This window comes from Salmo salar, chromosome 17 (genome assembly GCF_965601325.2).
Source record: "Salmo salar chromosome 17, fSalSal1, whole genome shotgun sequence".
Classification (NCBI taxonomy): domain Eukaryota; kingdom Metazoa; phylum Chordata; class Actinopteri; order Salmoniformes; family Salmonidae; genus Salmo; species Salmo salar.
In genome coordinates, this window is record NC_138307.1 from 59079181 (window position 1) to 59219045 (window position 139865).

Here is a 139865-nt window from a genome sequence, read left to right on the forward strand (position 1 = left end):
TCCTGTTGAGATCTGACGCCGCTCCCAGCGGCGAGAAGGGCTTCTCTTTGCCCGAAGACAAGATCTGACTCCAGGACTTCCTCTCTCCAGTTCCCTCTCAAGCGTTGGGGAGGGGAAGACCAGGCATGCAGTTTTTGCAGAGGAGGATGCGGAGATGAGAGAGGCTGTCAAATTTGCTATGGCACCTGATCCTCAAGATGGGATCATTCAACTGCTGCATGCCTGCAAACCAGCACACAGTGTTCCAGTCTTTTCATCCTCTTGTCTTGGAGATGCCCAGAAAACTTTGAATAGACTTTAGGGGATTGTTGTAGTGTCATGTTTTCAAGCGAGTGGATTTGAAATAGTGGTTTCCTCTTACCACATCTGCACATCTGAACAAGACTTGTTGTGTAGTTGCAAGGCTGAATGATTGGCAGGGAGTACATTCTGGAAGGAAAAAACAATACCCCCCCAGTTTACAGTAGGAATGAAAATATATTTGTGAATCACTTTAGATTGTTGTGGACTTTTCAAACTAAAACAGCCATATACATTATATTTAGGCTAAACAATGTAAAGGATTTGTTCTGAGCGAAGCTGGTTTGTATAGTTCCCTTTGACCTACAGTATCTTAGTCCTTCATCCTATATGGAAATAAGATGCTTTTGTTTGACCATGTAGGCTTACTTTAATTTGTGTACAAGGACTGATTTGCAATGCATGCGATGTCTATTCATAGCCTACGCCTTAAAGTTGAATCAAAACACTGAACAACTAATTACAGTGTTACAAATGAAGATGTTGGATCCCCCATAAACGTGTCTTTACATCAACATGATTAAATAGCAGATGAGGGAAACAGTTGTGCCTTGAACACAAATATTGTTTGGTTTATAGCCTCTTTGTGCATCACAGGGTACATGAAGGAGGGGGAAGCTGGCTAGCCTGCCGTATGGCTGATTACTTTTAGGCACTCACAGCGCCGGGTTCTTGGAGAAAGGGCCGGTGTGGCGCCCGGTACAGCATGAGGGCACCAGGTGGGAGCCATGGAAATGAGAGGGTCTAATGTATTCATACAGGTGTCCCAGTACCCACTTCAGCTCAGCATCTCACTAAGGCTCCTGTCTGCAAAACAAACAGGGGCCTATACTGTAATGAGGTCATCTGTTATCGAGTAGCACTAGCAGAGTTCACAATGAATCAGTAGGCTGCATCCACTCATCATGGAAAGTAGAGTAATTAGTAAGAGGAGGGCGAGATTCATTGTGTGTGTGTGGATCCCCCATTTGGTGATGAATGTCGGACAGGTAACATAGAGTAACAGAGTCCACAACTTCCCAAAGAATGTTAATATACACAATAGTGGAAGGAGAAAGAAGGGGATTCCTTCTAGGAGGTAGTCCTATACATCTACATTTAAGTAGGCTCTCCACCATCCTTTTGTGGGTTTTGTTGTTTGTGGGTTTTTTCATTTTGTGGATTCCCAATTAAGAGCTTCCCAATAAAGAGTCCTTTCCTTTGGAACCACCACTGATTTGATCTAGATAGTTAAACATAGATAAGACTACGACATATTGCTGCCATGTTGCTTTTGCCTATCCACACTTTCCAGATTTGGAATGTAGGAAAGGAGACAACCCATTAAACTTATTGGGACATAAAAGCGATCTGCCTGGTCGCAGTCCGCTGTAGATCAATACGAAACAGCTGATCAAAGTCTTCTCCTCTGAATTCTCTAAAGCCTCTGTGGTAGGGTCACCTCAGCCAGCCAAGTTCATTTTTTTTACCTCAGTCAGACAGAATACATTTTACCAGCTCATCCCTCCAGAGGATGCTGAAACGAGTTCTCCAGCCATGACGCCGATTGCTGTTCCACTTCCATGGTTCCTCCCTGTTCTCCCCGAGCCCCACCCTCCCATCGCCCTTCCTCGAACCAAGACCTGAGCGCAAATAGAGTTGTAGAAATGAGCGAAGGCCAGGCTTAAAGAACAAAAGGAGAGGTAGAGTTCAAGGGAGCCGGAGAGATTAGAGACGTCAATCCCAGTGTCTTTTGCGCCATCCAAGGCTCCCTTGTGGGATCAACCAGAAAGTTGTAATGAAAGCACAGGAACTTTTCTCTCCCTCCCTCCCCACAACCTCCTTCCCTCCCTATTCAATCTCACTGCATTGGTGTGGAGGTGAAGAGAGGTTTAGGCGGGGGTGAGTGGGTGGGGCGATTCAGATGCGGACCCGCAGAGAACTTTATCTGAACTTGTGTCGGCTTTGCGTCTCCTGCTTTCATCTCAGGTCACTGTCAGTGGAGGATTTATCACAATAAAGATGAGACAGCCCTAAAAATGAGGTTATCAGAGGCCAGGCTTCGCTTCCATCGCAATCTAATACTTTTCATGCTTTTCTTCTTTCAGATTCCTTAGTGTAATGTCCAGGTCATGACCTGGGATGTTGTCAAGAGACTGATGTCCACAGATGAGGGCAGGTAGTTCAGTATTGTCAAATAATTAATAAGTGTGTTGAAACATTCTTGAGAGGAAAAAGAGGTCAGTATGGTAGTTTACCAATTATACAGTATCATAAATTCAAATTTCCTCAAAAACCCACCCATAAAAGTTTGAATTATAGTATTAGAGGTTCTAAAAAAGAACTGAACAGGTAAAAAAAAAAGGGCAGTCGTAAAACAAATATTTGATTATGATTCACCATAATTCATTAGCGACAGACTCATCTAACAATACCACAAAACAACTTGGCCACCAGGCCTTGATCATAGATTTAACGGCATGCCTTCATACCATGCTTTCATCATGCAGATAAAGAAACAGGTCAGAAAACAAAGAACCTGACAAACCCAACAAAGACACTACTCGCTTTTTCTGATGTTCTACCAGAAATGTGACAGTTATTGAAATGGCCTGCTTTCATTGAAAACCCTGCTATTTTACTCGTTTTAAATTGGTTATTGTCAATCTCTTTTCACCATTGTTGTTGCAAGGCCGGTATTCAATGCAGGGTTCCCGCAAATGATAAATTCATAACACAACAATGGGCGATACAATAGCAGTGCAAATCACTGTGGCAGCCGTTGTCGTGTCTGCTTCTCCTCCATTGGATGCGTTGTTAGACAGGTATATATTCTGCTTGATGACAGTGATAGGGAGGGTCACCGGCTCATCCAAAACATCATTTGTTTGCTTTATATATTTACAATTGGTTGAACTGCGAGCCAACACCTAATTTACCACCCCTTTCACAAGGAATGAATCCATTTTCAACACATTAATAAAGCGGGGAATGTCCGGCGTATGACAGACAATGCAGAGATGGCTTTGTTAAATGTCTTTTCTCCCCAAAACATTATCCTATGCCAGATGGCCAGATTTCTATTGTATACATTTATTTTTGTTGTTGATTTCTCGTGCTCACACCAGAATAATGTGATGCTTTTTAATACATTTATTTTGGCTTAGTAAGTTAGCACCTACGCAGGTTTCTATTGCTAATCAATTTTGGTGTTTTACCCCAAAATAATTGACTGACTGCTCCTCTAACTACAAACTGATTGGATTTGCAAAAAGTCATCAACTTAAGGCCATATCTATTTTTCAACCAACTTTCAACCTAAATACCATTTTTTGTTGATTTCACATTGAATTCACATTAGTTGACAACTCAGTCAAATGTAAACCAAAACTAGACGTTGAACTGACGTCTGTGCCCAGTGGGATCAAAATTCCAACATACAAATATGGCAAGGGCATCCTATCTTGCCATGACAACTGGAGAGAGAGCTTCCAATTTAACCATAACACGTTATCATGTTCACTAATCCTATCCACTTACGGTTATGGAAGTACAGTGGTATCAGCCGAGCGGATGATAACTTTGCAGACCTCCCTAGGCGTTTGATTAGAGAGTGCACTGATGAAATGGAGAGCACAGCCAAGCCTGTACTTTGACACAGAGGCAAGGCATATGAGAAGGGGGGGGGGGGAGTATTTAATCTATCACTGGAATGAATCTCCTCAGCTTCCTGTGTTTTACCAGTGTGTTCCCTCACTGTGTTATATGAACAATGTTCCGGTGAGCTCGGGGGAATGAGCCGGCCCAGCATGATCCGCCATGGTCTTAATTAGTGTCTCGCTCTCTCACTGTTGAAATTGGGCTGAGATAGACAGGACACATTTAACTATGTTGTAACATTATCCAAAATTTCGGCTCAGTCATTTCCTGATCCTCCCCCATCCCCCCATTCCAAAGTGGCCCGAGGAGGTGTGGTATATCACCAATACACCACGGCTAAGAGCTGTTCTTAGCACGACGCAACGCGGAGTGCCTGGATACAGCCCTTAGCTGTGGTATATTTGTCTCCTCCTCCTGTACAGCTCAGCTGCTGCCGAACCTGCAGCTGGCAAACGCCCTTCACTCATCAACCCCGGACATGTCCCGTTATCATTAAACACACCTGGTTCCAATCCCCAACTCTATCACTGTATATATACTCCCTCTGTCATTTGTCTTTGTCGGTCATTGTAAATGTTGCTTGTTTTCCTGAGAGGAATTGATCCCACTATTTCCTGAGTACTTTGGGTTTTGTTCCGCTTTTAAATATATAGTGCTTAAATAAACTCAGTAGTTCTAAACCTGCGACTGCCTCCTGCCTACTCCTCTCTACACTTGTGACATTACCAACGTAATTAGAGCAGTAAAAATAACTGTTTTGTCATACCCGATATACCACGGTTGTCAGCCAATCAGTATTCAGGGCTCGAAACCACCCAGTTTATAATAGACAGTAAATCACATTCATTATTGGTTATTTTGTGAGTACTGTGGTCTGCTGCCTTGAGCAATAATGTATTTTTTACCCCCAAACCAACTTCAAATACTTACAACCTCATAAATACAACAGTAAAAAAAAAAATCTCTCTCTCTCTATCTCATACAAATACATGTACACACAAACGTGTGGTATCTCACCCTTCTAGTGAAACCACAGATGCATTTGGGAGTGCCGTTTGATGATGACGAATGCCTCATGTTGATCTTTGATCTCACCATCATCAGTAGAATAGGAGCTTAGAAAGAAAAATCATGGGTCCTCTGATAGAGGTTGTGTGTATATCGTTTGTGTATGTGTGTGTACAGGATCTTAATTTGATCACTCTTGTTGCTGAGAATTTTTCTGTGCTGCAGGAAATGCAGATAAGCTTCACAATTTATCATAATCTTACTGAAAACCCGCACTAAAAAACGGTTAAATTAACATTATTGCACTTTTCATGTAGCCACATTTTGGCAAGCTAATAGCCTAACCACCTATCAAGCAACATTATGGACTAAACGTTAAAATCCTTTTGCTGCAGTATTATTTAGCTGCAACAATACTGGTCAAATTAAGATCAAACATCTGTATGTGTGTGTGTGTGTGTGTGTGTGTGTGTGTGTGTGTGTGTGCGTGCCTATGCGTGATTAAGATTTAATGAGGGTTCTGGCTGCTGGCTGTGCACAACAAAACTGGTACACCTTGGACTGACGTAGAGAACATGAAAACTGTACAATTATCAGCCAATCTGACCATCAGTCCTACCACAATGTGACTGTTTAGAGCTTCGCGTTCAGGCTTTAAATGTTTCCTATTGGAGGACACCATGTTGCAGCGTTATGATTCCCATGACCTGTTAATATCAGCTCATTTTAAAGCGTTTGAGAAAGAAAGGGGACCAAACAGGTGATCATCATTAGCAGCTAAGAAGCAGAAGAAAAAAATCACAGGCTATGACTCGTTCAGTCCGTCAGGGAGCTGCTTCAATAGAACAGGTCAGAGGAGGGCAATTTGAAGTTTGGCTTTGTAAAATGTCTTCGTGCATCTTGGTGGGCCCAGGCTGCAATAGTGAAATTGATGAGTAGGATAAAATGTTCTACTGGCAGAAGGTTGTCCAACATGCAGGTTGTAGGGACCATTAGCAATTAGTGTATTAGGACGTGGGTCTACAGAATGCATCAATATAAAAGCTGATTTTTGTGCTTAAAGTGCAGGTGCACTGCTGATCCTAGAGCTGTGCTTAGCTGGGAGCTCTTATTATTAGCCCTGGCGTAGCAGAAACCCCTGCAGCCCCGCAAGGCACTAACTCTGGAGGCCCATGCACCCGTCATCTTAAACCTATGTCTACATTTTATTTGAAAAAAATACCCCCCAAAAAATTTGACAGTAACCCTGCTTTTTTTATTTCCACACGTAGCAAGTGAATTGTTTGTGTTGTCCAATCTACATGGGGTAGTAGGTGAGACAGTTGTCATGCATCTAACTTGCCTATTTCTCAGCGAAGACTACAACACTTTGCGGGGGGGGGGGGGGTCCAGAGAAACTGTGCTCGGCCGGTAATTATTAGGAACAGGAAATGGTGTCCTTTTGCTGGTTCTCCACACATGCTGTTGACTAGTCACTACACCTACTGTCAAATGAAATACTATGAATTGTCTAGTGAAGGAAATAAGAAATTGTCTGGCTAAATGCGTTATCCAAAAAGTTCATAATCGACCAATTAATCTACCCAAATGTTGTCTCTTCTCCAAGTCCACGCTGAAACATATCTCCAAGGATAAAAATCTATAGGCTATCAACATTCCCCGTCTTAAAATGATTAGTACGATTCATTCCATATCTATACTTTTTCCAACATGTAATCCTGACAAGTCCTTTTGTTATGCAAAACTATCAAATGAAATAAGTACAAAGCCAGCGATAGCATCACCAATGTTTTACACTGAGCTTCTTTAATGAAATTTTCCTTTCCCAGAGAATCGACAAGCTCCATTCCCCTGGCGGAGCATTTAATTACAAAACCCACATAAGATTATGAAACTATACAGCATATAGTGAGAGGAACGAGTTTCCTTTGATGTGCACTTGTAATGGCAGCAGTGGAAAAAAGGAGACAAATGCCTTTACCTCATTTGAATCAAGAAGCGAGAGGGCGAGACTAAGTTCTGCTCACTGTTGTCTCTTTCATTGCTAACTCCACCACCTCCCCCATCACAGCATTGAGACGTGTCAGAAAGCGGTGGAGAATCTGTGAGGGGTGTTAAAATGTCAACCTGTTTTAACGCTCTGAGGCTTGCGGGGTGTCATGGCCTTCTGATGGTGGAGAACATGTGTTGTTCCGAATGGGGCGCCCTTTGTAATCGAAGGTGAAGCCCTGTGTTTAAAGGAAGCACTTGCTCGTCTAAGAGGACTCCGCAAAACATGAAACAGACGATCGGTGCAGCAGAGTGGGAGTGCGTTAGCAGGCTTGGGAAGCCATGTCATTCAAGACGGTGGTGTTTGACATCGTTGGAAGCGGTGCGTTGCAAAGAAACCTCAGTGGTTCAGTAAGAGAGGACATTGAGGCTGCTGGGAGATGATATGAGTCAATCGTACAAGGATTGTACAAGACTAAAACATGTGTCCATGAAAATCTGAAGAGGTGCCAAATGAACTATATAAACATGAGGCACCTTCTTGAAGCTTACTGTACATCATACCTTCGTCAAGAAGACTAGAGTACAGTAATGAATCCATATTGCCATGACCTAAGAAAACAAAATAAGTAGCTTACTGTCTTGAGCCTAGTCCTTTCCATACAACTGACAATCTAAGTGAACAGGCTGTTTTTCTATATTATATTGCCCCAAAGCAACTATACACCCATAGAATTACTGCACTGGAAATACACATTTTAAGAGCTTCAAGAAAAGCATTATTATTATTATTATTATTATTATTATTATGTTGACATTATGCCAGTACGACATTCATTTACTGGTATTTTTATCGCAGTTCCATGCCTTTTCAGTTGTGATTTTATGAAGGTATTTTCTCTCCTGGCTGTCATGTTCTTGGAACTCAATAACCCCTAGATTGCATTAGCTCCTCTCTCGGTGTGATGTATTTACTCTGGTGACATCATTGTTTGTCTGCCCATGAAAAGCAAACAATGGTATTCTTTAGGGGGGAGCATTTGAAAAGGTGTGTTCTAGTTGAGTGGGATTGACTTTGAGTTTGTGGGCTTTGCATTCATAATGGTTGAAAATGCCCCATACAGTACCAATTTAGGATTTGTAGTTTGCTATGTTTTTATCTTTAATCATGGCTCAGAAAATCTTTACATTTACATTTTCAAAGTGTGTGTGTGTGTACGTGTTTAAACTATTCTAGTTGGGACCAGAAGTCCCCACAAAAATAGTCAACAAACAAAAATTGGACCAACTGGGGACATTTTGTTCATCCCCACAAGGTGAAATGCTATTTCTTGGGGGTTTAGGGTTAAGGTTAGAATTAGTTAAGGTTAAAATTAGGGTTAGGAGCTAGGGTTAGTTTTATGGTCAGGGTTAGGTTTAGGGTTAAGGTTAGGTTTTTGGGTTAAGGCTAGAGTTAAGGGTAAGAGTACAGGTTAGGGTTAGAGTTAGGTTTAGGGGTTAGGGAAAGTAGGATTTTGAATGTGACTGAATTGGTTAGCTGTACAAGACTGTGTGTGTGTGTGTGTGTGTACACGTATTTGTTTTTTGTACACTATGTGTTGTGGCATAGCACATAAAGAGGACTCTGAAAGGAATCAATGTTCCATTCCACACTAGAGATAATCTAAGGGCTGATGCATAATCATTATGAAGCCTGATCAGCTTCATACTGTAGCCTACACTGTGTGAAGCATAGCTAAGAGTCAATCTCTGGTTTCTTCTTCCTACACCTGAGGAGGTTAAGGGTCACATGACAAGTGTTAAGTTAAGACTACCACAGTTTATTATTCGAAGATGTTAGCACTTGCACAGATGAAGGAAGCGTCAGAGATACCTGTTGAAAAGTTATCAGCGAATCAGAAATTAATTTTAAAAAGCACTTAACACTTAACCGGCCCCTACCAACCCCATGGACTATAGCCAGTATTGTAGAATGAATGCATTTTAGCTTGCATACATTAACATAAACTTTACATGGACATTCGAATCTGAGCCCAGGCATTGTGCAACATAAACAAACTAACTGGATCCACTGGCAGTTGACAGGATGATTTTCAAAAGAACCTAAGCAAACGCTAAGCACACTAGGAGTAACTCATTTGCGCACCACATTCATTAAATGTGTACGTTTTCAAAAGTATGTACCTAGTGCCCCAAATGAAAGATAATACCCTTGGAATAAAACATGCAAATCAAACATGAACTTCAGTATTCAGTTTTGGTGCTACATTGTAGTCTGCCCTATACATCAGTATACATGTATTTCTCCTTGGATACATCACATTCTCTCACTTGCCATTGGTTGAAACTCACTTTTGAATAAGCCATGTTCCCTGCACGCAGCACTATCGAGAATGGCCACCCATAAGAATGGCCACCCATAAGAATGGCCACCCATTTTTTTTAAATACGCCAATTCCAGTACCTTGTGCCTTTTTTGTGCATCTTTGAAAATCACCCTGCATGTTCAATGATTGGCTCAATACAATAAGGTTCACCAATTTTATATTTCTTCTTCCCATTTTCTGACCATCATTTGATTGTTAAAAACTGGATCGAATTTGACTCGTCCCTAATATTCATGGGGGACATTCTTGATATTGATGATACTCTGTTACAGTAATGATGCACAGTAATGATGCACAATGCATTCTAAGGGGGAAAAAACTATTTCCCTTAGAAAAACTATCACTTTACAAATAATGTTTAGACAAAATTCCCCATTGTAATCCACTATAAGCAGAACAATGTTAGAGAATAAAAAGACATCCTGATGCCCAATGTGGTGATAGTCATGTCTGGGCTTTTCAAAATATAGGTCCCCTCTACTGAGCAATCATTTAGTAGTGTCCACTCTTCTCTTCTCATCCAGATGTCCTTTGTTACCCTGTGCTTGTAAGTCTTCCAGAAGATTCATAGTATAGTCTCCAATAGAGGGAGTCTCTATTTACAAAAAGGGTCGCTGCAATGTTCTTGAGTCCATGATGGTATTCCACAGGTAAAGACCCAGTAACATTTATTGATCAACCTGTAACACAAACACATTTCCATGAACATCAGACCATCCTGATTCCATCTCACAATTAATACAGTATGTGCAATACAACCAAAACCAGTGTTCTCACATTCAGTCCTTAGTGACTACAGAGTCAGCTTCTATCTTCTACTTTTCCCAGAAGAACTTGAGGTAATTTGGTGCAAGGCCTTTTGCATCGAAAGTTTACGGTTCATCTGCCTACATTATGAAATTACTTTTTTTTTTAAGTTTACAATTCTTAATCTCATGACCTAATCTTGTATGAATTAGGTGGTTGGTTTTCTTTGCTAGTTTTAATGAGAAAAGGCAATAAAGTGAGCAAAGAAAAGCTATCAGGCGATATTAGCGTCTCCACTCACAGTGGTCAACAAACAAAGCAAACTCATTAGCGTTCGCAGCCACTGAAATTACCTCTGTCACACTGACTGCACAAGTCACACATGATTTTGTCTACTTCTTTTTCCAGATAGGGGTAAAACAATAATGATAAGCATAATACTAAATCAAGATTTGAAAGGCACAAGTGATTTCCCCTGGATAAAAATGTGCTTTTCCAACTAAATGCCTTTCCCCATCCGTGCTGGGAAATGATTTGTAGTGGTAGGCTACACTCAGGGGGAGGAAATTCCTTGAAGAAAATTGAAACAGAGAATATGTTATGCAGTTTAGGCTAAGTTGTCGTTCAAATTTTTCCTGTTCCACCTTCCATATCAGATTCTGGCCTATCCTGACAGGGATGGTGTTTTTATCTTGATAAAGGACTTGTGTGGATAGAATTTGCCTTACCGTACAGACTGAGATTTTCTCCCTCCCCTAGTTTAATGCTGTCAGATACTCTCAGCACTTCGGACCCTTCACAAGATTAAATTGCCCGTCATGAAGCTCCGGCTCTGACTGACAGCTCCTCGGCTCGAGCAAAAGTACATTCCGGAAAGGGCTTAAGAAACGTGCCTTGCGAGGAACACCCATAACACCTTCATAACTACGTTCCACTATCGATTCCAGCAGACTGTCTACAGACTATGCCAGTCTGACAGCTGACGGAAGCTGCCACGGGAGTTGTCAAGCTACATTTTTACTGCTGAACTTTGCAAAGAAAACAGGCACCTTTGACAGACTCATTTTGCTAATTCACCAATCAGCTATTTGACTGTGGACAGGCCCGTTTTAATTTGTCCGAATACACTGTATTCTCTGTCTGTGAATAAATTAGCTTAAAATATAGTGGGGAAAAAAATTCTGTGACAACCCCCAGGCATCGCCTAACTTCATATTAAAAAAATCTCTCATAATCATATCAAACACACTCTCAGTAAATTCCACAGATATTTAGGTTAGCACTACGCCACTTTGCATATGGGTAAGGAGAGAGCGCCTTCTTGTCGTTCATATTGCAATAAATTCTCTCCCTCAACGAGCCATTTACATTTCCGAGCTGTCACTGTGATTAATGTGGTACTAATTTGAGAATAATTCCATGCTACAAAGACAAAGAGCAGGCACCGGTTTTTGTCAGCAGATAAAGGAGCCTACATGAGACAGATCTAACGGCATCTCAGTAGTCGCAGAAGGGGAAAATGAATGCATCGACTGAGATCATCATCAACAGAAGACAGGAGGAATTAAATAGGAATGTGGCACCTTCTGAAGGTTTTTCAGGCTGCCTTCAAAACATTTAACTCAATCTCTTTCTGAATCAAATTCAATCACATACATTGTGTTAAACCTAAGGCTGAGTGAAAACAATGAGCAAAACAGGCCTATTGTCACGTCCTGACCATTGAGAACTTGTATTTTTCTATGGTAGAGTAGGTCAGGGCGTGACTGTGGGGTTTTGTCTAGTTTCTTTTTTTCTATGTTGGTTCTAGTTTCTTTTTTCTATGTAGGGGTTTTTGTATGATTCCCAATTAGAGGCAGCTGGTCATCGTTCTCTCTAATTGGGGATCATATTTAAGTTGTTGTTTTTCCCACTAGGTTTTGTGGGTGATTATTTTGAGTTGTTGTTGCACCTCTTCGTCACAGTTTGTTGTTTTTGTTTATTAGTTTATTGTACGTCTTGCATAGTTTCACAGATGAATAAAGATGTGGAACGATACACACGCTGCGCCTTGGTCTCATTCATATGACAACCGTGACACCTATAGCTGCATGGGTCAACGGGTGACTCATGAAATCTGTAACAGAAAAATACCCAACCTGGCTCGGCTCATTATTCACTGTACAATTATCATTTTCCAATCTATAATGGCTAAATGGGTTATTTGGACATGTTATGCTAGATAATCATTCTCCTGCCTCCTGCATTCTCAATAGGTTTTGCCCGTAGCAGGGAAGCACATTAGCGAGTAGATGGAAATATGCTTCCATTTAAATGTAAGGCAATTTTATTGAGATGGCATAATCACATTATGGGAAAGCAATGTATTTTCCATCTTCCAAAAGATGTTGAAGTATCTTGGATGGCAGGTAAAGCAATTAGAACACTCTCCAGCTGTTTTGTTGAATTTATCAGTTAAAACCATAAATGATCCATGAATAGTCATTACTTGCATCCTAATAAGTACAATTAAGGAGCATGGTGTAAATCTTATTTCCTCATTAAGCAAATGTTCAAACCAATAGAAATGGTTTGTTTGCTGTTTCTCACCAGCACTTGACACAGTAGGATACAGATAATGTTTAAACTGTAATATTCAATGCTTGCATTAAAGGCTATAGTCTGAATTCAGAAAACAATGAAGATTAACGTTGATATTGGTCCAATTCAATCAAATTCATCTTACAAGATTACATCACCTTGATTCGGTTCCGTGGCATCAAGGGTTACCAGAGCTGATCCCTGTCTGATGAGATCTTTCCGGCGTTCCGTGTTAACAAAGACAGGGGAAAAAGAGGAAGTGAAGAGATGAGTTTTAAATTTCATCCCAAGCGAAATTAACATGTGGGTGAGGTTATTATGGTTGATCAATCCATCAATACTGCTGCAGCAACACTGTCCACCAAATAAACCCCATTCCATTTTGAGGTCCCGACTAATCCCTGGATCGATAATTACAGGCTCCAGACAGGTGTGGTGTGGTGTGGCCAGTTTAAATAATTAAGTACATGGAAGGAGGCAGAACTCAAGTCTAGGGGTCGTCATAACCCAGGGAAGGATATGGGCATCGGGTTACTGCGTTAAAAGCAAGTAATTGGAGTGAGTAATTTGCACGTTTCGGTCCTCAAAATGGCTCTGATAGTGCTAAGGAGACATGTCGGCCCCTCAGATAGGCCCCCAGGGTCCCAGTAGTGACTTCAATCATTAGACAGTTTTAGCAATGGCATGGCAGAGTGCTGTAATTTTAGACTAAACCGTTTGACCTTGACCAAATGATACAAATAGGCAAGGTCAATAGGTTGAGAAACATATAGGTCTGTCTTTTTAAACTGAAGTTGACTGTACTTGGCTACTATGAGGACTACTATGACACCTACTATGTTGGTACACTGTACAGTCGTGGCCAAAGGTTTTGAGAATGACAAATATTAATTTCCACAAAGTTTGCTGCTTCAATGTCTTTAGAAATTTTTGTCAGATGTTACTATGGAATACTGAAGTATAATTACAAGCATTTCATAAGTGTCAAAGGCTTTTATTGACAATTACATGACGTTGACGCAAAGAGTCAATATTTGCCGCGTTGACCGTTCTTTTTCAAGACCTCTGCAATCCACCCTGTGGCATGCTGTCAATTAACTTATGGGCCACATCCTGACTGATGACAGCCCATTCTTGCATATTCAATGCTTGGAGTTTGTCAGAATTTGTGGGTTTTTGTTTGTCCACCCACCCTCTTGAGGATTGACCACAAGTTCTCAATGGGATTAAGGTCTGGGGAGTTTCCTGGCCATGGACCCAAAATATTGATGGTTTTGTTCCCCGAGCCACTTAGTTATCACTTTGCCTTATGGCAAGGTGCTCCATCATGCTGGAAAAAGGCATTGTTCGTCACCAAACTGTTCCTGGATGGTTGGGAGAAGTTGCTCTCGGAGGATGTGTTGGTACCGTTCTTTATTCATGGCTGTGTTCTTAGGCAAAATTGTGAGTGAGCCCACTCCCTTGGCTGAGAAGCAACCCCACACATGAATGGTCTCAGGACGCGTTACTGTTGGTTTGGGATGCCCCAAACAATCGGAACGGGGATTCAGCAGAGAAAATGACTTTACCCCAGTCCTCAGCAGTCCAATCCCTGTACCTTTTGCAGAATATCAGTCTGTCCCTGATGTTTTTCCTGAAGAGAAGTGGCTTCTTTGCTGCCCTTCTTGACAGCAGGCCATCCTCCAAAAGTCTTCGCCTCACTGTGCGTGCAGATGCACTCACAAATGCCTGTTGCCATTCCTGAGCAAGCTCTGTACTGGTGGTGCCCCGATCCCGCAGCTGAATCAACTTTAGGAGACGGTCCTGGCGCTTGCTGGACTTTCTTGGGCACCCTGAAGCCTTCTTCACAACAATTGAACCGCTCTGCTTGAAGTTCTTGATGAGCAGATAAAATGGTTGATTTAGGTGCAATCTTACTGGCAGCAATATCCTTGCCTGTGAAGCCATTTTTATGCAAAGCAATGATGATGGCACGTGTTTCCTTGCAGGTAACCATGGCTGACAGAGGAAGAACAATGATTCCAAGCACTACCCTCCTTTTGACGCTTCCAGTCTGTTATTCAAACTCAGTCAGCATGACAGAGTGATCTCCAGCCTTGTCCTCATCAATACTCACACCTGTGTTAACGAGAGAATCACTGACATGATGTCAGCTGGTCCTTTTGTGGCAGGGCTGAAATGCAGTGGAAATGTTTTTTGGGGATTCAGTTCATTTGCATGGCAAAGAGGGACTTTGCAATTAATTGCAATTCATCTGATCACTCTTCATAACATTCTGGAGTATATGCAAATTGCCATCATACAAACTGAGGCAGCAGACTTTGTGAAAATGTTTATTTGTGTCATTCTCAAAACTTTTGGCCACGACTGTTCAGCTGAAATTAAATTCGATGGCTTGTTGCCACTGTCTAAAGTGCAATGTGTTGATTACGAGGACCCTTACCTTGGTAGTCTTTATCTTGTTCCCCGTGGCGCAGCTCCATCCCTTTAGATCTGGGAGGACTTTACACTCCTCCCCATCCAGACATGGATGCATCTGACACCACCACTTCTGCTCCACTATAGAGGCTACGGGAGAACAGAGGCCTCGTTATAATGAGCAGCTTTGAGAGATACTAGGGAGACATACAGGAACAGACATTTTCCTTGTTTTACAAAACACTAGGGCTGGGAATTGCCAGGGATCTCAAAATACAATATTATCACGGTACTTAGGTGCCGATACGATATGCATTGCGATTCTCACGATTCTATATGTATTGCGATTTGATGTTCCAAACATATTTCTCACCATACGTCTGCTGCAGAGAGACAAGAGAGAGCCATGAGAAAATTAGTTTTGATTAGTCAGGGAAATAAAAGTGCTGAAAACATGTTGGCTCACTATTTAAAAGGAAAATGGAAAACAAGCTAGAGGATGAAAAATAGCAGCGTTATGGCGCAGGTACAGCCGACTAGAGCTAGCTAACGCTTACGTTACCTACCTATTTTTTTTTTACAAATCAATACCTCGAGTCAAATATTGATATAATATTGGCAAAAAAAGAATGTTGTGAAATGTAACTATCGATTTTTTTCCCCCGTCACTACAAAACACCATGAGGTAGTTGTATTGAATTTAATGAGAGCCAAACCATCATAAACAGAGGGTGGATACATTAAGATAAACTTATTTGTATCCTACAGGCATGATTATAACAGCAATATTGTGTAAAGCACCTTTAGAAGTGACAGTAATTGTACAACGTTGGCTGTATCAAACGGTTTGACGTCCAACCAAACTGTTGGAACAGGATACATTATAAACACTTAAACAAGGCTTTGAGGAGGTGATCAGGCTCAAACTGAGATGAGAGCTCAGGTAATCCCTGGACGTATAAAAAACATAATTAAAAAAGGTTAAGTGCTGATCATTTTTCAGAGATCACCCGTGGAGCACTTTAAACTGGGCGCCATTGGCACAGCACTTTAATTTGCTGAGAATGTCAATACTCAAATGTCATCGAATAGGTTAAACGCATCTGGTGCCAGACTAGGGGTGTGAACTGCTTTTCAATCCCAAATTGAGGCAGCTCTTTCTGCCTGGTTGGTGGTCTGACTGCCACATTAGTGTGGTTAAGTGATGTTCTGGGACTGACATTGCATAGATGTAAGTCAACTTCAAGTGCCTTTTTCGAAAATGTGAGGGTTTCAAATTGTCCCCTTCCCTTAGAAAGCATAGCGATTGCTGTGTACTTTCTATTGATTTCAAAGCAGAAACGTGTGTTCCCTTCTCACTTCGCGTAGACCTAGTATCATGATACTGTACATGGATAGAAAGCTTTATGGAACAATGAGACATCAGTCTTAACATTCTGATACACAGCACTGTTAATCACCTACGTTCACTGTGCAATACAAGGGAACAGGTTTGGAGCCTTGCAAATTAACCTGTGAGCTTTTGAATATGATACCAGGTGCACAAGGAATGCAGCAAATATAATGTGAGCTAAGCACAACTGGGAGGGCTGTGAATTCACTATTCTGTGGTCAAAACGTCAGCCTTGTGGATGTCACGGATCCCTCCGGAACTGTCATTACTCACACCTGTCCCCTATTCCCACTGATTAGTACTTGTATGAGTGTGCCCTTTGGTTTCCATTGGGCTGTCGATTATTGTTACTATGTTCGTTGGTGCGTGTGTGTACCTGTGCTGTGTGTTTTGGGCTTTCGTGCCATTGTGGATTGTGCAGATGATTAACCCGTGTGTTAATCATTGTGTGCTTGTGTTATTTATTCGAAGTACTCCTCGCTCTTTTGTTTTGTGTTTCTACCCTGTGTTTTGTTACGTGTTTGTTTGGTCTTTGTCCCCATACCTTTACACGGCACACCGTAATTTCAGTGAAATAAAAAAAAACATTACGCATTCCTGCGTCGGTCTCCCGAATCATTCATACCAACAAGACAGTGGATATGTAAAGCTGAGTTGACTTTGCAGTGAGGCCTGTTGAAGTGTAGCTAAACCTTGAATGTGGTTCAGAGGCTGTATGATTTAATGCAATGAAAGGAAACATGATGCAGCAGTCAGCTTTATGCTTCAGAAGAAGCACATTTACCATGGGGGCTCCTGAGTGTCGCAGCGGTCTAAGGCACTGCATCTCAGTGCTAGAGGCGTCACTACAGACCCTGGTTCGATTCCAGTCTGTACCACAACCGGCCGTGATTGGGAGTCCCATAGGGCGGCGCATAATAATTCCAGCGTCGTCCAGGTTAGGGTTTGGCCAGGGTAGGCCATCATTGTAAATAAGAATTTGTTCTTAACTGACTTGCCTAGTTAAATAAAGGTTAAATTAAATGTTTAAAAAAAAATCTAGATATGCAAATCAAGTACATTTCTTTCTACTGGCAACTTTGAAGCACTTAAATCTACAGTTCACATGCAAATGTACATTGATTTCATCATTAATACAGCAGTCGGCCTATATAACGATGGTCAGTATTCAAATTCTTATCCTGTACATTGAAAACCTCTTATGAATCCAGAAAACAGTTAAGAGAATAGAAGACATTTGTTTTAGAAAGCCAAGAGCACTCTTATTCACAATGACATCCTAGGAACAGTGGGTTAACTGCCTTGTTCAGGGGCAGAACAACAGATTTTTACATTGTCAGCGCGGGGATTTGAACTAGCAATCTTTTGGTTACAGGACCAACACTCTAACCCCCCAACCACTCTAACGGCTACCTGCCGCCCTGAAACAAATATATATCTAATTTCACACTTATTTCACGGTAACACATTCCCTGCTTGCCACACATGAGATTTACTCCAAAACAAGGAGCAGTCACTTACACCCCTGATCTGTCAGTAATTTAAGGATTAAGTCGTACGGTATCAACGTGAGGAGAATCCGACTTGGGCCCGACGTTGCATTGAAGGCGTAAAATTGGGTTCTGATGGGAAAAGACAACACATTTCTGGGTGACTGAAGATAACGCTCATTGAAACGGCGCTGAGATTCACAACATCTACTTTCACATCCTATAGGTACAGTGCCTTCAGAACGTATTCACACCAGTGGAGGCTGCTGAGGGGAGAACGGCTCATAATAATGGCCGGAACGGAGCAAATGGCATGGCACCAAACACCTGGAAACCATGTGTATTGATGTATTCCACTCCAGTCATTACCACGAGCCCGTCCTCCCCAATTAAGGCGCCACCAACCTCTTGTGATGCACACCCCTTGAGTCAATACACATTAGAATCACCTTTGGCAGCGATTACAGCTGTGAGTGTTTCTGGGTAAGTCTAAGAGCTTTGCACACCTGGATTATACAGTATTTACACATTATTCTTTAAAAAATGATTCATGCTCTGTCAAGTTGGCTGTTGATCATTGCTAGACAGCCGATTTAAAGTCTTGCCACAGATTTTGAAGACAATTTAAGTCAAAACTGTAACTAGGCCACTCAGGAACATACAATGTTGTCTTGGTAAGTAACTCCAGTGTATATTTGGCCTTGTGTTTTAGGTTATTATCCTGCTTAAAGTTGAATTTGTCTCCCACTAACCAGGTTTTCCTCTAGGATTTTGCCTGTGCTTAGCTCTAATCCGTTACTTCTTATCATTAAAAAAACTCCCTAGTCCTTGCGGGTGACAAGCAAACCCGTAACATGATGCAGCCACCACCATGCTTGAAGAATGGTACTCAGTGATGTTTGTGTTGGATTTGCCCCAAACATAACGCTTTATATTCAGGACATAAAGTAAATTTCTTTGCCACATTATTAGCAGTATTACTTTAGTGCCTTGTTGCAAACAGGATGCATGTTTTGTAATATTTTTATTCTGTATCCGTTTACCAATAGGTGCCCTTTTTTGAGAGGCATTGGAAAAGGTAGTCTTTGTGGTTGAATCTATGTTTGAAATTCACTGCTCGACTGAGGGACCTTACAGAGATGAGGTAGTCATTCAAAGATCATGTTAAACACTATTATTGCACACAGTCCTTGCAACTTATTATTTTACTTGTTAAGCACATATTTTAATCCTGAACTTATTTAGGCTTGCATTAACAAAGGGGTTGAATACTTATTAACTGAAGACATTTCAGCTTTTCATGTTTTATTCATTTGTAAAAATGTGGAAAAACATAAATCCGCTTTGACATTATGGGGTATTGTGTGTAGGCCAGTGACACAAAAAATCTAAATTAAATTCATTTTAAATTCGGGCTGTAACACAAAAGTCAAGGGGTATGAATACTTTCTGAAGGCAGTGTATTTGGCATGTTCAGCTCATTCTAATAGGATCACATGGTTCTACAGCACTATAGGGAGTTAGAGGAGGAGTACAATTCAGCAAGACCATTACTGTAAAAGGCAGAGACAGTACCGAGTTGTCGTAAAGCACCAGACTCCACTAAATGTAAGGAATTGCAGGTTGAAAAACAGGAGACCAAACTAATTTCCCCTGAGGATACGACTATATGGCACAGGAGCACTTCTGGTAAACACTTTAACACATTTAATTACAGTTTAACACTTGTAAAGTGTATTGTAAAGTTTAAGAATAAAACAAAGTATAAATGAGGCCTCTGTGGATGGCTATGACTAAGCACCTTGTGGTCTGAAGCGTTACAAAATTAACAACAATTCTTAAGAGCAGTTTCACTAAGGAAGATGGTGCAAGCTCACCATATAAAGATTTAATGACGATCTCAGTTTAACCTCCTCAGATTAGTCCGAGTGGAACAGACCATCAGCAAAAAAATGACACATCGATAGCACATTAAATATTCAGCTGGAACGTACCATCTACACAAGACGGGGCAGCTCTGGTCGTCCCGGCCACTTGTCCAGGGAAGCAGGAGCATTTAACCGTTTGGGAGCGTTCTTCTATTTTGTTCTTGTTGCAGCATCGATGCAAAGCCACAACCTCACAAGTGCCGGTTCTGACTTGATGCACTGTAGAAAACATAAAACAGAATGAAATCAGAATTAGCCACTTGATAACTCAGTAACTAAAATAACGCAATTGTACTTCCACATAGCCTAAAACTCAGCTTAATGTCATAGTGTAGCACAAAAAAAGAGCCATAACCTAAATACTTTTGTATTACTTATGCTGTGTGACTGCAAAAAAAGTTACAATCAAGGGTTAATTTTTAACAGGCAATGAAGTAGGCCATATGTCCATTGTAGAGTTCACTTTGTATTAGGTTGACTAACAGCCTGTTCACATATTCAGAACACTGGAGGCATATACCTGTTAATAAGGGAGGCTACCTAATACTTATGCGGTACCCACAACCCTGAAGGTACAGAATAACTATGATTAAGCTTTAAAATAGTTTGCAACTGAAAGCATCAGCCAATGAATTAGTAGGCTATTTTGCAATTCAAAAAACCAATTGAAAAATCCCTTTCTCAGTAGTTTCTTACAAGTTCTACAGAAAATAAGGTGCAGTTGCTGCAGTATTTTGAGCCAATTTCCAGCTCACGCTACATTGTCTGAATTATTTAGGGACTGTGCTGCTTCCTGCTCTTTTAATTACATGTGACATTTTCACGAGGAGTCCGTCCTTCTGCAGAGGCAGTTATTGCTCACTTGGTAAACAACAAATGAAAAGTGCTGTGGAACCTTCCCACTGATTGCTGTACTTTATACCAGTGAAGCCAGCCAAGCTTATTTCATTACATTGCTTTTGCATGCCTTATGTTATTTTCCTTTTTTTCAATCAGGCAGAAATGTCATAGGAGGAGGTAGGGTATCGAGTGGACTGCATTGCAGCTGCATCAACACCTCAAGTAACACCCTCAACACCATCACTGGGACACAACGTGGAAGAAATCACACCTCAAATGAATAACATTTGAATGTTTCCAATGGCTTCGATCTATCATTTGTACCCAAATGGTTTAAATCAAACTGAATGCAGTGGTTGATGAACTCACAGTAGCAGACAAGAGTATTATTGCTCTAACTAACTGTTAGGAGTTCAAGCAGATGAGTAGTTGTGCCATGTTATCGAGAGGTGTTAGGTATAGGCCTATACATCAAAAGACAAGCAGGAAGTGAAAAGGAGGGAGGCGGAGCTCTTTTTTGATTATACACAAGTTTTGATAGCGCTTCTGCTATTGCCCCCCCCTGTCCCTGCTCATACATCAAAATAACTGAGGAGCAATCGTTTGAACGTAGCGGGAGTCTGACTCGCACTCTACTCGTATTAAAAAAAAGATATGAAAGACAAATACGTTTGACGGCGTTGCTTAGTTCTATGTAAAAGTAGCGCCACGCTTCACACAGAGAGGAATAGTTTTTTGGAGTAGATGTGGAGCTCTAGTCGTATGACCACTGTGCTGTCCTGCTATGAAACAGAGGTTTATGTACTTGGGAATGAGTCTTTCCCCAGAATCCCAGAGAAGCGCCTTTCCCTGCTGGGCCGGTGCATGGGAAAGGAGTGAGTGAGTATATACACTGGTGAAAAGCATATTCCAAGGTGATAAAGAACTGGTGACCCATGTAATTGCTATGCACTGACTGACTACAAATTGATTCTTTTGGTCCGTGTTAGGAAAGTGGTACCAACACTACAGTTCATGATTACATTCACTTTAAAAAATGTATATAGTCATTATTTCTCTCTGTTTGAGAGGCTTTTGGCCGAGCCGGTCTCAGATGCACAGTACAGAATGTCTAGATTTTTTTTAACCTTCAATCAATTCTGAATATGTAATTATAGCAATAGTGCAAGTGAAGACAGCCAGTGGCGCAAATAGCTTTTCAAATCATTGATCCTTATGGTGTTCTGCATCTGACGTCCGTAAAGCTTGGGCCATAGATAGAAGACTGTTTTGTCATCATTTTGATCATGTAAATTGGTCGTGAACACATCCTCTCTCTCTCTCATAAGATACCTTTTATTGCAGGGCTCCACTGAAGTGGACAGTCAATGAAGTTAAATCCTCAAGGCACACTACAAATCAGATTAAGAAGTGAAATAAAATGTATTTTCCCGAGGGTAATGCAATTGCTGATCTATTCCTGACCAAGAAGTATAGATTGTGCTGTTTCAGAAAAAAAAGAAAGATAGGACTCCCAAATGGTCGGGAACTGTGCTCGAGGAAAAGAACAATGTTTATTTTTTGGCAATCCATTTGCACTGTTACCAGCCAACTGATTTCCCAACAAACACTGGAAATCTACAAAGAAGATAAAATGCACTTACAGACATAATAGGATACTCGCTCTGGGTTGCCTATAATTCAAATAGAATTGCTCCCGTATAATGGGGGGATAAGGACATTCTCAATGTTTTTAAGTATGCTGAATAGGTCGTAAACCTTTGGAGTGAGACCATGCTTCATTGTACATTTTATTGCAATGCGCTAATGGTCTATGACAGTAATTAGACAAACCATTGGAGAAACTAAAGCTATATGTTTAGTCTCAGTGCGATTTGTATGTGTCCAGTGTTTTCCCATTGGATCAATACTTGGAATACAAGGAAAAAGACAGATTATCAGAAGCATTCCTCCACTGACTTTACAAGGACAGTGGATCATTGTAGTGATAAGGATTGTAAAGGTCCTTGGATATCTTATTCCAAGGTTGTGTATCCGGTAGGAGTGCCAATAGGGTCAAGTGTTCTTGTTGTGCCTCTCCAGTACTGCACCTTGGCCGTGTAAACAACTCAATATAGTGGCAAATACAAGGTGAACCAGAGAGAGCAACTCGGAAGGCGAGGCAGATCACTCTTCCTGCACATCTCAGCAAATTAAAGCCGACACGTCAAAGCGAAAAGAGGGAAGAGTTTTTGAAGATATACAAATTTATGCAGCTTTTTGCTGACAGAAGCCACTAATAAAAAAGTATTGCGAGCACTCAAATAGGACACAAAGTGCATTAGAAAATCTATTTCTTTGCTTGCCGAAACCAACAATATTTACTTAGGGTGGTTCTTTTTTACAATGGTATAATTACATTTTTTCTTGTTCTCTGGGAAGATTCTTTTTTTTCGACTTTGAATGTGTTCTGGATTGATTTCATCCCTGGAATGATAACAGGTTTACAGCAACAGAAATAACACCCGAGGGAAATTAGAGGGCTGCTGAAGCTATCAGATAGAAATTGAACGTGTGCGAGATTATTCTGATCCAATTGCGGCAGAAATGATGAGCGCCTTGAGTAAGGATCGCTGCCAATCAAAAGCCACATGCTGTAGGCCCATGCCCTACTTTAATTGGTCGACAGACAGAAGAAAGCTAAATATTTTCTGTCATGTCCACGAATGGCCATCCTGCATGTCTACGGAATCACCTTGCCAATTATCTGCGACAGTGGATTGTCAGTGAGGCTCCCAGTGTTGAAACCAATGAGGTTGAAACATTTGAGTTGCCCCATAGTTGTAATGTTACTGAGATGCCGTAATTGATCTCACTGGGTTCTAGTGATGTTCTAGTGGTGTCCCAGCTTATCAACAGTCTTAACAAGACAAGGGAAGTATGTTGAATTACATCTCTTCCACACATTTAAACCCTATCACACAATCCTTTACCTATGGAACATCAGGTGCGTCAGGACCTAAGATAAAACATCTAGGCATACTATAGGCTACAAAAAGTTATTTTAATGTGAAGACTTAGAGATCAGACATCATCTAAACTAGCAGGATGAATGTACAAAACATTAGGAACACCTTCCTAATATTGAGTTGCATCCCCCTTTGCCCTCAGAACAGCCTAAATTCGTTGGGGCATGGACTCTACAAGGTGTCGAAAGCATTCCATCGGTCCGCTTGGCACCGGTGCGGCAGGTAGCCTAGTGGTTACAGCATTGGACCAGTAACTGAAAGGTTGCTAGATCTAATCCCCAAGCTGACAAGGTAAAAATCTGTCGTTCTGCCCCTGAACAAGGCAGTTAACCCACTGTTCCTACATTTTACATTTTAGTAATTTAGAAGACGCTCTTATCCAGAGTGACTTACAGTAGTGAATGCATACATTTCATACATTTTTTTCTCCATACTGGTCCCCCGTGGGAATCGAACCCACAACCCTGGCGTTGCAAACACCATGCTCTACCAACTGAGCCACACGTTGTTCCTAGGTCATCATTGTAAATAAGAATGTGTTCTTAACTGACTTGCCTAGTTAAACAACTGTTAAATAAAATAGACTACCATACCCCGTTCAAAGGCACTTAAATATTCTGTCTTGCCCATTCACCCTCTAAATGACACACATACATGTTTCAATTGTCTCAAGGCATAAAAATCCTTCTTTAACCTGTCTTCTCCCCTTCATCTACACTGATTGAAGTGGATTTAACAAATGACATCAATAAGGGATCATAGCTTTCATATGGATTCACCTGGTCAGTCTGTTCATAATGTTTTGTACACTCAGTACACGTACGGTAGGCATCTGCCAAAATGAACTTAAAAAAAGGCAATGAGCATGCTCCACTTTGTCCATGACAGCCAACAGACGCTCATCATAACACGCCCCTTCTTACAGGTGTACCGTACTGTCCTTACCTCTGACACCTTCTGTTGGTCTGGCCATCTCCAGCAGAGTCACCATGCAGACCATTAGAAGTAGAACCCCTTTACTTCCTTGCTGTGTGTGTCTCTCACTCATCCTGCGAGAGAAAAACAGAGAGGGTGAAGAGAGATACACGGCTACACTTACACAAGCATCTCATTGTCTACTTCAGCAACTCGCACGTTAGGCATTTAGGTCATCCAAAACATGGCAGTTGCATCTCAGTGGTCTTAAGAGACTTCCTCTCTCCACATAGCTATTATTCATCAACGTTGATCTGTAACAACTGGATAGGGGAAAGAAAATCGTCCCGTTGGTTTCTGACATTTACTTTCACCAATCGTGTTAATTTGGATCAGTGCGAAAAGAGGAAGACATTTGACTATTGGAGGTCCCGTGGTTCACATTCATTCTGCTCCTGCCTTTTCAAATCCACTTCCAAGAAAGGCACAACAAGCGTCCATCTAGTAGCGTCTTCTCCAGTGTTGTAGGAGATGTGCTTTAAATTGCATCAGGCATCAGGCCAACCTCTGCACACCGGAAGCCTACACACTAGCCAACTACTCATGTCTACATTCTCCTTCATTATCTCCCTCTATCTTTTTCTGCCCATCCCCTCATCCCCAGTATCTCTATTCTCTACTTGCACATCATCATCTGCACATCTGTCGTTCCAGTGTTAATGCTAAATTGGAATTATTTCGCCTCCATGGCCTATTTATTGCCTTACCTCCCTACTCATCTACATAGATTTTTCTATTGCGTTGACTATACGTTTGTTTATGTGTAACTCTGTGTTGTTGTTTTGTCGCACTGCTTTGCTTTATCTTGGCCAGGTTGCAGTTGTAAATGAGAACTTGTTCTCAACTGGCCTACCTGGTTAAATAAAATGTGAGATATATATATATATATATGTGTATCTCTCTCTCTATTTAAATCTCCAGTTTCATTCACTTGCTTTACCTCCGTCTCTACCACATTTCCTAATTACCTCTCTCTCTATGACAGGAGCCAAAGGGCCACTCAGAGCAGGTGAGGCCCTCTGCCACCCCCACACAGGCCCTCACCATTTCAGCAGGGCAGAGGCCTTGACAGGCCTGTGGCTCCACACAGGGAGGAGACGAGAGAGGAACATAGGTTCTTCAACTCAGAATGAATCCATTCCTTCTGCCTTACCCTGGGCCTTGCACTATTTTCTCCCTAATGAAGTGTGGTTGAGATGGGGATGGAATACATAAACCATTTGGCATTGCTTGCTATCCTTGACAGGAAATGATCAAATTTCAAAACACAAGACACAAGTGGTGCGGTAATTACTGGAAGAGGCGAGGTATCAGATGCCACGAGGCAGAGACAGTGACATGCTTCGTTTACCCCTTTTCTTTCACCATCCCCTGTCTTTCTCCGCCTCAATCACTGACATATAGATTGTGTATCTCTCACAGGGATTATCAGATTATTCATGTAGTTCATTTTTATTTTTGCAATCATGAAACGGGACCCAGCCTTTGAGTGCGGAAATAGTGATTAAAAGATGGCCGATCGATAAAACAGATACAAGACTGACCATTCTAATATAGCACTGAGCTGCCATGGTGGTCTCGCACAAGATTCCATTTTTCAATACAAGATTTGTAAAATTATACTGTTCATTCCACGTCTCCCATAATAAGTGGATGTTACTATGACGCTGCATAGCTGTGCCAGTATATCACACAGTCAGCCATGCACAGCACAAACAAAGACATTATTAGCCTCTTTCTAGTCAACAACCCAATTTTCACCTTCTTTACTGAATGTTAAAAATTGTGGGATCAGTGAAAGTGTTGATTTAGCAAACTATTCATCCCCTTCCTAAGTTCACTCCTCCTTGAACACTCACATAGACCATTACCTCACATGAGGGGTTTCTCTGAGAAAGCACAAGTCTGAAGTAAAGAACCATTTTGTGCATTGTTAGTATTCTTGCAAAGTCTTTTCATTTCATGGGAAACTATGAAAGTAAGGGTGCAGATTAAAAAATAAAAAAAAAAATAGTGCGCTGGGCTTCAAGCAGCGGGATTTGAGTTACCTAAATATTCCACATCGCCATTGTGTGAAATTACTATTTTTAATTGTACTGTAGTTTTAGACAGAAAGGAGGAGACTCACACTTATTTTCTAGTTAAGATAGTGTCAAAGTGCAAGCGTCAAGTTCTAATTTGTGTGTTTTATTCAAATACAACTTCATGTTTAATGCATGGCTTTTTGTCACAGAATAGACCCAGAGGAAATATGCATAACGTATGCCACTGATTGCTGCAGGCACAAAACACGAATATCACACAAAAGTTTAGAGGAGAGCAAAAACAAACCAAACAGTAATAAACCACAGAGAAACGTACTGTATAATTAAAATAGTTTGTGAGGATGAGTTTCTTCTTTTGCCTCTACTCTATGGGTGTGTGCTGATATTAATGATACAATAGCTCTATTAAAATGTTTCAATAGAAGAACATAGTATTGTTCACTTGTGCCACCTCAGTGGTTTCCCTTAATTGAAATCTGTGTTCAAATTCATCTGGAATGTGACTTTACCTCCTTTATAACTCTGTTGCAGTAAGGTCTGTTGTTTGATGTATGGCCTATGGAGTATAGATTTGATTTTCTTTCAAGAGTACAAAGTGCATTAGTTTAAAACGGAATGAAGCAAGAAATATTTTCCCTTTCCTGTGAACTCTGTTCGTATGCCCCTTCCTATTCTATTCTATTGACTTCTTCTCTCTCTGAAACAAATTGAATAGTTACAGACCAATGAGCAGGCTTTCAAAAGACTCAACTTGACCTTGCAGAGTGGAGCGGTTGCATTGGCTATGGAAGGACCACTTCACCAAGAGTTTCCCCACACAGAAAAAACATGCATGCACAACTGATCTATATGTAAAATTAGCTGAAGTGAATGCAATGAAAAATAAGGGAATTGATTGTAGTATTTTTATTTCATAAAATTATGATAAAGGTATAAAAAGCTATATTATGTTGCATTAATAAGATGTAAATACGCATTATTACCTTTTTAATGTAATAATATCTATATTTAGCAGGTTTTCATAAAGTCCGTTGTTGTATGTTAAATGCTGTTACTGTTTAATGACCAGCAATTACACTTGTCTTCATTGAGAACCAACAATTACTAATGCAAATTAGTAACCTAATTATGTTTTTGCACATATTCGTGTTAATTACTATATCTTCTCAGGGCTACATGGGACGCTACCGTCCCACCCACAGTTCACACTATTCAACAGCCAGTGAAAAATCTGAGCGCCAAATTCAAAACAACAAAATGTCATAATTCAAAGTTCTCAAATATACAACTATTTTACACAATTTTAAAAAGATAAACCTCTCCTTAATCCAACCACATTGTCCGATTTCAAAAAGGCTTTACGGCGAAAGCATAAAGTTAGATTATGTTAGGACAGTGCCAACACAAGAAAAACCACAGCCATTTTCCAAGCAGGAGAGGGGTCACAAAAACCATAAATACAGCTAAAATTAAGCACTAACCTTTGGCGATTTTCAGATGACACTCCTAGGACTCAATGTTACACACTACATGTATGTTTTGTTCGATAAAGTACATATTTATATCCAAAAACCCCATTTTACATTGGCGCATGATGTTCAGAAAATATTTTTCCTCCAAAACTGCCGGTGAATCAGCACAACAATTTACAAAAATACTCATCATAAACATTGATAAAATATTAAACTGTTATTCAAAGAATTATAGATAAACATCTCCTGAATGCAACCACTGTGACAGATTTCAAAAAAGCTTGCCAGGGAAAGCACACTTTGCAATAATCGGAGTACGGTGCTCAGAAAAATACATCATACAATACAGATACCCGCCATTTCGGAGTCATCTAAAATCATAAATAGCATTATAAATATTCACTTTGATGATCTTCATCAGAAGGCACTTCCAGGAATCCCAGGTCCACAATAAATGTTGTTTTGTTCAATAAAGTCCATCATTTATGTCCAAATACCTCCTTGTTGTTTGCGCGTTCAGTAAGCTACTCCAAATGTAGGAAGCGCGCCGAAAATTTGACGACGAAAAGTCAAAAAAAGTTATATTTACGTTCGTTGAAACATGTAAAGCGTTGTATAGCATCAATCTTTAGGGCCTTTTTAACCTAAAACTTCAATAATATTCCAACCGGACGATTCCAAAGTCTTGAAAAACGTTATGGAACACAGCTACCTCATCACAAGAACACGCACTACTAAACTCATGTCATTTTCTGAGTCACCAACTTCCCGGCCTTCTTGTTCGCTCTCTGTTCACCGCAAAAGGCTGAAAGAAGGTTCTAAAGACTGTTGTCATCTAGTGGAAGCCTTAGGAAGTGCAAAATGAACCCTAAGTCACTGTGTGTTAGATAGGCAATGACTTGAAAAGACTACAAGCATCAGATTTCCCACTTCCTGTTTTTGCCTGCCATATGAGTTCTGTTATACTCACAGACATCATTCAAACAGTTTTAGAAACTTCAGAGTTATTTCTATCCAAATATACTAATAATATGCAAATATTTGACTCTGGGACCGAGTATTAGGTAATCGAAAATACTGCCCCCTATACCTTGACAGGATATTCTACATAAATATATGAAACTGTGTCATAATGCACGGTTTTGATATGAGAACATTGCCACTGCTAGCAGTGAACTGAGTATTTGCCTCATAACACCAAATACTCTGGAGTACAATTATTGGCTAGACTGAATAGTATTACTAAATAGGCCAACTGTGATTGGATGAAGACCATGTGATTCATTCCTATCCACAAGCTATGATGGACTGCTTACGAGGCTGGTCCTCACTGTGGTTCCAACAGGTCATTAGGTCAGCATGTGGTTATGGTCAGCCTTTCACTGAAAGTTAGCCTATTCCACAAAATCATTACTAGATTCTGCCGAGCTCCTTGGCTGATCTGTGGAGAGCGAGGTTGTGTTCACAGACTTTGATAAGTTCCCCCTGTGCCGTTGTGGTGAGGAGATAGTCGTAGGTCAGCCTTCCCCATGGACAGACAGTGATGGATTCTGACCTGAGGTAAAAGCGAGATGCTGGCACTCTACAGACAGGGCAACATACCAAGATTTCTTTCAACCCAGAGTGAGTGTTTGCATCAGTAAGTGTATTCAGGCTGATACAAGAACAAAGACGAGCGATGGAGTGTACTCACAGCCAACGGGTCAAGCTGCTGCAAGTTTTAGAACTTTTGTCAGGGATGGATAGCATAACTAGGTTACTTTTTAAGAAACTTGAGATTCAATAATTTAAGAGTGGGGCTGAAATCTAAGACCACGCTTGCCAAGGGGAACAGATAGCGGAAAAGCTGTATTCCCTTGTGAAGACAGACTGTATCAACGGGATACATGTCAAATCATTCTGTCCTGTTTGTTAAACCTACAAATATTTTGTCGCATAACACGTCACTCATATCCCAGCCTAGAAGGACCAGTCTATAATAGTTTTCATAATGTGGACAAAAGACTCCATCGACCTTGGCCTACATACATACTGTAAAGAGGAAAGAACTCAGGAAGGGAAGACATTTATTCATCAAGACTTACTGATGTAGGATCTTAATTTGAGCCAGTTTGCTACAGTAGGAAAATAATCCTGCAATAAACAGGACATTTGAATTATTATGTGGATTATAATTAATGGACATTTTTGTGGGGCTTGATACATACATTTTTATACCTCAAATACATTACAAATTTTACATTTCCTGTATTGCAGGACAGTTCTCCTGCAACAGGGAGATCAAATTAAGATCCTACATCTGTATTTACATAGTGGAAAAAAATAAGGGCCCTATTATCAAAGACAGAGGCCATACAGGAGATGAGACTATGATGATACTGTAATGGTGGAGCCATTATAGTAAGTAAGATCTGCTGAAGTTGCAAAGCTATTACACAGTTAAGCCACGCATGATGAGAGCTGTTCCTACGCCACTGTACTGTGCAAACCTCTGAGACGACACACAATAGCCCACAGAGGGATTTGTGAGGCCATAACAACAAAGAGCCCTGACACATTCGGCGAACAAACATAGGCTTTTATTCCTATAGACATGGCCCAACATACGATAAAAGCCTCAGTGTAATAAAGTGAGGGAGAGGGTGGCGTGGGAGACAGACAAAGCTGTGGATGGAGAGATTGGCAGGCAAGCGAGTGAAATCGTTAAACTGCAAAAACCTGGACTTTCCACTCTCTGGAGCTGGATTTGATACAGGGATTATCTCTCTCTAGTCTCTCTCTCCCTCTCACCCCCCCCTTTTCTTCGACCGTGACAGAGACTGTCACCTCGGACAGCTGCAGTGGGCCGATTGCACGGTCACAGAACAAGCATCTCTGCTACACAGATGTTCTCCACTGACGGTATGAAGCGAAAGTAAAGATTTTTCCCCTCTGTCACACCAAACACTTCATGAACCTTCTGTCACAGATCCTGCTTTAATGTGAATGTAAACGAGACGTGACACCAGTCATAACAGTCTGTGATTCTTAGGTCGAAACTATCAACAAAATGACCAAACCCTGTCACAAAATATTATCTGGTTCAATGTCTATCTTGAGCTAACCGGGTCACTCTGGCTAATGGAAATTGCTATGCATGTCCGGCAGAGATGAAAAACACAAACAACATGTAGAAGCCTCCCAATATACAGTAAGTAACTGACATAAATGCAGGGACCCCTAAATGCATGACCTGACTTCAGTTTGAACCCTTTCAAAAAGTTTTCACTTTCAAAGTGTTCATCCGTTACCCGACACCAACGCTGAGTGCCCTTTCCGAGTGGTAACCGTCATAATGACCTTCCGTAATGACACTCGGAGATGTGAAGCCATTTGAGAGGGCAAGCTCATAAACGTAGCAGGCTGCAACATTCAACCCCGTCCGTCTCAGACAGGCGTATGGGGGCCAGTGTGATATTTCAATCCATTTCACATCAAGTTCACTCTGGCACTATTACCAATCAAGAGAAACCAGTGCATTCACACCAATGGATTAGATGGCTGCCTCTCTTGCTCTCCTTTTCCCACTTCCTCCTCTTATGAGGTCATAGTACAATGGTCTATTTTGGAATGGACGGTAAATTGCTCTCTTAGCCGAGGCTTTATGAATTATGAATGAATGTGGTCTAAACATTTTAGTAGTAAGGCATTGCATATCTTTTGAGTGTTTACTTTAATGAAGGGTAGTACAGGAAGTAATCATACAGGATGGGCTCCTTTACTGCGACCCAATAATGACTTCCACATGAAAAGACTGATCAGAGAGAGATTAATATAGAGGGGGGGACTATGAAATAAAGTCTGAGTTCTGCCGTTTACATTCACTAGTTATGCCCTTTTGTGAACTTTATTAAGTTTGTCTTCTTGATTGATGCAACTGAAATAACTGTAAAGAACCCAGCAAGAGCTATTTTTCTTTAATGCATATTGTTCTTGTCTAACTTGATAACAATGGTAATATTACTTACTTTTTTTCTCACCCATCTACACACAATACCAAAGGGAAAACATGTTTTTAGAAACATTAGTATGTGTAGCTGTGTGTGTAGTTGGGTGCCTTATTGTCCTCATGAGTTTCAGCTTAGGCCTACCTCCTCGGGGCATTTCTCATGTGCACAGCTGATATTGATGATGAAGTGGTGATTATTGTTGTGGGTGACCTTTGTCGCATCCTCAGAGGAAGTGTGCATCATCTGCCTGTACTAGTAATGACCTGATGAGTTTTGTGTTATTTATATGCAGCATCCGCACCGCCACCCAGGCTGGCGCTGTCAGACATGTTGGAATACAATCAAATTGTGGAGATAGATTATCACGCCAGATAGTCACTTCCTGTGCAATTCAGACACTGGTCTCCACCATTCTCAAAGAGTTAGATCCTTGAAATATTTGTGTCCTTTCATCTAGCCACATATCACCACTGTCTTCAGTGTCTGTCATAAAATCTATTGGTTTGATTTGGCATTTTTCTCATCTTTATATTATCCTTTATGTTTAATCGTATTGCTTTATTATGCTTTTGTCATTTATTTATGGTAAGGCCTTTGGGCTGCACCGCTATGTGAATTACACTATTACAATAACATGTATCATGAATGTCAATAGATGAGGGTATAATGTGTGATGTCTTCCCTAACTGTACGCAGCATATTTCCTCTCTTTACCATTCTCCCTTCAGAAGTGCAACACTCTTTATGACTATTGACATGCCTTGGCAGCCGTTTGAAATATTCATGTGCAATATTTTTTAAAGCAATGTTTCCATCCCCTTACAACCTAACCCCAGAAGACGATGCTCCAGAAAGAAAGCAGTGTATTCGGTAGGGAACATAGTTTACGTCCCAAATGGCATCCTATGCCCTATATTACATAGGGCTCTTGTCAAAAGTAGTGCACTATGTAGGGACTAGGGTGCCATTTGGGATGTAACCATAGAGAAATGGCACCACATTATGCCTTAGTGCTGCAGGGTGAATAGGTCCTAGCTGTTCAACAGGGAGCAAATGACTTCAAAGATCTGGCACTTGACAACATGTCGAAAACGGAGAGCCACTTGAATTATCCAATCATGGTGAATGATGCAGATTGTTACGGAAGGTGTGTGTGCGTGAGTGTACACGTGGGCATGCCTGTAGTGTGTGAGGCCGTGGGTGTGTATATGTTTGCGCGTGAATGCGTGTATGTAGGCTGTGTGTACACATGCTGTGTGCTAGCATTAGACACTGTCATTTATCCTTGTATAAAAACCACCTAGGCTTCGGAGTGTTTTTCCCCAGTATTTGCTTGAGGTGCAGTAGCAACATAAAACAAACCGAGGGTACCAAGTGGTCTGACCTTTTTAAGGTAGGCCGCTTTTCACAAACAATTAACCACCGTATGGGAATCAACGCAGTCCAACAGAATCACCACAAGACAGGGGTTACATTGATTATTCTTAGAACAAAAGACAATGAAATGTGAACTATTATCTGCAATTACAAGATGGGGCTCATAAAGGACACAGTAAAGGGTACCGTTCCTGATCCACCACCATTGTTGTGTAGAATCCACATCGGTGATGCAACTAGAATGGTAATGTGGCACAAATCAGAGACCTGAACACCCCTCTTGTTCAAGGGCCCAGCCGGCAATGACTGTTTTCAATCACGACGTCATTACAACCAAAAACTGTCATTATGACATCACTGCAACCAGGAACTGTCATAAGGACGTCACATCCAACTTTTCCCACTAGGGAAAGTGACCTTCAATCGAGACACTTGGGAGAGCTTGTGGGTACACAGATGCTGAGGCACATTCACACCTGTAGCAGTAATATGGTTTAAACAGGCCTAATATTACGCGTCATTTAAGGAGCTGTTGATGCGATCGGACAGGAGAGCTGAGAACTAATTTAGTTCCAGACACCTCAGGATGACATGTTAATGCACTGACGTTGTTAGTATGTCACAGTAGAGTTGTGTTCATGGGCTTGGCTGTTTAACATCCCTCCAAACTGTTGTTACCTCAGACTCCATCTGGTGTGACTAAAACGACATTCCCTTTAAAAAGGTCCAGTACAGCCGTTTTTTATCTCAATATCAAATCATTTCTGGGTAACAATTAAGAACCTTACTGTGATCATTTCTTTTTAACAATTTTAATTGAAAACACAAACTGCTTAGCAAAGAGCAGATTCTCAAGCAAGAATTTTGCTAGGACTGTCTGGGGAGTCTGAATTTAGAGGGGAAAACATGAAAAGAAACGTCCTCTCACGGTCAACCTTAACACGTGTAAATATTTGTATGAACATAAAAGAATAAACAACTGAGACAAACTGAACAACTTCCACAGACAAGTGACTAACAGAAATTGAATAATGTGTCCCTGAACAAAGGGGGGGGGGGGGGGGGGTCAAAATCCAAAGTAACAGTCAGTATCTGGTGTGGCCACCAGCTGCATTAAGTACTGCAGTGCATCTCCTCCTCATGGACTGCACCAAATTTGCCAGTTCTTGCTGTGAGATGCTACCCCACTCTTCCACCAAGGCACCTGCAAGTTCCCGGACATTTCTGGGGGGAATGGCCCTAGCCCTCACCCTCCGATTCAACAGGTCCCAGATGTGCTCAATGGGATTGAGATCCGGGCTCGTCGCTGGCCATGGCAGAACACTGACATTCCTGTCTTGCAGGAAATCACGCACAGAACGAGCAGTATGGCTGGTGGCATTGTCATGCTGGAGGGTCATGTCAAGATGAGCCTGCAGGAAGGGTACCACATGAGGGAGGAGGATGTCTTCCCTGTAACGCACAGCGTTGAGATTGCCTGCAATGACAACAAGCTCAGTCCGATGGTGCTGTGACACACCGCCCCAGACCATGACGGACCCTCCACCTCCAAATCGATCCCGCTCCAGAGTACAGGCCTCGGTGTAACGCTCATTCCTTCGACGATAAACACAAATCTGACCATCACCCTTGGTGAGACAAAAACGCGACTCGTCAGTGAAGAGCACTTTTTGCCAGTCCTGTATGGTCCAACAACGGTGGGTTTGTGCCCATAGGCGACGTTGTTGCCGGTGATGTCTGGTGAGGACCTGCCTTACAACAGGCCCGCAAGCCCTCAGTCCAGCCTCTCGCGGACAGTCTGAGCACACTGATGGAGGGATTGGGCGTTCCTGGTGTAACTCGGGCAGTTGTTGCCATCCTGTACCTGTCCCGCAGGTGTGATGTTCGGATGTACCAATTCTGTGCAGGTGTTGTTACACGTAGTCTGCCACTGGGAGGACAATCAGCTGTCTGTCCCGTCTCAGGCGTCTCACAGTAAGGACATTGCAATTTATTGCCCGGGCCACATCTGCAGTCCTCATGCCTCCTTGCAGCATGCCTAAGGCATGTTCACTCAGATGAGCAGGGACCCTGGACATCTTTCTTTTGGTGTTTTTCGAAGTCAGTAGAAAGGCCTCTTTAGTGTCTGAAGTTTTCATAACTGTGACCTTAATTGCCTACCGTCTGTAAGCTGTTAGTGTTTCGACGACCGTTCCACAGGTGCATGTTCATTTATTGTTTATGGTTCTTTGAACAAACATGGGAAACAGTGTTTTAACCCTTTACAATAAAGATCTGTGAAGTTATTTCGACAGGGTCCTGAAAGACAGGCTCCTGAAAAAGGGACGTTTCTTTTTTTGCTGAGTTTAGCTCTTATTGATAGAATGGGTTGGAACACTTTCTTATTGGTCTATTAACTCATTTGATGACAGCAGGCAGGCAGACAGAAAATTCAGCCACTCTTTCCAAACAGCTATTACACTAAAAAGCTCCTTAATCATTATTGTCACAATCTCACAGCATTATTTCAACCTCATTGTGTGGAAATGTATATAAAAACACAGGATAATCACATTTATGACTGCACTGGGCCTTTAAAGTTAAGATATTGTACCGGTAAACAACTACACAATGTATCCCCCGGGGGCCACATCCTGCATTCAGTCACAGGCTCAATTTTCTTAGCCTAACTTGGTGTGATCGGAAACCAAAAATTCACACCTCAGATTAACGGAAGCCAATAAGCGAGAGGAAACATGAATAGAGTGTCTAAGCCGTGCTCGGGCGCGCTGAGCTCCTCTTTGATGAGAAAGAGAAGGTGAAAAGTGAGGCGTCAGAGCGAGGGAGCACTCTATTTTTAGGAGGCTTGATAAAACTTTATTTCTGTACCAAGGATAGGCGAGAAGTGACAGGTGAATACCTTTAATTAGCCACAGAGACTGACTGTTCTACCTGTTAGCCAATTATCGTCTGAGCACTCAGCACCCGACTCTTAATAACTTTGTAACTGAAGCTGTAATATATCAATTCCTAGAAAACATGGAAATGAATATGTTGCTTTATTGCGCAGCAAACTGTAGTTAGGGTTGAGAAATTGATGCACAGCAAATAATGGGTAGTACTGTATGTTGTTTGGTACTGAAGTTTTCATTTCAAGTATTCAAGATGTAAGAATTTCTAAGACAATGGTAGGGCTTTATTATGTTATCTGTACCAACTACCTTGGTGACGGATTAACCTTATAAAAAGGTGTTGTAAAGCACCCTGCCTGCCACATTGTCAAGCTGTCGAAGATCCGTTAGGTGTGATTTTACAGTACCTCAGCTGGAATAGAAACACCTTGCAGCAAATGTCATCATATCATTATCATTCATCAAGATCATGTGCATGATCAAGCCGGTGATTAGCCTGACATGATTCTATATTAGAGTTGCTGTCTTCATCTGAGGTTATATACAGTAGCGTAATTGTAACTGTAGCTATTGGAGATGCTATTCAAAAGAGTGACTGGAGACTTCTGTTCTGCTGTTCTTGCCTGCCTGCAAGTGGAGAGACCTTGAGGAGCAATGCTCCTTCTTTCCCCCATTGAACAAATGGTGCCCCGGCTTCAGAGGTTCAAGTTAAGACTGATAGGGGGGAGAGCCAAGGTGAGCAGCCCTTCCCCAGAATAGAACTTAACTGTGTGTGTGTGTGTGTGTGTGTGTGTGTGTGTGTGTGTGTGTGTAAACTCAAGCCCCTCTACCATAAGAATGGCTGACAAATTCAGCCAATGTCACCCTCAATGCTTTTCTGTTCATTCCCTCAGTGAGTGTGTGTGTGTGTGTGTGTGTGTGTGTGTGTGTGTGTGTGTGTGTGTGTGTGTGTGTGTGTGTGTGACCCTGACAGCTTATCAAACCCAGGCTTCAAAACCTTTCTTCAGTGATAATTTGTAGGTTAGTGCCATTGACCATTCCGAATGCACAGCCTATGACAAGCTTTGCCAGAGCAGGCCATGAATCAACAACACCTCTCATTCTCTTACTTGTGTCAACCTCCCTAGCATTTCAGCACAGCTACATAGGCATAGGGGTGGAGTGGGTGGCTGGGGCCAACCAGGCATTGATTTAGATTAGCGAGGCAGGCTCCTCGAAGTCCAGAAGGGAATCAGGGTGTGTTCAAATGGAACAAGCAGGTCTTATTTTAATGGGGGGGGGTCTATTTAATTACACAGAGAGCGATTGAGCAGATTAAAATGAAATGGTACACTTTTTTCTTCCTTCTACTCTCCCCTTCCGGCTCCCTCTCCTCCCCCCCCCCCCCCCCCATCTCACCTCTCCCTCTCCTCTCACTCTACCCCCTCCCTCACCCTCCTCTCTATCCCCTCCCTCACTCCCCTCCCTCAATCTTCCATTTACATCCAGGAACAACGAAGCAGAAGTTATTTGAGCTTGTGCTCTCGCGGGGGTTATAATCCGGCCTAAGTGACAGGCTAATTTGTGGTATTAGATTACTTTCATCAGCGCGTTTCGTTGGGGCCTCCTTTGAACGCAAAGGGGCATAAACGGCCGCTCTGCTTGGATGGTCACGGCGACTAGTGTGCTGTTCATGAGGGCTGTCAAGGGGGCTATCACAACACCGTGGTGGCTCAGAGGAGTCACACACACCTGCCAATCGCCTTGTTCCAACGCCTTGATGACTCACTATGAAAAAATGTATACATGGATTCTACACAGATGATGTGGCACATTATACATTTTGTCCTTTCAGCATGTGTCTGACATTACATTGCAGTACTAAGCAAGTGGCTCCCACCAGTTATGTTAGACATTGACAGAAGACTCTTACAGAGCTTGAGTGTAACATTTAGGGATCATTAAGTATACCACTTGGATAAGCATCCGTTCACAGTCTACATCAGCGGTCTGAAATCTTTATGAAAATGGTCCAGAAATGAAAAATGACCTGCCTAGCTAGTCATCGCAAATGAGGATCCACCAGAACAAGGTGTCATTCATTACCAAACTATAGAAGACCACACACACACACACACAGAAAGAGAGAGTGAGCAAGTGAGAGACAGAGACAGAGACAGAGAAGCAAAAAAATAAGCAAACATTTCTTAAAGTCACAATGGGGAACACGTCTAAGTCAAGTTATTGCAGGAGACCATTCAGAATGTCAGAGGCCAGAACAAGTAATTAAAGGCAATAGAAAAATTGAGGATTAGTTGGAATTAATCCGCAACTTTTCCCATTTTCTAGGCTGAAAACGCTGAAATGGAACGATATGGAAATGTAGCCGAGCATGGCAGAACTAATGGGGCTGAAATGAGAAGTAGCTAATGGATGGCCAGGCCTGGATAAGATGGCTGAGCGAGATTGCATGTGGATTTAAATGATTAGGAACATGGTGGCCGGGGCTCTCTTTGTGCAGAGAAAAGTAATATGTGACAATGAACGCTAAAATATGCAATCCGCCATTTAAAGAATACATTTTATTTTCTCTTATTCAAAATACAGGCCATGTGACTCAGAGACACAATCCATATCCGCCATTTTGGAAATGCATGTCATTTAAATGTATTATTTATAAAGGGGGGGTGATAATGGACCTTTGTGTGGCGTGTAACAGCGAGCGTCTGCAAACAATTTCTTGCAGAGTTAAATACATTTATCGACATGATACTTAGACGTTAACAGATTGTAGTTTATTTTTATTTTTTATTTTTACTCAGCCAGCTGTAGCTTCTATTGTGTGCACAGTATTTAAGACTCACACACACAGCTTGTTGAAAGCAAAAGCAGCTTACTCTAGTCTGAGTCGACATCAGAGACAAAGACTAACAATAACAATAACCTCAGTAGATGGGTGGTTGGGTGGGAAGAAAAACAAGATGGGGAATGTGATGGGCTCTGACACTCAAATGGAGAGCTGATCGCTGATGGCTGTGGATCAGAACAGGCTCCACCCTCATTACAACCAGGAACAGGAAATTGGAAGCAGTGCTCGATGCTCGCTGCTCTGTCGGGAGGGACTGGAGCATGCAGCCTGACTGCTTCACTGTTCCGTACAGCTGCGACCAAGTTGGACAGGTGCGGGCCGATAATTGGTTGCTGTGTCGACGGGAAGCACGCCGAGCCTGTCTCCAGGAGCTCATTACTATCACTCAGAACACGTCTAACTCCCCCCTCCCCCAAACTGGAGCAAACCTCCAAATGACTAAACTTATTTCTGTGTGGGATATCACTTATTAATTATTGTGAGGTGCCACTGTTTAAGGAGAGCATCAAATACGGAGCAGCGGCAGCCATCTTTGATGGGTGATCAATGACCAGGCTGTTAATCTGTTTGTGTCCTGTTTCTAGAATTTTCTAATAGGACTAATTTAAAACATGATTTACAGTAAATGAACCTGAAAGTGATTTAGACATGCTGTTTGGAGCATATATGTCCTACAGGTTCCATCACCCTATAGTGCCATTGTTCCCTGAACCATTCTAGACCAGTGGTCATCAACCGGTCCATCTTCAAGGCATTCCTAGTCGATCACCAAACATTTCTGTTGAAAAGCCAACGATAAAGCCTTGCGCTCCTATTTAAAAAAAGTTTGTCTTGCGCTGTTGACGGTAGGTACACTTGATTCAGAAGCCCTGCTGTGCACCAAGTAGGCAAAGTGTTCCCATTTTGAACCATTTCATTGGTCTGAAAGGACAAACTCCGTCTACCCGGCGGACCAGGAGAGCTGTGGCTAAATCAAGTGCACTTACTGTGCTGGCCAATTGGATAGCTCAAATCAACGTGACTACCTACAATTTCCACAACCCCACAGCAAAGTTTGATACAAGCCTATGTGAGATATCATAACTTTGAAAACCCATGACCAGCGAGAGACTGTCAAAGAATACAGCAAAGAGCTGATGTTTTTATCAGGGAGTTCAAGTTTTTATTCAGCACTGTCAACACTGTTTTTATTCAACACATTAACAAAACAGAAAATGCTATTTTGCCTACTTCCACTCTCGTTGCAGCTGCAATGAATGAGTATGTACAGATAGCACTGCGTTTTTATTATCAGCAGCTCGTAGTTTCTATTTTAATATCAAGGAATATTTAACTTTCTCTGGTCATAGGAACAACATGAATTTGTGCATGAGGCAGAAATGATGCAGTGTGACTCGAGTTTCGCCGTCAGGTGGAAGATGATGTCCCCTCTCTCTGGTCAGTCTCACCGGAGGAAAGGAGAGAGCAAGGACTGTGAGAGGTGGACCATCTACTGCTCTCTCCCTCCTTCCTCTGATCATTTGCAGGTACCATCAGTCCAGTAAAATGAAATACAAAATGATCAGTAAATTACTTCAATTTATGCTCAGCTGTACCTTGCAAGTGATACAACAACTGATCTAGGCCTATTTTGTTATCGAAGCTTGAGTTTTGAAATATAATATGGTCTGAGATTAACAAAATTGGCAGGCCAAGCATAGCCAATATACTGTGATAATGTATTAGGCCTATTGCACAACCCACTGGGCACACACTGGTTGAATCAACATTGTTTCCACATAATTTCAATGAAATTACGTTGAACCAACGTGGAACAGAGGTTGAATTGATGTCTGTGCCCAGTGGTAAACCTCATTCCTACAGAACTGTTTGTATTACGTTAATGTTGCATAGGCTTACATTTTTTAAGTCATGTTTTTGTTTTACCTGAGGGGTAGATATCGGCTTGCTTTTTGACTGAGAAAGTGACAAGAACACAAAGTTGGAAACTTCTGATAAAAAATGTTGAGCTTTTGCCTACATTCAGGGAATGTTTTGAGACCCCAAAATGATTGTCTGGTTGGTAAGGCATACAGAAGTTGATGCATTGTTGGAACTGGCAGTCGCTCTCCAAAGCTACCAGTGGACACAAAGCCATGACTGGGGGGCATCATTAAGCTACAAAACTCAAGCCTGAGTAGGAACTGTTGTCTGAGAGCACTCTGTGGTAGCCTACATAGTCAGAGGGCTGTGAGGGACAGGCTGAAGAATTACAAGAGAAAAATCTAAGTATATCAACTGTTCAGCCCACATTTTCATGATGAACAATTGGGCCCGGGTAAACACTTTGATGTACTGTATGATCCAAACCAAATTGCCCCTTTTTACCAAATGCATGCTGGATAGTGGTGCAGGGTACAATTGTCCTGGCAGCTTGTGAATTAATATTGTTGGTTAAAGACTATAAAGATTCTAATAAAAAAATCTTTCTGAATATCAAACAATAGGCCTATTTCTTTTGAGAAGGACTTCTGATGAATTGTTTGCCTTTTCTGAATAAGAATGTGTTCATGCTAGAACACACCATTTCCTCTTGTGTCATCTCAGCACACACACACACAACAGAAAAACGCTGCGCTGAGCAGATGCTGTTGAGTACGTGTCTGATCTTGTGCCTTTAAATAAAGTCTGGTGAGGAAAAGTGACACCTCAGAAAGCTGCTGCAAATTGGTGGCGTGTGGCACTGTCTGGGTAGCTCCGTATCAGCACGGCCTAGGAAATACATATGAGCATAGAGGACTGGCATACGAACACAATATAATAATGATGAACATAATATAACGACTGAATCAGTCTTCGAAGAAGAAAATACAATCCAGCTACACTGCAATAATGTCCTTCACACACTGTACACTGCAAAGACGCCATAATACACCTACATTTTTCACAAACTTTAATAACAGCAACCCACCTTTTTTTGCCACCCGTTTGCACCTTATTGATAGGATTATGGATTTGCTGTTTAAAAAGCAGACTGATAGTGAGGGGAAAAGCCTGATGCATGGACAGAAGGTGAAGCCCTGTCCTTGACAACTACTGAGATTGAACGACCATCCAATATAGAGTTATCTGCTATAGGCACACATTGAGTTGACTTTGTCATTAACTGCAGATAAGTAGCTTGCAACAACACTTGACACATGATGGGACACACTTGAAACAGATTTACATCAGTTTGTCTGATTTCGCTCACTCTATAGTTTACAAGAAATCCAATTAGGCTAACACTCAAATTTCAACTACAGTCTTAGCACCTTTTTTCTATCTAGAACCTAAAAGGTTTGTTCGGTTGTTCCATTACGAGAACCCTTTGAATAATATTTTTTGGTTCCAGATAAAAGCCTATTGGGTTCCATGTATATAGAACAATTCCCACAGAGGGTTCTACCTGAAATCAAAAAGGGTTCTACCTGGAACCAAAAAGGGTTATCCTATGGGGACAGCCAAAGAACCCTTTTGAAACCCATTTTTGTAAGTGTGTACAGCAGGGTTCACAATTGGCGGCCCGTGGGTGGTTTTATTTGCCTCCTAAATTCTTTGGGGTAAAAAAAATTAAAAACAAAAAGGACTAAAAACAGGAAATCAGCTCCAATTGATTTTTATTTAGGTAATCTATTCCCAAGTATTCCCACGCATAATAGAAAGGTACGCGATCGTATACAAATGTAAGCAAGGTTTAAAATGATTATGTTTTAGTCAAACATATCTGTTTGGGCTTCTTGCAGTCAACTTGCAGTCTACATTTACATTTTAGTAATTTAGCAGACGCTCTTATCCAGAGCAACTTACGGTAGTGAATGCATACATTTCTTTTATTTTTTTATACTGGCCCCCCGTGGGAATCGAACCCACAACCCTGGCGTTGCAAACACCATGCTGGCGTTGCAAACACCATGCTCTACCAACTGAGCCACAGGGAAGACAAGTCTACAAATGATTAGTAACTCTGTTCCGGCCCCCCAACCATCCGCTCAAGAAAAAAAATATAGAAAAAAAAAAAAACAGCCAGTGGCTGAATCTAGTTGACGATCCCTGGTATGTACAGTATGTGGTTTTGCCCAACATCCTGCATGTTGCCAACGTGTGACCCTTTAGGGGCTGACAATGTACAGATAAAGCATGCATCATGTTAAGATAATGATAATTACAGACAGTGAGTAAGGTATACTATACAAATCCCCATGACTGAAGAAAAAGCAGAGCCAAACAGGTGGAGGCTGGGATGCTGGTGGGATAACAGAAAACAGACATGCATGGCGAGTAACGCATGTTAAAGCAACAGCTTGGCACCAATAAACTCCAGTGCATAGCTTGTTTGCGGCAGCTAGTGTCGAATGTAATTGGTGCAATATTAGCTGATGCCATCACTCTGGTTTCATGCATGAACTGATTGAGTGACAAACTTCTTCATTGCTAAATGATTTGAGTGACCTAGACTAGAGGCCCTGCTTGCAACCATAACAACCAACCAAAGCTTGGAGTCTACTGGCTTGTGCCATTGGCTTAGCAACTAGAAGCCTTGTTTTTATGCATTCACGGCATGTTATTGTACGTGCATACTGGTGTGATTGGATTTCTTTCCCTTCCCCTCATGTCTGGCGTATTCTGACATTCAGGAAGTGTGCCTGGGTTGACAGGGTGCTACAGGGCCAAAGACGTGGCTTTGAACTCCTCAGAGTTTCTTCCACCACCTCCTCCTCCTCTTCGTCCTCCACCTCTCTCACTTTCTCCCTCTTGTTCCCTCCCTCCTTCTTGCTCTCTCCTGTGGAATCATCTCTGGTACAGTCGCCCCGGTAGAATGCAAATGAGAGCGTGAGTGAAGCGTCCGTGCTAGTGTGGGCTCCGCCGTGGTCCCAGATCTCGTTAGGACCCGGTTTGACATTTACCCAGGGAGTGTGTTGATTCGCCATGCGTTGCACAGAAATGTGACCACAGAAAAAGCTTTTGATAGACTAGAATGGTCATATATCTTTGGTTGCACTTGGCTTCAATTTCATTCATATAATTAAAATACTATATGCCAATCCCTCAGCCATAGTAATAACAGGCAATACCTGCTCTGTTCCATTTAGAATAACTAGATGTAGCAGGCAAAGTGATCGGATATCACCTCTGCTATTTTTATTGTCTATGGAGACCTTATCCCAATCAATTAGACAATCAAATTACACTAATTTCTCAATTCTACGGATCCCGTCATCTCATTATATGCAGACAATATCTTACTTAGACAATGTCTCTCAAACCTTCCCAAAGACTTTGAAGATCATAGAGAAATTAATCGCCATGTCAAGTTATGAAACAAATCTAACCAAATCTGCCATGCTGCCTCAAGACCATGATGGAGTACCCTGTCTCTACTTATGGAATCGCAAATGTTTTCCATTCTAAATATTTGGGAATAGATATATTTCCTTCCTTAAATACAATCATTGCCAGAACCTTTAACGGAAAGCTCAAATCAATTCAATCCAACCTCAGTAGATGGACTAATATCCCAGAATGACTATTGTCAAAAAGAAAATATTGCCATGACTGAATTTCTGTAGTTTGCTTCCCCTTGTCTCTCCCTTCTGGCTATTGGCATGAAATCCATAGCGTGGATTAAAAATATATATTGCAAGGTAAGCGATCCCGGATAAAATTAACAAACTTAGAAAGAGGGAGGACTATCCGTACCAAACTTTAAATTGCATTTCCATGGACTAGCATTTCGTCCCATCCTAAATTGGTGCCGACATGATTCTTCCGCCCCCTGGCTGAGTATAGAGAGAAATATGGTGTCTTCTTCTGACCTGTAAGAGGTGGTTTTCACTGATATATCTCTTAAACAATGTAAACTACGATTTGGTCCTATTATTGCTCACACAATTTCTATTTGGCGCAAAATGTAAAAAACAATGTAACTGGGAATCAAAATGGCAAGCCCATACTCCCATATTTCACAATAATGCCTTGCGATCTGGAGGGTGTCATTTTAAATCCCCCACACCATGGTCCAAATGTGGAACCAGTACCCTTGCCGATATCATGGATAGTAATGGTTTGAGAACATTCCAAGATTTGAAAGACTCAAACATTACCAGGCAACTCATTTTTTCTATATTATCAATTTAGGTCAGCTATGCTGGCCTATGGAGTCCCTTGGGAAACCCAACTACCGAATCATCCAATGATGGGATTTAAAAATATATATTATCTGGGCCCCCAAAAGGACTGATCTCTATAATATATAAACAACTTTTGGAAAGCTCATATTCTGAGCTAGCCATTAAAAAAAGTATGGTCTACAGATCTAAGTGAATCAGAACAACTCTTTAAATGCAAAAGAATATGGAAAAATATTACCTTGGCATCACGTAATCCCAACCATCAATTTATACACGTTTGTTCACAGACTGTATTTAACACAAAGGAAACATTTAACAATGAAATTGGCCCCAACTCCCAACTGCTTACTGTGTCCCCTAAATCAGGTAGGCACTTTCCATCATATGATGTGGGAGTTCCCTGCAGTTAAATGCTTCTGGGCCAAAGTAAAAAAAAAAAGTGTTTTGGAAGTGCATGAATGTAAATATTCAATGTGTTGCATCCACTATGTGACTTCACGATGATAGCTCCTTGAATCTCTCAATCAATCAGAGAAGATTACTGTTGGCAGTTGCCTCAGATGGCAATCACCCCACTCTCTCCCAATTCGCCAGTTACAATTAGAAGTTAGAACATTAGAATTATCGACAGCGAGAATTAACGGAGCTAGTAAAGGAACAATTGAGGCCTGGACAAATATACTTGACTCCATAAAGAATAATCTCAACTAAAGCCTAGCACCTACAACTAAACAATCCATAAAGCTCAACACATACATGCAAACGCTATACAGCTCTGGAAAAAATGAAGAGACCACTGAAGCACCCCCAGATCATCACAGATCCTCCACCAAATTTCACAGTGGGTTCGAGACACTGTGGCTTGTAGGTCTCTCCAGGTCTCGCAACCACTGTGAAATTTGGTGGAGGATCGGTGATGATCTGGGGGTGCTTCAGCAAGGCTGGAATCGGGCAGATTTGTCTTTGTGAAGGACGCATGAATCAAGCCACATACAAGGTTGTCCTGGAAGAAAACTTGCTTCCTTCTACTCTGACAATGTTCCCCAACTCTGAGGATTGGTTACTCCAGCAGGACAATGCTCCATGCCACACAGCCAGGTCAATCAAGGTGTGGATGGAAGACCACCAGATAAAGACCCTGTCATGGCCAGCCCAATCTCCAGACCTGAACCCCATTGAAAACCTCTAGAATGTGATCAAGAGGAAGATGGATGGTCACAAGCCATCAAACAAAGCTGAGCTGCTTGAATTGTTGCGCCATAAAGTCACCCAACATCAATGTGAAAGACTGGTGGAGAACATGCCAAGACGCATGAAAGCTGTGATTGAAAATCAGGGTTATTCCACCAAATATTGATTTCTGAGTTGAAGTTAAAACATTAGTATTGTATTGTTTAAAAATGAATATGAACTTATTTTCTATGCATTATTCGAGGTCTGACAACACTTTTGTTATTTTGACCAGTTGTTATTTTCTGCAAATAAATGACAATATTTTTATTTTGAATTTTTCACTTGTTTATAAAATAAATAAAAAAATATGGATTTTACCCAAACGCATACCTATAAATAGTAAAACCAGAGAAACTGAATATTTCTCTTAATTTTTTCCAGAGCTGTATTTACAAAAGTATGTGGACACCTATTTAAATTAGTGTATTCGGCTATTTCAGCCACACCGGTTGCTGACAGGTGTATAAAATCGAGCACACAGACATGTGATCTCCATAGAAAAACATTGGCAGTAAAATGGCCTTACTGAAGAGCTCAGTGACTTTCAACATGGCACCGTCATAGGATGCAACCTTAACAACAAGTTAGTCAAATTTCTGCCCTGCTAGAGCTGCCTCGGTAAGTTCGGGCTAAGACCCTTAGTTACAGTGAAGGGATATCTTAACACTACAGCATACAATGACATTCTAAACAATTCTGGGGTTCCAACTATTTGGCAACAGTTTGGGGAAGGCCCTTTCCTGTTTCAGCATGACAATGCCCCCGTCAACAAAGCAAGGTCCATACAGAAATGGTTTGTTGAGATCGGTGTGGAAGAACTTGACTGGCCTGTAAAGAGCCCTGACCTCAACCCCATCGAACACCTTTGGGATGAATTGGAACGTCAACTGCGAGCCAGGCCTAATCGTCCAACATCAGTGCCTGACTCAGAAGAGTGGAGGCTGTTTTAGCAGCAAAGGGGGACCAACTCCATATTAATGCCCATAATTTTGGAATGAGATGTTCAACGAGCAGGTGTCCACATACTTTTGGTCATGTAGTATATACAGTGCCTTTGGAAAGTATTCAGACCGCTTGACTTTTTCCACATTTTGTTACGTTAGAGCCTTAATCTGAACTGGATTAAATAAAACAAAATCCTAAACAATCTACACACAATACCCCAAATGACAACGCAAAAACAGGTTTTTATACATTTAGCAAATTATTACAAAAAAAAAAAAAGTATTCATAAGTATTCAGACCCTTTGCTATGAGACACGAAATTGAGCTCAGGTGCATCCTATTTCCATTGATCATCCTTGAGATGTTTCTACAACTTGATTGGAATCCACCTGTGGTAAATTCAATTGATTGGACATGATTTGGAAAGGCACACACACACACACACACACACACCTGTCTATATAAGGTCCCACAGTTGTCAGAGCAAAAACCAAGCCATGAGGTCAAAGGAATTGTCTGTAGAGCTACGAGACAGGATTTTGTTGAGGGAAACATCTGGGGAAGGGTACCAAATCATTTTTGCAGCATTGAAGGTCCCCAAGAACACAGTGACCTCCATCATTCGTAAATGGAAGAAGTTTGGAGCCACCAAGACTCTTCCTGGAGTTGGCCGCCCGGCCAAACTGAGCAATCCGGGGAGAAGGGCCTTGGTCAGGGAGGTGACCAAGAACCCGATGGACACTCTGACAGAGCTCTAGAGTTCCTCTTTGGAGAACCTTCCAGAAGGACAACCATCTCTGCAGCACTCCACCAATGAGGCCTTTATGGTAGAGTGGCCAGACAGAAGCCACTCCTCAGTAAAAGGCACATGACTGCCAGCTTGGAGTTTGCCAAAAGGCACCTAAAGACTCTAAGACCATGAGAAGCAAGATTCTCTGGTTTGATGTAACCAAGATTAAACTCTTTGGCCTGAATACCAAGCGCCATCTCTAGAGGAAACCTGGCTCCATCACTACGGTGAAGCATGGGTGGTGGCAGCATCATGCTGTGGGGATGTTTTATTTTTTTATTTATATATATATTTTTTTATTATAATTATTATTATTATTATTTTTTTATTTTTTTTAAATCGGCAGGGACTGGGAGACTAGTCAGGATCAAGGTAAAGAACGGAGCAAAGTACAGAGAGATCCTTGATGAAAACCTGCTCCAGAGAGCTCAGGACCTCAGACTAGGGCGAAGTTCACCTTCCAACAGGTCAACGACCCTAAGTGTAACCGATGTGAAATGGCTAGTTAGTTAGCGGTGGTGCGCGCTAATAGCATTTCAATCAGTGACGTCACTCGCTCTGAGACTTGAAGTAGGGTTTCCCCTTGCGTTGCAAGGGCCGCGGCTTTTGTGGCGCCATGGGTAACGATGCTTCGTGGGTGTCAGTTGTTGATGTGTGCAAGGGTCCCTGGTTCGAGCGAAGAGAGGGACGGAACTTACACTGTTACATAAGCACACAGCCAAGACAATGCAGGAGTGGCTTCGGGACAAGTCTCTGAATGGTCTTGAGTGGCCCAGCCAGAGCCCGGACTTCAACCCGATCAAACATCTCTGGAGAGACCTGAAAATATTTGTGCAGCAACACTCCCCATCCAACCTGACAGAACTTGAGAGGATCTGCAGAGAAGAATGGGTAAAATTCCCCAAATACAGGTGTGCCAAGCTTGTAGCGTCATACCCAAGAAAACTCAAGGCTGTAATCGCTGCCAAAGATGCTCCAACAAAGTACTGAGTTAAGGGTCTGAATAAATGTGATATTTCATTTTTTTTAATATAAATTAGCTACAACCTCTAAACCTTTTTTTGCTTTGTCCCTATGGGATATTGTGTGTAGATTTATGGGAAAAAAAACTATTTAAATCGATTTTAGAATAAGGCTGTAATTTAACAAAATGTGGAAAAAGCAAAGGGGTCTGAATACTTTCCAAAGGCACTGTATCTACACCATCGTTTAAAAGTTTTGGGTCACTTAGAAATGTCCTTGTTTTCCATGAAAACATACATGAAATTAGTTGAAAAATGAATAGGAAATATAGCCAAGATGTTGACAAGGTTATAAATAATGATTTTTAATTGAAATAGTGTCCTTCAAACTTTGCTTTGATCAAAGAATCCCCCATTTGCAGCAACTACAGCCTTGCAGACCTTTGTCATTCTAGTTGTCATTTTGTTGAGGTAATCTGAAGATATTTCACCCCATGCTTCCTGAAGCACCTCCCACAAGTTGGATTGGCTTGATGGGCACTTCTTATGTACCATACAGTCAAGCTGCTCCCACAACAGCTCAATAGGGTTGAGATCCGGTGACTGTGCTGGCCACTCCATTATAGACAGAACACCGGCTGACTGCTTCTTCCCTAAATAGTTATTGCATAGTTTGGAGCTGTGCTTTGGATCATTGTCCTGTTGGAGGAAATTGGATTCGATTAAGCGCCATCCACAGGGTATGGCATAGCGTTGCAAAATGGAGTGATAGCCTTCCTTCTTCAAGATCCCTTTTACCCTGTACAAATCTCCCACTTTACCATCACCAAAGCACCCACGGACCATCACATTGCCTCCACATTACTTGACAGATGGCTTCAAACACTCCTCCAGCATCTTTTCATTTTTTCTGTGTCTCACAAATGTTCTTCTTTGTGATCTGAACACCTCAAACTTAGATTTGTCTGCCCATAACACTTTGTTCCAATCTTCCTCTGTCTAGTCTGTTCTTTTTCCCCATCTTAATCTTTTCTTTTTATTGGCCAGTCTGAGATATGTTTCTTTCTTTGCAACTCTGCCTAGAAGGCCAGCATCCTGGAGTTGCCTCTTCACTGTTGACGTTGAGACTGGTGTTTTGCGGGTACTATTTAATGAAGCTGCCAGTTGAGGACTTGTGAGGCGTCCGTTTCTCAAACTAGACACTAATGTACTTGTACTCTTGCTCAGTTGTGCACCGGGGCTGTTCTGTGAAGGGAGTAGTACACAGTACGTACGAGATCTTCAGTTTCTCACATGGAATCGCCTTCATTTCTCAGAACAAGAATAGACAGACGAGTTTCAGAAGAAAGTACTTTGTTTCTGGCCATTTTGAGCCTGTAATCAAACCCGCTGATGCTCCAGATACTCAACTAGTCTAAAGAAGGCCAGTTTTATTGCTTCTTTAATTAGCACGACAGTTTTCAGCTGTGCTAACATAATTGTTAAAGGGTTTTCTGATCAATTAGCCTTTCAAAATGATAAACTTGGATTAGCTAACACAATGTGCCATTGGAACACAGGAGTGACGGTTGCTGATAATGGGCCTCAACGCTTATGTAGATATTCCATAAAAAAATAATCCGTTTCCAGCTACAATAGTCATTTACAACATTAACACTGTCTGTACTGTATTTCTGATCAAATGTATGTTATTTTAAATGGACAAAACATTTGCTTTTCTTTCAAAAACAAGGACATTTCTAAGTGACCCCAAACTTTTGAACGGTAGTGTATATTCTATAATCATATTTTGTACTTTCCTTGCTTTCAGTCCCATGGGAGGGGGGAGGGGGGGGGGGGGTCATTGGCGGTGTAGGCCCACCTCTTTTATTTATTTCTCTTTAACTACCAATTTTACTAGTACAATATCCTCAATATGGTAATTTCTATATGTATTTCCTACTATTGTTTTTCTTTTCAGTGGCAGCCAAAATATATTAATTTAAATTGATATTGTACCTGCAAACCTCTGAACAAAAAATGACAAATCAAAAATGTGGTCAAATGTTTTATTTTTATAATAATACACACAAACACATGCATGCACGGCACGCCTGCACACACACACAAAACATACAAACACTTAACTGCCAATTCCATTGACTGCTATATCACAGCATTTGACTACCCGATAGTTCACGCTATTCATGCTGGCTCCCGGAACCCAAGGAACAATGTTAGTTTTAATTAATTGAATGGGGTCTCCTTATTAATATTTCGCAGCATTCCTGAGGCCAGTGTTTTCCCTTGAGGAAGACTCAACCCCCGTTTTTCTGTGGTCTTCTTATCCTGTTACTCACGCCTGACTCCATGTCAGCCTTATCTCCATCCTCACTACACTCAGCTGCCTGATAGGGCACTGGCTGTAAGCTATTAAAATGGCCTCTTCACCAGATAAGAGCAGGAAAGTGGTCAGATTGAAAGCCACAGTCTCTGAGGGTAAAATCTTTAGGTTACAGTCCCCGGGTTAAATAGCCTGAGGGAGGCAGAGTGCCAGATCAAGCCAGGCTCTGTTTGTGTGTGTGTGTGTCGCATCTTAGGTCACCAAGTCTCCAAATCTACAATTAGACGCCACCACCATGCCAATAGGCTAGTATTCAGACCTGTTGACTTTGTTACGTTACAGCCTTATTCTAAAATGGATTTGAAAAAAAATTCTCTCAATCTACACACAATACCCCATAATGACGAAGCAAAAACAGGTTTTTAGACATTTTTGCAAACCTTTTACTCAGTACTTTGTTGAAGCACCTTTGGCAGTGATTACAGCCTCGAGTCTTCTTGGGTATGATGCTACAAGCTTGGCACACCCGTATTTGGGGAGTTTCTCCCAGTCCTCTCTGCAGATCATCTCAAGCTCTGCCAGGTTGGATGGGGAGCTTCGCTGCACAGCTATTTTCAGGTCATTCCAGAGATGTTCGATCGAGTTCAAGTCCGGGCATTCAAAGACATGTCCTGAAGCCACTCCTGTGTTGTCTTGGCTGCATGCTTAGGGTTTTTGTCCTGTTGGAAGGTCAACCTTTACTCCAGTCCTATTGCCTGAGTGCTCTGGAGCAGGTTTTATCAAGGACCTCAAACACAGCCTTAAAGAGTGCACTACAATGCCTCTTCCCCCTTGTTAAGAGGGCACGACCATGCCTCTTCCCCCTCGAAGAGGCTGTTAAGATTTGGCGTGGGCCCTCAAATCCTTAAGGAGTTTTACAGCTGCACCATCTAGAGATCTTGACTGGCTGCATCACCACTTGGTATGGCAACTGCTTGGCATCCGACCACAAGGCACTACAAAGGGTAGTGTGTATGGCCCAGTACATCGCTGGGGCGGAGCTCCCTGCCATCCAGGACCTCTATACCAGGCGGTGTCAGAGGACGGCCCACATTTTTATCCAAAGACTTCAACCACCCAAGCCACAGACTGTTCTCCCTGCTACCGCATGGCAAGTGGTACCATTGCACCAAGTCTGGAACCAACAGGACCCTGAATGGCTGCTACCCCCTAGCCATAAGACTTCTAAACAAGGCTGCTAAATAGCTAATCAGATGGCTATCCGGACTAAACGCATTGACCCTTTTTTGCACTAACTCTCTTGCACTGACTCTGTGGACACACACTGGCCACTACCCACACATTCATACAGTACTTACACTGACACCCCAAAACACACACACACACGCTGCTGCTACTGTCTATTCTGTTGCCTAGTCACTTTACTCCTACCTATACTGTATGTAGAGTACATAGCTACCTCAATTACCTCGACTTAGTACATCTACTCCCTGTATATAGCCATGTTATTTTAATGGACAAAACATTTGCTATACTCCCTGTATATAGCCATGTTATTGTTCTACTCCCTGTATATAGCCATGATATTTTTACTGATTATTTCTATTCCTTATTCACCGTGTATTATTCCTTTATCATATTTTTAACTCTGCATTGTTGGAAAAGGACCCGTAAGTAAGCATTTCCATTAGTCTACACCTGTTGTCTACAAAGCATGTTACAAATACAAATGTATTTTACTTGAACAGGAAGTAACGTATCTGCTAACCTATTTGCACTGCCTAGTTATGTTGAAGGTATGTGTGATGCCAGACATTCGTAAAGGGTGCTAGTCTAAATCTCTAGTCAGGCATTGACAGCCAGGAGGTTGTTAAGTCACCTTGTCTTTGACCTAAAGACAGCAATTGCCTCCTGGAGCTACAACCTTGGCTTTAGCTCAAAGGGTTTAACACGCTGTCAATTTTGAAGAGCCAGAGACCTACTGGTAAACAACAGTTTGATGTAACTACAGATTTGCCCCACAAACCAACAAAAAGCAATGAAAACTCGAACTTTTCTCCCTACTGTCAAAAGAGTATTGGCATTTGTGGATACTTCTCTGGGCCTTGCTGGCAAGCTGCGTGATGGCCGCATGTTTTTAAGCCATTGGGCCACACGCAGAGCCCTGCTAAGACCCTGCAGGAGAGATAAAACGACCGTGGTGGGGAAAAGGTCGGACGCAGACCAGCGATGTGAAACAGGATCACAGACGACTGGAGGACAGCCCATGAAGAAGGAGGGGGTGGAAGAGGGGGTTGCAGAGGAAGGGGCAATTTTGGACAGGGGATGTGATAGCCACCGCACCAGAAGAGGATTCTGGGATAGCAATGGCTGCCAGTCATCTTCGGAGACAATCACAAGTATAGAGAAAGAGAGAGGGTATAGTTATGTTCGATTGGTGTGCACACATGGAGTACGCATGTAATGAGCATGGAAACCGTAACAAAGCATCCCACTGGGCACAGACGTCAATTCAACGTCTAGTTTTGATTTACATTTGGTTGAGTTGTCAACTAACGTGAATTCAACGTGAAATCGACCAAACATGTCACCCTGCCATTAGATTTAGGTTAAAAGTTGGGTGAAAAAAAAGAAACTGATGACTTTTTGCAAATCCAAATCAGTTTTCCACGTTTGATTCAATGTAATTAAATTTTTGGTTAAAAGTACGTGGAAACAACGTTGATTCAACCAGTTTTTGCCCAGTGGGCTTGGTCAACAACATGGAACTTAGAAGAGCATCAAGTTCAATAACCTACTTTTTTATAATTGTGTAAGTAATGTTGTCTGTGGGTCTAAAAAGGCAGTGGCTGTCGACAACGGCAAGTACTTACTCGGCCACCCACTTAAAGCCATCACATTCCACAGTAAACAGACGATTCACAGGGCCAGTTTGATAGGCCAATGTAGTACCCTTTAGTCAGTAGAACACACAAACAGGAAGTGACTCAATACATGGTGAAATGCTCTATATTTCACAATAGCTAATCCTACAATAAACCTCTTTCCTCCTACTAAATTGAAACCACCACTTATAGAAGCATGTGATGCACAACACAGTGCCAAACAGCTATGCTTCACTCAGTATTATTTGATGGTGAAATATACAATGTACCTCTCCAGAGACAAGAGGGAAAGAGAGAATGAGAGAGAGAGAGAATAAAAGAGTGAGAGAGCACAAAAGAGATGGAGAGGGAGGGGAAGGCAGAGAGATGCGAACATTGTCGAAAACACCACGGACAATGTGTTAAATTGGAAAAGGAACAAAGCCTTCAGCCTCTAAACAAAGACTAATGAAGGTGGACATGATGCTAACGAACGCGTCCGCACTGGCAAATGGATCCTGGGAGGACCTAGCAAAACCCTGGCACTAGAGTGCCAAAGCCCATTTGATTGGATAGAGAGCAAGGGGGAGAAAGTAGGAGAGAGGGAAATAACATGTATGAGGTGTATGTTAACTGTGTGTGTGTGTGTGTGTGGGGGGGGGGGGGGGTGTTAGATAGGTGGTGGTGAGGGGCGGGACTTGCTGTTATTTTGGCATTTCTGCTCTCATATTTATTCTGCGGCTGGTGAATTAGTTTAAACTCCAATTGGAAAAGGCTGATCAAAAAGAATGGGACAGGCAGAGAGAGGGGGAAAAAAGCCCTCGCTTCCGACTTACATCAAACGCAGGCACAGCGGGTGACAATCAACTACCAATTTTTTTCACACATTTCTATAGTTTCTTCAGAAAGGAGCGAGAGCTTGGCCTCTGAAGTCTTTTGTTTTGATCACAAAGAAAATGGAGCCCAGAACAGTCGAGAGCTACAGTATAGGTTCTCTCTTTGCGGAATAATATAAAATGTATCACATTCCAATGCCTTTCAAGTGACACCAAGGATATGTCGCATTGATATTAAAAGTTGTGACAAAAGTACTTGAGGTCATATGCTACATCTATTTAGTTTGTGTGTCCTTTTGAAGGATATTCTACCCATGTAACCTAGGTCTGATAAGAGAAATGGTCTACTAGATTAAATCCACAATGTATTGATTTTATAGAATCACCATTAGGACTATAGGTCATGTACCTCCGTGACCCTTATCAATCTGTAGAATTAGTTTACAACTTTAAAACATCAGCACGTCGTCAAAACAAACTCATGAACTAGGAGAAGGGTTTACAAACTTTTTGGCATCAGGGACACCCTCTCAGAATATCAGAACACAACTCTTATTTAGAGAGTGATTGAAATAGCATACAAGCAGTTTTACTATGACTTCTGCAGTGCATGGCTGGACTAATCAAGTATCAGACCCCGAGAAAGAGAACATTTTGCCATTTATTGCAATTCTACACATTTTGCCATAGGGCAGAGTGAAAGAGCTGCCGTTTTAAAGCTTAAATTACATTGCATTATGTTCAAAACAACATTTGGGGGAATACAAGAAGAATTGAGTACAAAAAATGTTTTGTAAATGATGGAGTACTGTGTATACAAATATCCCTGTGAGCCTCCCAGGTCCATGTTGGGCATCTAAAAGGTTAAGAACACACAATGTAATATTATTCATCCACAATGTATTATACACTCAACTTTTTCCCCGCAACTCGTACAAAATGTATTAAACTGTTCTTGCTAGCAATATTCATAAAAAGGGTATACAAAAAAATAGACATATTGAGGTCTTGAGGTCTTGCCATGGACCCCTGCAGTACCTCCTCAGACTCCACTTTGGGAAGCCCTGAACTAGGACGCCTCATTGACTCTTACTGAAAGGTCAAGCCAGACATTACAGAAAAGCTCCAGAGGGACTTGAACCACAATGGTTTATGTGTTAATATAGCAGCAGGTCAATGTAGGGTTCATAACCTACCAATAAGACATTTTGCTCATTTAAAAGCCTAATCTGTCATTTCAACAGCCTAACACCTGCCACTTTGTTTGATAATTTAATAAAGGAATGAGCTAAGGGAAATGTAACCACTCTCAAATTCATAGATGGATGGATCAATGGTAATGCCCTGAATGGGAAAGGGCACAGTACACACCAGGGATGTGACATTGGAGAATCATCATCCGGCTCTGGCCAGACAGCTGCAGACAGTTGGCACCAGGTCACCCAGCTGGAGAGGGCATTCCTCTGTGTTATGTCCCCTCACAGTGTAGCCAGTCTGCTGAGAGCCAGGGATGTGCCCATCAATTGTCTGTCTGAGGGAGTTGAGGCAGTTGTCAGTAGATGTTATTGATGTTGACTAACTACTATGCATGCACCTGTGTGTGTGTGCGTGCTCACTAACGTGAGAGTGAAATCCATATGCCCTCTCCATGAGGTGTAATATAATTGTCACTGGTGACAAATGCTCATGTCATCTGATTAACAATGTCAGTATGACACAAGATGAGCAGGAGAGATACAAATATGGGATATTTTAAGTAGCAGCCTGACAAACAGCTTAGATATTCTATTGACTGAGATTTATGATAATGTCATACCTGAACACCACAATGCTCTTCAGACTCCACATTTACTTTGGATCTTTTATAGTGTATCATGGTATGTATCAAGGCTGTCATTAACTTGCTCTGACTGCCAGTAGGATGAGACCACATTTTGCAGTCTATTTCATATCAAGCCTCTCAAATCTTTACTCTGCTGGTGGTGATGCAAGAACACCTCATGTGCCTCTGAATTGGTAGAGGGTGTAAGGTGCAGGCATACAGTAAAATAGAAAGAGAGCCAATCTATTTGATTGAAAACCCAGGTTTTGATCAGACCAAAACACATTTTGCTTCTCCACAGTGAGAGAGCATGTTTGTAGTTTTGCATCCATGTTGTTTTTAAATGTTATCATAGATTTCAGTTGGCCTAAATAAGTCCCCTATGCTTTTGTTCTGGTATACTGTCTTGGGTTGAACAGCTAGTCATTAGGTTGCATGACTATCCAGAGGACACCATTGCCCTTCTGATGCATTTAGCCTGTTAATTTACAAGCCTATTTAGTATTGGACGTTGACAGTGGACCAATGTTGAAGAGGCAGCTCTGTCTTGTATGGCAGCCCACTGAATAAACAATGGTTGCACTGTCGGCAGACCAATAGATGTCTGTGTATAAAATGAGTGGATGGAGAATCACCATATATGGGTTTCCCCTATTAACGGCCCCAAGACCAAATAGACTACTAACTTGACAGTTGAACCATATTTCAGGGACAGAAGGATTAAGGGATGTCTGATTTCTAATTGTAAAGATAATCTAAATAGTTACAACGATGCCAGAAATTTCAGTGGTTAAACTTTTGATGAGAGAAAATAAATAATGAGCGGATGCAGTTGGCATAGCCTAATAAATGCAGGTCCACACATCACTCGAGGTGCACTTTCTCGAGATGAGGGCGATTGACTGGTAATTAAACTCATGCTGTGAGCTAGTTTAATCAACATCAAGACTAAAACGAACCCAGACATTATCGCGCTAATTATTTCAGAGTTGATTGGATATTGATGAGATTCAAGTTAAGCACTTCTTGAGAACGCCCACAAGGGCAAAAAGTGGTTGAATCAACGTTGTTTCCACATCATTTCAACAATAACTAATGTGATGACGTTGAATCAAGGTGGAAAACTGATTGGATTTGCAAAAAGTAATTAACTATGGAAAGGTCCTCTTTTTTTCACCCAACTTTGAACCTAAATCCAATGACATTTTTACATTGATTATTTCACGTTGAATTCACGTTAGTTGACAACTCAATCAAATGTAAATCAAAACTAGACGTTGAAATGGCGTGTGCCTAGTAGGTGAGCTCCTTGTAGACCAATTCTCTTGTAGCACGCAATAAAAATAAAATGGTGCTTGACTGCGCACACTTTTTTATTGAAAGAAAGTGTCAGTAGCTATCATTATAGGGCGCACAAAATTGACCAAGTATGCTAAAATCATGCTTTTCATACCTGCTGCCCCGCTCCCTTCGCGCCCTCCAAAGGTTAAGGTTGCCCTTTAATCCATCAGCACTGCTACAATCCAGCGGTGCGTCTGTCCGCGGGCAACATCAGCACAGCCTAGATTTGTGTAGGACGGGTCCAATATTGCTTGACACAGTGATAGATATCCGAAAATTAAATCCACGCGCACACAAATGAAACACTGCTCGTTTTCTTGGAACAAATACTCGACTGTAGATTGATAGAGCACAGAAAATTATTCGGGTGCTTTCTCGTCCTATTATGCTTTCTGATTGTCAGGCTATTTATTGTCCAATGTGTGAATACACTGTCATAATTGTTTCCCCTAGTCTTAACGGAGTGTGATCACCCTTGAAGTGAGAGAAAATAAAATATAACCTAATAAAAAAAAATGCAATAAACTCAAAATTGAAGTGAAATTGTCCCGACTTCTGCCTCAGTTGCGGCACCAGTCTGTATTCCACTGAGTTCCATCAGAGACTGACTACACGCACGCGGTGCGCACTAATTTATCATCATACAAACACCTACCGACCGCTGCGCTCATCACAGACTCGTGAATAACCCATCATAGTGGCACAAGGCCACTAACACTATCCATCGCCACTGGCGTAAACACACTAATAAGCCTGCATTGGTTAATCATATCAAGAGACTACACAAAAATGTCTGCTCAGTTTTGCGCAAATACGATCAATGGGAATTTCGATACATGACATTGAATTGCATCATGATATAGTTAAATATGATTTTTGAAAGTTGTAAGAGACATGACATTATAGCTTAGGGGTAGTATTTGCATTGGTTTAGTAATGTGCAAGATTTAATTTAACTTTGGCAGATGTGAGCCTTAGGGAACCCAGTTTTGCATAAGTAATTTGTATACCTTTTAATTGTCTTATGTGAAAACAGGTGTGGTTGGATCACACACAGACTTTAATTAAAACCTCTTAAAGGCGCAGTGCAGTCAAAAACGTGAATTTCTTGTGTTGTATATATTTTCCCACACTATAAGGTTGGAATAATATTGTGAAATTATGAACATGATGACAATGAGAAATTGCTCTTTGCTACGTTGCAATTTTTGTTTCTTTTTGACCATTTTAATTGAAAACAAAAATCGCAGTGAGGTACTTAATTGTTACCTGGAAATTATTTGACATTGAGATAAAGGCTGCATTGGACTTTTAATTCCTTGTGAAGTTCAATAGAGCTGGACTTGGACTACAGTGCAGTGAACTATGTTGGTTTACAGTCAAAAGTGGTGCAGCATTGCCACCATGTGGATTGTTTCAGAATAAGTTCCAAACTTGATGTTGGCAGTTATGTTAAAAAAAAAGGAAAAAAAGGCACCATACATTTCGCCTACATATCACTTCATTCAATCGTTTCAGGAATGATTGCTAGACTTATGCTTCAGGCAATAAGGTCAGATGCATTTTAAAAAGGTCAGCCATACAAATTATTCAAAAATATTTATTCTGTGGTGAAAATGTTCCAGCTACACACCACCTCCCATTATTTGCACAAATTGCAACATTTTCTTATACTTAATGCACACGTGGGGAAGAAAAATCAACAATATGACATGACAAGCATGAAATGATTGATTTGCTGTGGCAGTTCAGGGAAAAGGAATGTCTTATGAGATATACTTTTCACCAGGTCCTTTGAACTCCTTGAATTAAGACAGAAAACTGATAAGATTTGTCTGGAAAGAAAACCTTATATAGTTTTAAAAAGGCAGAGAGACGTCACCGTCAAGTTCATCTGAGTTTTGGATAGAGTGAATGTCCGGGCGCTCTCGGTTTGAAACGATTGTTCGAGCTGCTTTCCGAAAGGCATCAGCGGCTGTAGTAGTTCATCACTTTAGTGGACTCCATTTCCCAGAGGCCTCAGCACTCCTCTTTGATGTAGATTTGATCATCTGTGTCCGACTCTATGTGCTCCAGCCTGTCAGTCTGTCCACTCATAATCTCATCTGGGGTTTTCATGAACCTGAACCACACATACACACAGTGGTTAATCATTAACTCAAACTGGACAAGTGTGTGAAGGTGTGTGATTATATATATATATATATTTTTTTTTTTTACTTCAAATAATTATTGGGTTTTTAACTAAACCCTACCATACCTGAATAAGAGTCTCTGTCCTGGCTCTTTCCTGATAATGTTCAGTTTGTAGTAGTGTCTCAGTGCTCGTGACATCTTCTCGTACGTCATATTGGTCCTGTTCTGTTACAACCAATGGAACAAGATATAATGTCAACACAGAACTTTAAGAAAACCGGCACTGCAGGAAAATGCCTTTTCCAATCAAACACTGGGGGGTGTAGTTCGTTACCTTGTGGTTCCCCCACAGGCGAGCCAGGCCGTTGGGGTCCATGATGCGGAAGACTTTGGTCTCTGTGTCCTCCCAGCGGATGTAGTTCTCGTACCGGCTGTCTGAGAGGAGCTGGTAGACGTAGTCCCACAGCAGCCTGCAGTCTGGGAACACAAACACGTTAGAGGTGTGACACATTTCAGACAGTACCTGTTAACTTCAACTGTTTTCTAGCCACACCCTCTAAGATGAACCCTGAGTAGTTAGGAGTGTTAGTTACCTGCTATCCGTCCAATGGGCATTGCCTGCTCCTCTGGTGGCGAGACGGGCACGATGACGTGGTGGTTCCTGTAGAGCGCCTCCTCCTGCTGATGCAGAGTGTGCTGCTGGTGGTGGGCCAGTGCCAGCTGGATGTGGCCCTTCCCCTCACGCCCGTTTTCATGGGGGGCCTGAAGTGGTGGCCCCCCACGGCCATGCCTGAATTCTCCAGCGCCACCTCCTCGCCCTGGGCTGAGCAGCAGGGGGTGCATGATGGCACTGGGCATGAGCTGGATGACACGAGGGGGGGCAGCGTCCTGGCACCCGGGGCTGCCTGGGCAGGGGGCCTCGCGGGGTGTGGCGCAGCGGCCGTTAGGGGCGACTGGGGACACTGACAGAGTGTACAAGTCCTCGGGCAGGTGGTGGTTGCTGTCGGGCAGCTGGGACGACGTCTGGAGGTGGTCCTCGGCACCAGGGCGTGGGTAGTTGGGGTCCAGGGGGGAGAGGCGTGGAGCGGGGTGGTGTGGTGAGCGGGAGCGGTGTCGGAGCTCAATGGTGGGTGGGTGCTGGAGCTCTGTACTGCGTGGTGTCCGCCGTACCGTTTCTGCAATGAAGGGGAAAGGGGGATACCTAGTCAGTTGTACAGCTGAATGCCTTCAACTGAAATGTATCTTCTTCATTTAACCCAACCCCTCTGAATCAGACAGGTGCGGGGGCTGCCTTAAATCGACATCCACGTCTTCGGGTTAACTGCCTTGCTCAGAATGACAGATTTTTACTTTGTCAGCTCGGGGATTCGATCCAGCAACCTTTCGGTTACTGGCCCAATGCTCTAACCACTAGGCTACCTGCCGCCCCTAGGATATGTTTCAAAACATATTTACATTATGTCCAGTAGATGTCACTACAGACATTTACAAACTTCATCATGTCTCAATGTATATGGGTGGTAGATTATTAGTGATGAATTTGAACTGTCCTCTACTGGATAGGACATTACAACATGTAGAGTACCCATTTACTTACAGTGTTTACATGTGAATAGCTAGTATTCTTTGCCTCTAAGCAAGAAAGAAATATCTTTGCTTCTGCATACCAAAACTAGCATACTGAACAACAAGGAAGTCCTGAGCATCTTAATCGTCTAACCCAATCACTTCCCCTATAAAACATGTAGAGATGAGGAACTGTAGATAATCAACTCCTAGACCAAAGGTTGTTTAAATATAGAAGCATTTCCTTGTGGAGCAGGTTTCACTGTCAACACCTCAACCCCACACCTCTCCTCCCCTCGCTCCTATTTCCTTCTATCCATGCCAGGGAAAGGAGTCCAAAGTGTAGCACGAAGAAGGTGAAGTCCCTCCTCTTTTCAGGTGGATAGTAAACAGAGACTTAAACACCTCTCTCTACAGTAGACCATTGAACCACTTGTTACTTGTGTCAGATTCACTTAAAGCATACTTGAGATGCTTTCTCGTAATTGTATTGCTACATTAAAAAAAAAAAAAAAAAGGTAGGCAAGTTGAGAACAAGTTCTCATTTACAACTGTGACCTGGCCAAGATAAAGCAAAGCAGTTCGACACATACAACAACACAGAGTTACACATGGAGTAAAACAAACATACAGTCAATAATACAGTAGAACAATAAGTCTATATACAATGTGAGCAAATGAGGTGAGATAAGGGAGGTAAAGGCAAAAAGGCCATGGTGGCAAAGTAAATACAATATAGCAAGTAAAACACTGGAATGGTAGATTTGTAGTGGAAGAAAGTGCAAAGTAGAAATAGAAATAATGGGGTGCAAAGGAGAAAAATAAATAAATAAATAAATACAGTAGGGGAAGAGGTAGTTGTTTGGGCTAAATTATAGATGGGCTATGTACAGGTGCAGTGATCTGTGAGCTGCTCTGACAGCTGGTGCTTAAAGCTAGTGAGGGAGATAAGTGTTTCCAGTTTCAGAGATTTTTGTAGTTCGTTCCAGTCATTGGCAGCAGAGAACTGGAAGGAGAGACGGCCAAAGGAGGAATTGGCTTTGGGGGTGACCAGAGAGATATACCTGCTGGAGCGAGTGCTACAGGTGGGCGTTGCTATGGTGACCAGTGAGCTGAGATAAGGGGGGACTTTACCTAGCAGGGTCTTGTAGATGACCTGGAGCCAGTGGGTTTGGCGACGAGCATGAAGCGAGGGCCAGCCAACAAGAGCGTACAGGTCGCAGTGGTGGGTAGTATATGGGGCTTTGGTGACAAAACGGATGGCACTGTGATAGACTGCATCCCGTTTATTGAGTAGGGTATTGGAGGCTATTTTGTAAATGACATTGCCGAAGTCGAGGATCGGTAGGATGGTCAGTTTTACGAGGGTATGTTTGGCAGCATGAGTGAAGGATGCTTTGATGCGAAATAGGAAGCCAATTCTAGATTTAACTTTGGATTGGAGATGTTTGATGTGAGTCTGGAAGGAGAGTTTACAGTCTAACCAGAAACCTAGGTATTTGTAGTTGTCCACATATTCTAAGTCAGAACCGTCCAGAGTAGTGATGCTGGACGGGCGGGCAGGTAGCGATCGGTTGAAGAGCATGCATTTAGTTTTACTTGTATTTAAGAGACCAACTGATTTTCGCTAATCATGTGTAATTAAATACTTGAATTGAAGCCACCGTCTAAGATTGTTGAGTAACTCCTGTGACACAGAAGTCAGATCAGTTGGGTTCTTCAGGGGGAATTACACATGACAAATTCCCCTAGGCAAGAACAGAATTGCAAAATCCTTCTGGCAGACAAGTTTGATGAATAACAAAATAATATTGTCATGAAAGTGACGCAATGGTGATGCGTTCAATATTCCACTCCATGGTGGGCCTCAAATGTTGTTGTTTTTCCCCCCCATAGGCTAATAAGTTGATTTCATATTGGTCTGAGAAATGCTTTCCAAGTGGACTGGCTGATCTCAAGAACACCATCAGGCTGGTGTTCAGTAGGGAGAGTGAAACGCAATGTACAACATGAACTTGTCTGAACACAGACTTTAATTTGCTGTTACAAAGCCCTTTGCTACAGTGTGCCCTAATGAACATCACTGACCTTCCAGTTTGTGGTGCTGGAGAGCTCCCTCTGGCAGAGGGTGGAAGGAGTTGCTGGGGAAGTAGGCGGAGGGGTAGGAGACGTGCGGCTTCCTTTGCTTCAGGATGTGCTGCAGCAGCTCGTACAGGACGTCCCCTGCAGAATACACAGGTCAGTGGTTAGAGGTCAGACATAACCGTATGAGCCCCTCCAATGGTGCACCCCATAGACATGGCAGCAGCTGTCAATCAATGTAATCAAAAGGATAAAAAAAAAACGTTTTAGAACATGTGTGGACCAAACAGATGGTAAATGATGCCAACAGATCAAGACAAGAGTCATAGTGTTGCTAATGAATCTGCCTGCCAAGACTTGCCAAGACCGTTTCAAGACTTGATATTATTGCCTAGCAACTTCCGTACCTCGTCCGTTCTCCTACAAAGCAGCCTACTTGAGGTGGTCATGGACGTGACAGAATCCTAATGGTAAGTCTAGTCATAAACCAACCATGTGACTCACTCCTAGATTCCTGTGTTAAGGCTAGGTTGATTGTGTCAGACGATAAGAAAAAAAGTGTAGTATCTTCTACAACAGAGATGTCATTAGCATAACACCGTTTATGCTCAATGTGTAAAAATTGCATTATTAGGCCACCCTGAAAGATTTAACTCACTACCTGTATATGAAGGGCTCTGAGAGAGTATTTCCCTCAAAGAGAATCAATAGAATGGAGGGAGTTTTTTCACTTCAATTTGAGAGGCTTCCCGTCAGAACATCAAGGAAATGGTTCTCATAAAGGAAGTGAAGACGCCACAGGCACACACACTTGCACACATAAACCCCTTTCAGTTCTCACTTTCTGGCCCTGCTGTTTAACACGGCACTGCAGGGGAAATTCCTGGTGTTAGCAGGTGACGGTTAAGGTCGGTTTGCACTTCCTGATCGGCCGTTTACCCAACCAGTCTCCTACTTCCTCCCCCCAACAATAAAGACAGACAGCAACTCCACTAAGGCAGCTGCTAAATCCCCTGATATTGCTCTTCATCTTGCTTTCTTCCAGCTGAGCAGATCTATCGACATATTTTACAAATATAGGCTAAAGGTCTATAAAAGACATTCAGTGTATGCCCTAAACACATGGCCATTATCTTAGGTCAGTGTGCCATTTCTCCAAAGTCATTCCCCCTTCAGTATTAATTATTGTTAAACATGAGCATGTTGTTAGAAAAATGTGTTCTAATAACATAGCAACCGTTTGAATTAATAAGGGCCGTGGGAGGTGGGCGTACCGGAGTGGGACGACCGGAAGCGGAAGTCCTCCTTGGTGAGGAGGAGCAGGGCCTTGCCGTTCATCTGGAAGCTGCCGCTGGTGTTGGGCCGCAGGGCAAACTCCCTCTCGGCCCAGCGCAACCACTGGCCCACGTCCTCCCTGCTCCAGAACACCGGCTGCAGGCCTGGGGGTGGAGGGAGCGAGGGGGGATAGGAGGGAGAGATGAGTGGTAGAAGAGAGAGAGTAAAGTGTTGGGGAGGAGGGAGACCAAGGGGAAGTAAAGGAAGGAGCAAAGGGAGAGAGGGAGGAAAGAGACAGAGGTGCCAGTAAAAAGGGAAATGAGGGAAGGAGATCAAAGTAAGAGGGATTGATTCAAAGATTAGCGGAGGGGGGGGGGGGGGGGGAGAAGGGGGGGAGTGTATGAGGTGAGATAAGCAGAGTGCAGGAATGGAGGTGTCGAACAAGAAAGCTGAAACTTCAGTCATGCATGCTCACATACAGCGAGTTCATTTCATATTTGCTTCACGTTTGTCAATATTTGAGTTAACCTTGGTAGATTTAGTTTGCAAAGGAAAGCCTGTGGCTTTCTCTCAGTCAGTCTAAAACATAGTGTATAACTACATGTGTATTAGACTAATCTAATGCATAGTGCATAAATGGCAAGGACACACTGAGGAATACCAGAGGAAACAGCTCTGACGTTTTTCACCCTTCAGGCTCTGAAATATTTCTTTCACTGCCGTGGGAACTTACGAGAGCAAAACATCTGCACTGATGGATCGCCCAAACGCATTAGTGACTGACTGCAATGAGCAATAGCCCAGAAATCAACGCTCACCATGAATGTGTGTCTGGGAACATAACTTAGAAAATGATAACCTTGTTCCTTGTAACCTAAGCAATAACAATGTGGTTAAATCAAACCTTCAGTTGCATTCTATAATTCTTTCAGGAAATTGATGTCATAAAAATCACATTACATTTTTCGTTAAACCCACACATGAACAATACAATAGTATTCAAAGGGAAAACAATGGCGTGTGTGACCGCGGGAATCAGAGAGCAGTAGATGTCTAGAAAGTAAACAGCATGTAATTCATATCAGCTAGAAAGCCTTATCACGGGTTTATACGGCATATGAGTCAAGTTGTATTGTATTCCCAGTCTTGCTCATCATTTTGCAATTGAGAGTACGAGATGTTTAGCACATAAATCATTGACAGAAAAGTAATTGTTGTTTGTCAGGAACTGTTTTCTCTGGCATCTGTAGCAGGAGAGTCTCTCCCCAGGAACAGCGTTGGAGAGCCATGATCGAGATGACGTCATTGGGTACTGGGTGGCCTATATTTACATTCATACTAGGCTCTAACCTGTAACCTGTGAACAGATTTACAGTATCGTTGTGCTTCACCCCACACACAGCAAACCACCAGAGCAGCATCCATCACGCCTACACCAGACAAAGAGCAGCAGTTTCTACGTCTCACTTATCGCCAGGCCTCAAACACTTCCTCTTGGAATGGGACAGATGTTATCTTTGGCCGGCAGCGCGCGCAATGTCACTGTCACAGGAGTAATCGGAACCCGTGCACGGTTTCAGAGAGATCGCTTCCCCGCCCGTCAAACAAAGAACGTTTTATACAGGGAACAATCAATACAAAAAGAAACGTCTCAGACTGCCAGTTTCCCATTTCTCTCTTCCCTTCTATATTGAGATAGATTAGAGAGATTGGCAGGGCTTGTGAAGGGAAAGTTTATCTAGAATATAGTGTATGGACATAACTAAACTCAGCAAAAAAATAAACATCCCTTTTTCAGGACCCTGTCTTTCAAAAATAATTCGTAAAAATCCAAATAACTTCACAGATCTTCATTGTAAAGGATTTAAACCATTTCCCATGCTTGTTCAATGAACCATAAACAATTAATGAACATGCACCTGTGGAACGGTCGTTAAGACACTAACAGCTTACAGACGGTAGGTAATTAAGGTCACAGTTATGAAAACTTAGGACACTAAAGAGGCCTTTCTACTGACTCTGAAAAACACCAAAAGAAAGATGCCCAGGGTCCCTGCTCATCTGCGTGAACATGCCTTAGGCATTCTGCAAGGAGGCATGAGGACTGCAGATGTGGCCAGGGCAATACATTGCAATGTCCGTACTGTGAGACGCCTAAGACAGTGCTACAGGGAGATAGGACGGACAGCTGATCGTCCTCGCAGTGGCAGACCACGTGTAACAACACCTGCACAGGATCGGTACATCTGAACATCACACCTGCCGGACAGGTACAAAATGGCAACAACAACTGCCCGGGTTACACCAGGAACGCACCATCCCATTGAGCTCGTCTGGAACCTGTTGGATCGGAGGCTGAGGGCTAAGGCCATTCCCCTCAGAAATGTCCGGGAACTTGCAGGTGCCTTGGTGGAAGAGTGGGGTAACATCTTACAGCAAGAACTGGCAAATCTGGTGCAGTCCATGAGGAGATGCACTGCAGTACTTAATGCAGCTGGTGGCCACACCAGATACAGACTGTTACTTTTGATTTGACCCCCCCTTTGTTCAGGGACACATTATTCCATTTGTTAGTCACATGTCTGTGGAACTTGTTCAATTTATGTCTCAGTTGTTGAGTCTTGTTTTGTTCATACAAATATTTACATTTGTTAAGTGTGCTGAAAATAAAAGCAGTTGACAGCGAGAGGCCATTTCTTTTTTTGCTGAGTTTATATAGCCAGTGAACAACTTGATGTGTAATGGAATGTTTTATGCAGCCTATTCCATCACTACACAGGGTCTACTTAGATAGTCTCCACAAACAGTCAAGCCAGAACCAGAGTCTGTGAAAACTACTACAGATTGTCACAGGGGCCATGCATCTGGTTATCTAGCTGAGCTGGATTTTCAATCAGGGCCAATTGGCCCCTGAGGGGTCACATATGACAAGTAAAGAGCCCTTTTATGAGTAAAAAGGTGTAAATCATACAACAGTTGGATACCGGTGTTCAAGAATAACATGAGGACTACAGCCCATTGTTTGTAGGGATTTTAGAATGTCCCAATGAAATATGTTTTCATATCCTTTCATTCTAATGCCAGCTCTAGATTGAACAACCGAACAATGCAATTGACTACCATGAACAAACACCATCAGTAAGGTAGCACCTAACAAGAGAACAGATCTAATTACCATATGCTCAGCATCCACCAGCTGTGTCGCCTACGGGTGACCCCTTAATCACATAACCTTAGTGATGCGTACGGCGTGCAGGGAGGCCCTGGTTGTGAGGTCACTGCCGTGGTATGTTCTCTCCAGGGCTGGAGAGAGAGAGAGGAGAAAGAGAGGGAAGGCACAACGCTGCCAAAACTCCACTGAGATCCGGCCTGCCGGACCCAGCCATCTGCACAGGGCCCAGCAGAGGGGGAGGGGGGGGGGGGGTCAAACACGCTTGGGCAGGAAGCGATCCAGCATGGGCTCCATTTCAGCACAGGAAACTTCCTACGGTAAGGTTAGGGAGCGACGCTGTGAGGTTTATCAACATTCAGCAGCAATGGAGAGAGCAGAGAGAGAAAAGGATAGAGCAGGGGAGGGGAGAGGAGATAGAGAGTGATGGGAACCAGAAACAATAACGGAGAAGTGGTAGAAAAAAGAAGACCAACAGGAAGAGAAACGGATATTAAGACTCAGCAGACAAACACATGGTGAGAAAGAGAGAGAAGAAAGAGAAGCTGAGGCACCCAGAAAAAGATCAGGAGGAAAGAGTGACAGTGGCTCTTTGATTAGCCCCACATCTTACTCTGTCCCTCACAGAGTCAGAGAAGTTTCCCCTTTCGCCCAATCCTTTTCACATTTCAGTTGTGTAAGAACCTGCAGATTTACTGTTTCAGTGTTCATGACCAAATCAATTTCAGCCCCCGCTCTCGTTTCACCATCCGTGTCTTTGTTGGACACCATCTCGGGTTTCTGGTGTGCAGTCTGTTTGTGTATGAGATGAAACACTCTCGAACACGACCGGCGGATCCACCCGAAAGGCCCTTGACTAAACCGTGGGCTACTAATCCTCTCTGATGACACATCATTTTCACTCTGTGGATTTGCAGGCCCCCGCACGCACACGCGCGCACACACACACACACACACACACACTGATGCACACTGTTGCCGGGGAAACTCGGAAGCGCATGGGATGAATGAAGGAGAGAAGGGATGAGATCACTGGTATCTTGTTTCGTTGTTACCCTCCACAACCTCTTTAACTACTCTCTCAGCAAAAGAGAACATACAGGGGAAATATGTGTCCATTCTGTAGACCTCTAAAAGGTCAGACAAGTAATGTGTGTGTGTACAGTTTTACCTGGAATGAATAATAACATATTTTTTTGAATGTACTGTAACTGCTATAGAAGCTGGCAAATGCTTTTGACTTAGGTCAAAAGTATGTTTCCTGAATCAATGCTCTCTATAGTCATTCACCTTTGCTGCAAATGTTTGCTTTCCTTCTTGAATGAAGAGGCGGATATTGTCTTCCATTCTTGATTGAAAATAGCTTTTCTTCATGCAGGGTAGGAGGGAGAAGAGGAAGCCTTTTGAGTCAGACATGAGGGTGTAACACCTTACACATTTCCCTTACTCACACCCTCTTCTCTCACTCTTCCCGTTTCTGTCCTTCACTTTATCCCCCCTCCTTTCTCTCGCTCCAGGTCAATATGCAAACTACACACTTTACCTCATCGGAAACTGTGTGTTCCAAATCCAGCCGGATTGGACTCCATCCAGTCAAAACAAGCATAAAACAGATTACCAATCAAACGCTCGGTTTATGGGCAGGAAGTAGCGCAACTTGTTTGACAGTATGTTGTGCATTGGGGGCAAGCTGGCTCATGTACTGTAGTTTGTTTTTAACAAGTTCCTGCCTTCACTGATTCTACTTATGCGTTTTTATAAGAGAAGGCCAACCAACCCTCTTTTAGAAAATGTAGGAACGAGTAGTACTGTACTAATGCTGTACCTAAAAAGCTACACTTGTGAATCTTAAATGCACACCTACCAACTACCATGCTTTCTTCCTCTTTGGGCAAACAGACCACAGAACGTGTACATGCTAGATAGAGGTCATTGTTGAAACAGACAAAACAGAGCTAGCTATGCTCTTAAAATGGTTCAACGGACTACTTTTTAAAATCTTATTGAGGACACTGGTTAACAAATGAGAGCTTTGAGCCATAGAATACCAACCAAGAACTTAGAATAAATGCAATGTTTCACGTTAACAGACCCTTACAGGATTCAAGGTTATATATATATATATATATATATATATATATATATATATATATATATATATATATATATATATATATATATATATATATGACATGTTGCATACGAAATTATGCAGATGTATTAGGAACATACATCAGCCCAGCTAGAGGTTGAGATGTTCAAGTGAATAGCTGTTCTCAGTTTGACCTCATTGTTCCATCCAGAATTATTCTGTACTAAACCACAATGTCATGGAAATTAGCATGTCATCTATGCTAATGACATCTGCAGTAGGCCCTTCACTTAAAAATGTCAACTGCCCCTTAGGCCGTTTAAAACCAGAGAAGTTGGTTATATGTTGCATCGATATGAGTTCGAAACATCAATTGTAGTGTCAAAATTATCTACAACGTGTAAATAGGATCATTTTGGTCATGAAGTCAGTCTCATCCAAAACGGAGTTCTGTAAATGAGTTTGTCGAGACTTACTGGGGGGTTGGGTATGGATTACGATCATGCCCACTAACACGAGAGAAGAAGCTGCACGCGCTCTATCCAATCATAGCAGCCAGAACCTGCAGACAGTGAAACAGATCTGCCCATTACACAGCACCTCAGACTTGTTTATATAACACAACTGATTCGCCAACGTTATGTTGAAATAACCCTTGACCATGTTTGATAGTGTCAATCACTCGAGTCGGACACTTTTTTGGGGCAAAATGAGACGATCAGAGAGCACTTCTCAATATTCAAAAACCCATTCCCAAGCATCATGTATCCCCCGCGACCTGTTTTGTAACATGATTCCATATTAAACACTGCCAGACAGACTGACATTCTGGTAATAAATGGTGAGAAAGTTTAAAAAATAAAATTAAAAAACAGCACCGAAGCACACAACTCGCCACTGACTTGATAAACTGATTGTGGCCTGGCTGCTCAATGTGCCTGCTAGCTTCTACTTGCTAGCTTAATTGACAAACAGAGTTGGAACTTTGCTAGCTAGCAAGTGATTTTGTACACTGATAAACAGTGTGTTGCTTATGTTTTATTTAAAATAGTTTGACAGCTTACAGATAATATTGTAAAGATATTGTTCTCAGAAATCAGTCCTGAGCGCGGAGCCAGACTTTCCTGGCTCGATAGACTGTATGCAGTGCACGGACTAGTTTTTCATGCAAATGTTTTTACTTAAGAATTACTGCACCAAATACCTTAGCTAGATGCAAAATTGCGCGACTAAGACCTCCTCTGCAAAACCGTCTAAATGAATTAATATTTTGAGGAAGGGGTTGTTGTTGCAACAGTGACTCAGGAGGGACAAACACCTGCCAAGGTACAATAGACCCATTTCTGTGTTTGCAAACATTGCCTCACGAGAGCGATACGCACAAGTTGGTGGCAGAACACGGGGAAGTTCTTATTGAACGCCAGCAAAAAAAGCCTCTATTTACATCTTGCTTTTGATAGCATTTCACACTACTTTTGGATTACAATGGGATTTTAAGGCTCGTATGAATGTTTGTGTCATCATCGCAAATCAACTGCATTTTACTTTAAAAAACTTCAACCAGTAAAATTACTCTTTGGCTAGCTTTTGCTACAGACTATGTCAATGAGCATTAGCATTCTAGCTAACAACTGCGACATCAAAAACAGTTATTTTGCAAAGATCACAACCAAATATAATCTTATTGACTGTTCAAGCTATAATCATAACATAATTGTAAGTGTATGAGAACCCAAAAAAGTTATTTTGTTTAGAAGTAATAAAATCTAAATCTAGGCTATGTTGAATGGGTACAGATGGCGATGGCTTTCTTACTGCAGCCAAGAGCCACGTGCATCTGTCAGTGTGTCGTGTACTGGAAAGGGTCTATATACAAACATAACACACCCACATCAAACCACACCCCCAAGACAACTCTGGTTTGGCTTCAGTTATGGTCTCTAGCATTTCTTATTGGGCAATCTTCAAAACAAAGCCAAAGGAACTGCAGTCGCCCTTTAAAGGCAAAATGGGTAGCATTAGCAACATAGCGATGTCTTTTAAGCATCAATCTGTCTGGTGGGCTCAGTTTTCTCCCTGCCTGGTTTGGGGTGGGGAACTATACCCCCCACTTTCCTTTTAAACCCCCTTCCTTCCATGATGGCATGTCGAGTGTTTCAAACAGGAAGAGAAGGGGGCTGCTCTCCACTTGGCTGTTGGCATGTGAGAACAGTTTCCCTTTCAGAGGGAGAAAAGGGAATGAGGGGGGGAAAAACAACAACATTTATTCAGGAAGCGCCGTCTGCCCACTCAGGAAATTCCTGAGGATGAGAACGGCTTCCAGGGGCAGGAAATTTCCCCTCTGAAAGGCAATGGCGTACACACAGTCACACACACACATATCCAATCACTGCACACACACAAGACACTCAAATACCCTTCTGTGTGTGCTGTACCGTTGATATGCACGCAAACATCTTTACACATACAGAAAGACTCCACAAACTAGTATGCAGGCACACACACAGTACAATTACTCACAGAGTGACATGTGGACACAGAGAGATCGATTAATACACAAGCACACACCAACTCCAACATGCCAGTGCACAAAGTCTCACACACACACACACACACACACACACACACACACACACACACTCTCAGCCACCCACCCACCCACCCACCCACCCACACACACACACAGTAGAAACCCATCTGTGAGCAAAGCAAACACAATCTATTGAGAAAGGTTTACAAAGAAAAACAGCAGCAAGCCAAGTATCCAAGAGGAGGCTTCTTTCTCTGTCTCCCAGCAAGAGATTTCTCATGTTCAATAAGCTTCCATGTTTAATGTAAACTGTACTCTCCAGACAAATTCCCATAGACACTCACTCCATATTCTTTGAACTTGTCACAGGTGTCTCAATGTTACATCCCCATCAGCGCCCACCCGACTTGTCGTGACGTCAGTAAATAGCGTGAATCCCTTATTGCAGTGAGCCTGAATGACACTGCTACGCTTCTTAGTGTCTGCTAGACGGGTGACCTTGAGGCTGACACATTGCAAGACAATTAAGTAAACACGATTAATGTAATGGAATTGAGGGTTGAAAAGTCATCCACTTCACTCAAGTGCTGACATCTAGTGCAACCAAACAGTAGAATTAAGTGTTTTAAAGCTGTGCTTATTTTCTTTTCATGTGCATGTTCTATAGTTCAACAATGAGACAGCTAACAGACAGGAAATTGGAGGATTAATGTGAAAATCCACCAATGTGATGGAGAAATGTAACCCTAACTTCACCACTTCAAGAACATTCACCCAGCCACTCTCCCAATCAGAGTGGGGTGGTTTCTAATGCTCCTGGCTAAAAGGGTTAAAAAGAAGAGTAGCCTTCTTTGAGAGTGAGGAGAAGGCTGCAACTCTCACCCTGATCTAATCCACTTCCTCCTCAGGAAATGGAGAAGGCGGATTTCTGCCCACACTGCAATTTCCTCTCCGTCTTTTTTTCCCCCCTCTTTCATTCTTTCTTTCAGGAAGAGCGATGGCTTTGAGCCAAAGAAGGTTCCAATAAGAGGTATGGGTACTGTAGGCCTACAGGTGAAGGGTCATTTATATATTTCACAGAGTTAAAGACAGAGTCAACACGTAGAATGGAGGGAAATCTTGCCTAATCTAAAGATTCAAACAAAAAGTTGAATCAAAGCCCACAGTCCAGCAGACCACATTCACCACGCCCAGATAAACGGCCCTAACAGACAACCTCAGACCAAAACAGACATGTTAAACGTTCTTCCTTTTTCTATGGCAATACAGAAGGGGAAGTGGAAATGGGGAATTTCCTCTGTATGGTCCACGTGCATAGACACTACAGGTCATTTCTTTCAGATATTGAGCTTACCACAAAGTGTGTTATTATACTGGTCTAATTTATGAGTACTGTACCATATCTTTGCCAAACACACCAACAAACCGCCAATATTTAGGTCAATTACCCTCAAAAGTTCCCACGACAAATCATTGGGCACAAACTGGTAGAATTAACACTGTTTCCACGTCATTTCAATGAAATTGCGTTGACCCAATGTGGAATAGACATTTAATTGACGGCTGTGCCCAGTGGGAAGATTTCTATCCAAACTCACTGAAGAAATACAAATACGAATCTCACTAGTCTTCTAAGCCCTGAAAGTCATACATGTTAAAAGGTACCTGGTTAAACATGAATAGTTTTTCACACAGAGCAGGCCCAGTGACTCTACAACTCTATAAACACCCAGTCTATATCCTGGCCGTGATCCAACCCCGCCTGTTGTTTTATTGGCTCAGGCAGTGGCCGGTTGAGACCTGCAGTCAGCTCCACCAGACAGTACACGGTTGTCATGTTCCCTCCTCTCCTTGTCCCTCTTCCTTCCCTTCATTCCTCTCTTTTTTTGAGGCCCTTGGGGATTTTACTGGTCTTAAGAATAGGTAAAACAAAAACATGGTTTCCACCAATGCTCTCACTTTTCCAACCATGTCAGGTCAATAAACACCTCAAATCGAAGTTAATTCGTCACGTGTACAGGATACAGCGGGTGTAAATGGTACAGTGAAATTCTTACTTGCTGCTCTTCCTCAACAGTGCAGAATAATGTAAAGTAGCACAGTAAATCAATATACGCATCTGCCCTCTCAATACAAATCTTCTCTTCATCTTGCCTCATATTTACAGCCTTCTCCCTGCTTTCCTTCTTGTCCGTCCTGTCCTGTAATGCCTCACTCTCTCTCCTATTTCTAGACTCTCCCCAGCCCAACCCATCTCCTACTTCCTTTCTTCTCCTAAACTCTTTACATGTTATACTCCTCTATTACACTGGGCTATTATTCTGTGCTGTTCTCTATTCTCTTGTACTGAGCTACGTTGTGTCGTGTGCTGTTCTTCAGTACCCTGAGGTGTTATTGTACTGAACACTGCGGTGCTGCCGTGTACTGAGTTGTGTTGGGTGTCACTGTCCTGCTGTGTTGAATTCCACTGTGTAGTGTTCCAGTACAGTGACTCTGCTATGGTCCAGTAAAGACGTCTTGTGTTGGTCCTTGACCCTGGGTCTGCTTCAGAACCTCAGAGGAGGGATACATGAGTAGGTATGTCTGTCCACATGGGGAGAGTGATGCCAGTTGGAGTGATGACGTGACATGCAAGTAGCTATAGTAAATCATGGCATTCAATCTGCCATTTTCTGAGGTCAAATGCTCTCAAAACAAATATTTATGGGTTAAGGAAAATGCAGGCTGAAAAGACAAAGAGATTTGTTTGTTTATTATAGACTGTCATGTATTCTCTGTGTGCGTGTCATGAGTTGTGTGTGCGTGTGTGTGCGTCTGCATGTTTGTGTGAGTGACTCACGCAGGTGCACGGGCAGCCTGGCAGGCTCGTCCTCCATTCGGCTGGTTGGCCTGGCCGTGGGAGCATGGACGGGGGAGGAAGTGGAGTTTGGCAGGGGGCTCACGGAGGAAGGACTGAATGAGCGCCTCTCCTGCTATGAATAGATACACAGAGACACAAAGCATGCCTTAGTTACAAACCTCCCCGAAAACCATCGTTAAACCCAAACAGCCTGAGAATCACCACACCGAGAAACTATAACACCATTTACACATTCTTTATCTAAGTGATAAGGTACCCACACATAGCCAATCTTTTTATTCATAAAATCGTATTTGACTTATTTGGAGAAAGATGCTGGTGTGTTTGCATGGTCAATGCAGCCAGTCACTAAACAGGAGGTTGAACTTACTGGTATTTGTGCACATTTACTTATACCAAATGTAACCTGTCGACCTGACAATGGTATTCTAACATCATTCATTTGCCTCTTTCTACTCTGCACCTTCTATGGACAGCAACAGTGCTGCTGAATGTGATGTTTATAGGCTCTCCGTTTGCCAACAGCAGCATCTTATAACATGGATTGGTGATTAATTTAACCAGTCAATCTAAAATGGCTAGTTCCTATTAGCCTACTGTACTAGGAACACACTGTGGCATATGTAGCAATGAGCTTCTAATCTCATTTTATTATACAGACCACCCTACTTTTCAAGAATACTTAATGTATTTTGGTAGCCTATAGCAACAATAATACACTATATCAAGTCTTACTTTTAGAAGATTTTGCATGTGTACAGCCCAGATTTGACAAGGTTGTGTACGGTCAAAAAGGGGTTCAGGTAAAGATGGGTCCGAGAGGGGGCAAGAGAGTGAGTTTGTGTGTTTAGAGGCATACATATAGCCTACAATAACTCTGCAAAACAATATCATTCCAAAATATATTTAGGCCTACTCTCCTAGGGTGCATCCCAACAATCCCAAATAGTTTCCTTGTCACCCGAAATTTTAAGAGGCATCTTTAGACCGTTACTGTAATGTAATAACATGATAACCACCATGCATTTATGCACTGCAACTGTTTTACATATTTTAGGCCTACAAATTTCAGGTTTACATATACAAAAAGTATTGTATATAAAATGAATTACCTGTGTGTATGCTATATAATTGTGACAGATACATTTATATTCCCATGAATAGTTTCAACCAATAACATTAATTGTAGGCTAATATGATCCATAAGGATAGTCACATTTCTGGTGGTTTTCAAACAAGCCATATGGCGCGGTAATAACAACTGGGAACTCTGAAATCTCCGACTTCTGGCTTCAGTGCGTTCATGACAACTGGCAACACAGAAAAAAAACGAGCTCCGACTGGGAAAAATCGTTTCAATGGTCATCCAACTCGGAATTCCAAGTCGGAAACGCGGGCATCTTTCTATAGCAACGACTTTCACGTCAGTGATCTTGAGGCGTCATGATTTGACCTCGTTTTTCTTGCCGAGTTCTAAGTTGTCTTGAAAGCACCAATAGCCTATGAAAACGAACGTCGTGACGAAAAACGTTTATCTCAGGTGTGCTGCGAAGTCGGTAAACTTGTAGCGCAGCATGGATGGATTTACCAGGCGCTGCTGTAGTCTACAACAGAGCGGCGAAACCTTCCCCTCAGCAACAGATGATTACCAACACACACGATGCAGTTGTCAACAACACGACTGCGTCAAGCGCATCTCACCCCGGGGTCCTTGAACTTGATTCTGCTTTATAAAATAAACAAATACCTTGGTTATGATCTGCGATGAGGATTCTGACATGTCTTGCTAAATTCAGGAAGTTCTCCTCTTCCCACTTTCCTTTTCCGTTCTCCTCTTTGAAATAAACCAGAAAAAAAACACCCACACCCGACTCCCTGACTTGGGGAGGGTTACAGGGCCACGTAATAAATACGTTTAAGGTTTGTTATCGATCCATTATATAACCATGTTTATCATAAACGCGTGAAAGTTCTTTGTTTTCTGTTGGTGCTGTGCTCTACATTTCGGCGACGCGTTGGTTAATTCTCTTCCTGGAAGACAGGACTAAAAGGCAGACATCTCTGTGGTGCTGCTCATTGATTTGGATGTGTAAACGGCGAAATGACGTGAATTCCCAGTTTTGAGCCCAGCCCCCTTGTTGCAGAGGGTTTGATTGCAGCCTGGATAAAAAAGGCGTTCCTTGCTTAGAATTATCTTATTGGCTTCCCGAGTTTCGTAGGCGTTTCTTATTGGGGAGAAAGATCTCCAAATGGTTCATTGCTAGAAAGAGACGCCTACGAGATCCAGGGAGCCAATTAAATAATTATATTCAAGAAACACACTTTAGTCTAGCCTGCAGCCAGACTCTCTTCTGCAGCCACTTCTTTCTTAAAGGGATACCCCATATCGGGATATTGCCGATGATGTTTACACACGGAGGTCTGAGTGTCTGGGTGTTTTCGCTCCACCCTTGTACTTTAGCGATGCATTAAGGTCACTAATTAGTAAGGAACTCCCCTCACCTAGTTGTCTAGGTCTTAACTGAAAGGAAAAACCAAAAACCTGCAGACACTAGGCACTCCGTGGAAGGAGTTTGAAATGAGATGTCCATTCATAGCCATCAAAAGTGGGCTCACTGGGGGCCCCTGGGGTCCTCCAAAAGGTGCATATTTTAATAAAACTCTCATAACAATATTTTCCCTCTATAACATTTGTCAATTATACTATGCATGTAGGACCCTCAAACTCAACATGGGGCCTCGAAGCCAGTTCCATGGTATTTTCTGAGGGGCCGCTTTAGACCTGGGACTTAATTAATAGGTAGAACAGAAAACCAGCAGGCTCCGGACCTCGTATCCGAACCTCGTAGGGTAAGAGCTGAGTACTCCTGATGTAGGATATTATACGCCTATTATCAGCAAATTAGCCCTACTCTCCCTATGTGTACTTTTGCATGAAGCCCAACATGGCGTTCAATGGTACACTTACAACATTGGCCAGAGACAATAGGGGCTATCCCACCTCTGCCACCAGTGTAATATGAGAGAGTTTCAATCTTGCTGTACAGCCGTGAGTGTAACTCCCTGGCATATGGTAATGGAAGCACAATCACCAGTGGAGGCTGCTGAGGGGAGGACGGTTCATAATAATGACTGGAATGTCGACCATGGAAACCACGCGTTTCATACCATTCCATTGACTCCATTCCAGATATTATTATGAGTCATCCTTCCCTCAGCAACCTCAACTGGCACTCACATAGTATGCAGCATAACACTATAAACAATTATGCACAAATGTAAGGATGGAAATTGCAACAAATGCATGGCAATATATTGATAGTTACATGTTAAAAAATGATGATCGCTGAAAGTGATTTGACTGACATGAATTTCCCCTAGGCCTAGAGTTTGGATGGGATGCATCCGACATCTACTGGGCATAGTTGGTATTTTTTACAGTAGACAGACAGGCATACAGTAGACCTACATATTTACATTCTAATGATAAAGATTCCAGGCCTATTTATATAAATACTATAACACATTGGCTAGTGTCAAGCTCTTGCTAATTATTTTGTGCAATATGAACGCTTTATTGCATTGCAGAAGAAGGAATGATCAGTAAGGTTATACTAAGTTTCGGTTTCGATTCACTCTCCAGCTTCCTCTCAACACATCATTTTCTCGTCAGAGTTCCGAACCATATGGAAAGAATATAACGTTGTTTAACGGGTTGAAGAAATGATGGAATCGACCATAACTAAACTTATTTGTGCTAATCATGGATCAATGAACGTCGATGAATTAGATGCGAATTTTTACAGTGACTTGCAAGTCTCGGTGCGGGATGTAATTACGAATAGAGCGACATTTTGTTTTGTTGTTTTTAACGGAAAGCAAAGGGTGGTAGCCAAGACTGGACTTCGACTGTGCAAATCCAACAATTGCCAGGGATGCCGAAATTTACATTTTTGTAAACGATTCATGCTTGGGGATTGCCCATTCAGTCGGAGAAGGTATGGAACTTCAACGCTTCCCAATTTTGTTACTGTTGTTACCGTGAAGCAATTTTAATCACAAGGCCTGCTCTGGGGAACATTTGGCACATAGCCTTTCCCTTTGCTTCATGGCAGGGATCATAATTACAATTAATTTGACTGCAAATTGACCGCAAGAATCCCAAACAGATATAATATTTCACTGAAACGTAATAATTTCAAATCTTGCTTACATTTGTATACGATCAAGTCTCTCTCTATTATGCGTGGGAATACTTGGAACAGATTTCTCAAATTAAAATCACTTGCAGCTGATCTGGTGTTTTTAGTATTTTATGTCCAAATACGTGGGGAGCAAATATAAAACAACCGTTGCTGCCAGTTGTGGAACCATGCTTTATGGCGTTATTGGTGTATATAGAGAACCACCAGGGTTGCCAGGTGAAAATACTTTTTTTAAACAAATGACCTCTCAAAACCCGCGCACAAGGCCTGAGAACTATTCCCCCATTTGTTTTTCCACAGCAAGACGATTTAACTTATTTTGACTGCTATAATTAAGCAATAAGGCACAAGGAGGTGTGGTATATGTTCTTAGGACACAGCCCTTAGCTGTGGTGTATTGGCCATATATGCCTACCACAAACCCGAGGTGCCTTATTGCTATTATAAACTGGTTACCAGTGTAATTAGAACAGTAAAAATAAATGTTTTGTCATAACCGTGGTATACAGTCTGATATACCACGGCTGTCAGCCAATCAGCATTCAGGACTGTAAATAAATCCAGTTTGTGCATGTGCATAACTATAGATAAATCCGACAGGAGAGTTTGAGTGATGAAAGTTGGACAGAGGATCTCAAAATCTCTGTGCAAGAAACACCATTTTCTGGCAATTGTGCCGTTATGTGCCAGATGTTAAGACTACAAAATGTTAGAAATGGCCTATTTGCGAGCTTGACTTGTTATTTCAATAGGAATAGGCTATTGACTAAAATCAGTGTTTATAATTGCAATTCAACTTTGCCTTGATTTGCTGAACTAGATGCAGGTAGCCCATAGCCCCTGGTAGGCCAACATCTCATTTCAGGGAAAAGTCCTCAATGAAACTGACATTGAGCTGTAACCATGATTACAACTGATAACTTCCAATTTAAGTAACTAAGCATCGCCATTAATAATTGCATAATAACATAAGGCTACAACAACAAACTGAAGTTATAGGCTATTTATTAAATATATTTGCCAGCTCCAGGTAGGCTACACAAGGGGCACAAATTCATATCGTGATTTCAACGTATTTATTGTATCAAATGGTAGGCTACAGGAGCCTACAATGGCATAGAAATTAATAGCTTACTTGATGGCCAACATATGCAAATCTATCATTCTCCACATTTAATGTCACTTTTTCCGCTATAACAGAAGTATGCGAATGGAATTCCAAAACTTCCATTTCAAATTTCCACTTGCGCAGTGCTCGAGACACAAAAACCCTTTGCTTGATTTGATTTTCCATAAGAAAAGTCGACATTAGAATGCAGTTTACTTTAAACCAACTATCTAAAGCGCTCTAGTGTGCCGAAAGTCGTTTTCCAATGCTTTGTCTCCATCATATCAGTTCTAGAACATTAATATGTTTTATGGAAAAAGGTTTGGAAATAGGTTTCTCCATAATGACCAATCTAAAAAGCCTACCTACAACTGGTAAAAAGTTGTCTCCATGACTCAGCTGCCTGCTGCAGCGCTCTCTCAACCAGTGGTCTCAACACACACAAGCACCCCTTCCCACCACTCACTCAGTAACTGCCTGATAGTCAGCAGCAGGTCACAGTGAAAGTTCCACCATACAGTTTTCCCATGGGGGATTTTAGAAACATTTAAAATAAGGGCTGTGTTCTATGTAGGCTTACCCTGGTGTGACGTTTTGATAACCGTGTAAATCTCTCTAGGATGACTTTTATCAATATATTCACCTACAGTTGAAGTCGGAAGTTTACATACACTTAGGTTGGAGTCATTCAAACTCGTTTTTCAACCACTCCACAAATTTCTTGTCAACAAACTATAGTTTTGGCAAGTCGGTTAGGACACCTACTTTGTGCATGTGTAGCAGTGTAGGTTCCGTCCCTCTCTTCGCCCCAACCCGGGCTCGAACCAGGGACCCTTGCACACATCAACAACTGACACCCACCGAAGCATCGTTACCCATCGCGCCACAAAAGCCGCGGCGGCCCTTGCAACGCAAGGGGAAACCCTACTTCAAGTCTCAGAGCGAGTGACGTCACTGATTGAAACGCTATTACCGCGCACCACCGCTAACTAACTAGCCATTTCACATCGGTTACACATGACACAAGTAATTTTTCCAACAATTGTTAACAGACAGATTATTTCACTTAAAATTCACTGTATCACAATTCCAGTGGGTCAGAAGTTTACATACACTAAATTGACTGTGCCTTTAAACAGCTTGGAAAATTCCAGAAAATTATGTCATGGCTTTAGAAGCTTCTGATAGGCTAATTGACATCATTTGAGTCAATTAGAGGTGTACCTGTAGATGCATTTCAAGGCCTACCTTCAAACTCAGTGCCTCTTTGCTTGACATCATGGGAAAATCAAAAGAAATCAGCCAAGACCTAAGAAAATAATTGTAGACCTCCACAATTCTGGTTCATCCTTGGGAGCAATTTCCAAACGCCTGAAGGTACCACATTCATCTGTACAAACAATAGTACGCAAGTATAAACACCATTGGACCACGCAGCCGGCATACCGCTCAGAAAGGAGACGCGTTCTGTCTCCTAGAGATGAACGTACTTTGGTGTGAAAAGTGCAAATCAATCCCAGAACAACAGCAAAGGACCTTGTGAAGATGCTGGAGGAAACAGGTACAAAAGTATCTATACCCACAGTAAAACAAGTCCTATATCGATATAACCTGAAAGGCCGCTCAGCAAGGAAAAGGCCACTGCTCCAAAACTGCCATAAAAAGCCAGACTACAGTTTGCAACTGCACATGGGTACAAAGATAGTACTTTTTGGAGAAATGTCCTCTGGTCTGATGAAACAAAAATGGAACTGTTTGGCCATAATGACCATCGTTATGTTTGGAGGAAAAGGGGGATGCTTGCAAGCCGAAGAACACTATTCCAACTGTGAAGCACGGGGATGGCAACAACATGTTGTGGGGGTGCTTTGCTGCAGGAGGGACTGGTGCACTTCACAAAATAGATGGCATCACGAGGAATGAAAATTATGTGGATATATTTGAAGCAACATCTCAAGACATCAGTCAGAAAGTTAAAGCTTGGTCGCAAATGGGTCTTCCAAATGGACAATGACCCCAAGCATACTTCCAAAGTTGTGGCAAAATGGCTTAAGGACAACAAAGTCAAGGTATTGGAGTGGCCATCACAAAGCCCTGACCTCAATCCTATAGAAAATTTGTGGGCAGAACTGAAAAAGCGTGTGCGAGCAAGGAGGCCTACAAACCTGACTCGGTTACACCAGCTCTATTAGGAGGAATGGGCCAAAATGCACCCAACTTATTTTGGGAGTTAAACAATTTAAAGGCAATGCTATCAAATACTAATTGAGTGTATGTAAACATCTGACCCACTGGGAATGTGATGAAAGAAATAAAAGCTGAAATAAATCATTCTCTCGGCTATTATTCTGACATTTCACATTCTTAAAATAAAGTGGTGATCCTAATTGAACTAAGACAGGGAACTAGGATTAAATGTCAGGAATTGGGAAAAACTGAGTTTAAATGTATTTGGCTAAGGTGTATGTAAACTTCCGACTTCAACTGTATATTTACCCCCCAAAATGAAATGCTAATTAGTTGCTAATGTGGCTATCATAAAGAACTACAAATACCATGATGATCTGGACGAGACTACCGAATCGAGGCAAAGGTAAGAATCTCTGGATTAACTATCTAATGTTAGCTAAATTTACTAATGAATACATTGACTACATTTCTTTAAATTGACAGTTCTATGAACTGTCTTGTGTAAGTTTTAAATGGACACAATACCTGTTCGCAAAGGCGTCAGCTAGAGATCATGTGCAGGAGTTTGCTGGGATTTGTAGTCTTGCATGATGTCTACTTTGATGCTACATAGGATTTTCGAATATGAGAGTAAATAGAGCCGAATATATTGATAAAAGTCACCTTCTCCGAGAGAGACTTACATGGTTATCAAAACGTCACCCCAGGGTAAGCCGACACAAAACACAGCCCTTATTTTAAGTGTTTCTAAAATTCCATATGGGAAAAAATGAATGTTGGAAAATGATTGGAACCATTTTCCTGTTTGACCGCTAGTTGTTTGGGGGGAATTAGGACACATCCACTGTGGGGCTCTATTAGGTATTTACATTTAGATAACATGTTGCGCCTAACCCAGGCAAAAAAATATCATCTGTAGCCTACTTTCTGTAGCCTACTTTTAGGGCCAAGTGAAGAGAAAAAAAATAAAAAAATGGTGATGGGTGGTGGCACTTTGATTTTGCACAGATAGTACTTTAAAAACGTAAATAAAGTCAAAATTACATTTTGAGAGTAAAGTGGCAATATTTCAGGAATAAAGTGGCAATATTTTGAGATTAAAGTGGCAATAATTCAGGAATAAAGTGTCAATATTTTGAGAACAAAATGGCTATAGTTTGAGAATAAACTCGCAGTTGTATTAATTGCATGCCTCCATGGCTCCCTGTTGCTGTGCGTGCCACCTTAGTAGATGACTGTTAATTAAAACTATACTTTAGAATTGGCTTTGGAAATGCTTGCTATTTTAGCACATAACCTCTTACATCTAGACGTTTCGCTAGCGGAACACCTGCTCCAATATCCAATGATGGGCGTGGCGCGAAATACAAAGTCCTCGAAAATCCGAAAACTTCAATTTTTCAAACATATGACTATTTTACACCATTTTAAAGACAAGACTCTCCTTTATCTAACCACACTGTCCGATTTCAAAAAGGCTTTACAGCGAAAGCAAAACATTAGATTATGTCAGCAGAGTACCCAGCCAGAAATAATCAGACACCCATTTTTCAAGCTAGCATATAATGTCACAAAAAACAAAACCACAGCTAAATGCAGCACTAACCTTTGATGATCTTCATCAGATGACACTCCTAGGACATTATGTTATACAATACATGCATGTTCAATCAAGTTCATATTTATATCAAAAAACAGCTTTTTACAATAGCATGTGACGTTCAGAACTAGCATTCCCACCGAACACTTCCGGTGAATTTACTAAATTACTCACGATAAACGTTCACAAAAAACATAACAATTATTTTAAGAATTATAGATACAGAACTCCTTTATGCAATCGCGGTGTCCGATTTTAAAATTGCTTTTCGGTGAAAGCACATTTTGCAATATTCTGAGTAGATAGCCCGGCCATCATGGCTAGCTATTTTGACACCCACCAAGTTTGGTACTCACCAAACTCAGATTTACTATAAGAAAAATTGGATTACCTTTGCTGTTCTTTGTCAGAATGCACTCCCAGGACTTCTACTTCAATAACAAATGTTGGTTTGGTTCCAAATAATCCATAGTTATATCCAAATAGCGGCGTTTTGTTGTGCATTCAAGACACTATCCGAAGGGTGACGCGCCCGGCAGGTTTCGTGACAGAAAAATTCAAAATATTCCATTACCGTACTTCGAAGCATGTCAAACGCTATTTAAAATCGATTTTTCTCGTAAAAAAGTGATAATATTCCGACCGGGAGTCGTTGTTTTCGTTGAAAGACAGAGAAAGTAAAATGGACTCTTCTCGTACACGCGCGCACCAGTCTCATTGTTCTCAGATCGACCACTATCCAAATGCGCTACTGTTTTTCAGCCATGGCCTGCAAAGTCATCATTCAACGTTCTGGTGCCTTCTGAGAGCCTATGGGAGCGTTAGAAAATGTCACGTTACAGCAGAGATCCCCTGTTTTGGATAGAGATGATCAAGAAGGCCAAGAAATGGTCAGAGAGGGCACTTCCTGTTTGGAATCTTCTCAGGTTTTGGCCTGCCAAATGAGTTCTGTTATACTCACAGACACCATTCAAACAGTTTTAGAAACTTTGGAGTGTTTTCTATCCAAAGCTAATAATTATATGCATATTCTAGTTTCTGGGCAGGAGTAATAATCAGATTAAATCGGGTACGTTTTTTATCCGGCCGTGAAAATACTGCCCCCTATCCATAACAAGATAATAACCTAATTATTAGGACCTGGAAGCGGTTTTGCCACAGATTGGGTCTTTTCAGAAGGAGGAACCACACGGACTAATCTGTGTGTTTACATACAGTGCCTTCAGAAAGTATTTATACCCCTTGACTTATTCCACATTTTGTTGTGTTACGTCCTGAATTCAAAATTATATACAAAAATAATAATTATTACCCATCTACACACAATACCCCATAATGACAAAGTGACACATGATTTTAGAAATTGTAGCAAATTTATTGGAAATGAAATGCATAAATATCTCATTTATTTAACTATTCACACCCTGGAGTCTCTAAGAGCTTTCCACACCTGGATTGTGCAACATTTGCCTATTGTTCTTTTCAAAATTCTTAAAGCTCTGTCAAATTGGTTCTTGATCATTGCTAAACAACCATTTTCAGGTCTTGCCATAGATTTTCAAGAAGATTCAAGTCAAAACTGTAACCTGGGCCTCTGCACGCCTATGTAGATATTCCATAAAAGAATCTGCCGTTTCCAGCTATAATAGTCATTTACAACATTAACAATGTCTACACTGTATTTCTGGTCAATTTGATGTTATTTTAATGGACAAAACATTTGCTTTTCTTTCAAAAACTAGGACATTTCTAAGTGACCCCAAACTTTTGAACGGTAGTGTACATATGAGATGAGTAGTGCAAAATATTTAACATTATTAAAGTGACTAGTGTTCCAATTATTAAAGTGGCCAGTGATTTCAAGTCTATGTATAAATGGCAGCATCCTCTTAAGGTGCTAGTGATGGCTGTTTAACAGTCTGATGGCCTTGAGATAGAAGCTGTTTTTCAGTCTCTCGGTCCCAGCTTTGATGCACCTGTACTGACCTCGCCTTTTGGATGATAGCGGGGTGAACAGGCAGTGGCTCGGGTGGTTGTTGTCCTTGTTGATCTTTTAGACCTTCCTGTAACATTGGGTTCTGTAGTTGTCCTGGGGGGCAGGTAGTTTGCCCCTGGTGATACACTGGGCAGCCCACACCACCCTCTGGAGAGCCCTGCGGTTGCGTGCGGTGCAGTTGCCGTACCAGGTGGTGATACAGCCCGACAGAATGCTCTCAATTGTGCATGTGTAAAAGTGTGTGAGAGTTTTAGGTGCTAAGCCAATTTTTTTCAGCCTCCTGAGGTTGTAGAGGCGCTGTTGCGCCTTCTTCGCCACACTGTCTGTGTGGGTGGACAATTTCAGTTTGTCAGTGATGTGTACACCGAGGAACTTTAAGCTTTCCACCTTCTCCACTGCGTTCCCGTTGATAGGGGTGCTCCTTCTGCTGTTTCCTGAAGTCCACGATCAGCTCCTTTGTTTTATTGATGTTGGGTGAGAGGTTACGCACCCTTGTGGGGCCCCTGTGTTGAGGATCAGCGAAGTGGAGGTATTTTTTCCTACCTTCACCCCCTGGTCGTGGCCCGTCAGGAAGTCCACGACCCAGTTGCACAGGGCGGGGTTCAAACGCAGGGCCCCAAGCTTAATGATGAGCTTGAAGGGTACTATGGTGTTGAATGCTGAGCTATAGTCAATGAACAGCATTCTTACATAGGTATTCCTATTTTCCAGATGGGATAGGGCAATGTGCAGTGATTGCATCGTCTGTGGATCTATTGGGGCGGTAAGCAAATTGAAGTGGGTCTAGGGTGTCAGGTAAGGTAGAGGTGATATGATCCTTGACTAGTCTCTCAAAGCATTTCATGATGACGGAAGTGAGTGCTACGGGGTGATAGTCATTTAGATCAGTTACCTTTGTTTTCTTGGGTACAGGAACAATGGTGGACATCTTGAAGCGTGTGGGGACAGCAGACTGGGGTTGGGAGAGATTGAATATGTCTGTGTCACGAGAATTTTGCTATCTCAATGGTTGAACTCAACTATCATTCAAGCTTTGACCAATTCCACAGGTTGTAAGGCTCTGGTTAATGAAGAATTTGACAAAGTCTCAGATTCTGCAATAGATCAATACTTTATTCAGAGAGCGCTCTGTCTTCAAAATGAGAACACAATCTTTTTATAGCACACACACCCACAAATGAACTCACATCAGTAGAAACTCCACCTCTCTTTAGGTGGGCTGTATTTTTCCAAAGTTCACATACATTGTTTATCACCCTTCTGCAACATGTTTCATCATCTTCTGCAAGCCTAGCCATTTCTAACAGTTTTTCTCCCCTCTAGGGTGGGGAGGCCTCTTTCCAGTTATTAGTTTCACCATTATCACAAGTCAACAGTTCAGTTGTCCTTCAATATCTCAACTATACCCAGCTCATATTGCGAAATAGTAACACAATGGCCTAGTCACACACATTATTGGATTATGAAATTTCATACAATTATATGGTTTCAGGGTGGAATACTTTAGTCATTATCTTAAACATACAAATTATTCTATCTGTCTGTTAACACTCCAGCCAGCTGGTCTGTGCATGCTCTGTGGACGCGGCTAGGGATGCCGCCTGGGCCGGCAGCCTTGCGAGAGTTATCACGCTTCAATGTCTTACTCACGTCAACCACGGAGAAGGAGAGCCCACAGTCCTTGGTAGCTGGCCGTGTCGGTGGCACTGTGTTATCCTCAAAGTGGGCAAAAAAGGAGTTTAGCTTATCAGGAAGCAAGACGTCGGTGTCCGCGACGTGGCTGGTTTTCCCTTTGTAATCCGTGATTATTTGTAGACCGTGCCACATACGTCTCATGTCTGAGCCATTGAATTGCGACTCCACTTTGTCTCTGTACTGATGTTTTGCCTGTTTGATTCCCTTGTGGAGGGAATAATTACACTGTTTGTATCTGGCCATATTCCAAGTCACCTTGCCATGGTTAAATGCGGTGGTTCGTGCGTTCATTTTTGCACAAATGCTGCCATCTATCCACGGTTTCTGGTTTGAGTTGGTTTAAATAGTCACAGTGGGTACAACTAGGGTTGCACATTTTGGGGAATATTCAGAGGTGGAAACTTTCCGTGGGTATATATGAGAAATAATGGAAATATATGCAAATGAACATTAATACCATTTAAATGTAGATTTTGTTGCATTGGATATGTTTACCATATCATATGGAGACTGAAACATCAACCTTTTACCTTATCATAAGTCGACATAATTGCAAATGATAAAATCCTTCCAATAGAAATAAAAATACAATTTAGTTACGAATTGAACTTTAATTAAATGAGTTGACTCTTCACATGGGATGATTTCACTGAACAACAAAAGAAAGGGAATTTTGAATGATCCCCAATGAGCCATCGCATCTCCCAAAAACATTTTCAACATACATCTGTACAATTATAGCCTAGAAACTAAAGCTTTGGTTGTCATCCTCTCAGGCTTCCATGTCTTCTCCCTGGACCTCCTCAATGTCCACCTATTGAACATTAGACTCTGAGGCCTCATCTTCACTGTCACTTTCCAACCTTGTTGAGGATGGCTCGTTGTCGTCAGGCACAAAAAGCCTCAAATTTGCCCGGATGGTCACCAATTTTTAAAGCCTTGTATTGGTCAGCCTGTTGCGTGCTTTAGTGTGTGTGTTCCCAAACAAGGACCAGTTGCACTCTGAGGCGGCTGTTGTTGGTGGGATTTGGAGGATGATGGAGGCAACAGGGGAAAGAGCCACAGATCCACAAAGTCCCTTCCACCAGGTGGCTGATGATATATGTTGGCACGACTGCCATATTGCATCTCCATCCCAAAGCCCTTGCTTGGAAGTGTACTTCACCAGACTGCCAAGAACCTTGCCCTCATCCAGGCCAAGGTGGCGAGACACGGTAGTGATGACACCATAGGCCTTGTTGATCTCTGCACCAGACAGGATGCTCTTGCCAGCAAACTTGGGGTCCAACATGTACGCTGCGGCATGTATGGGCTTCAGGCAGAAGTCTTCATGCTTTTTGATGTATTTCAGAACTGCAGTTTATTCTGCTTGGTGCAACAGTGAATTGGGCAGGGCAGTACGGATTTATTATCTTACATCTGCAAGCAGAGTCTGAACATCAGACAGAATGGCATTGTCTCCCTCAATCCGTACAATGGCTACTGCTATAGGTTTCAGGAGTTTCAGGCTGCTTACCACTCTCTCCCAAAATACATCATCCAGGAGGATCCTCTTGATGGGGCTGTCCATATCTGCAGACTGTGATATGGCCATTTCTTGGAGAGACTCCTTCCCCTCCAGGAGACTGTCAAACATGACAACACCACCCCAACCGGTGTTGCTGGGCAGCTTCAATGTGGTGCTCTTATTCTTCTCACTTTGCTTGGCGAGGTAGATTGCTGCTATAACTTGATGAGCCTTCCCAACCTAACCATTTCCTCGGCTCTCTTGTAGAGTGTATCCAGTGCCATGATGTCCTTGAGGAGCAGATTCAATGCATGAGCAGCACAGCCAATGGGTGTGATGTGAGGGTAGGACTCCTCCACTTTAGACCAAGCAGCCTTCATGTTTGCAGCATTGTCTGTCACCAGTGCAAATACCTTCTGTGGTCCAAGGCCATGGATGACTGCCTTTAGCTCATCTGCAATGTAGAGACCGGTGTGTCTATTGTACCGTGTGTCAATCAATCAATCAATCAAATGTATTTATAAAGCCCTTCTTACATCAGCTGATGTCACAAAGTGCTGTACAGAGACCCAGCCTAAAACCCCAAACAGCAACCAATGCAGGCGTAGAAGCATGGTGGCTAGGAAAAACTCCCTAGAAAGGCCGGAACCTAGGAAGAAACCTAGAGAGGAACCAGGCTATGAGGGGTGACCAGTCCTCTTCTGGCTCTGCCGGGTGGAGATTATAACAGAACATGGCCAAGATGTTCAAATGTTCATAGATGACCAGCAGGGTCAAACAATAATAATCACAGTGGTTGTAGAGGTTGCAACAGGTCAGCACCTCAGGAGTAAACGTCAGTTGGCTTCTCATAGCCGATCATTCAGAGTATCTCTACTGCTCCTGCTGTCTCTAGAGAGATGAAAACAGCAGGTCTGGGACAAGGTAGCATGTCCGGTGAACAGGTCAGGGTTCCATAGCCGCAGGCAGAACAGTTGAAACTGGAGCAGCAGCATGACCAGGTGGACTGGGGACAGCAAGGAGTCATCAGGCCAGGTAGTCCTGAGGCATGGTCCTAGGGTGGTCCTAGGGCTCAGTTTGCTTACCACTCTTGTGTCTGTACTCTTGTAGAATACCGGTTGAGGGGGTGGAGATGATGTAGTTAATTATTCCTTGCCCACAAACATTTGACTACCCATCAGAAATTATTGCAATAGTCTGCTTTCTCTATGATTTGCTTGACCTTCACCTGAACTCTGTTGAACTCTGCATCCAGCAAATGAGTAGATAAAGCATGTCTGGTTGAAGGGGTGTATGCTGGGCGAAGAACATTCCGAAATCTTTTCCAATACACATTGCCTGTGAGCATCAGAGGTGAACAGCTCGAGTAAGACATTCATCAGCATTTCTCTGACTACGTTCCTCTATTGAGTCAAAAAAACTTCTGATTCCAGGAGGACCGTTAGCTGTTGCTATCGATAAGGTGTCTGATTCATAATTTTCACCTCAAATAGAAGTAGATGGACTTTTGTTAGAGATTGCTTGTTGTGAGCACTGAGGGAACTTTATGCACTTGGCCAGATGCTTCTGCATCTTTGTTGCATTATTCACATATGATTTGGCACAGTATTTGCAAATGTACACAGCTTTTCCTTCTACATTAGCTGCAGTGAAATGTCACCACACATCAGATAGTGCCCGTGTCATTTTCCTGTAAAGATTAGAAAACAATTAGTAAAGAAACAACAAATACAATTCCATGTACAGTTAAATAGTTAAGCAGTTAGATTAAACAACTCCTTTGTAAGATACATGTTTTAAAATGAAACATGTATGGAAACAGGTGAATTAACACTCCTCAGTTAGCAGGCTCAAGCAAGCTAAAACCCACATGGTAGCAAAAACTAACAAGCAGAAATTGTTAACAAGTTAGAAATGATTTCAACACTTTTCTGTAGGGTACTATTTACAAGTTAACAGAAAATCATGTATGTCATATAAAATATATTACCCCACCCAGTATTGTAATCAAAACTTACCAGAAAGCATGTAGTCCTTGGCTCAGACAGTGTAGTAGTGTGGGCTCAATAGCATCTCATTAGTGTGTAAGACCTTGAGAATCAGCTGTTCATGTGATGGAAGAGTGCACTGTGCATGCAGAGGGTTGCAATTCCATTGAATTGGGGATAGTTTAACCAAAATATGCCACAAGACCTAGAATTACCTTGTGTATCCCACAAAAAAGATCACTTATAAACAAACTTTTTGGATGAATTTAAGCAAAATCCCCAAAATTCCCGGGCTTAACTTCCCGTGGAAAATTTCTGGAAAAGTTATGGAAATTTACCGGAAAGTTTCCGACCCTTTGCAACCCTAGGTACAACATCTCCTATACATTTCCTGATAAACTTAGTCACCGTATCCGTGTATTCGTTGATATTTTTGTAAAGGCTACTTGGAACATATCCCAGTTCGCATGATCAAAACAATCTTGAAGCATGGATTCCGATTGGTCAGAACAGCGTTGAATAGTCCGTAGCACAGGTACTTCCTGTTTGAGTTTCTGCATATAAGAAGGGAGGAGCAAAATGGAGTCGTGATCAGATTTGCCGAAGGGCGGGCAGGGTGGGCCTTGTAGGCATTTTGAAAAGCTGAGTAACAGTTGTCCAATGTTCTCAGAGTGAGTGCTCCAGTCAATGTGTTGGTAGAACTTCGGTAGAGTTTTTCTCAGATTAGCTTTGTTAAAATCCCTGGCTACAATAAATGCGGCCTCAGGATATGTGGTTTCCAGTTTGCATAGTGTCCAGTGTAGTTCTTTGATGGCCATCGTAGTATCGGCTTGAGAGGGAATATACACATCTGTAACTATAACCGAAGAGACTTCTCTTGGGAGGTAATAAGGACAGCATTTGATTTTGAGGTATTCCAGGTCAGGACTTGAGTTTCTGTATGTTATCACAATCATGCAATGAGTAGTTAATGATGAAACATACACCCCCGCCCTTCTTCTTCCTCTTCCCGGAGAGATCTTTATTCCTGTCAGTGCGCTGAACTGAGAACCCAACTGGCTGTATGGACTAAGACACTATATCCAGAAATAGCCATGTTTCCTTGAAACAGAGTATGTTACAATCCCTGATGTCTCTCTGGAAGGAAATCCTCACCCTGATCTCGTCAACTTTATTATCCAGAGACTGAACATTAGCGAGTAATATACTCGGAAGTGATGGGTGGTGTGTTCACCTCATAACCTGGAGCAAACAATGCAATTATCACAACACAGGTTGTGATATGGATTTTTTTCTGGCTTTGCCAGCAATTTTACCCATACACCGCTGCTGTTAGCGACTGGCCGTTAGCAAGTTTGGTAGGCTACTAATGACCATCAGCGTCACTAGAGCGCAGTTTAGGAGAAGCCTAGTTACCGTGACTCAACAGTCATGTGGAATTTGACTGCAGCCATGGCTCGTGACTGCCTGTGCAGCGGTAAAGCCCTATCTGAAACAGCAATTTTGCATTCCATTATTATAACCTGACAGATGTAGCCACTAGTCTTTATAAGGTGAACAAGTGATAACCTAAGTGTTATAGTTGAAACAAATAACCTATAACAGAGATGATGCCCCTGTTTTGGTATAACCTTTGCATCTTTCATTCCTCCCATCCTTGACGACATCACCGATGGATGGATAGTGAAAGGAGATATTAGCTAGGCTACCAACCAAGTCATGTCAGATCAATTATTATTTCTTTATATAGGCCTATCATCATTGATATCTAATAGGCCTATATTTAGATCAATCAATCAAATGTATTTATTTATAAAGCCCTTTTTACATTAGCAGATGTCACAAAGTGCTTATACAGAAACCCAGCCTAAAACCCCAAACAGCAAGCAATGCAGATGTAGAAGCACGGTGGCTAGGAAAAACTCCCTAGAAAGGCAGAAACCTAGAGAGGAACCAAGCTCTGAGGGGTGGCCAGTCCTCTTCTGGCTGTGCCGAGTGGAGATTATCAGAGTACATGGCCATTTAAGGCCAGATTGTTCTTCAAAATGTTCAAACGTGACCAGCAGGGTCAAATAATAATCACAGTGGTTGTAGAGGGTGCAACAGGTCGAGCATTCAGAAGTCGAGACAGCAGGTGCGGTAGAGAGAGAGAGAGTCGAAAACAGCAGGTCCGGGACAAGGTAGCACGTCCAGTGCACAGGTCAGGGTTATCCTAGCTGCAGGCTTTACAGATTAAACTGGAGCAACAGCACGACCAGGTGGACTGGGGACAGCCAGGAGTCACCAGGCCAGGTAGTCCTGAGGCATGATGCTAGGGCTCAGGTCCTCCGGGAGAGAGAATTAGAGGGAGCATACTTAAATTCACACAGGACACCAGATAAGACAGACCGACCCTAGCCCCCCAGCACATAGACTATTTCAGCACAGATACTGGAGACTGAGACAGGGGTGGAGTTGGGGGACACTGTGGCCCCGTCCAACGATACCCCCGGACAGGGCCAACCAGGCAGGGTATAACCCCACTCACTTTGCCAAAGCACAGCCCCTACACCACCAGAGGGATATCAACAGACAACTAACTTACTACCCTGAGACAAGGCTGAGTATACCCCATGAAGATCTCCTCCACCGCACGAGCCAGAGGGGTGCAAAACCGGACAGGAAGATCACGTCTGTGACTCAACCCACTCAAGTGATGAACCCCTCCTAGGGACAGCATAGACGAGCACTAGTAAGCCAGTGACTCAGCCCCAATAACAGGGTCAGAGGCAGAGAATCCCAGTGCAGAGAGGGGAGCCAGCCAGTCAGAGACAGTAAGGGCAGTTCGTCGCTCCGGTGCCTTGCCGTTCATCTTCGCACCCCTGGGCCAGACTACACTCAGTCATAGGACCTCCTGAAGAGAGGAGTCTTCAGTAAAGACTTAAAGGTAGAGACCGAGTCTGTATCTCTCACATGGATAGGCAGACCATTCCATAAAAATTTAGCTCTATAGGAGAAAGCCCTGCCTCCAGCTGTTTGCTTAGAAATTCTAGGGACAATAAGGAGGCCTGCGTCTTGGGACTGTAGCGTACGTGTAGGTATGTACGGCAGGACCAAATCAGAGAGATTGGTAGGCGCAAGCCCTTGTAATGCTGAAATTGCCAGATGGAAACTTGGTGTGTGTGAGAGTGCGTGTGAGTTATTACATCATTAGATTGATAAGCGTGAGTGTGCAGTGACACCTATTTGAACAATGTGTTTGATTATTATGGCCATTTGTTTACCCATTTATGTAACCACACGGACTTAAATACCTCATCCAAGTCCGTGTGGTTCCTCCTTCTGAAAAGACGCAATCTGTGGCAGTCACAACCTCTTCCATGTCCTAATACTTATAATAATTTGGTTATTATGTGCCAAAAGAGCAAGGATTTCCTTGTTACTAAAGCCAATTCTAAAGTATAGTTTCACCAGTCATCCAACTCAGGTATTTCAAAGGTGGAGCACACAGCAACAGGCAGCCAGAGTTATGCATTTATTAACCAAATCCCCTACTTTAATCTTGAAATACAACTGCAACTTTATTCTCAAAATATTGTCACTTTATTCTCGAAATATTGCCACTTTATTCTCGAAATAAAATGTTGACTTTATTTAACAAAATACATTTCAAATTTATTCTCGAAATGTCTCGACTTTATTCTCTAAGTTTTTCAAGTTTATAAAGTACAATCCGTGCCCAAAACAATCCAAGTACCACCACTCATAATGTATTTTTAATTGTTTTGGTCTTCACTTGGGCCTAATAGTCTTCCATATCATGCATACCAAAAATCTGAGGGGGCACAAAGTATGTGAGGATATCTCTGGGGTGGTCTGAGGGGGGCTAGGCCCCCAAACAGCCCTTTCCTGCAATCTTAATCACTATGCTTAATTCTATGTCAGAAATGTTTATATTTCTTTATATCTAAGCATACAGTGCTTAAATTCTCCCACGATTGCTCAGTTTGGCCAGACGGCCAGCTCTAGGAAGAGTCTTGGTGGTTCCAAACTTCTTCCATTTAAGAACAATGGAGGCTACTGTGTTCTTGGGGATCTTCAATGCTGCAGAAATGTTTTGGTACCCTTCCCCAGATCTGTGACTGGTTCTTTTTTTAAAGAATCTAAATATGCTACTCTGTATTTCTGCTAAAATCATGAATGTGAGGAATGTGAGTCTTATTCAGTACATTTAGTAATTGCTTGCTTTTCTAAAGTCTACCAACCTTGCCAGCAGGCATGCCAGCTAAGATAGTTGGACAAGCTAGCTGAAATGGCTTCTTGGTGACCAGTTATAAGGTTGGGAGACGTGGCTAGTAGTATTACAGAGAAACACCAACAAAAAATGAAACCAAAAAAATAATACAACTATTTTTTAAACCGGGCAAATCTGAGGAGGCACAATTCTGAGGGGGCCTACTTTTAAAAACTTTTCCAGTTGTCTCTGTCCAAAATATTCCATAATTACGCATGAAATTACGCATTGCATTCAAAAGTTTTTCCATTGTGCACAAAGATAAAAGTAGTGCCAATAAATTGTAAGAAACAGGCCTGGGCATATTATCATGCACTGATCAAATACCCACTGAGAACAAACGTCTGCTCAAAGTCTATTTTTGATTTACATTTGGTTGAGTTGTCAACTAACATGAATTCAACGTGAAATCAAATAAAAATACATCATATTGGATTTAGGTTAAAAGTTGGGTGAGAAAAATACGAAATTCCCTTACGTTGATGACATTTTGCAAATCCAATCAGTTTCCATGTTGATTCAACGTCATCACATTACACATATTTTTTTTAATGACATGTCAACAACGTTGATTCAACCATTTTTTTGCCCAGTGGGTACTGTAGGATCCCTTTTTTTACTGTTTCCAATGGATTAAGTATAGCCCTATAGCCTCATCCCACTGGGCACACCACGTAATTTCAATGTGGATATTTTTGTAATATTTGTTTGAGATGTTGATCAGTGAGATTTCAATATTTATATACCCACTCAGAAAGACAGACAAAAGTTTGTTGAATTCCCAATGTATTATCACTCTATGAGCTCAGATGCAAAAATGTAATGTCCAATGTCTTTAAATTAAAGATCCAGGCAGCCTCTCGTTTTTACAATATATTATCGAGGTCACCCCCTCTCCTAGGGAGAGTGACATGTTCGATGCCATTATAACGTAGAGACAAAATTGTTGTTGACCAGTTGAAAAATGATTTTATTGAAATGGATAACACGATTGAAGAGAAACACACAGCTCGTCAAGGAGCTGTTAATGATGATGGCATATTCAATGAACTGATGAAAACTAACCAAGCGCTCCAGGACAAGTTGTCTACCGAAATAAAGGAACTTAAAATCAAGAAATTGAACCAAGACAAAAAAGACAAGGCCGAGGACAAAGTCTACTTCTGGAGAAACCCTGACAAAAGAGGTCCTGCTCCTCCTCTCCATGACAGACGCAGGAGGGAGGCTGCTCACGTCTATCCTCTCCGTCTGACCAACGCTCTACAACCAGCGCCTCATCCGCTTCCAGTGCCAGTTTTTTATCCAACGAGAGACTGGGCCAACGGAAGTGCGGAGGTGACCGCACTTCCGCAGAGGTGGCTCACCGACGAGATGCCTCACCCGACGGGGTAAAAAGAAACGACTACCAGAGGCAGGGGGACCGTTCACACGGTCCCAGAACCCACAGGACTGAGTGTCTTTAATTGATCAAGCAAGATATTGAGCCCTGCCCATGTCTCCTTGCTTAATAAAGGGTTATCTTTTGTGCCTACAATTCAGTGCAACGATTTCTATATTAAGGTAGACATGTTTAAGTTTTTTTAGAAACATCCGTTTAAGGGAATACTTTAGTACTTTAGTAGGTTGCTCACCTGCACATACTCCGACTCCTTTTAGAAGTAAGAGTTACTTTATACCTCCAGCCAATCGCAATCACTCTATCGAGACATATTGCAGACTTGTTGAAAAAGATGTTGTTCATCTCCTTAAGAACAAACAGGAGTACATATCGTTCCATAATTTACCTAAGGATGAAAAACAAGCTTTGCTTGATTTACAATCCGATACGTCAGTCCTTACCCGCCCTGCTGATAAGGGTGGGTCGGTTGTACGACCCGATATGGCAGTCCTTACCCACCCTGCTGATAAGGGTGGGTCGGTTGTACGACCCGATACGGCAGTCCTTACCCACCCTGCTGATAAGGGTGGGTCGGTTGTACGACCCGATACGGCAGTCCTTACCCACCCTGCTGATAAGGGTGGGTTGGTTGTACGACCCGATACGGCAGTCCTTACCCACCCTGCTGATAAGGGTGGGTCGGTTGTACTCATGGATAGGACAGCTTATGTAAATGAGTGTCATAGACAACAGCTTGACAACAAGAAACTCAGAAGTGACCCCACTGCCCAATTTCAGAACACAATCTTTACTGTCCTAGATGGGTATTTAAGTTCTGATCAGATAACCAAAAAAGAACACGACTTTTTGGCTATTCAACACCCTAAAATTGCCACTTTCTGTACTTTGCAGAAATTACACAAGAATGTTACAAAACCTCCAGGGCATCCTATTGTAGCGGGCATTGATGCAGTAACAGCCCCTCTATCGACTTTTGGTGACTTTTTTATTAGACCACTTGCAGAACAGCTCCCCTCCTTTGTAAAGGACACCAGCAGTATGGTCTCAGAACAGCTCCCCTCCTTTGTAAAGGACACCAGCAGTATGATCTCAGAACAGCTCCCCTCCTTTGTAAAGGACACCAGCAGTATGATCTCAGAACAGCTCCCCTCCTTTGTAAAGGACACCAGCAGTATGATCTCAGAACAGCTCCCCTCCTTTGTAAAGAACACCAGCAGTATGATCTCAGAACAGCTCCCCTCCTTTGTAAAGGACACCAGCAGTATGATCTCTGTCATTGAATCTCTTGATCCTCTCCCTGAGAATACTTTGTTAGTAGCTTTTGATGTTGAGTCGTTATACACAAAAATTCCACAAGAGGGCGGTATTGAAGCTATGGAACATTTTCTTCTGCAACGTGACCCCAATGAACTACCTTCCAGTGCATGCATTATAACATAGGCTGAAATAGTACTCACACACAACTACTTCATGTTTCTAAATGATTTCTTTATTCAGACGAAGGGCACTGCTATGGGATCCCCCATGGCTCCTAACTATGCTAATTTGTATGTGGGTTACATGGAGAAACAGTCTATTTTCAATCCTCTCAAAAATGTTTTCTTGCCTAACATCATTATTTGGAAACGGTATATTGATGATATTTTTGTTCTATGGAGGGGTGATGCAAAATAGCTCCAGGCATTCCAAGCTTTTCTTAACTCCTGTTCTGAGCATTTGAGATTTACTATGCAATCTGATACATGTCAAATCTTGATCTTCTGATCTTGTGTGAAGATAATGTTCTATACACTGGACTTTACAGGAAACCTACTGATCGTAACAGTTTGTTGAGGGCTGATAGTTGTCACCCACTTCACTTGAAAATTGTTTGCCCTACAGCCAATTCTGTCGAATCAAAATCATTTGCAAAAAACTATCAGATTTCGATAGAAATATGGCTGAGATGCAAAGAAAATTCAAGGAGAGGGAGTACAAAAATGGTCAGATTAATACTGCCATTGAGAAAATTCTAAACAAAATGAGACATGACCTTTTTCAAGGTCAGTCTCGCTAAAATACGCATTCTTGCGTTCTAACTACCCGCTATTCAAAGTGCTCTGAACAAATTAAGGGAATCGTTCACAAACATTGGCACATTCTAAGATCCAATGATAGGATCGGTAATGTGTTTTAAACCTTCCCTTGGTCGTATTCTTGCGGGGCAGAAATCTCAGAGATCAATTGGTAAACTCTGATTTACCAGCCCAAGATATTCCTAAACAACGTCTATTTGCGCCCCTACTGGATGGAAACTACAAGTGTAATGGCTGTGCTCAATGCAATGGCACTTATAAATGTAGATCCTTCAAACACCCCCAAACAGGGAAACAGATCCCAATCCAAGGTGTTATTACGTGCTCCACTAAGGCAGTTATTTATCTTATAACTTGTCCTTCTGGTAAAAACTGTGGGTAAAACAAAGCGTGAATTAAAAGTACGAATCTCGGAGCATCGTAACACCATTAGGTACAAAAACTCGACTTACCCAGTTGCGGCCCACTTTTTGGAAGCAAACCACTCGATTTCGTCTCTACGTTATATTGGCATCGAACATGTCACCCTCCCTAGGAGAGGGGGTGACCTCGATAAATTATTGTTAAAACGAGAGGCTGAATGGACCTTTAATTTAAAAACCCTTGCTTCCTTCCGTCTCAACGTAGACTTTGATCTGAAGCCATTCTTGTGATTATTGTGATTTTGCTATTGTAAGTGTTTGTAGGCTTATGTGGCCAAATTGTATCTATGATTGTACGCTATCCATTTATGTTTTTTGTATGCTATTTTAATATGACAATTAACCAATGATATCAGGCCACACCCGGCAATGGTGTGTGTCTATTGACACTATATAAACGAGTCACTCCGCAGTGTTTGTCATTATACCCTGATGAAGACAGCTTGTCTGTCGAAACGTTGGACATTACATTTTTGCATCGCTCCTAGAGTGTGCGGCTCCCCTTTATTTTCAAGTGTTCCATTCCGCTAGCCAGCACCTCGCCTAAATAGGTGTGTTTCTTTCACCTCTAGATCACTATGCTCTCAATCATCTAAAAGCACAACCAAATTCCAATGGAAAAGCGATGTCTGATTTTGGTTTAGGGCTCGTTTCAATCCGTCTTGCCAATGTTCAGCGCTATAGAGCGCTTAAAATATTAAGGTCATTTCTGATTGAGCCAACATATGCAGTGTTTACTGTGAATGCAGGAACATTACCTTTAAATTTCAATCACACTATAGCGCTGAACTTCGGTGATACAGATTGAATCAAGCTCTTAGTTGTCATCTGTCAGGGATCCCTCTGGAACTTTCATTGCGCACACCTGGCTCCTATTCCCACTGATTGTATTTGTATATATGTGCCCTTTGTTCACCATGGTGCTGTCGATTGTTGTTCCAATGTCCGTTGGTGTGTGTGTGTGTGTGTGTGTGTGTGTGTGTGTGTGTGTGTGTGTGTGTGTGTGTGTGTGTGTGTGTGTGTGTGTGTGTGTGTGTGAGTGTACCTGTACCTGTGCTGTGTGTTTTGGGCTTTCGTGCCGTTGTGGATTGCACAGATGATTAAGGGTCTCATCCTGTGTGTTAATCATTGTGCACATGTGTATTTATTCAAGGTACTCCTCGCTCTTTTGTTTGGGTTTAAACCCTGTGTTTTGTGTATGTGTTTGTTTGGTCTTTGTCCCCGTGCCTTTACATGGCACGCTGTAATTTTGGGTGTAATAAAAAAAACTATTACGCATTCCTGCGCCTGTCTCCCGAATCTCTTCATACCAGCGTGACATCATCTAAATGTGTTATCACTGCGCTTTCAACCATTTAAAACCACAACAAATTTCAATTGAGAATACAATATCAGATATGTTGTATTTATGAATCTATTTGATGTGTTATCACCTTCACAGACCTGCAACCTTTGCATGCTATTTTGAGCATGCACACTTTCAGTGATTACATAAGAAGTTTATAGTTGATTATACAAGGGGTGGGTCTAATCCTGAATGCTGATTGGTTAAAACCGCATTCCAGCCGGTGTCTATTCCACAAGTTACCACTGGCTAAATCTATGAAGTTAAAATGCCTATTTACTCTATTCCATTTGACTGCGCAATCCACTGTCTCATCAGCCCAGCCAGGTAATTTATAAACTTGATCTCCACTCTAAAAAGCATCTAGACATTATCTCACATTTCTTTTAGACTGACATTTAGTTTTCAACAGCAGAGATTTCTATAAACCTTGCTGTCTGTCTCCCCGACATTTGCAACATTGTTTCAATATTTAAAAAAATCTCCAACTGTCCAATAGTAATTAATATGTCGGGACGATACAGACAGGCAGGCAGCGTTTCTCAGCCAGTCGAAATCATGAATCAGCTGGCATCATTTTTATGGATATATACAAATAAATGTAAATTGAAAAAATGTAAAACGAAACGGAGTGCAGCTAGTTTGCAGACTTTTCAGCTTCAGTTTTAAGTGATGTGTTAGCTGTGTTGTTGGCTAGCTCCTCTGAACAACAGTGTCCTGACGAGTGAGCACATTTTCTATACCAGGGGAAATCGCTCATTGTTATGGATGTATCCAAATAAATGTAATTTAGAAAAAAAGCTAAAGCAAATGCAAATACAGCTACTTTGTTGTTATTCTGGCTGCACTGTTTGACGTGACTGTAAGTTAGCCGTAGTTGGCTAGCTAGCAAGCAAGGGATAAGAACATTGCCAGCCAGTATGGCAATGTAACGTTTAGAATGAACGACTGGGTTGCGTTCATTGATACAGGACAAAAAGCCCGAACAACTGGGTCGTGTCCCTGGCAACCGGCTTGGGTAGCAACCCTAGATTTGTGTCAGAACTATATCTTGTGGAAGGATGAAATTGTATGAATAAATGTATCTAAATAACGTTAATGAAAATATGTCAATCATTATTTGAATATGTTGGTAACCCGTTGTATAAAAGTGATAATGCCATTGAAGCCGGTGTTTGGAGGATATGTTGGCACGGTTTGTCAACATATCCCGTGCCAATATATCCTCCAATCACCGGCGTCTCGAGCATTATCACTTAAATAAATACTGTTACATTAGTTTGTAAAATAGCCTTAACTTAAGGCAAGTTACTGTATGGCCAAAGTGATATTGAATTGTCAATGTAACCAAATATCAACATTTGAAGGAGATATATATTTTGTGGCGCTGACTTAGTCTGTCTTAAATTCCAGTTGGTCTACAAATAAGTTAAAGGATTAAATCAAATGAAACTTTAAAATGTACTCTAAATACAGTTTTATTCTATTTAGTCCTATTCTTTAACTTATAATTTTGGTTGAGATGGAGACAGGAATCCAACATATCCATTATGAATTTGTAGACCAACTCGAATGTAATCCAGACTAAGTCAGTGGCACAAAATATACATCTGTTTCAAATGTTGATATTTGGTTGCATTGACAACCAAACACAATTCAATATCCAGTTTGTCTACAAATGAATAATGAATAAGTTGGAATCACGTCTCCATCTCAACCCAAAATCTAAGTTAAAGAATAGGACTAAATCAAATCAAACTTTAAATGTGGTTTGATTTGATTTAGTCCTAATCTTTAACTTAGATTTTTTGTTGAGATGGAGACATGAATCCAACATATTAATTATTCACTTGAAGAGTATATTTGAAATCAACCAAAGCTTGAAACCCTAGGCCTATATGTGATGTCTATTTTTAGTTGAACCCTGGGTTGAATAGAAACAATAGCTGTTGATTTTGCAAATGTTACATAGGCCTATTAGATGATATATGATCTTTAAAGTATGGTAACATTTGATTTGCTCTGTTAAACCTACCCTTTGGAATGACTTCGATAAGAACAGTAAATCTATTTGGTTATTAAGAGATCTCTTAATAATAATTCTCACAATAGCACATTGGTTGTAGTCAGTGACAAATATCAAAGCTGTGCAGGGCTTGGTTAAAATCCTGTATGGGAAACCAAAGGGTAACTGTAGGTCAGTAGAGGTAGGAGATGCTGCCAAGTCTATAGTTTTTTTTTCTGATATTGGATATAATGTTGAAGATCTGACGTTGTTTCAAAGATATAAATTCAACATATTTTAGATAAGCTTTGTCTATGTTGAAATTTCACCTTCAAAACTTTTTTCAAATCAAATGTACACTCAGTGTACAAAACATATTTCCATGACATAGACTGACAAGGTGAATCCAGGTGAAAGCTATGATCACTTATTTATGTCACTTGTTAAATCCACTTCAATCAGTGTAGATGAAGGGGAAGAGACAGGTTAAAGAAGGATTTTTAAGCCTTGAGACAATTGAGACATGGATTGTGTATGTGTGACATTCAGAGGGTGAATGGCTTAGACAAAAGATTTGTGACTTTGAACAGAGAAAGGTAGTCGTGCAACGCTGCTGTGTTTTTCACACTCAACCGTTTCCCGTGTTTATCAAGAATGGTCCACTGCCTCCCGAGTGGCGCAGCGGTCTAAGGCACTGCATCGCAGTGCTTGAGGTGTCACTACAGACCCGGGTTCAATCCCAGGCTGTGTCACAACCGGCCGTGACCGAGAGTCCCATAGGGCAGTGCACAATTGGCCCAGCGTTGTCCGGGTTAGGGGAGGGTTTGGTCGGGCGCTCTAGCGACTCTTTGTGGCGGGTCGGGTGCCTGCAGGCTGACTTTGGTCGTCAGTTGAACGGTGTTTCCTCTGAACACATTGGTGCGGCTGACTTCCAGGTTAAGCGGGCAGGTGTTAAGGAATGCGGTTTGGTGGGTCATGTTGCGGAGGACTTATGACTCAACTTTCGCCTCTCCCGAGCCCGTTGGGGAGTTGCAGCAATGAGACAAAATCGTAACTGGATCACAATTGGATATCATGAGGAAAAAGGAGGTGAAAAAAAGAATGGTCCACCACCCAAAGGACATCCAGCCAACTTGACACAACTGTGGGAAGCATTGGCGTCAACATGGGCCAGCATCCCTGTGGAACGCTTTCGACACCTTGTAGAGTCCATGCCCTCTTTTGCCCCACTGAGGGCAAAAGAGGGTGCAACTCAATATTTGGAAGGTGTTCCTAATATTTGGTACACTGACTGTATTTTCCACATAGATTTCACGTTTCAATACATTGACAAATAACGTTGATTCAACCAGTTTGTGCATAGTGTGATGGAAGGTTGTATCAAGAAAATGTTTACTTTTGACTACAGAGGAGGATGTCGCTTCAACCATGACATGACCTCGGGGGAGAACAGCAGAATCCTGAAAGAACACGGACTGGAGGAACTGAGCAAATCTGAGCTGTGTACCCTGCTGCTTCAGAATGATGGCTTCCTCTTACCACCAGTACGTAACACTGCAGTAGGCCCCTTTGCTAAAGTATGCTCTGTCTGGTTAAGGCATTGTGTTTAGTGATCATGATCTAAATTAAGTTCATGTTCCTCCAATCTTGTGGTGTGTAGAAATATACATGGAATATCCCAGAATATTGTATGTGTGTGTACTCATACATGCATGTGTATGGGTGTGTGTGCATGCATGTGTGTTTGTGTGTATCGTTTTCTCATACAAACATTTTTCTTCTGCTAGGTGTGCCACAACTACAACAACGGCGTTGGAGAATATGGCAAATGCCAGGATGGCGAGACATGCAAGAGGCTCCACATCTGTGAGATGTATCTCAGGGGTAGCTGCAACTGTCCCAGGTGTCATGATTTCTACGAACCCCACCCATTAAAAATCCTGCAGGACAGAGGGGTGCCCAACGAGCTCATTGCCTCCCTGAAGTCTGTGTACATGAACATCGAGTGGTTGCAAAAGCAAGACCGTGCCATGCAAGGCAAGGGGCAACATCAAAGAGCTAAAGGTAATGCAACCTCTAACACAAGTAACATGTTTAACAGAGGCCCACTGAGTACTCACGGTAACGCCTACACTGTTATTAGCATGTTAACTCATAAGTTATTAAATAATATTGTGTTATACCTTAATATAGTTTTACTAAAGTGTAAAGATGGTAAAGTGAGTTTGTTTAATTTATGAGAACATAGCATTTAGTGGAACCTAATGCTACTTCCTAATATCTTGTAGGAGTTATAAGAAATAGTGTGTGATTATATATGCATTCTCATAACTGCAACCCACCTCTCACATGACCTGAGCCCACTTTGGGTCCCGACTCATGGTTTAAGAAACCCTGGTCTACAGTATAGGCTACTAAATAAAATATCCAGTGATACTGGCTTACCCAGTGATAAAGATGCATTCATGATAAAGCATGACTATATGTAGGCTACTCACCAGTGATGGCCGATTCGCTTGAGCCAATCAAAATAACTGCTGTTTTCTTAATATTGGCAGGTGTTGAGAAAACATTTGGTAGCTTCTGCAGACAGATTAGTCTTCTCTGTTCAGCAAGAGGCATTTGCTTTTCAAACTAAGTTTTTCCCGCGATTGTATTTAGACATTAATGAAAGGCCTATAGCTTGCTCTTCACTGACAACCGCAACAATATAATTAGAATACATAGAATGGTTGTGTCTATTGAAGTCAGGACTGGCAGGCATCTTGAGTGTACTCATGAGTTTACCAGTCAAATTGCCAGGGTTAGAGGTTCCAAGACCCTTCCATGGATTATATTTCTATGGCCACAACGTAACAAGCAGTTCGATATTTGGCACGCTTGCTGCCCAAATTGTGTCTCTCTGTTGTATTATTTTGAATGCTTTTATAAATGTCTGTACAGACAGGCATAGGCTAATTATATATTTTGGGAAAATATATTTACATTTATCAGAGGGTGCTGCAGAAACTCCAGCACCCCTATTTCCCGCTCCTATGCTCGCCAGACTCAGGGCGCTCCAACTCCAAGAGGTTGACCATGATACTGCTACTGCTGCCACCGCTGCCCTTAACACAAGCCAGAGGTCCAACAGACCTAGTCAAGGTAATGCCAATACTGCACGTAGCATGGTGGTCATGCAGTCATAGCATAGCCCATCATTGATGTCAAGAAACAACACGTAGGTTAATTGTGGATTTCTTGTTTAAAATAACGTTCATCGGTATTAAGATCCGATGAACGATGAACATTAAGAACAAGTTCCCAGTCACAAGCTCTCAAAATGTATAGATGTTGATTCTATTGGCATGGTAAATTAAATGTCCAGTTCTCTTTTTCAGATAAAACTGAAATATGCATGTACTTCATCAAGGGCAGTTGCAAACATGGTGGTAAGACAGCATTTTGCAAAGCATAATTTTATGAATAATCAATGCTTGGAGCGTAATAAACATAAGACTTCAATACCTAACTTTACTCATACTTCAGATAAGTGCTTTAAAGCCCACTCTACCATGCCCTACAAATGGGAGGTGAGGGAGGGACTAAACTGGACAGCTCTACAAGACAACGAGGTGATTGAGAAGGACTATTGCGACCCAGCAAAGACATACAGGTGTGCTCTACGTTTAAGAAGAATTAACTTGAATGGACAGTAACACGTAGGGCACTTGGTCCATGGTGGGCAAATGTTGCTAGTTACTAATACAATGAGTTATTAATGCCATATATGCTTCTAGTTAGTGTGATATACAGCTTCCCCTATTGTGATTGCTGATTGTTCGCTGTCTTTTATTCTCTCTTGTCTAGTCGGGGAGTCCAGCCTGTGTGTTTCGATACGATGACCTGCGGTCTGAACAAAGCCCGGCGTCTCTCCACCATCTCCTCTGTGCTACAGCCTACCTTCATCCTCACCACGGAGTGGGCCTGGTTCTGGGAGGACGAGTTTGGAAGCTGGATCCAGTACGCATCAGCAGTGAGTGACGACGAGCACTGTTGAATAGTGACGGTTGAATAGGACAGAGTTCAGTCCCTCTTTAAATGCAAATAATGCATAACCTCCATGTTTTCTGTCTTGCCCTACAGAGCGGTCGACACATGGCAGCTACCATCACCAGTGAAGACCTGGAAAAGAGGTTCCAGGAAGACAACAAGGCTGTGATAGAGTTCACCGCGGGGTCACAGACCTATGAACTCAGTTTCCCTGGTGAGCACAGATGACATGATATCCAAGATAAACCAACTGCAGCCTTAAAAACATATACACCATACATAGTATATTACGAACAGATATGCAGTGATTCTTACAGCTACTACTGTATGTGACAAATTGAGATATTTCTCAATGGAGTCACTATGGTAAAACAATGACATCTGCATGTGAAGTGAACTGTCTGTTGTTACAACAGCTCTGCTCCTTTTCAGACATGATTCAAACAAACAAGCAGTACACCACCAAGAAGGTTGTGAGAAGACGGCCTGTGTTTGTCTCTTCGGCTGATGCACAAACTATCAAAACCAGGTAAGATAAAGCTGTGAATGTTTTTTGTATGGATCAATTTGCTCTTGAAATGACTCTCCTGGGGATTGTTCACTCACTTCACCACTAGGCTCCTCATGTGTTCTCTTGCCTTGAAAGTTGTCTATAGAAGAGTTGACCGGGTGCACGTTTTGATTTTTGCCGTAGCACTATAGCCTCGTACGAACCATCCTGATGACGCAAGCTTACATTATTTTGCTCAACACGGATACAGTCTGGCAACGACCAGATTCAAACCATTTGAGCACATCCCTCTCCCTCCACCGTACAGCCGGACCAATCAGCGTCCTCTGATAATCTGTGGGGGTGGTTTAGTTGATGATGACAATGTGAAGCGCCTGGAGGTTTGTGTTGATGCTGCTATAGCAGCAGTTATATACGAACTGGAGGGAATAGCTTAACTGAAAGAACAGCAAAAAACTGCATTGATGGCTTTTCTTGGGGGAGAAGATGTTTTATCGCTCTTCTCCCGACTGGATTCGGCAAGAGCTTGATTTACCAGCTAGCTCCACTGGTAGGCTGGACAATAGAATAAGTCAATATTCACCCAAGACTGAAAAACAGCCAAAGGAACTTTGGCTGAGCTGGAACACCAGCGCGAGGCCATAGCAAATTAATTCAAACAAACCTTCGCTGAGCCTCTTCTGACTGAAGTTGTCATGCGCTGATCTGTTTCGTGTGTCCTTGTGATTGTCTCCACGCCCCTTCAGGTGTCGCCCATCTTCCCCATCATCCCCTGTGTATTTATACTTGTGTTCTGTGTTTGTCCGTTGCCAGTTTGTCTTGTTTGTCAAGCCAACCAGCGTTTTTGTGTCAGCTCCTGCTTTTCCCCAGTCTCTCTTTTCCCATCCTCCTGGTTTTTGACCATTGCCTGCCCTGACCCTGTACCCGCCCGTATGACCACTCTGCCTGCCCCTGACCCTGCCTGCCGTCCTGTACCTTTGCCCCACCTCTGGATTACCGACCTCTGCCTGACCTGACCCTGAGCCTGCCTGCACGTCCTGTACCTTTGCCCCACCTCTGGATTACCAACCTCTGCCTGACCTGACCTTGAGCCTGCCTGCACGTCCTGTACCTTTGCCCCACCTCTGGATTACCAACCTCTGCCTGACCTGACCTTGAGCCTGCCTGCACGTCCTGTACCTTTGCCCCTGTTGCTGTAATAAACATTGTTACTTCGACACGGTCTGCATCTGGGTCTTACCTTGATCCTTGATAGAAGTGATACCTAGAATTCCATTTCCCCTAAATGGCACCAAAAGAAGTATTCCTTTTTATTTTATAAATATTATTTTATAAATAACAACTCAGTGGTGTCAAGAGTGCTTACATCTGCGTAATGAGGAAGTATAGAAAAATTGCAACTTCTGACTTTTTCTGGACTAGCGATCAATGATAGCAGAGCTCGCTGCCCCGACTTGCATCATACAAAAGAGGAGATTCTCCTGATTAAAAATGGTGTCCAACGCGAAAAAAATGTAAACGTACACATTGTGAGATATTTGGCAAAATAGACAGACATGTCCTTGTAGAATTTCCCCATAGCGAAACAATGGAGCAGCAGCCTCAACAGTAATGTGTAATTTCTGACATTTTAAAGACTAGCGTTTGATGACAGCAGAGCTCGCTGCCCAGCCTTACATCATTACAAAGAGGAGATTATAGTGATTTATTATGGTGTGAAAATATATACATTTTGTAGATATTTGGTGAAATAGACAGACATACCCCTATTTCCCCTATAGGAAACAATGGGAAGTATTAACTTCCAGAAATTGATCACAGCATAATACTCTACCCAAACTTATGTACATCATTAGAAAGAATAGATTATCTTGATTAAAATGCTGAAGAACTTCAAAACATCAGAATACATAAATATATTGATATTTGGTGAAATAGACAGATTTCCCCAAAACAATGGCAGTCTAAAAATTCTAAGAGCAGTCTTTTATTTAACCAGGTTACTATTTATCTGCAACCATTTGTCTTTTTGTTTTACATTTTGTGGTTGAACTAGGCCTCTGTGCTAGACAACCAAATGTCTCTTTGCATTTACCTTTAGGAATATTTATTGTTCTTCTACATTTCAGAAAAAGGGCTCCGAGCAATCACTCAAATTTCCGAGCTTTACCAGGACACTGGGATAAGGCACAAACTCCTGAAACAGGATACAAGGTATTATATACAGTACATGCAAGGATGCAAGGAACCTGCTATTTTAGACCAATGGAGATGACTGTTTGTTTTGTTCCTGGGCAAATAGCTGCTCCAATCTGTCCCTACATGGTAGGCTAATGGTGTATTATGACTTTCTCTGTCTCCCATCATGTCCCTATCAGAGAGTCGACCTTCCGTGCTCGTCAGTGGAGTTTAAGGAGATTCAAGGGCTTTTTCAGAACACCATGAGAGGCTTCAGCATCCACCAAATCGAGAGGATTCAGAACAAAGCCCTTTGGGAAGTCTTTCAGTGGTATGTTCCCTAAGACTACATACACCTTCAATTGACAATCACCTATTGATTGGTCTAGAATAGATGTTTTATTTTTTATTTATTTTTACCTTTATTTAACTAGGTAAGCCAGTTAAGAACAAATTCTTATTTACAATGACGGCCTACCCCAGCCAAACCCGGATGACGCTGGGCCAATTGTGCGCAGCCCTATGGGACTCCCAATCACAGCTGAATGTGATACAGCCTGATGCTCACTTCCTGACTGCACCCACAATAATTGCACATTATACAATATTTCTCTCTCTTGACTAACTTTCTGTCACAAATATAATCTAAAAAAAAAAAATATTTTCAATACATTGCACACTGTCTACAGTGCTTCTAGAGGACATACATCTCTTTGCCTTGTAATCAGTGTATTTGTATTATTCTGATTGCAAGGCAGAGATTTATGTGTATTATTCTGATTGCAAGGCAAAGGGATCTCATGAAGAAGAACAACAGAGGGAGGAATGTGACGGAGAAACAGCTTTTCCATGGCACAGACTCCAAATACCTGGATGCCATCTGCCTTAACAACTTTGACTGGCGGATCTGTGGACTAAACGGAACATCCTTCGGGAAAGGTGAGCTGTCTCATGTGCTTGTGCTATTACATTTCATTCTAATTATTGACATAAATCGAGATGATATATCGTTGATATAATATATTTTCCTGTGATTAATGATTACTGCTTACCCCTTCATCCCCTAACATCCAATTTCAGGGAGTTACTTTGCCAGGGATGCCAAATACTCCAACAGCTACACTGGCAAATTAAATACGAGGTCGATGTTTGTCTGTCGTGTGTTGGCGGGAGATTACATCAAAGGGCACTCGAGCTACCTCCGGCCCCCCTCGAAGGACGGAGGGGACACCATCTTCTACGACAGCTGTGTGGATGACGTCAGCAACCCCTCCATCTTTGTGGTGTTTGAGAAGCACCAAGTGTACCCAGAGTACCTCATCCATTATGGTGAGGACGACACATGGTCACAAGTCTACCAGCAATACTCCCGTCCAGCTCCTGTACCTGCTCCAGCACCAGCATACAGACCAGCGGCTGCCACAGCGCCTAGACCAGCACCAGCATACAGACCAGCGGCTTCCACAGCGCCTAGACCAGCACCAGCATATAGACCAGCGGCTGCCACAGCGCCTAGACCTGCACCAACATACTCACCATTACCAACCCCTCCACCTAAACCTGACAACTCCTGTGTCATTAGTTGAGGCTGACTGCGAGGGGTGAATTGTGAACCTTTTGATATTAAACTGAGGCAAAAACATATGCTTTTGTGAATTACAGAAATGGATTTAGCACTCTTAAATGTGTTTGACAAATTACAGATAATCTTGGGATGCACCTTACTATGATTACTAGATGTGCTATTATCTGTTTTCTACAATGCAAACATTTTTGTAGTGCTACTGACTTTATATAATGGCAAATTGTGCCCCTCACAACATGAAAAGTTGTGTACATTATACGCTTTATACCTTTGCAGTACTTTTACAGTATCTGCTGATGTGCATCAGTTCAATGGTTGTACAATTATGGGTTTCATTCATTTTATTAATATAATCCATCTGTTTTCTTTGCATTGATGGGTTCTGACTTCTAAACTTGAAAATATGAAATATCCTTATTCATGTCACTGAGGGAGGGAGGGAAATGCAGAATGTTTACATTCTGTCAGACATGGTTAGACATCAGGTATCCTATGGAAAGGAGAAAGGCCACAGTCTGGTACAAGTCAACAAGACAGCCGTGAGTTGGGGAGAAGTGAGGAATTTGGGCTGAGGTCAGGTCAGATGAAGTGAGGAAAGAACAGGAATGACTAATGTCCTGTCTAGCAACAGAGATCTATTGGCTGTCCAGATGTGTAAGGATGAGACTCAGCATAGGAGGAAGGTTTAAATACCAGTGCTTGTGTAAATATGTCTTTGTCTATCAGTTGTTTGACCCATTGGGTGAATAAACTTGATTTGAGCTTTACTAGTCTGAGTTTTTACTCCATTTATTTAGAATCTAACAGTTGGCGCTGCGAGCAGGGTTCACCACGATTTACAGTCAAACTAGAGAGTCCGAATCAGTGAAACGGGAGTTGGCACCAGAAACAAGGTAGGCACAATTCCTACACCTGTTGCCACCAATTCTGACATCTTGGGGAGATGAGAATCGTAGGCTGAACAATTATAGGATACGGACCCAGAAAACCTGAGTTTATTCAGTCGGCCCATTGTGTAACAACCGGTCGTAAATATATGGTGTAGGGTAGGTTCCATAAGGATAGGTCCCTAGTGGGGGTATTCCCCTGTGAGATCTGTAAGAGGGACGAAAGTCCCAGCCGCAGTGGCAGTGAGGCATTAGAGTGTATGTACAGTTGAAGTCGGAAGTTTACATACACTTAGGTTGGAGTCATTAAAACTCGTTTTTCAACCACTCCACAAATTTCTTGTTAACAAACTATAATTTTGGCAGGTCGGGATTCTCTTTATTTTTACTATTTTCTACATTGTGGAATAATAGTGAAGACATCAAAACTATGAAATAACACATGGAATCATGTAGTAACCCAAAAAGTGTTAAACAAATCAAAATATATTTTATATTTGAGAATCTTTAAAGTAGCCACCATTTGCCTTGATGATAGCTTTGCACACTTTACATAATGGCAAATTGTGCCCCTCACAACATGAAGCAGTTGTGTACATTATAAGCTTTATACATTTATAGTACAGTACAGTACTTTTACAGTATCTGTTTGTACGATTAGGGGTTTCGTTCATTTTATGAATATAATCCAGCTGTTTTCTTTGCATTAATCACAATTTTGTAAATATTTTGAGAAGTATAATTTTGCTGATTGAAGTAGCACTTTATTCATTCTTATGAACACACCAGAATGTAAGTGTAAAGTTATGCACCAATAATGAAATTAAACCAAGTGATTGTAATTGTAATGATGGGTCGGCTGACAACGTCACATAAAAAAATGTGCGCACATTGATGTGGCCGGAAGCCGTACTTTGTTATGATTCTGAGCGGTCAGATAGCTGGTAACAATGACAAGAAGCTGCCGTATGGTAGGGTGACCATATTTTAGTTTTCAAAAAAGCGGACATGTCCGGGAAAAAGAGGACGTATGGTCACCCTAGTGTTGTGGAATGCAAAAACTCCCTCCGCAGCAGTAACAGCATCTTCTGTTTTACCTGCTCTCACAAAATAGTCAGTTAAATTTACCTGACGAACTCTCTCCTTTAGCTGCAATTTTGTGTTTTGCGGAGCTTATGTGGGCTTCTAGGTCGCTAGCACCTTTATTTGACACTGACACGTACGTGCCAGCTTTGCAGGTCATGCATTCTGCTTCACACGGATCCCGACCAAGACGAAAACACGGGAATTTTCTCTGTAAAACGTCTGTGAATCTACATTTGCGTTTGGGCATTTTTACGCTGTTCTGGAGCCATGTGCCACTGTTGACAAGAAAGCTGTTGCTCTGTCTCTTGGCTGTTGCCATGGTGAGGGTAATGATTGAGATGCAGTTTGACCAATGTTTGCGTAGGCCTACATGACCCACCAATGGTGGCGTGTGAGAAGGCGGGACCTAAAGAGAAAGGTCAAAGCAATGCAAAAAAAAAAAAAACGCACACAATGAAAGGCGACTGTAGAAAGCAAAAGCCGAATCCCGGACATTTTGGCCGATTTAGAAATCCCGGCCGGACGCATTTTTTAGGTCCAAAAAGAGGACATGTCCGGGAAAAAGAGGACGTATGGTCACCCTACCGTATGGGGAATTGTAGGTGGCTCGTTTCAGCTAGTTTTATCTTGTGCTTGATACCATGTCTTGAGGTATTTTGACTGATTTCATGTCAATGCTAATATGGCAAAAATAGATCACTAGCTAGCTTATCAACAACTGTCATTATGTATTTGAGAGACAACAAGTGCTCATTGTGCAAATGTATTTAAGTTTTCAATAAACATTTGGAGACATAATAGAGTTAACATGTTGACAACAATCTAAGATAACCCCATCTGTTTTGCCCCATAGTTGCGCACAAGTCAGTTTTGTTGCTAAACAACCAAGCCGTCTATGAGTACTGCTCCTTCTGAGGAGTACCAATATGGCGGACGGAGGCTTCAAAACCTCTCATTGGGCAATACGAATAAAACGTAATCTAGGGTTTATATACATTTTTGGTTAAAAAAAAACAACAACCAAGTGACCGGGTCCAAAGATCTGACCGGGTCCGTTCGAATCCGGGTCTAATTGTCCTCGTTCGGATCTGGGACCAGCGTTTTGGACCTGTGAAGTAGGGCGTCAATTGGGCATGGCAGTGAACATACCCTACCTAGCTCAACACCAACAATTTAAAATTGGCAACTAAAATCATTCCAATCCCATGCAGTTTAGCGGTTTTAGAGGGCTGGCTTTAGGAACATGAGGACTATAGACAGAGAGAACATCGACGCAGTTCTCCAGAGAACAGTGCAGATCTGAAAGATGGCTAGGTAACTGTTTGACTTGACGTGTAACTAAACTAGAGTGTTTGACCCCTTTGCTGAGCTAGTGCGTAGTAGCTAATTGCAGTATGACATGTTTGTAGAATGTTAAGTCCCCTATCGACTGAAGTGAATGAAGTTACTGCAGCCAAGGTGATAATGGCTGGAGTACATTTAGGTTGTTTTTGCTGTTCTCCTAAATGCATTTGAGAGCTTTTGAATTGTGTAGAAATGCAGTAAATGAGCTGCCATACCCTAGGTTTAGATGAAATGACGCCCCTGCCATGAAGACCTCAACCCCAGGGAGCTTCATCCTCATTCTCCATTGAAGAAATTACAGCTTGATCAGGTTTGTCACTAGGGGGTACCATCCAACCAACTATGTGGCTTTCATACTGTACTGCTCTGAAGGAGGGCCCCATCAATAGTTCTATATCTTGTCCCATAATAAGTCTTATCTTGCTGCGAAAGGTTGCCTCCATGCTGATTTAAAATAGTTGCCTACACAGCTGTCTAGAACTATGTGGACAAGCTTTTACATGACAAAAGTCACATTTTTGTTAACTGTCGCTGTCAACTACTTTATAGTCCTGACATGGAATTTTACAGGCAAATGACAGTCAATGCTGTTTTAAAATGCTGTATGTGGTGACCTCAACAAAGCCCAACAATAAGATAAGATAGAAATCAGTAGAAATGAATGGCACTTAGCCCAAAGGCCGGCAGATGGCGATATAATGGACTCAGTTTCGTTAGTTTCGTTTTTACCTCAATTTTGCCAGAAATGGAAAATGAAAGTGATGCTGCTGTAGACGCGTCAAGTCGCGTCTTTTCCACATAATTTTTTTCCCAGGGCTGTGGATAGTCAATGAGATCGATAAAGTAAGTGGAATCTTTGCTTAAAATAAATACATATTATGCTATATGCAGTGTTTTGGATTCACAAACATTTCTCAATGTTGAGTAAACGCAGCTATGTAAAAATGTATGATGACGATCCAGTTATTAATTTGTATTTCACTCACAAGGAGGTGGACCCCTTGGACTTCTTAACTCAACAACGGTAGTCCAGCAATAGATAAGCTAAAACGATAGCCATGATGGCAGGAAGAAGTTTCTCAATGTTCATCGGTAGTTGGAGTCTACCTATCCGTAGTAGGTTACAAGGTACGGGCTTGGACTGAATGCATATGGTGGAAAGTAGATACTGAAACAAGACAATGGGCTGGTTATTTTTCCCTGATCGCGGGACCTGTTTTACACGTTTACCTATAACTGAACCCTACTGAGCCGCTATAGGGCTTTGAGTAAACCCTCTTCCCGATCACATGACCAGAAAGAAATTCTGACCATAATCAGGAGTAGCATCATTGCAATTTACACCACACACTTTGCATTGATCAATATGGAAACAAGCACAGGAGGCTGCTGAGTGAATGGAATGGCATCAAACACATGGAAACCATATATTTACCATATATTTTATGTGTTTGATACCATTCCACTGATTCTGCTCCAGCAGTTACCATGAGCCGGTCCACCCCAAATTAAGGTGCCAACAACCTCCTGTGAGACATAATACATTATTATTACTTAACTGTCTGGATAGAATTGAGGCATGCAGCTATGTTCTGATCATATTGATGCCCATAGGCCTAAGAGGTCTGCAGAACTATGGCCTGTCGTGCTGTGTGAACGCTCTGCTGCAGTCCTTCTCTGCCACCTGGGAACTGGTAGATCTGCTAGAAGGGTAAGCCAGGTGGCAGGTTACAATACTTCGCTATTAAGAATCAACATGTAACAAAGACATTAGTTAGCTTACTGGTCGTTATCATGCTGCTTGTGGGAAAGCATTGAGTGCTGGGAATGTTATGTTCTTAGGTGGAACCCAGTTGACAAGGAGAGTGTCCCTCTGTATCTGAGGAAAGTGCTACTAGCCATGCAGAGTGACCAATCCCAGCCTGATCCTCATAAAGACTTCCTGCACTGCCTGGACAGAAATTACATCCGCAGTATGAGTAGTCTATGTGTCATTACATGGAGAAAAAAGCAACGACAATTATGAATTACAAAGAATCTCATTTTTCTGTCTACAACTTTAACATTGACAAGAATGTGTTTCTCAGACCATGTTCAGCAGGATGCAGATGAGGTATTCCTCTCCATTCTAAACCTTATCCAACAACAGATGAGTGACAAGGCCTTGGTATGTACTACTTAAATTGACATAGTATTAGATCAACTAAAAAATAACAACAGGGACACCCAACAAAAAGCATGTTGGAGATGATATGATAGGACGCTTCTCTGTCTGTGTTCTCCATCCCCAGGCTCAGGAGATTCAGTCTCTGTACAATGTTACCGTGGAGACATACCTTCAGTGTCTAGAATGTACATACATCGAAAATGGGACCAGCTTTCTACTCAGCCTCCCCATGCACATAAGGGAGAGCCACAACTCCCTGGTGAGGGTTCCCTCAAACTTGGCTCGAGTTTTCTCTTATATTGGGATTCTATTCAAAGTACTTAGCACTGAATGTTACATTGCTCTATTCGATAGCTGTCGAAGGGAGGATGAGGTTTGTTTAAAATGAAAATTGAGTCTCTGTGTCTTTCCTATTCTGTGGTCTTCCAGGAGGACTGCATACGGTTCTTCTTCGAGCTTCAGGAGCTACGGGATGGAGATAAGTGCTACTGTGAAAGGTGTGGAGAGAAGAAGCCATCCAAACAGGTCAGCTCTTTATAACTGAAGGAATGTTCCATTGTAAAGACTGTTGTGATTTGCCTGTTCACTGAATTACTCCATTTTGTTCTTTCTTATGTAGGGCTTCAAACTCATCTCCCTGCCCCCTGTCTTGTGTCTTCACCTGAAGAGATTCCGTAATTCCCATGGTTACACCAGGAAACTACACTGCCAAGTCACCTTCCCAGAAACCCTGAACATTTCTGAGATCTTGACGGCAGAGGCACTGTCAGAAAGTTATGTACAGGTAGATAGGCATATGTTTACCATTTATGTTTGAGGTATGCTAATATACAACATTATGCACATAAAACAATTACACATGGGCCTACATAAACACAGTTACATTTTATCACAACATCATTGGAGGGAAATAGTGCAGCTGTACTGACGGACATCAAATTGTATTTGTTCATCCTTTCAGAGTGACAGCCAGTACAGTTTGTGTGCTGTCATTGTGCACTCCGGCGATGCCATGTTTGGACACTACACAGCATACGTTCGTCACAAGGACCAGAGCTGGTACTACGCTAATGATAGTTATGTACGACAGGTAAGAGAAAATGAGTGGAAGAATGTTTACACCACTCAGCAAGTTTGTGTTATGCATATACCTTTCTTTTGTATCATTAAATGTAACATAACATTTGCACAAACACAGGTTAGCTGGAAGGAAGTACAGAACACCTATGGAGGAAGTCTAAGGTAAGGTTTTAACACAAAATGACTTCTCTTTAGAATGGCGACAACTCAGTATTATCCTCAATCAATTCTGTGGGGGAAATGGCATCAGTTGACAGGTGTCTTATCCTTTGTTAACAGAGAAGAAACAGCATATATGCTGCTCTACAGACGAACCCCAGAGGGAAAGCAACAGGAGTGGTCCACAGGGGACGGAGCTAAAGGGATAAAGAGTGGAGACTGGAGACCGTAGGAATCAAGGACCAAACACAAAGTGCACAACTACCTATTGGAGGGGTTGTTGTCTTCATGTAGCATTGGGGATGTCATTTATGTTAATGATTTTCACTTTAAAATTAGGGGTCATTGTTTATGTGCAATTACATGGATTTGTTTAAGTATATTTGGTGGGGTGTGTATATGTTTGGAGGTTTTGTTTATGCTGGATACGTTGGACATTCATAGGGCATTACTGAGCTTAGCCAATAGGTGGAGGCAAAGACCCGTCACCCTGTCATTAGTACAGTCATCTTGTAAGCTTCAGAGACCACACGTTCTGAAACCGTTCTGAAACCACTATAAGACGGGTGGTTTGAAGAGAGTGCTGAGTTGAGGTATTCATTGGTGATAATATTTGCCTGACATGGAAAACATGTGACTCACCTTGTTTCAGAACAGTTGGTTTAATCAGTCGTTACCGGTACTCTGTTCTGTTTCGATATCACTACCGATATAATGCTGTCAACAGAGAAATAAACGGTACTTTTCCCAGCTAGCAACTGAAAATGTATTGCGTCTTTTTCCAGTTACTGATATGAGCCCTGCAAGACCTGAAACACCCAGCGTGTGTGCCACAGGCTCTCTCAATAATCATTCTTAAATGTGGTTTGGAATGACATGCATTGAAATGTTATGTTCTTCTATAGTCTTCTCTATTCTGTTATTTTCTTATCTTCTATTTATTCTCATTTGCCTATCATCTTTCTCTCAGAAAAGGAGAGTGAGGCACAGATAGAATATCTCCAATCCACCTATTCCTTCTCAACATACTTTACAGTACATGTACAACTTGGTATAGGCCGTCTGTCTGGGGAATCTCACACATAGTTAATAAAAACTGTTCCCACTACCTTAGCCAAGACACTGAGGATCAGTTGAAATGGTGCCCGTGTGCTCGCAGCCTGCCTCGCACTGACAGAATGGAAGACGTCTGCACAGTGCCACATCTCCCACCCACAGTCAGCGGACAGTAGCAGAGTAATGCATTCAGTATGATGTACAGCACTTTTGCTGGCGTGTCACTGTTCCTTTTAGATGTTGCATTTCTAGAGTTGACGCTTGAGTCTACTCTCAACAGTACAGAAATGGGACAGTTTTGTAACTAAGTCTTAAACCTCACTCTTGATTGGCAGATATATATTTTTGGGCTATAAATGCCCCTATAAATGCTACTCTGTTTTTGAATAAAATCCAATAAAAAGTCATTTGTCACACGCTTCGTAAACAACAGGTGAAATTCTTACTTACTTTCCAACAATGCCAGTAGAAAATTAATAACATGAGGAATAAACAGAAAAATAATAGATATTTGACATTGATAGTTGAAATAACAGTTTTGAATTTCAGTACTTAAATCAGTAACCAGGTGTTATTGCGTGAATGTCCCCTTATAGTCACAGGATGGCTGGCGTGTGACACAGTTGTCACTCGGGGAGAACACCTGCCGTGACACACCCCTCCATACCCCGTCATGTGGCTCCAGTGTACGCTTAACTTACCTTAACATAGGCGACACATTAGCTCCTATTCATACGTGTGGCACGCGCTACATGTCTGCTCCACCATTGTTGAGCCTCCCAGTCTGTCGTCTGTACCTTTGTACTGCCATTACCCCCTGGACAGTGGACACCTTATGGGAGGCACCTTATGAACCGTTCCTGTATTTGGAAGGTTTTCAGTCGGTCTGGATTGGTTACTGTATTGTGTTTACAGGATCTACTCTTATAGTTCTTGGCAAGGTGACTTATCTCTGCCTAAACAGTGACTGTTCTTGACACGCCAAGAGCGAGGGAAGAGACTAAACCTGCATGTGGCCCAGCTGAACTCATTTCCTGACCACAGTGTCATCTAGGTCAGAGGTTCCCAAACGTTTTCACTCAGATCCCCCTTTCGATTTCTATGGGCAAAAGCACTGTTCATGACACAAACTGTTCACAGCTTTCTTGTTTTCAGAGAAAACATTTTGCAGGTTTAAAGCTTATTTCCTGCAATTCTACACATTTTGTCATGGGGTGCAGAGAACATTTGGCAGTTTTAAAAGCAAATTTTCTTGCAATTCTATATGTTTTTGCCATGTCTAATGTGTATTGGTGTGATATTTGAGTGACTCGAACATTACTGGAAAATCTATGGCCTAAAAAACCTAGCTAAAAAAACGTTAGCTGACATGGGCTAGTTGATCTGGACATTTCTGACAAGTTATAAATAGCTCTCTAAGGTCTTCAATGACTGACATGACAAGAGGAACTGATGATGTACTACCCAATTTCGAAATTGTACCTTGTGCATTCGTTCTACTATTACAACTTTCAAGAGTAAGTTGAAAGCCGGACTGAGTTCCCCAAAAAACTGATCTAGGTGATGATATTCTACAGGCTTTGCTGTGTGGAAACGCTCAAGTGCTAGTGTTGACTTTGGACAAGGTTTCCTAATGCTTTGGGTTCTTTGTTTATGTGTGTGTACCAGTTACTAGGAGAGTGTGGAAGGTTTATGGTGGATTTCAGGAGCTCAGGTCAGTGGTTTGCTTGAGAACGTGAGTGAATCTTTGTGACATATCCCTACCCAACCCAGTATTCCATCTGTCTTGCCAAAGATGGCAGTTTCAGAATTCAACATGGCTTCCTTCGGGCATTTCTCACTGCTTTCATCCACTTAGTAGCTGTGAAAGAGGGGTGTTACATCACTGGTGTCATCCGTCCAGTCTTCCTTCCTTCCTCTTGAGCAATGTTTACTGCACAGTATATGCTGTTATGCAGAGGATTCCATTCACAAAAATGCCTGTTGAATTTGAGGGCTTAGTAGTCTCATGCAACATTTTCTAATTATTCAGAGGACAATGAATGTCTTAGGATTGAGAGACAAACCATCCCTTTGTGTTGCCTTTGCAGTCAACATCTCGTATCTAGAATCAGGACATTGCCAATGGTGTTAGTTAGAATAGTTTGATTTACAGCTGAATTTTCACCTACTTCACCATGAAGAAAAGCCTGTGTTCCTCCTTATGTCCAATGACCACTACTTTAATCTCTTATTTCCACCCTGTCATGACTAGGCCTACTCTTCTATTTTAATCTTAGTCAACCTATCATCATGAAATCTCTAGCTTATCTACCGGCTGTTGTGGTTATGTAATGGGTTTTCAAAGAGGAAATGATTCTGCTTCACTCTCCGTGTTGAGTGTGCAGACCCTGGTGACCATGGTGAAGTGAGGATGTAAATAATAACTAACAAGAACTGAATGCGAATGTCTTTTGCATCACTTTGATATTTCCATTCGTATCAATGTAGAATAATATAATGGAATGTAGCACTGAAACACTATCCACTTGTTGTCTCTTGAAAAGTAAAGGTGCATGATTCTGACCTGCCACGATAGGTTTATCAAAAGTTCTAGCTGTGTACCGTCTAGTGGTAAATGTAGACCAACGCCTAATTCTTGTGAGATTGTCTTCCATCTGCTGAGCAGTGAGACATCCATCTGTCAGTTCATTGTGGAGGTATCCCTGTGATGAACTTTGATTGGTGGCCTGTGTCACTTCACCTTTGCTTCTAGGGTCATGACCCTTGACTCATATTGATGTCTGCACTGACTGACTGTGAATGCAGGCATGTGTTCCAACGATACTCTGGCTAAATGGTATTCCTAATAGTCCTAGGTTCCTACCAGTAACCCTTGTCTAAGATTCACTCATAAATTAAACTGTCTGGAAACAGTGGAATCTTTTCTCTGGTCATATATAGGCTGCCGTGCTTCAGCTTTCCCCTTCTGAGTTCATAAAATATATCCTCTCCAGAGGGAGTCTGGACCTCATGAACTTTACCTCTCCCGTCGGTCAGCTTTGCTCCCTATGAGTCTAGTTGGCGTGAGGGTCGTAAAACTAAAACTGTACATCTGCTGTGTTTTCTAAGAGGATTTTGTTTCATATGTCTGACCACCATAACTAAAGATTCAAAGACTGAGGGAGGTGTGGTTTGGATTTGGTACGCTTTGTGTTGTTGTCACCCAGGAAATGAACTCAGACAATCTTATCTTTTTCAGAACGTTGGCTAACAGCTAACATGATATGATGTCCCATTCTCTATTCATTCTATCTCTATTACTACCCCTCTGTTAGCACCTTATCTTCGTTAGTTGTCAAACTGGGATTCCAGGCCTGATCAGTAATCGGTCTCACTCTGTGAGATAGGCCTTCTCAGGTTACAGGGGAGAAACGGTCCTCTCTGTTGTCTTCACACAGGGCCCTTATAGCTGGCCCTGCCTGTGCATGCCATCGTAAAGCCTCTGTATTCTCTTGCTCCAACATGTACAGCGGCATTCAATGGTTCCCACGCTTACAGTGACTTTTTTATTTTGGCTGGTGTTGCAAATGTTTAGATTCCTCTCAAGTATACTTTGAGAATGTGGGTTTCTTGTCCAAGGAGATACTCATGTCTCATGTAGCCTATCTAATTTAACAACATTCATATCAGAAGAGCAGTATGCTGCCATATCATGTCAGGAAATATGTGCATCGGTTTAGGAATTACATCACAAATTACTGTTCTGCAGAGAACAGGGAGAGTCCACTTTATGCAGGCTATGACATAACGACTTTTAATTCATTTATGCAGCGACTGTAACCCTTCTCTTAGCAGTGCTGGAAGCTCTGACTATGGTTATTTCATCTAGCATCCTCAGGTCTCTCTCACTGTACTGTACTGTCAGCATGCAGGAACGTATGGAATTAGAACCCCAGGCTAAACGGCTGCCTCATCATTCCAAGCTCTGGGCTGAGGTGATAAGTCCACAGCACAGTGTTGTATCTGCTCCTGACACATTTGGGATGTGTCCCAAAACACCCTATTCTCTATTCCCAAAGGGATCTGGTCAAAAGTAGTGCATTATATTGAGAATAGGGTGCCATTTGGGACGCTACCCTTAGATAGTGATCGTGTTGAGTGTGCTATGTCTGCAATCAGTTCTCTCATCAGCAGAAAAGTGAATGATTTGTGCAGGGGGACGTGTGAGAGGGAGGCTCTTGTGACCCGTGACTCAAACTGAAACTGGCCTGCGCAAACATACTTTTTGCCTCTCTGCTTGTGCCCCTTTGCCATGTTTAAACATTGATCCAGACTGTATGTACTGTTCATTTGCTAAGGATTGTGGGCTTGGCTCCTTCGAGCCGAAGTATCAACTGTCAAACCTCTTTGACCAGTTCTCTTCTTCAGCAGCTCCTATTTCCGGACAAAGGCCCTCTAATGCAGGTAGCTGGTGTTGGCATTCCGGCTGCATTCCTACCATGGGGAAGTTGCTGGGATCTGGAGGAAAAATGCATGAAAACAAAGGCAGACTCTCATTCACAGGGTTTAAAGTTCTGTGGGAAAATGTGGGCAGGACAGGAGGTGGATGGCAGTGGAATGTGAACCATGGCATAGCTCACTAGTTACTATGACAGTGACACACACAGCCTTGCAGACTGATAGGGTGGAGGTCGAGAGAGAGAGAGAGAGAGAGAGAAGAGAGAAGAGAGAAGAGAGAGAGAGAGGAAGCTATATAACAGGGTGTGATCTTAGTCAAGAGGACAGAGCAGAGTTATTTTTTAACATTTAGACCTAGACTGTCGTTTTAGATCTTCCTTTGTAGTCGTGTTTGGAGACATTCAACAAACCATCAATCTATCATGAGCCATGATAGACAGAGATTGGCCGAGGGGACTTCTGATTATGAGGTCATTTCCTCTTAACCCCAGACCAGTCTGTCCTATGGGTCTTCTCAATGGTGTCCTCCTCCTAAAGATGAGGAGGCATTTTGAACACAGCGTAGCATACGAATGATCAGTCTTCTGTTGAGCTAAGTTATATTGTCTGAAGCCTTACATCGTTCTATGGTAGCCAGGCTAATTCTACCACACATGATCACACTTTTTGAGGAGTGAGACGAGGAGAGTTCAAGGTTGAGTAAGGTTTGTTAAGGCTCTGACCTCACCTTACTCCAACTACTATGACCCTCCTCTGAGCTGTGGTCTATGAAGTTTAAGAGAGGAATTTCCATCAAAGTGCTCCGCTCTGCTCTCAGCAGAAGAGGAGCCCAGATGCTCTCGAAAAATAATTTTCAACTTAAGAATTATAGATACAGAACTCCTCTATGCACTCGGTATGTCCGATTTTAAAATAGCTTTTCGGTGAAAGCACATTTTGCAATCTTCTCAGTAGATAGCCCAGCCATCACGGCTAGCCATTTAGACACCGACCAAGTTTAGCCCTGATCAAACTCCGATTTACTATTACAAAAGTTTCATTACCTTTTTTGTCTTCGTCAGAATGCACTCCCAGGACTGCTACTTCAATAACAAATGTTGGTTTGGTCCAAAATAATCCATCGTTATATCCAAATAGCGGCGTTTTGTTCGTGCGTTCCAAGACACTATCCGAAATGGTAAATCAGGGTCGCGAGCATGGCGCAATTCGTGACAAAAGATTTCTAAATATTCCATTACCGTACTTCGAAGCATGTCAACCGCTGTTTAGAATCCATTTTTATGCCATTTTTCTCGTAAAAAAGCGATAATATTCCGACCGGGAATCTCCGTTTAGCTAAACAGACAAAGGAAAACAAAGCTTTCGGTCGACGCGGGCACGAGCCTGAGTCTCACAGTACTGTAACCAGCCACTACCCAAACGCGCTACTTTGTTTCAACCAGAGCCTGCAAAGCCACGATTCAGCATTTTGCCGCCTTCTGAGAGTCCATGTGAGCCGTAGAAAGTGTCACGTAAGAGCAGAGATCCCCTGTAATTGATAGAGATAATCAACAAGGCCAAGAAATGGTCAGACAGGGTACTTCCTGTACAGAATCTTCTCAGGTTTTGGCCTGCCAAATGAGTTCTGTTATACTCACAGACACCATTCAAACAGTTTTAGAAACGTTGGAGTGTTTTCTATCCAAAGCTAATAATTATATGCATATTCTAGTTTCTGGGCAGGAGTACTAATCAGATTAAATCGGGTACGTTTTTTATCCGTCCGTGAAAATACTGCCCTCTAGCCATAACAGGTTAAGGGGAAGTGAAATGAGCTGGACAGAAGCCAAATGTTCTCAAATGGCCGCTGTCACGTACCTTTGAATGTTTCGGCCCCCAAAAGAACATTCCCTCTGTGAAAGTTCTGTGTCTACCATGAGAAGCCTCCTACTTCTGAGGATGAGAAACATTGGGCTTAACCTGATGTCACACAGGAAGATTGATAAACATCCTGAATGTAATCTGTTCATAAACACCACCGTCATTTTCAAATGTAATCTTGTTTAGAACTTTCTCTTGTCTTAACCTGCCATCTGTTCATCTTGTTTTACGTATGTGTTGGTTGGTTCTTCTTACACACAGATATCATGATGTGCATTCTTGTCTTGCAGTTTCTGAGACCTTCAGGCCACTGCTATATTTAAATGAAAACTCCACCCAAAAACTATATTTTGGTATTAGTTTCATTAGTCCATTCTTGACATAGTCACAACATGTTGTGTTTGTCAGCAATCACATTTTCAAGATATGTAACTTTCAAAATACAGAAATCATCGGCGTAGGATGCATTTTGCATCATATGAAGCTGTGTTTTGCATCATATGATGTAAAATCCATCATACGTGGATGATTTCTGTATTCTGAAAGTTACATGTCTTGAAAATGTGATTGCTGACAAACAAAACATGTTGGGACTATGTCAAGAATGGACTAATGAAACAAATACCGGAGTTTCCCTGTCATATAAGACTACATAACAGTCAATGGAAGTCATTGCACCAGCAGTATTTTTTTTACTATTTCCATTACACGCCTAAATAGGGCAAAACAAATATTTCTTTCTTAGAAAGGGGTTACAGAAAGAGCCTGTACTCCTGGTGGGGAGTGTGTGTGGAGTGTGTGGTTGGAGAGTTCTGGATGAATTACATGGGGAAATGAAAGGAGGCCTGCTGTAACCCACAGGTCCATTCTGGGAGAGGAGACAGCCTCTGATGTGGCTTTATAACATTTCCTGAAAAGCGCAAAGCCCTCTGGGATGATACCAAAACCAGTCATCAATGGAGCGGTGTGCGCGTGTGTGTGTGCCTCACTATGCTGTATTGTTCATCCCTCCTTTGATATCTGAAGACATAGTTGGCTATCTGTGGCTTTCCACACACACAAAAAAACGATGTCCTCCAGAGCCCTAGAAGAGGCCAGGGGAGCACACCCTATCACTCAGTTGTTTTCTCTCCTTTACACAGTGTTGTGTCTTCAGGGGTGTGGTTCATTAGAGCTGAAGCCCTCTATAGAGGTCCTGCCTTGGAGGCATTTTGTGCTTTCTCACAGCTATGACATCAGTCATGCACACCCATCTGTAGCCTGGGTTGTTATCTGAGACAGCTGGTGCACTAATATCTACTGTCGGCGTGTTTGTAATTCAATTCTTACACAACCTTTGATTTTGCACCGCAAAATGATGCAAGCACCTTTTAATATTGAGGAAATATTAATTCTGTACTAGAAGTCTGTATTTCTGCAGTTTGTACAGTCAAATCCTCCTTGTTTTAAGCCTTCAGTTCCTTTCCTGTGCCTGTGTGAGGCACATTCATTCGGCTTGAGACCCAGCCCTCTCTAGTCCAAACCCCCGCTCATCTGCAGTCTGTTATGGCGGACCGGGGATGACATCATGCTCGTCTCGGAGAGAGCAGTTGCTGGTAATTGGCGCGCTCTACTCCACCAGCGATGCGGGCCAAACGGAACACACACGGTGGAGCCAGGCAATGCAAATCAGATGCACTGCTGGGTTTTTCCAGAGTGGCTGACTTGACTGGGGCCACAGAGAGAGCCAGATACAAGAGGCCTCCGAGAGGGGGCTGCTCCAACTGTAAATGTCAGAAATGAATGAAGGGGCCTCAACCCAAAATTGAATCTGATATAATGCGCCCCAGGCTAGCCCAGACGTTTGATTTGATCCACAATGCAGCGCTGTCGTCGACGTCGAAGGGGATAGAGCTGTGCCTATTCTGGATGTTATGACATGGCAGAAAGTATTTTCATGTGTTCTTGGATGCTTTTGTAGAATCAGAGCTAGGCCTACATCAATGAGTGCACAGCTACCCACACAGTTTTCCATTGAAGTTGCATTGGAGCTCTGTTCCTCTGTAGATCACTCTGGTCAATAGGCCTATAATGGTGTGCGATATTAATATCAACCCTCTGTATCGCCATTTCAAAGCGGCTGCGAACGTCTTAACGACGTGCAGGGAGCATGTTTTTGTATCTTTGGTCTTTATAATACAAAGGTCCACGAGGCATTCATTCACCGCTTATTCTGAAACCCTTAGCGCATGTTTGGTGATGGTAGGAAGATTACACATCTGGAAATAAGATTAGGCATTTGTTCACGGTTTAGATGTGTGTCTTGGGGACGCAAATTACATCAGTGGGACAATAACATGCAGCCATTTTTTGTGGCAACGTGAGCTGAGGCGAATTGGCTACAGTGAATATGTGAAAAAAGCATGCTTTTGCCCTCTCTTTGGCCAGCCATCCACCTCTGTCTTGCAAAGGATCCTATTTGTTTGTACAGAGAGCTTTCACCATGTTTCCTGCTATGTGGTTGTTGAAGGAAACACCAGAGGCGAGGCATGTTGATTCTGTGATATTGTTGTTTGTAGAAATGTTGCATAAGCTTCCTCCTCATCTTTGTTGTTATCTGTAGATGTTGTGAGAACATGTTCGCTGCAGTTGGCATGTATGGGAAAACCCCTAGAGTATGACAAACAAGTGAGGGCAGTGCTGAGCGTGTTGGCACGTGCCCGTCTCTCGCCTTCTCACCCACGTTTGAGAGCGCTGGTGCCCCATATATTTATACGAGACAGTCTGGATGGTGAATGGAGGGCAGGGCGAGAGGCTCAGCGTGCCTCGCAGGTAGTGAGAAGAGATCATCACAGTTCCTATCAAGAACAAAGTGTAACTCGGTGTGTCTGTGGGTGAAGAGCAGAGTATGCAGAACTGTCAGAGGAAGTGCCCATGCAGACTTACCAGCATTGGGCAGATGCCTCACTGACTATCAAAAGGAGATGTGTACTGTAGAGTGGTTGTTGCAATAGCCAGGCCTTGAATTTGATAATGCATCATATAAGTGGGTATCTTAGGCAAGATAGTGCTGTAATTTCTTTGTCTTTGCAGTCACCACCTATTTAATTAATTTCCATTAAAGTGAAGAAATCTTTGAATCACACTTAATGTAAGATACAAATGTATTTTTTATATAAGCTATTCCTTACGATAATATATTCTCTGTGGACTGTGTTGGGAGATGCTTGCTAGTTTTAGTTTGGCTGGTGTTCGCCGTTACAGTGATGACCTAGCCTCCTGATTTCCTGTGACAAGTCATCTTAGGACAGGAAGTGCAACTTGTGAAGGGTGACCCAGCTATCTCCAGTCAAAGCCTATCTCATGACACTGCCTATTGGCTTGACTGTGAGAAAAGATGTTTCCAATACGGCTGAAGCATCTTTCCTTTTCTTCTACAGTAACTCACTGCCGAGGCATATTTTCCAGCACACCCTCTCCCAACTGGTGAGCTAGCTCTGCCTGAGGGAGGAAATTATTGTAGCATATGGGAATGCGTTATCACTCCTCTTTTCCCCAGTAGATCCCTCATGCTTCATACTGTAAGCCACACTTGGTAGAACCTTATCAGTTAGATGTGAAGAAACACATTTTGCGGCTCTGACCGAATGACATGTTTTCTATCGGTCCCCCCATTTGATGTGAATTGTTCCTGACATGTAATGTCAGCCAATGTCTATTCTAAGGTCATGTATACTGAAATGTGTTTGCCAAATGTCATGTTGGTTCTTGTTGTTAGCCGGCACACAGTGGAAAGTGGCTGTATCATGTTCCCCTTGTATGTACCACTCTCTTGAGGAGGCAGACACAGCTGGGTAGTGATACCTTTGTTGTTCTTCTTCCCATTTTAACAGTCAGATTGAAAGCAGGTCACAGTGTACACTGTCATAGCCTGTTTGTCCACTTATATGGCTGCCTGTATGTTTGTCTGCTTACCGGTAGGTGCATTGTCACCTGACTTCCTTTGCTTGTGTCATGTTGACTTGACCTCTTAAATGCACTGTAGTGCTGCATGGAAGAATGGGTCATGTTGTTCAATGCAACTTCCTACCTAAAGCTGCAGCAGCCCCCCAACTCTGTGTTTCTGGGAACTGGGAATCTCCACAGGACCTTCATAGGCCCCCTAGTGTGTACCTACTGGGCACAGACATCATTTCAACGTCTACTTTTGATTTACATTTGGTTGGGTTGTCAACTAACGGGAATTCAATGTGAAATTAACAAAGAATGTCACCATGTCATTGGCATATTTTCCAGCACACCCTCTCCCAACTGGTGAGCTAGCTGTCGAGGCAGCAACAGTGCCTGAGGGAGGAAATTATTGTAGCATATGGGAATGCGTTATCACTCCTCTTTCCCCCAGTAGATCCCTCATGCTTCATACTGTAAGCCACACTTGGTAGAACCTTATAAGTTAGATGTGAAGAAACACATTTTGTTTTCTTTCTGTCCAACCTTTTGATTTGAATTGTTCCTGACGTGTACTGTCAACCAATGTCTATTTATTTTCTTTCTTTTTTTTTACTATTTTCTACATTGTAGAATAATAGTGAAGAAATCAAAACTATGAAATAACACATATGGAATCATATAGTAACCAAAAAAGTGCTAAACAAATCAACATATATTTTATATTTGAGATTCTTCAAAGTAGCCACCCTTTGCTTTTGTGACAGCTTTACACACTGTTGACATTCTCTCAACCAGCTTCGTGAGGTGGTCACCTGGAATGCATTTCAATGAACAAGTGTGCCTTGTTAAAAGTTAATTTGTGGAATTTCTTTCCTACTTAATCCGTTTGAGCCAATCAGTTGTGTTGTGACAAGGTATGAGTGGTATACAGAGGATAGCCCTATTTGGTAAAAGACCAAGTCCATATTATGGCAAGAACAGCTCAAATAAGCATTGAGAAATGACAGTCCATCATTACTTTAAGACATGAAGGTCAGTCAATGTGGAACATTTCAAGAAAGTTTTTTCAAGTGCAGTCACAAAAACCATCAAGCGCTAAGGTGAAACTGGCTCTCATGAGGACCACCAGTGGAAAGGAAGACCCAGAGTTACCTCTGCTGCAGAGGATCAGTTCATTAGTGTTACCAGACTCAGAAATTGGAGCCCAAATAAATGCTTCACAGATTTCAAGTAACAGACACATCTCAACATCAACTGTTCAGAGGAGACTGTGTGAATCAGGCCTTCGTGGTCTAATTGCTGCAAAGAAACCACTACTAAAGGACACCAATAAGAAGAAGAGACTTGCTTCGACCAAGAAACACGAGCAATGGACAATAGACCGGTGGAAATCTGTCCTTTGGTCTGATGTGTCCAAATTTGAGATTTTTGGTTCCAACCGCCGTGTCTTTGTGAGACACAGAGTAGGTGAACGGATGATATCTGTATGTGTGAGTAGTGTGGAGGAGGTGTGATGGTGTGGAGTTTGCTGGTGACACTCTGGGATTTATTTAGAATTCAAGGCACACTTAACCACCATGGCTACCACAGCATTCTGCAGAGATACTCCCTCCCATCTGGTTTGCGCTTAGTGGGACTATTATTTGTTTTTCAACAAGACAATGACCCAACACACCTACAGGCTGTGTAAGGGCTATTAGACCAAGACGGAGTGTGATGCAGTGCTGCATCAGATAACCTGGCCTCCACAATCATCCGTCCTCAACCCAATTGAGATGGTTTGGGATGAAGGAAAAGCAGCCAACAAGTGTTCAGCATATGTGGGAACTCCTTCAAGACTGTTGGAAAAGCATTCCAGGTGAAGCTGGTTGAGAAAATGCCAAGAGTGTGCAAAGCTGTGTGTGTAAAGAATCTGAAATCTCAAATATATTTTAATTTGTTTAACACTTTTTTGGTTACTACATGATTCCATATGTGTTATTTCATAGTTGTGATGTCTTCTCTATTGTTCTACAATGTAGAAAATAGTACAAATAAAGAAAAACCCTTGAATGTGTAGGTGTGTCCAAACTTTTGACTGGTACTGTATATTGAAATGCATTTGCCAAATGTCATGTTGGTTCTTGTTGTTAGCCAGCACACAGTGGAAAGTGGCTGTATCATGTTCCCCTTGTATGTACCACTCTCTTGAGGAAGCAGACACAGCTGGGTAGTGATACCTCTGTTGTTCTTTCCTTTTTTAACAGATTGCAAGCAGGTCACAGTGTAGACTAATAGCCTGTTTGTTTTGGGGAACTGGGAATCTCCACAGGACCCCATATTCACACTAGTGTGTACTCACTGGGCACAGACATCATTTCAACGTCTAGTTTTGATTGAGTTGTCAACTAACGTGAATTTAACGTGAAATCAACAAAAAATGTAGTTTTTCAAGACCAATCAGTTTTCCATGTTGATTCAATGTCATCACATTGCAGTTGTTGTTTTTTTATGATGTGGAAACAACGTTAATTCAACCAGTTTTTATCCCAGTGGGTATACCCTGGGCCTACAAACAGGCACTCAGTTTACACACCCAGGAGTAGTTGTCTCAGAATGAATGACTACCATGACAGCAAAGGACATGGAGAAAAGAGACACACCTCCAATGCTCTGTCATGTCTACAAACATCTCAGTTTGGATAATTACTCCTCCCACACTGTGCATTGCAGAGATTCCTGAAAATCTTTGGTCTCTTTACCAAGACTTCAATTTGATTAGTTTGAAATGAAAATGTCCTGTCGCATTGTGGTCAGTTTCATTGCTCAATGTTTTATCCAGTTGCTCAGTTTTGTGCATTGTGCAAGATAGAGTAAGTCCTCGTTATTTTTCCCCATTGAAAGTCATCCTCTTCCTTAGGAGTATTTATGTCTACCAGGGCTAACCATAAAGAGAGCCTCCCTTTGCCTTAATTTCCTCAGTGACTGTGGGAATCCTGACCAAGGGCCTGAGCTCCAGCACAGCCATGGCTCCAACCATAACCTATGCCTCACTACTTCCTGTTATGGATGCTTACATAAGGCTCGGAAACACAGACATCCAAGGTCGTCCAATTCCAAAAACAGCCAGGACACTTTCTCTGTATTTGGCATCAATGAGAGTTCCAATAGGGTTATTGTTCTGTAACCCAACCTTGCTATTTTCTTATCAAGACATTCCCCAGATTATAGAATTACAGTATGTGCATCACTGTGTATAAGTTGATGACGGCAGGTGGATAAAGCAAGATTTTTTATTAAGATTTGTTTACATGGCTTTAGTCTGACATAGAATGATGGAAAAATTCAGCTTCCAGCAGAAAAAAGTTTGTTTTTTAAACATTGGATATGTCACATTCATCATTCCTAGAAAGGAAAAGGCTACAACGATCTTAGTGCACTGTATGTCTGATGGATTTGATAGATGGGCACCATCCAACAGTGCGCTATGTAGGTCAGTGTGATGGCCTGATGAGCCGTTTTCCCAGTCCGGAAGACCACGGAGGATCCAGAGCGATGGGGGCCAAAACTGGACGAGTGATCCCCAGGGATGTGGCCTTGGTCCTGGGAAATGGTGGTCCAGGATGAGCCTGGAGCATCGCAGCAAAGCCTCGGCAGCACTGTGAACCTCGCTTTCTCCTCTCACACAAGTGGACCGGCTGGTGTGGGGCTTGACATTGAATAATAACGTTTAAGGGGAAAAAGACTCTGGGCCTCTATTCTTCTTCCCAGAGTTTTGGTGGGAAGAATCGATGACTTCCTCTCGTTTGACCTCAGGGACGAGGGAGAGATATGTCTCTTCAGAGGGGTATCTGGTATTAAAATGCCCAATAGAGCGAACTGAACAGTCCTTGTGGGAATGTTTTAGTCTGATTGTATATCACTTGTTTCTCAAAATGTTGAAATAAGGCTTGTGTGTGTGACATGTTGTGTGTATAATATACCTGCTACTCTCTTGAGTGGTCCCTTCACAATAACATTGTCATAACCCTGCTCTCTGATTGGCCCCATCCTTTATTAGGACATTATGATGTCATCATAACATTTCTTTCTGATTGGTCCCTTCATAATGACGTCATACCCCTGCTCTCTGATTGGTCCCTCATTATGACATCATCATAACTCTGCTCTCTGATTAGTCCATCATAAGAACATGACATTATGAAAGGACAAATCAGAGAGCAGGGTTATGACAATGTCATTATGATGCACTAATCAGAAAGCAGAGTTATGATGATGTAATAATAAGGGGCCAATTTTACATTATACACATTGTCTTATACTGTGGCGTTGTTGAATGCTCATTTCTGATTGGCTTGAAGCCATTCGAGAGCTTGCATTATTTCCTTAGAACTCACGGTATTAGCACAGTAGAATTCAATGGCTATAGTTCATTCTTATGTTTTATGTTTGTGCTGCTTTTGAAAGCAAAAGTCGAATTGAAAATATTATTGCCATTGTTGAATTCGATTTTCATAATAGCAAGCTTGGACTGATGGTTTGGTTAGCTAAACTAGCAAGTCTGTTTGTTTGGTTATCAAGGAAACTACTGTAGGTATTTAGTAAACTTGCTATCTACTTCAGTGGATGTTGAACACATTTCTACCTGCAAATGGACACAATTGCCGCTAGAAATGTGTCCATTTGCAGGTAGAAATGTGTTCAACATCCACTGAAGTAGATAGCAAGTTTACTAAATAGCTACAGTAGTTTCCTTGATAACCAAAAAAACAGACTTGCTAGTTTAGCTAACCAAACCATCAATCCTAGCTTGCTACTATGAAAAAATAATAGCCATGGTATAAAAGCGATAATCAACTCGAAACAATGCAACTCCGTGGAGGGTCAGTTCCACTCCGCTAGCGCGACGTGAAACACACCATCCACGGAGTTCATTATGTTCCATAACATGCATAGCCTCTCGTTGATTATCCCTTTCAAAACCCTGCTCTGATTGTTCGTTCATAATGACATCATCATAACCCTGCTTTATGATTTGTACCTTTATTGGGATGTTATCATAAACTATCTGATTGGTCCCTTTATTATGACATCATAACCCTGCTCTTTGATTGGTCCCTTCATAATGCCATCATCATCATCATTATCAGCCTGCTCTGATACACCTCCCATTTCTTGGGTGACTAGCTTTGTATGTGACAACACCAGTATCAGGTCCTACTAGTTTCTTCTCCAGGTTTGTATTTCAACTGGTTTTCACTGTGGAGAAAGAAAGTGCTTATTGCCCTTTTGCTAAATAAAGATCCAGCCTGTCGAACTGAATTTAGGCTCCCAGCTAAAAAAGGGCTGTGCCCAAAGTAATGTGTCATGGGAAAAAAAGACATGGGAAAACAGTGACCATAATTCTGAACGGACAGGCAGGGAATTATGGGAGAACAATTAAACATATTTTCAGTGTAATTTGGAGGAGGAGGAACAGGAAGAAGAAGAAAAAAGACATGACTTATCACAACACCACATTATTGAGCAATCAACACTTGCTCCAATCCATTCATGTTTAAGTCTCATATTTCTCCAATTGGGTTTTGAGATTAGATGATTTCAGTGTGCAGTTAGCAGTATGTGAAATTCCTTGGCTTGGTCCAAAGGAATGCCCTGGTGGGTACAGAGCACTGACATACCAGCCTGATGGCACCACGCTCTGATCCCAGGCAAACCACCGCAATACTGGGCCCACCCTGGTCAGGTCAGCCTCCTCTGCCTCCCTGGTCCTCCACGCCAGGAGAGAAATCACAGGATCAAATCCAGGCCGTGTCCCAGGGGATGGGGGGTAGCATGAATGGTCATTGCCGGTCACACCGACCTCACCACTCTAATTCATATTATGGCATTTCCTGCAGATAAGGTGATAAGGCTGGTATGCCTGGTGCTTATCTCAGATCTTCTCTAGGCTATTTGGAATGTAAGATTATGCAATATGGTGGGATTTTTTATTTATTACCATCTCATGTGAGAGTGTTTGTTTGTTTGCTTTGTTAATTGCCGGTCTCTGCTGCTGGGCTGGTTTGTGGTGAGCGGTTTGGGACTGTAGTGGCCACTGCCATCTCTGGGCGATAGGCCATACCGCCCCCACCCTATGGTTCCTGAGTGCGCTAACCAAGCCTGTGCTGCAAGATTGTACTTGACCCAGATAAGATTCCTTGAATGGCTTTTCACTTTGAGAGAAATATGTTGGGAAATCAGTCAGAAAGACTTACTGTACCTCACAGACATGGATGGCTTTTTCCCCTTCAATTGCTTGAAGCCCAGCAGTGTCCCCAGCCATTGCTGTGTTTGAGGATAATACTCTGTGCTTGCTCCAGACCTGGGTTCAAATACTATATGACATTTTTCAAATTTGTTGAGCGTTTGCTTTAGTTTGGCTGAAGTGCCAGGTGAGTGGGGTTTGCACTTTTGGGGATTTTTCTATTGGTCCAGTAAGCCAGGCAAGCTCAATCAAGCACAAATAAAGTATTTGAAATATTGTAATTATTTCAACCCTGGTCTAGCTGGATGGAATCCAAGTCCCACTTTGGGCTGAATGACTGAGTCTGGCGACAGGGGAGCTCTCTCATCCTGCGTCCTCCCTCAATCTAATCAAGCAATGAGACCAATAATGTGAATTAAAATGTGAGCTAAGATGGCTATCCTCTCACAGAGGTCTCTTTGTGCCTGGTATAGGAATAAGAGGCCCATGGTTAGCATGCATCAAACACAGGAAAGGAACAGGGCCGGGGCAGCCCCCAGAGCAGACCCAGGAGTCTACCCTCCCCAGCTAGCGATTTATAGGGAGTCGGATCACCTTGCTCTAGCAGTTTTCAAAGCACTTTCTTCAGCCATGTGAGCTAGGGCCCCATTTCCTCCTTTCTCTCTGTAGGGAAATGTAAGTGTGCTGGGGAGGAAATGTTGCAAAGACGGAGGGAAGTCACAGAGACAAAGAAAGCAATGTTATTTGTAGACAAGTGGGGCCAGCGCTTTAAAATAAACTTCTCTGAAAATGTTTTACTGGAAACTGCTCGCCACTGATTAACACACCGTGTTTTCAACAGGCTACAGAACAACAGCAATCATCAGTTTGTACAGATCTTTTGTTTGGGACGAGGATACTGTATGTATGACCAGCTGTTGGTCTATCTGCCCCCTGGGCCTGTCTTCCTGTTGGACATCCTGTCCCTGATGAATCAGCCTTTAAAGAGGATGCTGGTGGTCGCAAGGACACACCCCCTCAGCCCAGCACAACCAAATACAGCATCCTTCCCATTCAGAAAGCACCAGCCGACGCTGCTGCTGACAGCAGCTCCCTCACCGGAATCTTTTTTGTTTGTGTTCTCCCTTCCCCTGATCTTTGACCGCACAGACCCGGTCCACTTGTGACAGGCAGCAGCCCACTGCCTATTGGCTCCCACTCAGACCACTTCCCTTCTTCACTGCCTTGAGATGTCTGTGATGTGAAGAGAGGAGAGGCAACCGGAGGGAGAGGAAAGGAACTGACTCAGTGGAGGCTGCTGAGGGGAGGATGGCTCATAATAATGGTTGGAATGGAGCGAATGGAATGGCATCAAACACATGGAAACTGTGTTTGATGTAGTTGATACCGTTGCACTTATTCCGCTCCAGCCATTAGCCATTACCACAAGCCCGTCCTCCCCAATTAGGGTGCCACCAACCTCCTGTGAACTGACTGTAGAGCTGACAGACAGAGCAGCACGGGCCTCGGGCTGGTTACTTACATAACGCAGAGTCCCTCTACCAAGTATGGCATTCACAGGAGCTACTTCACTCGCTCATAGCCTACACACACATCACACTCATGTATACTGTACGTACAGGTTGACATACAAAGATACAGACCCCATCTCAGGCTTGGCAGAGTGCACTCCTCCAGGCATCAGAGGATGAGTTTTGTTCTCTGTTCAGAGGAGAGGATGTGATCTCACCCAGTAAAATCCAACCTATTTCACTAGCTGCTCGTGACTTAATTCAAGCTCCCCCCTTCCTCCCTCTCTCTTTTTTTTATTTAACTAGGCAAGTCAGTTAAGAAAAAATTCTTATTTACAATGACTGCCTAGGAACAGTGGGTTAACTGCCATGTTCAGGGGCAGAACAACAGATTTTTACCTTATCAGCTCGGGGATTGGATCTAGCAACCTTTCGGTTCCTGGCCAAATGCTCTAACCACTAAGCTACCTACCGCCCCACTCACTCCTGAGTGTATGGAAGGGACAGAGTAGGCCAATGTTCTCGGAGAGATGCTGGTTACAAGATAGAGACACAAGCTGATGGACGTCAGCGAGAGAGCTAGAGGGAGAGAGAGATAGAGGGACAGTTGTATATAGGAGGGGCTGAGAGAAGGTTGGATAGAGCCACTGACTCAGGTCTGTGTTCAAGACCAAAGACTGAACCTGGAAGTGCTTACTGTCTCAACATTGTCTTCTTAAATGTTGCCATTGGGTTTTGTATAAGGGCTTTCAGTTTCACTGAGAATCTCTCATTGCACAATGTGGGAAACACCCCTCTTTTTCCTGTTCTGAATGTATAGTTTTTTCCTCTCATTTCTGTCTAGCTCGTCTGAGACTAAATGTAACTGTTTATGCATGTCTGCATAGACTACGTCTGTGTGTCTGTCTATGTTTTCTATGTAAATCTTTTATTATCTTCCCTCAGTCTTCAACAGGACTCAAATTGAAAGGAATGACTTGGGCTGCAGTCAGGCCAACCCACATGCCTTTTGCTCTCTATGGTTTTTATTCTGTGCCAGGTCAGCTTTTCCGCATTCACTGGCTTCTTCATAGGTTCACTTTGCTCTGGAGAAGAACCTTAGGAGTGATGGGAGTATCTTATGTAAAATGCCTGGTACCCTACACATACATAACTCTATTGAGTGTGTTAACCCCATTACCACACACAAACCTTGAAGCTGTGCTAGTCATGTCCATTACCCAATATCTGTAATGCAATTATCTTACCGCATTGGCTCCAAGTACCACTCTACAGCTCTGAGAGAGGTTCTTACCGCATTGGCTCTCAGTACCACTCTACAGCTCTGAGAGAGGTTCTTACCGCATTGGCTCCCAGTACCACTCTACAGCTCTGAGAGAGGTTCTTACCGCATTGGCTCCCAGTACCACTCTACAGCTCTGAGAAGCTCTGAGAGAGGTTCTTACCGCATTGGCTCCAAGTACCACTCTACAGCTCTGAGAGAGGTTCTTACAGCATTGGCTCCAAGTACCACTCTACAGCTCTGAGAAGCTCTGAGAGAGGTTCTTACCGCATTGGCGCCAAGTACCACTCTACAGCTCTGAGAGAGGTTCTTACCGCATTGGCTCCCAGTACCACTCTACAGCACTGAGAGAGGTTCTTACCGCATTGGCTCCCAGTACCACTCTACAGCTCTGAGAAGCTCTGAGAGAGGTTCTTACCGCATT

General features: G+C 42.2%; 4 protein-coding genes across 9 annotated transcripts; 2 read left to right on the forward strand and 2 right to left on the reverse strand.

Annotated features, from left to right (window-relative positions):
- Window positions 1-8735: 8735 nt before the first annotated feature.
- Window positions 8736-59288, reverse strand: LOC106576259 (chemokine-like protein TAFA-2). Its single transcript, XM_082963922.1, has 6 exons — window positions 58702-59288; window positions 24673-24776; window positions 19946-20098; window positions 15094-15218; window positions 12809-12865; window positions 8736-10003 (listed from the first exon to the last, which is right to left on the reverse strand). Exons 2-5 carry the CDS (start codon window positions 24773-24775, stop codon window positions 12836-12838), a joined length of 411 nt encoding a protein of 136 aa, XP_082820048.1. The 5' UTR covers window position 24776; window positions 58702-59288; the 3' UTR covers window positions 8736-10003; window positions 12809-12835.
- Window positions 59289-60173: 885 nt separating this feature from the next.
- LOC106576260 (transcription factor ETV6) lies at window positions 60174-100807 on the reverse strand. 4 transcript variants are annotated; one of them, XM_082963921.1, is made up of 8 exons: window positions 100788-100807; window positions 76279-76411; window positions 65648-65812; window positions 64380-64514; window positions 61319-61900; window positions 61060-61202; window positions 60850-60950; window positions 60174-60711 (listed from the first exon to the last, which is right to left on the reverse strand). In XM_082963921.1, the coding sequence occupies exons 2-8, from the start codon at window positions 76313-76315 to the stop codon at window positions 60609-60611; spliced, it is 1266 nt and encodes a 421-aa protein (XP_082820047.1). In that variant the 5' UTR covers window positions 76316-76411; window positions 100788-100807; the 3' UTR covers window positions 60174-60608. The 4 variants fall into 4 exon arrangements, with proteins under 4 accessions (XP_082820047.1, XP_014008813.1, XP_014008812.1 ...); XM_014153338.3 differs by lacking the exon at window positions 100788-100807 and adding an exon at window positions 78047-78399 and having other exon boundaries at window positions 76279-76408; XM_014153337.3 differs by lacking the exon at window positions 100788-100807 and adding an exon at window positions 78047-78398.
- prp12 (Poly polymerase 12) lies at window positions 79747-113180 on the forward strand. Of its 3 annotated transcripts, none has more exons than XM_014153330.3 (13): window positions 79747-80297; window positions 105516-105651; window positions 105895-106171; window positions 107114-107251; window positions 107488-107538; window positions 107636-107762; window positions 107957-108122; window positions 108233-108353; window positions 108572-108668; window positions 110780-110864; window positions 111029-111159; window positions 111616-111767; window positions 111909-113180. In XM_014153330.3, the coding sequence occupies exons 1-13, from the start codon at window positions 80023-80025 to the stop codon at window positions 112412-112414; spliced, it is 2262 nt and encodes a 753-aa protein (XP_014008805.1). In that variant the 5' UTR covers window positions 79747-80022; the 3' UTR covers window positions 112415-113180.
- A 3279-nt stretch (window positions 113181-116459) lies between these two features.
- Window positions 116460-119735, forward strand: LOC106576261 (ubl carboxyl-terminal hydrolase 18). Its single transcript, XM_014153341.3, has 11 exons — window positions 116460-116573; window positions 116720-116858; window positions 117345-117441; window positions 117573-117703; window positions 117818-117897; window positions 118022-118156; window positions 118327-118422; window positions 118517-118681; window positions 118859-118987; window positions 119096-119139; window positions 119257-119735. The coding sequence occupies exons 2-11, from the start codon at window positions 116789-116791 to the stop codon at window positions 119366-119368; spliced, it is 1059 nt and encodes a 352-aa protein (XP_014008816.1). The 5' UTR covers window positions 116460-116573; window positions 116720-116788; the 3' UTR covers window positions 119369-119735.
- The last annotated feature ends 20130 nt before the right edge of the window (window positions 119736-139865 follow it).

Coding starts and splice junctions, on each gene's coding strand:
- LOC106576259 (XM_082963922.1), bottom strand. CDS start 24,775: ATGAGTGAGAGACACACACAGCAAGGAAGTAAAGGGGTTCTACTTCTA. Junction 20,099..24,672: donor ACCAACAGAAGGTGTCAGAG/GTAAGGACAGTA, acceptor TGTTTTCTACAG/TGCATCAAGTCAGAACCGGC. Junction 12,866..15,093: donor ACAAGATAAAGACTACCAAG/GTAAGGGTCCTC, acceptor AACGCCGGAAAG/ATCTCATCAGACAGGGATCA.
- LOC106576260 (XM_014153337.3), bottom strand. CDS start 78,079: ATGTCAGAATCCTCATCGCAGATCATAACCAAG. Junction 76,412..78,046: donor CATCGCAGATCATAACCAAG/GTATTTGTTTAT, acceptor ATCTATTCATAG/CAGGAGAGGCGCTCATTCAG. Junction 61,203..61,318: donor GCCCATTGGACGGATAGCAG/GTAACTAACACT, acceptor TTGTGTTCCCAG/ACTGCAGGCTGCTGTGGGAC.
- prp12 (XM_014153329.3), top strand. CDS start 80,023: ATGATGGAATCGACCATAACTAAACTTATTTGTGCTAATCATGGATCA. Junction 105,652..105,894: donor ATGGCTTCCTCTTACCACCA/GTACGTAACACT, acceptor TTCTTCTGCTAG/GTGTGCCACAACTACAACAA. Junction 110,865..111,028: donor CTCCTGAAACAGGATACAAG/GTATTATATACA, acceptor TGTCCCTATCAG/AGAGTCGACCTTCCGTGCTC.
- LOC106576261 (XM_014153341.3), top strand. CDS start 116,789: ATGATGGCAGGAAGAAGTTTCTCAATGTTCATCGGTAGTTGGAGTCTA. Junction 117,442..117,572: donor CTGGTAGATCTGCTAGAAGG/GTAAGCCAGGTG, acceptor TTATGTTCTTAG/GTGGAACCCAGTTGACAAGG. Junction 117,704..117,817: donor GGACAGAAATTACATCCGCA/GTATGAGTAGTC, acceptor TGTGTTTCTCAG/ACCATGTTCAGCAGGATGCA.